Source organism: Macaca nemestrina, chromosome 3 (genome assembly GCF_043159975.1).
Source record: "Macaca nemestrina isolate mMacNem1 chromosome 3, mMacNem.hap1, whole genome shotgun sequence".
In the NCBI taxonomy this organism is placed as follows: domain Eukaryota; kingdom Metazoa; phylum Chordata; class Mammalia; order Primates; family Cercopithecidae; genus Macaca; species Macaca nemestrina.
In genome coordinates, this window is record NC_092127.1 from 18,092,332 (window position 1) to 18,236,510 (window position 144,179).

Here is a 144,179-nt window from a genome sequence, read left to right on the forward strand (position 1 = left end):
ATCCATACACACACACACACACGCACACACACACAGGATATATCCATATAAATATCCTATTAGCTCTGTCCCTCTAAGAGAACCCTGACTGAAACAGATTTTGGTACCAGGAGTGGTTCTAAATGAACAGAATATTAAGGATGGAGTTCTTTCATTGGTTTTGGGGTTTCTGGTGTTGACTGCTTAATATGATTGGACCCAAAAATACTAACAACTCACTTCTATTATTATGGAGAACACTGATAGTCCTTGGCATGAACTGTTTGGAGAGTTATGCAAAATAAATGCATTTGACACTCCTGATTCACTGCTCATGAGAGGCAAAGAATTCAGTGACTCTGTACATAATACCTTTGACCATTTGTGGAGAACAAAGGGACATAATGAAGCTGGTTGGTTGCTTCTAATTTCAGTGAAAAAGTGGTGAAAGCAAATGATGAACTCAAGGATTCTGTCTCAAGGTTTCAGAAGCAGATACTGAGCCTCAAATCTGCTAAGATTGCCCTGTCTTATCTACGGTAGGGAAAGAGCTGGATTTATGGAAAAAGAGACAAGCTTTTATCATGAGAGTGGCTGACCTGAATGAAACATGCATGCACAGCCTCGCCAGGTGTCTACTGTTAAAGTAAGGGCATTCATTGGAAAAGAATGAGACCTTGCAACTTGGAAAGGGGATGTGTGGGAGGACCCTGATGAAGCTGCGGATACTGAGTTTGTAAACTCTGATGAATGTTCTTTGCCAGAAGGAACATCTTCCCCATCCCCAGTAGTGGCAATATCCTCTCCCTGACTCATGCTGCCATCAGCCTTTCCACCTTTGTTTGAGGAAAAATACCCTGCACTGTCTGAGACAACAGTAATGTCCTCTCCAAAGGCAATTGCCAGGCAAGATAATGTTGATTCTCCTCAGAAGTCACACCCAACACCTCTGTTTGCTTCTAGACCTGTAACTAGTCTAAAGTCTTGGTGGGCCCCCAGAGGTGGGGCTGAGAGTGTGACCCATGAGGAGATGCCCTACACTAAAAAAGAACTGTTTGAGTTCTCTAATTTATATAAACAACAGTCTAGAGAACAGGCATGGGAATGGATATTGAAGTCAATGGGAAAGTACAACAGCCAAATCCAGACAGGACTACAAATGCTCCAGACCCTTCAGGAATGAAGGTTTGGGTCACTCCTCAGGAAGAAAACCACCACCTGCTGAGGTGCTTGCTGAAGGCAAAAGGAATACAGAATGGGCAGCAGAAGAAGGTAGTCATCAGTACCAGCTACAACCACATGACCAGCTGCAGAAATGAGAACTGTAATTGTCATGAGTATTTCCTCCTTCTTGTGTTAAAAACATGTTTGTGCATGTGTACACTTGTACTAAGGAAATATCTTCATGTTATTTCCTTTTCCTTTATCATGTGACATAAGATTTATTGATGTCATATCAGCATTTAAGTATTGTTAACTTTATGTAATAGTATTTGGGTTGGGGATTGGTGCATTTCCCCTTGTATGAAGGATAGTTGTATTATGTTAAGCATAATTATGACCTCAATATTGTCTTTATTTGAAGATTACATATGATCTCAGGAGATGTAGGGGTGGGCTTGCATTGTTAATACTGTGAATTTGATTGGATTGAAGGATAGAGTGTTAATCCTGGATGTGTCTATGTGGGTTTTGACCAAAAGAGATGATCATTTGAGTCAGTGGGCTGGGGAAGGCAGATCCACCCTTAATCTGGTGGGCACAATCTAATCAGCTGCCAGCAAATATAAAAGAGGCAGAAAAACATGAAAAAGAGAGATGGGCCTAGCCTCCCAGCCTACATCTTTTTCCCATGCTGTGTCTTCTAAATGGGGCATTTAGCTCATCTACTTTCAAGGTTAATATTGATATGTTCAGATTTGGTCCTATATTTGTGTTGTTAGGTGGTTATTTTGCAGACCTGATTGTGTAATTGCTTTATAGTGTCAATGGTTGCATTACTAAGGGTTCTCCAGATTGATAGAAATAATAAGATATATATGTATATATAAAAGGGAGTTTATTAAAGAGTATTGACTCACACGATCATAAGGTGAATTCCCATAATAGGCTGTCTGTAAGCTGAGGAACAAGGAAGCCAGTCTGCGTCCCAAAACCTCAAAAGTAAGGAAGCCGGCAGTACAGCCTTCAGTCTGTGGCTGAAGGTGGGAGAGCCCATGACAAACCACTGTTGTAAGTCCGAAGGTCTGAAAGCTGAAGAACTTGGAGTCTGATGTTGGAGGGCAGGAAGCATCCAACACAGGAAAAAATTGAAGGCCAGGAAACTCAGCAGGTCTGTTCTTTCCAACTTCTACCTGCTTTATTCTAACCACATTGGAAGCTGATTTGATGGCGTCCACCCAGATTGAGGGTGGGTCTGCCTCTCCCAATCCATTGACTCAAATGTTAATTTCCTTTGGTAACACCCACACAGACATACCCAGGAACAATACTTTGCATCTTTCAAGCCAATCAAGTTGACAGTATTAACCATCACAATGTTCTATGTGCATAAGTGTGTGTGTGTGTGTGTGTGTGTGTGTGTGTGTTTTCCTTTGGTGGCTGATAATGGCCTTTCATTTCCACATTTAGCACTCCATTAAGAACTACTTGTAAGTTAGATCTTGTGGTAAAAAATTCTGTTAGCATTTTCTTGTCTGTAAAGAATCTTATTTTCCCTTCATTTAGTTTAGCTGGATATGAAATTCATGTTTGGAATTTCTTTTCTTTAAGAATGTTAAAAATAAGCCTTCAATCTCTTCTGGCTTGTAGGGTTTCTACTGAAAGGTCTGCTGTTAGCCTATTGGGGTTCCCTTTGTAGGTATTCTGCCCTTTCTCTCTCGTTTCCTTTAATATTTTTTCTTTCACATTCTCCTTGGAGAATCTAATGACTATGCATCTTGGCAATGCTTGTCTTATATATAATTTCTTAGGGCTTCTCTGCATTTCCTAAATTTGAATGCTGACCTCTCTAGTGAGATTGGAGAAATTTTCGTGAACAATATCCTCAAATGTTTTCCAATTGCTTGCTCTTTCCTCCTATGTTTCAAGGATGCCAATGATTCATAGGTTTGGTCTCTTTTCACAATCTCATATTTCTTAGAAGTTTTTTCATGCTTGTAATTATTATTTCTATATTTTTATCTGAATTAGTTTATTTGAATAACCTGTCTTTGAGCTCTGATATCCATTCCTCATCTTGGTCTATTCTGCTGTTAATATTTCTGATTGTATTACAAAACTCTTATAGTGCATTTTTTCAGCTCTGTTAGTATGGTTTGGTTCTTTCTTAAAATGGCTATTTTATCTTTCAGCTCTTGTGTCATTTTATTGGATTCCTGAGATACTTTGGCATGTGTCTTGACTTTCTCCTGAATCTTGATGATTTTTGTTCCTATCCAGAATCTAAATCATATGTTTGTTATTTCAGCCATTTCATCCTGGTTCAGAACCATTTCTGGGGAGCGAATGTGGCCATTTGGAGGCAAGAAAACAGTCTGGTTTTTTGAGTTGCTAGAGTTCTTGAGCTGGTTCTTTCTTATCTAATGGTGTTCCTTTAATATTTGAATGTTTGAAATTGCTGTCTTTTGGATATTTTTTTTTCTTGCTTTTATATTATTTGATGCCCTTGAGGATTTGACTGTGGTATAAGGTGGGTTCGGTCAACTGATTTCATTTAGGGAAGATTTCAGGGGGCAAGTCTCAACTCAACACACCTATGCTGTGTGCTCTAACCCTGTGGGTCTGCTACCAGGCTCACAGTTTTGTTCCCTGTTTCCCTGATATTAAGCACCTGCTGTGCTAGAAGGGCTGAGGCGTTCCTAATCTGCTGGTAGCAATACTCTGATGAAGGCTGCCAGTCAAAGCACTTTGTTGTGGCAGTGGCAATGGGATCCAAGCTCACACATGCATGAGAGCAGCAGAAATGTGCAACAGGATACACACATGTCAGTGGGGATGGGGTGATGGGGTTCATGCATGTTGGTGGGATGGAGTGCTGGTGTCCGCATGTGCTCATGCTGACAGGAGTAGGGTGGTGAGTTGTTTGTGTCTGCACAAGTGGAAGCAGGGCAGTGAGGTCTGGCTATGTACATACACCATCGAAGTGGTGGGGATGGGGGCTGTGGATGCATGTGCACCAGCAAATGGGTGGGCAGAAGTTGTGGTGGGGGAAAGCTGCAGGTTAATGGGTATGCACTGATGAGGGGTGACTGGCTGAAGCTCCTGTTTGGTCAAATGTAGTATGCCAACAAAGGAGCTATGATGGTAGCTGCCAGGAAGTACCCTGGTTGGGCACCTGAGGCTGCACTGCAAGTGGGTGCAGATAGGCAGGAACTCTGGGAGAGGCCAACAGACAGGGCAGTGCTCAGATAAGACTAGCCCCATTATATTGGCAAGACTGTTCTGCCCTGTCAAGGTCTGACAGATCAAAGCCCAAAACCACCTGGGGGAGCATGGCAAGCCTTAGGAGACAGACATTCTGCTGTGCTTCACCGCAGCTATTCCCATGCCAGATCCTCTGGGCTCTGCTCAGACTGGAGTCCTGTCCCTGCCACCTCTCCCTGCACCTCTCCCTGTCAGCTCAAATGTCTGCGGGTAGTTGTGTGGTCTCCTGCAGCTAGGATTTCAGAAGTCTGTGGTCAGAGTAGGCCACTCCTCACCTATTTAACTCACCTCTTTCTCAGGAGCCACTTGGGACCAGGAGTTAGTCCTAGTGCTCAGCAGCCCCGTGCAGAGTTCCCAGCTTTCTCCCACTTCAGCCCAGAGTCTGCATCCTCTGATTATTCTCAATGCCTTCCTTCTGAAGATCGGCTTGGAGTGTGCCAGTCTTCTTTATGATCTGTTCTCTCAGTGGGAGATTCTCTTCCTGGTCGCGTCTACTTGATCATCTTGGCTCCCCCTTAAAACCCTTTTTTTGAATTTTGAAGTTTCCCATAAGGAAACACTCAGCATTAGAGTTTAACTGTGTGTATAGTATGAGTACTTAGCTAAAAATCGCTCACAAATCCACTCCCAAAATGACCAGTTGGGTCTGTCTTTATATTTACATATTTATACATCTATGCATTTATAATCCTATGTATTAACATAACTTCATATATATCCATATATGTATCTACATCTATTATTTATCTATTAGCCTATCTGTATTAATATGCATATGTCTCTAACCTCCAGCTCTAGCTCTATTTTTATATTAGCTTATTTTTCCCAGGGCACAATTACATGGGGAAATATATCAAGTCAAAATAATGATAATAAATCAAATCTCTATTTATCTGGATCTAACTGTATTCACTCTGCTAGAACTACATCTTCCTCTAATTTCTCTCAATTACTTCAGGCATCCTCTGGGAGTATATCATATTTACACAGGGAATGCACCTATTATGATAGTGGCATTTGTGATTTTCTTCTGCTTCCAGAGCTGTAGAGAAATATCACTTACTGCTGCTGACACTTCAAAGCTGCCAACAAAACCATTTCAAAGCCAGATGTCCTTGCCCTCTGTAATTTTTCCACTCTAGATATAGGATATTTATGCCATTGTGAGAGTACTATATCTTTTGTAAAATGTATAGTCATCCTGTAGAAATCCTAAAGAGAGGACAAGTGTCCTGTTTCTAATTTAGGGAATGCAATTTAATGTATAAAGCATTCAATGTAGTGCTCTTTTTGTCATTCCTTAAGGAAGTTTTATAAATCAACTTTATTGGGGTATAATTTGCATTCAATAAAATGCTCCCATCTTAAATGTATAGTTTGATGAGTTTTGGCAGATGCTTAGAGCTGTGCGTGTTATTCAGCTAGGGCTGCCATAACAAAATAGCACAGACTGGGTGGCTTACACTGCAGACATGTGTTTTCTACAGTCAAGATTGGAAGTCTAAGGTCAAGCTGTGAGCTAGGTTGGCTTACCCTGAGGGTTCTTTTCCTGGATTTAAGATGACTACCTTCTTGCTATCCTCACATAGCCCTTTCTCTGTGTACTGCACTCCTAGTGTGTCTCTTTCTTCTTATAAGGACACCAGTCCTATTGTATTCAGGACCCACACCTATGACCTCATTTTATCTTAATTACTGCTTTAATGGCCCTGTCTCCAAATCCTGTCACATTGTGGATTATTGAGTTAATATAAGAATTCTGGGAAACATAATTCAGTCCATAACTCCATGGAAGCACCATCACAAGGTGAAGAAGCATTTTATCAACCTCAGATGTTTTCCCACTCAGATTTGCAGTTATTCACACCAGACTATCATCTATTGCTGACCCCAGATAATCACTGCCATTTTTAAAATGTCATACAAAGAAATCACTGAGTATATACTCTTTTGATCTAGTTTCTCCAAGTCAGCAGTCACCTATGTTGTTGAGATTTATCCATGATTTTGCTTGCATTAGTAGTTTATTGATTTTTGTGACTTAATGTTTGACTTACTGTTAAAAGATCCTTGAGGTGTCACTTTTCTGGGCAGAAACCTCTGTCGCCACTAGTACCTTTGCCCAAGCAAAGCTTGGGTCCACTGGGCTTGTTTCACCCATTCAACCTGGCAGGCTGTGCTCGGCTAACACTACCAGCCTAGATTCCACACCTGCCAAGGGCTTAGATCCCATGCCTGCCAAGGAGGAGTCAGGCATGGAGCAGAAAGGGGTGTGTGAGTGAGTGTGGGGTTCAGACACTGAACACACTCAGACATGCTGGCTGCTGCAGCCAGGCAGGCAGCTCCAGGTGCTGGCACAGGCGCTGGCTCTCTGTGAGGCTGTGGCTAGACCAGGCACACCACAAGCAGTTTCTACAGCTGGCACAGGGGAATCTGGTGGTGCCCAGAAGCTTGGAGATGCCAGGAACCATGGCAGCCCAAACAGGGAGTCTCAACCCTGGTTCAGGGAGTTCCCATGTCTGGGCTCCCCAAAGGGCCACAGCTCTTCTTTCCTTCTCTTTGCCTGCAATGTGGTGAACAGTGGGCATGTTTCAGGCCTGCTTGTGTTATAGCTCTTTTAACCTCACCATTCAGCTTATCCGGAGTTCTTGTCCTACAACCAGGAGAAATGAGGTATGCAGGCAAATGAAGAGTGAACAAGATGAAGTGAAGCTTTATTGAGCAATAGAACAGCTCAGAGGAGACTTATGGGGGAAGCTCCTTTCCACAGCAGGCTGTTCAGCTCCCAGCAGAGAGGGTAGCTCCTCTCTGCAACTGGTCATCTCAGTGAGTATTCAGTTCTGGCTGAGCCTAGGGCTTTTATGGGCTTCAAAGGGGAGGAAGTGTGCACTGACTGATCCCTGGGTGGTCATAGGTGCACCTGGAAAAGGCACTGCAACTTCTCACTCCAGTCTGCGGGACTGGCAGCCTGACCCCCGCCTTGAGGCCCTCCCTGGCCTGAAGGTGGGACCTCACTGGGAGCCACCTTTTTCTGCACAGGATCCTGTCTGCCTCCTGCTACTGTCCATGATACCCAGACTGCTCATGCCAAGGGGCACCTGCAGGCCAGCACTGAGTTGCCCTCAGCCCCTCCCCAACTTCCTCCCAATGCTTGTAGGCATTCAAAGTTTGGAGGAGGCTAATGTGGCAGGGGGCTGGTGTGTCAGTGCTGCCCTGAGTGTGTGCACACCTAGCTGTGCTGTGCGTTCAGGCTTGGCCCCAACCCTGCTCCAAGGTCAGAGTGGGCACCAGCAGTGGGGAGAGGTGAGACAGTGGGAGCAGCAGACACTCCAGAGCCTGCAGGGGCAAGGGGGACTTCCTAGGCCCCAAGGGTGCAGACTGCAGAGATGCCTGGTCCCGTACTTGGGAAGGCGAGGCTCCGCCCATTCCATGGAGCATGCAGGCAGCCCCAGCTGCACCTCCTTGCAGCCTGGAGTGGCGATCCTTGTCCTTACTGGGCCCCTCTCTGCCCACCTTTCTGTGCCTGACCACACTGCTCCCCTGCCTTCAGGTTGCTGGACTCAGCACCATGGCAACGGCCCCTAGGGCAGCAGCCTCAGGGAGGGCACCTGCTGGTCCCTGGCTCCGGCTGGCTCTGTGGAGTGCAGACCCAGCTCTGCCTCTTCCCTGTGCCCTCTCTGCTGTGATGGCACAACAGTATTCTAATATATGAATATGTCACAATTTGCTTATCTATTTACCTATTGATGGATATTTGGGGAGTTTCCTGTTTTGGTAAATATTACTAAAGTTTCTATGAATATTTATGTATACGTTTTGTCTGGATATAAGTTTTTATGTATCTTGTGTAAATACCTTGAATTTGTAGTTCCAATGATTAGTATATATTTAATGTAGAGACAATGTAAGTTGAGTACGTGGTTAATTCATGCTTAAATTTACACATTTAGAAAGCTTCCAAAATGCTTTTAGAAGTAATTGTCACATTTTGTTTATTTTTTTAAAAAGACTCATTTTCTCACAAAATTAACTTGATATATTTATTAAAAATCTATTGACCATATATGTGTTAATTTATGTCCTCTTTTTTATTGATCTGTTGTTTATGCTAGTACCACTATAGCATAATTATTTATTTTTATAATACATCTTTTAATATGATACTGTAGATTCTTTAGATTTTTCTTTATTCAAATTTTTTGACTATTTTAGATGATTTGCTTTACTATGGAAATATTCCATTTAGATTGTCAACTTTTATTTAAAAAGTCTGATAACAATTCTGATTGGAATTGTGTTAAATTTTTATCTTATTTATATGTTAAGAATATATAAATAAAATTTATCAGCCAGGCACAGTGGCTCACACCTGTAATCCTAACACTTTGGGAGGCTCAGGTAGGTGGATCTCCTGAGGTCAGGAGTTCAAAATCAGCCTGGTTAATGTGGTAAAACCCTGTCTCTGCTAAAAATACAAAAATCGACCAGGCGTGGTGGTGCGCACACCTGTAATCCTAGCTACTCAGGAGGTTGAGGCCTGGGAATTACTTGAACCCAAGAGGCAGAGGTGTCAGTGAGCTGAGATCATATCACTGAACTCCAGCTTGGACGACAAAGAGAGGCTTTGTCTCAAGAAAAAAAAAATGTATATCTTAAAAATACTGAGTTTTTGAACCCAGAAATATATATTTTTTCCATTTATTTAGGTCTTTTAAAATTTTCCTCACAAGTAGATAGTTGGGAAAGAGAGGAATATTTTAATAGCCTTATCAGATAATTATATCTGATGATGCACAGCAAAACTAGACAAGTGGCAATTATTTACAGTTTAGAGTTAATGTGTAATATGAAAACATATAAGGTAATATTTTAAACTCAGGTCTATTAAAATTCATTGATCTATTTTGCAGTTTGAATAGATTGTTTTATGTATGCATTTGTCACTTAGGAATGTTGGTTCACAGAGTAATGCGAATGTTGGTTCACAGAGTATTGCAAATGTTGGGAGAAGCTGTAAGGGCTTGAGAGCTTAGAGAAATGGGGAAAGTCATCAATCTCATGCCATTCCTGAGTTCTTAAAATAAGCTGCATAGAGTCGATATCCTTCCTGCAAAGATTACATGAAAAGGTTGGGCTGTTGAGATGCTCCATAGGGAGGCCAAAACACTATAGTGTGTATTCTCACATAATACAAACGTTTGCTTGAGCTGTCAAAAAATTTTCAAACTATTAGCAGTTTTTGTTTCATGGTATTATTGAGAGGCATCTTCCATGAACCTCTTATACTCCTATGCATTTTTTCTGAGTGTGTAAAAATTGCAAAGCTATGACCTCAGCTTCTTTCATACAAGCCACTTTTCAGGTTTGTTTATGCAGACAGAAACCTGAGAGGTGAGATAATGCTTTAGGAGAACGTACCACTTAGTATCACATTAATGTTTAGGAAATGTATTACAGTGGATTTCATAAACCCGTTTTTTTGTTTTGTTTTGTTTTTCCTGTGGTGAACCCTGTCCATACACTGGCTCCCCTAACACACTGCATCATCAGGTGGGAGTTGGGACACAAAAAACACGTGCATCTATGCTGATATTCTTGCTATTTTTTTTTCCTGAGTGAGAGTCTAGTGTGGCGGAGACAGTAGTCTCTTGTCTTTTGTCAATGTCCATAGAAGGTCAGGGGTAATTTACTAGCTGATAAAATTATTTTGGTAGGAGAGATTCTGCTTCTAGCTCCTCTTCACATTGCTGAACTTACTCAAATAGGGTAAAATCCAAATAGTCCTGGCCACAAGAATAGGATGCTGATATAACCATGGCTTTCTGGTAAGTGCAGAGAAGAGGCTGTTCAGTGGAATTTGAAGGAAGACTCAGGGATTCAGTAGCAGACATTTTGACCAAACTATATATTCAATTGGCAATAAACAGTTTTCCATTTCTTGCCTATTATTGAGAAAGAATTGAGGACATGTTTGTAAGACAAGAGTCAGGGAGCAGGCTCAACAACAGCTGCCCGGAGTTGGACTTGTGGGTCAAATAAAGTATTCTAAATTACTTGCTATAAATGTGCTCTATTACAGGACATCTTAACCTGGTATCACAGAATTCAGGGGAAATTTATGGATGAGCTTCATAGGCTATGAAACCATAAAATTACATATAAAATTGCTTGATGATTCTGTTTTTTTGATAGAATACAATCTATAAATTTTATGACATTAACAAAGAGATCCATGATCCCAGAAAGATTCAACAAAGCATTGACTCTTTATATGAAACACAAAATAATTTGCAACAGTTTTATGAAAATACTTGAAATTTGTTTAACTTCCTCAAAGAGCATTGCCCTTACATATAAAAAAAAAAAAACCCACGCAAGAACCCCAAAACTCCTCTTCTTCTACCTACCTCAATTTCATTCTCATATGTCCATAATATAACACAGTTTCTCCCAATAATCTAGTAATTTTAGTGAGTATGGGAAATCAGAATATGAAGTATTTATTTCTGATTTTAGTATAAGTGAGTAGACAGCCCCATAAGTGAGCCCTATAAGTGAGTAGAAAGTAAATAAAGACTTACTTTCAAAATTTTTAAAGCAGACTTTTATTTTTCCAAATTATCATTAACTTACAAATGCTGAGAGCTGGAGTGAAGGTCTTACTGTCCATGATAGCTCCTATGGGAGCTCTGGGGCCCCCTCTAAAGAATTCATATGTCTACTTTCCAAATCATTTGAAAGGGTTCCTCCTCTAAATAATTTATATGTCTGCTTTCCAAATCATTTGAAAATCTCTACATGATAACAGTACCCATGCAAGGATAAAACACTTTTAAACTTGTGAGCAGAAAAAAAGAATATTGGCATAATACAGAATTCTAGAGTCCTCTATTCTTATAGTAGTCATTTATTTCTCTCTCTACGCTCACCCTCATAAATCTCTCATTTTTGCTAAATTTATTAACTAATATTTACCTATTTATCTAATATTCCCTTTTTATCCCAATGTCTCCCAATTTAGGTGCATTGCTAATAATTCAACACTGGACTTCATTTTGATGAATAATGGCTAGTACAGTTGGTTCTATCAAAGGTTAAGATGAAGTGTATTGGATGGTAAGGCATGGGAAGAGAAACTGTGTGTTCAAGTTCAAATGTCTGTGTACATAAACTTGAAAATAATTTGAAATGTCTATGTTAATTTTTAAAGATAAAGATAATCCTTATATTTCCATGTTTCAAATGAAATCTCTCTGTGTCTGTTGCTGTTTATTTGAATATTGTGAGAAAAGTATTCTATGTAAATATTCATCAAGATTGTGAAGTGGCAATTTTGGTCACTTTCCTCACAGTGTGTGACTGGGCTCTGCCAACATTATTGGGATCAAATTCAGTTGTGTTTGTGGATCCAGTGGCTGACCATTTGCTCTCCGGATTTCTAGTGCTAATGCAATTGAACAAAGACTTAGCCCCTGTACAAGGCAGCACCCTGGTCAGTAGCTTTTAAGTGAGAGATGAGAAACTGCTGTGAAATCTTTGTAGAGAGAGAACAATGGGGCGCCTGCTGCCCTGTGTGCTGTCATGGCAACCTCTCACCCAAGGTGTTCTTATTATTTTGAGATGCAGAAATTTCCCATGGGGTTGGAACAGCCTGGAAGGCATGTGAAAGAGTGCCTTTAGTTTTAATCCCAGTGTTTCATAATTTCTGTGTGAAAGTATTTGTTATACTTGTTTTCATTTTTTTCAAGTGTAACGTTTAAAAATCCAGTATAATTTTTAAAAAATGCAGGTTCCCATATTTCACTATTAGAACTCTTCCAACATTCTTTTGATATTACTGTGCTCTGATTTTTCTATACTAGAAAAAAAAGTCTCCTAACATATCAATAAGATATCTAATGTTGTTGTTATTGTAGATTAAAGTTGCTTTTACGTGCCTAATGCATCTATCCATCAAAATAAGCTAGTATTGGTATTAATCTGACAGAATATATTATTTTTGCCAAAATAAAACATCTTAATGTTAAATCAGAATTATGCATATTGAAATGTCTTCTTGGTAGCTTCTTCAGACTTCTCGCTAAAATATCTATACAGATGTGAAGTGATCAAAATTCACAGTTACATGGAAAACCAAGATTTAGGGGAAAAAATCCACTACAACCATAATTGCTAAAAACTTTTGGCCCGTCGCGGTGGCTCACGCCTGTAATCCAAGCACTTTGGGAGGCCGAGATGGGCGGATCACGAGGTCAGGAGATTGAGACCATCCTGGCTAACACGGTTAAACCCTGTCTCGACTAAAAATACAAAAAAAAAAAAAAAAATTTACCTGGGTGTGGTGGCGGGCGCCTGCAGTCCCAGCTACCCTGGAGGCTGAGGCAGGAGAATGGCGTGAACCCGGGAGGCGAACTTTGCAGTGAGCCGAAATCGCACCACTGCACTCCAGCCTGGGCGACAGAGCGAGGTTCCGTTTCAAAATAAATAAGTAAATATATAAAAAGAAAAAAAAAAAAAAACGAAGAAAATCTTTTACTAATTTCAAGTTGATGGATAGGAAGAACAATTTGGGAACCACCATGCTATGCCCATTCCTGGAAAACAATCAGCCCAGCTTCGTGAAAGTGAGTAGAAAAGCCCAGACGAATCTGCAGAGAACTGGGGTAGGGCAGAATGCTACCCTCCACCTGTTTACCCCACCCTTCCCCAGTCAGTGACTTAAACATTACAAAAAAGTTACTCCAGCCATTTTCAGAATTAAACTCTTATTGATTATTAAACAAAATTACTACCTTCTAAGAGCCAGGCTCTTGGGGAATAAATTATGTTCAGGAAAAAAAAGTCTTTTCAATGCATTCTGGTGTATGCAGCTCCCACAAATAAAGTGACATGAGTAGTTTTGAAACAGTAAAAGTTTTCTTTGCAGTGCAATATATGGAGTAGAGATTTTCACATATACTTGTATTGGGTAAAGGAAATGACAATGGGTTAGGATGATCTTATTGTAGTACTATGGAATTGATTGGATGAAAGGTTGTGTTTCACCAAACTTAGCTAGAAGCTGGAGATTTCCACTGGCATGTAAGATGAAGACCTGAGTAGGTAATTATACTAGCCCTACTGGGACAAGAGGGACTGTGTTGGTAGGAACCGGCTTACCTTCAACTGAGAATGAATATAGGAAAAAAAAAAAAAAAAAAAAGTAAAATATAAATTAATCAAAATACTAAGCTTTCAGAGGAAAAGTCCATTTAAAAAGTGTGTGTATGATTACAAATTTGACTATGCTAAAAATCACCATGTTGGTAAGTTTAATTATTCAGCTTAAGGTACCTTTTTTTTTTTTTTTTTTTTGGTTATTTTAGAAATCCCTTCCCTTATTTATCCCTATCTTTGACATTTAAAAAATAAGTTAATCTTAACTAGTTCCCAGCTCCCTTACTTCATAATTGTGTAATCTTGAGAGCATTTATTTATTTTAATGTAGCTAACTATATGCCAGGGTTTAGATATACTAGCTAATTTAATATTTATTTAATATGAATATTAGTAATCATAATATTCATTTAGATATAGTAGCTAATTTAATATTCATAAGCATTTGAAGTATTTTTAAATATTCATAAGCATTTGAAGTATTTTTAGATGTACTAGCTAATTTAATCTTCTCAAACATTTGAAGTATTTTCCTATTTTACCTATGAACAAATGGAAGCACAGACATGATACATGATTTGCCCAGGGTCACATAGCTAGTGAAAAGTGGAGTCTGGCTCTAAATTTCGGGGTAACAATGATGCTATGCTGCTTCTGACATCAGATATACTGATCTGTGTCATAAAGACTATGTGAACATTGAAAAGGTACACGACTTCTGTGGATTATATCTTGTATACAGTAAATTTGCAATGAATGTTAGCTTTAAAAATAAACACATTTTAGAATAAAAACATAATTTTAAAGTCAGCATAATATTACCTGAGTAATAGACTCAAATTTATGTACACATAAGTGTAGCAAAACTAACTGAATGAACTTTACCACAAAATGTGATAGGACTATAGGTGATAGATATGAGTAAGTATGTGTGTATGTGTATATATATATATATTTGGAATTTGTTTTCCTCCTAGATTTGTGACAAGTTGAACAGGGAGAGTTGGATTATTAAAGAAGATGGCCAAAGAACAATGCATTTGGCATTTAGTTTCTGTACAGGCTTTTCTGTGTATAATTAATAGAAGTAATAGCATAAAATTTATTGTTTAGAATATGTGAAATAACAAAGGAATTGATACTGCTGTTCTGCTCTCTGTTTTTTCTATCTATCTATCTATCTATCTATCTATCTATCTATCTATCTATCTATCTATCTATGTATCCATCCATCCATCTATCATCTACCTACCTACCTACTTACCTATCTAATAACACAGCTAAAACATTTTGTGGAACAATGGAAAAACTACAAAAATAGTTTGATAGGTGCATGAATGGAGTAGATAGATGAAAGATAGATGGATGGATGGATGGATGGATGGATGGATGGATAGATAGACCAAAATGAATTGTAAATTATTAAGTTTTTCTTTTTGTCATGTCCTAATGCACACCTAAATAAAATGAAAGACTTTCAAATAGAAAATTGTATTTCTGAAAATATAAAATTACTTTATAAGTGTAAATCTTAAAGTAAGAGACATTTAAGTTAAAAAGAGAAGTCCCAGGAGGGGCCTGAACTCTTTTTATTTTTAAATTATTTTTTGTGATATTCCAGTTGATACTTTGTTCCTACTATAAATCGACCATTTGTAATTATATAATTTTTATGACATACAAAGTGAGGTAATAATCAATAAGATGTGAAATAATTAAAAATCAAACTAGTTAATATATTCATCACCTCAACTATGTAACATTTTTGTGAGGAGAACATTTGAAATTTGCTCTCTTATCAATAATGAAATTTACAGCACTCTTACTATTAACTATATGCACCAAGTTGGGCAATAGAACCTCCAAAAAGGGGGGAAAAAATCCATGTTCTTCTTGTCTAGGATTTTGTACCTCTTGAGCATCATCTCTCCATTCTCCCATCCGCAGCCTCTATAACCATCATTCTATTTTCTGCTTCTATTAGTTAAATTATTTTTGATTGCACACATTCTCAAGAAGAAGACAAACAAATGACCAACGGATACATGAAACAATCCTCAACATTGCTAATCATCAGAGAAATGCAAATTAAGACCGCAATGAGATACCATATTACACCTGGTAGAATGGCTTTTATCAACAGCACAAAAGGTAATAAGTTTTGGTGAGGGTGTGGAGAAAAGGGAATCTTATACACTGTTGGCGTAAATGCAGAAATTAGCGCAGCCATTCTGGAAAATGATATAGAGGTCCCTCAAAAAACTAACAACATAGATATGTAATAACTGTCTTTATTAAAATGTGGGAATATTTATGTGACTATTCATGTAGAAGAAAGATCCCTAAGTTGTTCCCAAAATAAGTCGATCAGATAGAAACTGGGAGCAGTAAGATTCTAATTCATCTGAGGAAATATTTAAGTCTTTTATCACTAGGAACTTAGGCATTCGTTGAATGAATGACCCCTCTTGTCAGGAATCTGGTAGAACTAGCAAGTACTTGTGGTGGCTGAACTTTAAATTCCCTTTAAATGTTGTCATCCTATAGTTCTGTTAGAAAGTGGAGAAGATGAGAAAACATGTTCTGGTTGCTCCTGGAGTCATTATTTGTATTTTTGACTTCACTGTCCCCTGCTACTCCACTTTGTCAGGAATTACAAAGCCTCTTACGTGCAGATAATCCAACATCTTAAATCTGCAATCGATATATTATTCAACCAACCTCTTTATTTAATAGCAAAAAAATGCTTGGAAATTTAATCAGTGAGTGACCAATTCATGAATAGAGTCTACATATTCTACTGCGTGTCTATGATTTTCATTCTGTTCTGCTCCTGGCTGAAAGCCATTTCTGACTCTGTTCGTGACACCTTCATGTGACGCCTAGAAGTGCAAAAGTTATCTTAGCTCCCTTTAAGTAAAAAGCAAAAGGTTAGAATAGTAGGAATAAAAAGAGGATAAAGATTAGCAAATATGTGAGCTATGAGATCAATTGTACGTGGTTCACTGCGTGTCATGAGAAAAAGGAAGACTCAAGACTGATTCAAATTTCTGGTTTGTGTAGGAAGATTTAGAATTGGGGAAGAATAGTTGGAGGAACTTGACAGAATATTTTAAGGGCACATCAGGATGGTCATTCTGCATGTATTTAGTTTAAAATGTTGATGAAAAAATCCAAATCAGCTTATCATGTTGTCATTTAAATAGATGAATCTGAAACTCATGGTGGAAACTAGCTTTGGTGTTTGATAGCTATAAGTACACCAATAATAGGCAAAACTATGGGTCCAGACCTGACCACCCCAGAAAACTAGCATGGAGGGAGAAGAACAGTGGATTGAAAACTGGGGAACTCTCTTGGTAGGGGGCAAGTGGAAGAAATTTTTCTCTCTGCTGATGTTTTCTTTCATATGGAAGGAGTTCATCTTGCCTAGCACTCCCTCCTCTTTCTGTCTTCTTCACTCTTCTCTCATCAGATTGGTGACTTTGGAAAGAGAAGTGAGCATGCATATTTTGGGTATTTGGTCTCTTTTTCTCTTTCTTTTGGGTGCAAGACTACCTGTAAAGAACATATATTTTGCCCTGTTCTATGCATGGGATGGCAGAGTCCTAACTCTACAGGCAGTGTCTACTGACAAAAAACCACACCTTCCAAGACCACATTTATCATTAATACATGTTTGTTTTTCTCATGCCTGCCTGAAACTTAATATTTTTTGTCACAACAATGTCATAATCTAGAAAAGATAGAGAGGTGTTATTTATTGGGCTCCTGCAAACCCCAAAAAAGAAGATGCAGGGCCCATGAAACAGATTGGGGAATTATTGTTGCAGAGCCAAGAGCTATAGGGTCTTATTCTGTTATAGTAGCAGAGACTCTGGGATAAGGGAACAAGAGGATATACAGCAACCTCCTGCTGCTAGTCTCCAACACATTCTCTCCTAGAAGGGTTGTGCCCTAATAAAGAGGTCACTTTTCAAAATTTGCATGTTAGGGCAATTACTAAGTTTTCTTAAAATCAGACAGCAGTTAGTGTTCTGTATGGCATATAGAGAATCCTATTTGGCTTCTACAAACTACTCAAGCAGGAACATTTTAATTTTATGTGCATGTGCTTGGACAAGTGCATCTTAACTGATTGATTTAATGAAAGCTGATACATCCTATCAAGCAGATAGTATTCCAAGTATTAAATATACCATTGTAGATGATTCTTCATTCCAATTTTATAAGATAAGTGGAATGCCAAGTAGATATTTGATGTGCTTACATCTATTACATTTCTAGGAGATCAATAAAGACTCTGGTACCAGCTATACACCCAGGTGAAAAGAGAATGAGTGAGCAATTGACATCTCATATTGAATAGTCATTTACAAGCTCAAGACAGCTACTATTTTCCCTTTCTAAAGGCATTATACTGCCAATATAGAAAAAGGTCAGGATATCATAATACATCTGAAATTAGAATTCATTTTAATCATAATATAATCATCTAAATGCCATTATACTTACTCAAAGGTCAGTAACACTTTTCCCTTTGGGACAAAATATGGAGCTTTAACTTTGTCCCCTGAAAGTAAGGGCAATATGTTATGACAAAGTCAATCCTATTTCAGAGCTTACTTATTCCAAAAACTCTTCAGTTTATGCATAGTAAGATACACAAGACATACACACAAATACAAAACCCTAGAAACTCTGAAAAGGCTAAAGTGTCTTTTTCAAGTTGAGTTAATGAGGGACAATACTGAAGAACACAATACACCAAAGCTACTTCTAGCTGGAAAAATCATATTGATTGTTTTTTGACTATATGATTATTTCAATAGCCCTTGCTCCCAGATCCCAGAACTTCCTAACCCTCTAGATTCTATTATAGACAAAAGAGTTTTGTTTCTCTCAGAAAAGATATAACCATATCTCTGTATCTTTATCTCTCTTTCTCTGTCTCTCATATATGTGTGTGTGCATATATGGACATACATATACACATATATATTATACATATACATGTAAACTATTAAAATTAAAAAGGCTGTTATTTTATGGACTCTCCTTATTTCATGATATCTGTTAAAATTATAGTTGAAGATAGATTTTCTTGTTCTTCAGTACCAATTCTAATAAATTTTGCCTCATGCTGTGGCATGCATGGCTGCTGGGCAATACGGTTGAAAAGATGGTTTCTGTCTTAGAATTCTTATTTATCTTAATTCTGTATTAGACCTTTCTGTTTTATTTCCTTGACCCATATTGTATTAACTCAAATTGGATAATTTTTTAAATTGACATATGCTGACATATGCTTATGCCTACAAAGTTGAAGTTAAGTTTAATTTTTCTTGAGTCTACAAACACTCATTAATTTTTACATACATGTCTATATGCATGCATACACTCTCTCATGTCTTTAGTTATTAATTCCATAGAATGTTGTTTTCTATGATAAATAAATTTATGTCTCCTTCAAATTGGATTTTCTATACTGAGGGAGGAGAAACGATACTTAAATTGGTTACATTATTAAACATTTTATTGGAATAATGCCCATGGAATAGATATTAATATGTGAAAAGCTTAGTGTGTACCACTGGCAGCCAAACTGCTGTGGATATTATGGTATTCGGTCTTGTGGCTTACGGATATGCAGCAAGGAAAATTGTATTTGATAATCATGAGCGAAAGATTTATCTGATTGAAGTATTTTGATAATTTGCCCTACCATAATGATAACCCATGCGTAAGAAAATTGTTCAATGAGATCACTTAGACACAGGAAGGGGAACATCACACACCGGGGTCTATTGTGGGGAGCAGGGAGAGTGGAGGGATAGCAATAGGAAATATACCTAGTGTAAATGATGAGTTAATGGGTGCAGCACACCAACATGGCACATGTATACATATGTAACAAACCTGCACGTTGTGCACATGTACCCTAGAACTTAAAGTATAATAAAAAATTTAAAAAAGAAAATTGTTCAACTCATAATTTTGCCTTTTGATATGTAATTTTTAAATAATGAAGAGATTCCCACCATTTCCATTTTTAAAGACTAGATGCATAACTATCTTTAGGTAACAGAATATTGATATTTATATAGTTACATAAAGAGTAAGATCAGATCATTATAAACACGGAAATACTTCTTTAACACTACCTTTAATATGTGACTTGACTTTCATGTTTGAAGAAGAAAATCAGAGTTTATCATAAATCTTTTTGGTATTTGAATACAAATAGCTACTTATATTTTAGAATAATTCTACAACAAGTTTACTTCAATTTTAATACTTGTCTACTTCATAATAATGCTTTCATAATATATATATTTATACAATATTTGATTATTCTGTCATTTTAAAAATTGACATTCCATAAAGCAGATCATTTAAAGAAACAATTAATATTGGCTATTCATTTTGTATGTCTAATATTCTTAGCATATTATTATAATATCATGGCTTGATGTCCTGCCCCAGATCACAGGAATGGCTATAAAACTAAAACCGTGATGATCATAATATTTTTGCCTCTTCACCTAAGGTGATTAATCCTGTGGGTTGAGCTTTGTTGCAAATTGGCTTGATGAATATTTTTCCTTGAAATTTTTCAAACTCAACCTAGAATTAAAAATTCAATATTGCTCTAATGGTGAAATGTGAAAGATGTGAGACATGGGACTGATAATCATGGCCGAACCATTATGAAACAATGAAGCTATTATCTAGGATTTAAAATGAGAGAAGAGAGATAAGAAGATAATTGTAAAGCTATCAGGATCTGGTTCTAAATTATTGTATCGCTGTATTTAACCTTATCCTTTACAAACTTTATGGATCAATGAACTCTGCTTTTCTCATAAGCCCTGTGGGTTTTGGTTACTTTCAATCAAATGGAACTTGAAACAGAGCTAAAAGCAGGGAAAGCAGAAGGGAAGAATCAGGGCCATGGAGGGAGGGAGAATCTCTGTTCCAGAAAGCAAGGCTCTTTCAAGTTCAAGAGATGTGAAATAGACACTCTTGACTTAAGCAGATGAACTTCTAATGTTTTCATTTCATCCAAAGCTCTGTATCAACTTTTGTGACTCTATAACCTTTCTTCGTGCCACTGAAGGAGAGTGCACAGCATTTGAAGCACCAATCTCACCGCTTGTTTCAATCCTGTCTCTCACCCCTCAACCTCTAAACAGTCCTTTGATAGGCAGGCCAGTGGTGATTACCTCTTGCCATCCCTTGTTCATCACATGGGCAGGATTCTGCTAAAGGATCCTGGGTCACCTTCTCATATTCCCTCACCAAGCTCACAAATGGCTGTTGTCCATCTACTCTAGAAAGTCCTGTCTCGGAAAGCATCCAAACTCCCTGTAAAATTTGACAAGAAGTGTAAGGGTCTGAGATTTGAATTTGCTTACGAGCTATTGTTAGTTTGCTGTCAGAACATACGCGACTCCTTAGTCAGTAAAACAGGACTTTATAATACAAAGTCTAGCTGGCAGCATGAGCTTTGGATTCACATTGGTTCTCCTTGCCAACCTACCCCTGTCCCAAGTTCCAGGAAGGTGACGGTAAGCCAGGTTCAGGATGATGCTGTACACACTGTGAGATTTTATTACAGTTGAAGAGCCCCAAGATAAAGAAACCCTGATCTTTTGTAAGGGGGTGTAAGCAAATCTGCCCAAGTGGATGGAGACATTACATATATACGTATTACATTGGATAACAAATCTGCTTTCTACTTCAGAGAAAGAAACTATCTGTGTCTTCCATACCTGTTGAACATACAAATATCCATGAAAAGATACTCTGGAACAAAGGATGAAAGTGCCTCTACTGCAAGATATAGGAAGAAATACAAGTGACCCCTGGGTATTTGTCTCCCAGTACCCATTTACATTTATTGTTTCTCTCAGAGCACTAGAACTGCTGATGAGTTAATATGGCTCACAGTCATGAGGGTCTGAGCTTTATTCTGGCATGCAACTATATTTTTAAAATAGAAATTAAATCAGGACATGTTTTGATAGAAGATAACTTGTTTTCTTAGAATGATGGGTCCATGATGAAGAGGAATTGTGCCCCAGGACGGATTATATTCACATTCTCAGTTTCCACTGATTTCAATAATTTAGGTGGTGAGATTTGAGACTTTGGAATTTATGAATTTAAACGGGAGTTTAGACTTTGAGTTGATGCAATGGTGGGATGAGAACTTTGAGATCTTGGGATGGAGTGAATATATTTGCATTTGGAAGAGACATGAACCTTTGGACAATATAAGGAAGACTGTGGTAAGGAGAATGACAGACCCTCCTAAAGAGTCCACACCCAGCTCCCTGGGACCTGTGAATATGTTACATGGTATAGTGAAGGGGTTTTTGCAGAAATGAAGGTCACAGATGTTAGAATAGGCAGATTATCATGGATTACCTTGGTGGACCAAATCTAATCATATGAGTCTTTGAAAACAGATAACTTTCTCCAGCTAGAGAAGACATGTTTCATAAGGGGAAGACAGGAACATTTGAAGTGTGTAAAGGACCTGAAATGCTGCTGCTGGTTTGAAGATGGAAGGGGCAGTGTCATGAGAGATACAGGTGGCCTTAAAAAGCTAGAAGAGTCTTCAGCAAGGAAACCAGGACCTCAGCCCTACAGTTGTAAGGAGGTGAATCCTGCCAACAACTAAATGATGTCAGAAGTGGATTCTCCCCTAGAGCCTCCAGAAAAAAACCATGGCCAGCTGATGCCTTGATTTTGACCTTATAAAACCAGAGCAGAGGAAGCAGAGAGTCCATATGGAGTTTGACCTTTAAAACTGTGAGATAATAATGTATGTCCTTTAAAGCCACTGAGAATATGTTTATTTGCTGCAGTGCCAAAAGTAAGTAGATACACTATCAGTTTTGGACTGGATATGCGTATAAAGCTTTACGTTGGCCAGAGCAGTTTGAAGTCACCAGAAAGTAATGGGATCTGTTGCATATTTCACAAAAGGATGGAAAATGAAATATTTCACCTATGAAAATTGAAAGCAGTGTTTAAAGGTAGTAAGATAAATTTCCACGATTATACCTCAAAAAATGAAGAGTATAATATATTGATAATTTGTGATACAAATTTGGAAATATGTAAATCCCAGTTGTGAAAATGGGTAAGTGTAATGAAGCATATTCACAAAATATCTACTCTACAGCAGTTAAAAACAAATGGAATATCTCTCAATGAATCAACAATAATGGTTCTTGAAAACAGAAGTTTATATAAAAGAAGAAAATTTCAGAGGGATAAATGAAATATGATGTCATTTAGTCTTGCACACCAAAGCAAAGACTATTTAGAAGAGAAAATGAAAGCTATTTAAAAATTGTAAGCACAACATGGCATAATTTGACTTGAAATTTAGTTATCACATTGGTGTTAAGAAGGAGGGCAATTAATAGAAGGAAGACAAGAGAGATTAATTACTAACCTACATAGTGACTCAGGCAAGTGATAGTAGTAGCTTGTCTTAGGGTGGTAACAGTGGAGATAAAGAGATGTGCTCATATTGTGGAGAGACTGTGAAGGTAGAACTGACAATATTTGTTCCTACATGGAATATGAGAAGTGAGAAAATGAGTGAATTCAATAAATACTGCAAGTATTTTGGTGTGAGCAATGCAAAGAATAGAATTGTCATTAACTGTAATTGGGAATGATTACAGGAGCAGCATGTAGGGAAATCTATTATCTCCTAACTCATTGCATGTTTGATACAGTCTTCTTTGAATTCTGCCTGATAGAGGAAGCAGCAGTGTACACATGATGTTTAAAGCAATACGACTGAATGAGATCAAAGAGGATTCAAGTTTCAATGGAGAAGGTTCCAAGTCCTGAGCCCAGACCGGGCATTCTAAAACTTGTTAATAACTGAGATGAGGAGACACCGGCAAAGAAAAACAAGAAGTAGCAGCCAGTGTGGCAGTAGTAAAGCCAGGGGATGGGGCACTCTGGAAGTCAAGTCAGGAAAATGATTCCAGATGAATAAAATGATCAAGACTATCAAATATTACTGACAGGTCAAGTAAGACTAAATTTTGACAAACAAATAGTTGTCATTGATGAGATTGTTTTTGTGCATTGCTGGGGACAAAAGCTTGTTTTGACTAGGTTAATGAGACAAGGAAAATATAATTTGGGACAGTGAGTAAAGAAAACAGTTGGACACAGGAAGGGGAACATCACACACCAGGGCCTGTTATGGGGTTGGGGAAGGGGGGAGAGATAGCATTAGGAGATATACCTAATGTAAACGACAAGTTAATGGGTGCAGCACACCAACATGGCACATGTATACATATGTAACAAACCTGCACGTTGTGCACATGTACCCTAGAACATAAAGTATTAAAAAAAAAAAAGAAAATTATCTTAAGTAACTTTGCTCTTAAGAGTTAAGAATGAAGGAGGGACTAACTGGAGGGAAATATTGAATCAAGGGATTTTTAAAAATAAATAAGATGTTACATTGTAGTTTTATTATAATAAGAGCAATCAAGAAGTGAGGAAGAAACTGACCAGACAGATGACAATACAGAGCTGCTGAAGCAAAATAATTGAGGACATAAAAATGGGCAGGATTTAGTTCACAAGGGAAGAGGCAGCCACATCTGTCTATGAAAGGCTGCAGACAGTTCATTCATAATAGCACAGAGAAAGATAGAGTAGGTGGGTGCAGATAAAAGTAAGTGGAGGTATGTGCTTTGAGGGTATTTGAAAATGATCTTCTATTTCTTTTCACAATAAAACAAGAAACTAGGTCAGTAGCTAAAAGTGAGATAAAGATATGGGGTGTTAAGTGTTCGTGTAAAGACAAGGTGTGAAAAATCCATCTAGGAAAGTGGGAAAATGTAAAAACTAAGGAAATGTTGTAGGATTGCCAGGCTACTGAGAGACCAATTAAGGTAAGTAACCAGAAATTTGAAATGAGACCACATGATTTTATTCCTTGTTCCTTCAGTTGCATTAGGCAATTCAAGTGACTTCCAGAGGTGGTAGGTTGGACTTAGCCAGGGTGCGGTGTTTCTAGGCCAATATTAAAAAGGGTGAGAGAAGCAAGGTGGTTGATTGTGTATGCAAAAGAGTGACCAAAATAGACTGAAAGCTGGACTAAAAGGAAGGAAAGAAAATGAGGGCATGCATGGGATGAAACAAAGAAACTTCAAGAGGAATGATTTTACTATAAATCCTAACAGATTGAAGCAATTTGGAGTTGTGTTCAAAACATATAAAGTGGTAGACTGGGAACACACTGCTTGGAATGGTGTCAGATGAGGTTTTTGGTAATGAAATTACTCTAGGATATAACGTTGGGGGCAAATTAGGGAGTTAGTGAGTTATCAGGAGAAAAATTAAGGAAGTTGAGAAACTCAAAGTCGCCTTCAGTAGTAGACAGATTATCAAATTTTCATCAAAAGTTATGATTGGAGCAATGTTAAAGGGAATCAACCTAAGTGTTCATCAATGTGTGAATAAATAAAGAAAACGTGGTGCATATGTCAATGGAATACTATTTAGTCACAATAAAAGAAATCATGCAATTCGCAGCAACATGGACGGAATTGGAGATCATTATGTTAAGTGAAAAAAGCCACGTGCAAAAGGGCTATCACATATTCTCACCGATATGTGGAAGCTAAAAAATTTGAACACATGGAGATAGGGTGAAAAATAGATAACAGAGACTGTAAAGACTGAATTGGTTGGCAGACAAGCAGAGAAGTGGGTTTAAGGTTAAAAACATAAAGTAAGATCAAGGAAATAAATCTGATGTTTGATAGCAGAGTAGGGTGACTATACTTAACAAAAATGTATTGTACTCCAGTGGTGATTATAGTAAACATCCCTGATTTGACAATTAATCATTATGTATATATAACAAAATTGCCTGTGTACCCCCCAAATTTGTACAAATATATTTTTTAATTAGAAAAAGTAAAAATATAAAATAAAATAGACATTAACATTTTATTTTCTTTCTTTTTTTTTTTTTTTTTTTTTTCCAGACTGAATTTTGTTTGCTCTTGTTGCCCAGCTGTAGTGTACTGGTGTGATTTCAGCTCACTGCAACCTCCACCTCCCGAGTTCAAGCTATTCTCCTGCCTTGGCCTCCCCAGTAGCTGGGGTTACAGGTGTCTGCCACCATGCCCAGCTAATTATTGTATTTTCGGTAGAGATGGGGTTTCACCATGTTGGCCAGGCTGGTCTTGAACTTCTGATGTCAGGTGTTCTCCCCTCCTCAGCGCCCCAAAGTGCTAGGATTACAGACGTTAGTCACCGCACCCAGCCAAAATTAACATTTTTAGGGAATGAAAGATTGAGAATCAATGACTACAGTGCAGAGGAACAGCAGATGATAGGGTTTGAGGGCATGAACTTCAGAGCTAGTAGTTTTCGGAAGGAGTGGGAGTGGCCTGTAAAGTGCATTGAGAAACCAGGACAACAGTCCTTACTAATCATGCTGAGTACCTCTACCGAAAAGTTCTAGTGGGAGAACAATGTACTCAAAGGAGAGATAGGGAATTAATTGTTAGAGCAATAAGGTGAACGAGCTGTTCCCGGAAAGAATGGAGAGTGTAGGGGATTTGGCTGAGGAAGAGTCATGAGCTGCTGTGACATGATGGAAGGTTTGAAGGATTGAGGTAAAGCCATGTTACAGAGTAGGTGAAAACAAAGAAGAATGCACTCACAACATCAGAAGAGTAGAAATATCCAGTACAAAAGGGAGATGAAACTGTAGGAGGGAAATAGAAAGCAGGTTTTAAATATAGTTGTGGCATTTTCTTTAATCTGGAAAATAATTAATAATTGGTAAAAGAAAAAATGGAGCTTTTATAAAATGCTAAGTGTAAGCTATATGGGTACCCCAATATTAGCTCTGACAAAATAACCTGAGGACCTGAGGTCTAAGGTACTTTTATTGGTATTATTTCAGTTTTGTTTGTTTGTTTGTTTGTTTTGTAGAGATGGGATCTACAGAGGTTGGAATCTAGAGATGTTGCCCAGGATGGTCTTGAAATCCTGGGCTCAAGCAATCCTCCTGCCTTGGCCTCCCTAAAGTGATGGGATTACAGGGCATGAGCCACAGCCCTTGGACTGGCATTTTGCTTTTAAATGGTACTGATTTATGCCTCAAAGACTCATTTTTCAGTCCACAGGGACAATTATTTCAACTTATATTATCTTAGATATTAGGATGATCTCAAGAAGTAACTTTTAAAATGTACTTCCGCCCTAAATTAGAGAGATGTGACTTCTATTTTTAACAAAAATTTCTGAATAACGGATGTTACATTATGCGGTTTTAGTAGGCATATTCCAAAGTCTCATCTTTTTACTCACAATTCACTCTCTGAATCTTATCACCTTTACTTTTAGTCACTATATTCTATAAAGGTCTAAAACATTTTTCTGCATTATATGAAGTGATTTTCTCTGTCTTTAAAGGTACTAAAGCCTGATAAAGATTGTACTAAAAATAAAGCTAAAGACCAATTTCACTCATGAATATCTATGCGACAATCATAAATAAAATATTAGCAAACAGAATTCAGCAGTACATTTAAAAGTGATACAGCATACCAAATGGAATGTACTTCAGAAATGCAAGAATGCTTCTTCAATGAGGAAATATTTTAATGTAATTTATTATATTAATTCTAATAAAATAAAATTTATTATTAATGCCACAGGTTCTGAAAGGTATAATAAAGTGCACATTCTGAGTTTTAAAAAGGCTCAAGAACATGGACAGCAGATAATTCCATAATATGATTAATTTGTGTTTGTGTTTGTGTGTATGGGTACAACACAACAGTTAAAAATTGTACTTAATGAGGCTTTCCCAGTAAAATCAGTAAAATAAAATGGTCTGAGGTACTGCTAGTATCTGAAACTGCATTGGAGGAAAGAACTATTGGGTCTGAGATCTGATCTTATACTACTTACAAGCTAATACGCTTCTGTTTTATGGATGTTGGGAAAAGATACGGGACTTCTGATTTAAAGACAGAGAACTTTGTCACTATAGCACAGAAACCTGCATGATATGATGAGTACACCCATTCCCCTAGCCCTCTGAGTTCACAGTGGGGTGAAGGGTGACATGGATGGACCAGATGAATGCTGTGTACACACCGGGTATGCAAGAAAAACTGAGCTGCTTTGGGAATAGGCTACTTTTATAGCAATGATACGCAAGCCTACTCTTTGTCCTCGGAAAAGATACTTCCATCTTTCCAAGTTGCTTTCTGCAACACAAAAAAAGTCCCAAGAGAAAGCCGAGGTAATGAGCTGTCAAGACTCTGCATTTGTAGCACAATCGGTAAGATGAGTATGAGCCTAAGAGATATACAGAGGAGTGTCTCCCATTAGCCAATGCAATTAGATAAGAGAAAGCAATAATTTAAATAATATTTTGGAATATAGAAATAAAATGACCTCTATTGACAAAATGATATATGAAAAGCCTAAAGCAAGCAATAAGAAAAAGAAACCTGCTGAAAGGGAACGTATGTAATATTTAATAACAATTTATAAAATTAATACACAGACATTAAGAGTCTGCATATATTGAGACAGTAGCTAGTAAGAAGATACATTGAAAGAGAATAATTCATTTACAAGAGCAATAAAAACATCAAATACTGAGGCCTCAGCAAAGTATTTCTAAAATCTACATGAAGGAAACCTAATCACTGAAAGACACGAAAGTGAACTTGAATAAATGGAAAGGCATACCATGTTCTAACATATAAAGATTTAGTAGCATAAAATGACAAAGCTCTAAGTTAACTTGTAAATCTGACATCATTTTAATAAAAAAATCCAATATGTTTTTTCTAGAGCTACATTATTTAATTCAGAAGTCCATATGAAAAAATATTAATAAGCAAGTAAGACTAATTTATAAAAGAAAAAGAAATGTCAGCGAGGTCCAGTCCCATAATATTAAAATAATGAATCTTTATAACTAAACACAGTGAGGCGCTGACTCAGGAATACATAACTGTATTGTCGCAACAGAACGGAAGATGAGAAAGGAGATCTAGACATATATTAAACTATTATGTATGATAAAAGTGATGTTTGAAATCAGTGCAAAAGTATGAGCTTATAATAAATGATACTGAGGAAAGCTGAACATCTATTTTCAGAAAAAAATAAAATTGTGTTCATATCTGATACGTCACAGTAACTTAAAGATTTATCAGAAATATAAATGTAAAAACCAAAATCATGTAAGTACATAAAGAAAAGCCTAAGTAAATTTTCTTATAACTAGAAAATTGATACTGTTCAAAATTACCTAAAATTCAAAGTCAGAAAGTCAAAATATTGATAAATACTACTAAATACAAGTTTAATAAATGTCTAAAAATAATGTCAAAAGACAAACTAGGAAATGATTATAGGAAATGTATCACAGAAAATGCACCAATATATCTAATAGGAAAATACATGAAGAAAAAGGCCAAAGGCTGACGAGAAAATAAAATAAAATTTGAAAGAGAAAGGTCACAGAAAAAGAGACAAATAACTCTTACACATAAAAACTAAATCCAAATAGGGTCTCACTATTGCTCAGACTTGCCTCAATCTGCTGGGCTCAAGTCATTCTCGCGCCTCAGCCTCCTACGTAGTTGGGACTACAGGCACACACTACCACGCCGGGCTCAAACTGGCTTTTAATGAGAAAATGAAAAGTAAGTGTGTGCAATGATACCATGTGTCACTTACTGGATTTAAACAATATACATTTTAATTTGAAATAATTTTTAATCTAAAAAGTGCAAGTAAATTAAAAATAACTTTTATTTTGAACCATTTCAGAATAAGTGTCTAATCTGTTGCCTCGTCATTCTTTAATACTTTAGTATATATGTCCCATGACAACATTCTCCTATATAACTGTAATGCATTAATCAAATCAGGAAATTGACATTGATAAATTACTGCCATCAAATTATCGAAAGATCCTTTGAATTTCCATCAAATGTGTCAATAATGTTAACTATGTAGTTAAAATAAAAAAGAAAGTCCTGTTCACAATCACATGTGTGATTAGTTGTCATGTCCCTGTAGGCACTTTCATTCTGAAACAGTTTCTCATTCTTTTTCTGATGTCCATCATCCTGATAATTTGTAAGTTACAAGTTAGATATTTTGTAGAATATCTCTCATTTGGCTTAATGATGTTTTCTCACAAGTGCATTGAAGCTATTCATCATTATCAGGAATATCATAGAAGAGGTGCTGTTTTCTTTTTTTATTATTATTATTACACTTTAAGTTCTCAGGTACATGAGCACATGTGCAGGTTTGTTACATATGTATACATGTGCCATGTTGGTGTGCTGCACCCATTAACTCGTCATTTACATTAGATGTATCTCCTAATGCTATCCCTCCTCTCTTCCCCCTCCCCACAATAGGACCTGGTGTGTGATGTTCCCCTTCCTGTGTCCAAGTGATCTTATTGTTCAATTCCCACCTATGAGTGAGAACATGCAGTATTTGGTTTTCTGTTCTTCCGATACTTTGCTGAGAATGATGGTTTCCAGCTGCATCCATGTCCCTACGAAGGACACAAACTCATCCTTTTTAATGGCTACATAGTATTCCATGGTGTTTATAGGTCACATTTTCTTAATCCAGTCTGTCACTGATGGATGTTTGGGTTGATTCTAAGTCTTTGCTATTGTGAATAGTGCTGCAATAAACATACATGTGCATGTGTCTTTGTAGCAGCATGACTTATAATCTTTTTGGGTATATCTCCAGTAATGGGACGGCTGGGTCAAATGGTATTTCTAGTTCTAGATCCTTGAGGAATCGCCACACTGTTTTCCACAATGGTTGAACTAGTTTACAGTCCCACCAACAGTGTAAAAGTGTTCCTATTTCTCCACATCCTCTCCAGCACCTGTTGTTTCCTGATTTTTTTATGATTGCCATTCTAACTGGTGTGAGATGGTATCTCATTGTGGTTTTGATTTGCATTTCTCTGATGGAGAGTGATGATGAGCATTTTTTCATGTGTCTGTTGGCTGTATGAATGTCTTCTTTTGAGAAATGTCTGTTCATATCCTTTGCCCACTTTTGGATGGGGTGGTTTGTTTTTTTCTTGTAAATTTGTTTGAGTTCTTTGTAGGTTCTGGATATTAGCCCTTTGTCAGATAAGTAGATTGCAAAAATTTTCTCCCATTCTGTAGGTAGCCTGTTCACTCTGATGGTAGTTTCTTTTGCTGTGCAGAAGCTCTTTAGTTTAATTAGATCCCATTTGTCAATTTTGGCTTTTGTTGCCATTGCTGTTGGTGTTGTAGACATGAAGTCCTTGCCCATGCCTATGTCCTGAATGGTATTGCCTAGGTTTTCTTCTAGGGTTTTTATGGTTTTAGGTCTAACATTTATGTCTCTAAAAGTCTCTAATCCATCTTGAATTAATTTTCGTATAAGGAGTAAGGAAAGGATCTAATTTCAGCTTTCTACTTATGGCTAGCCAATTTTCCCAGTACCATTTATTAAATAGGAAACCCTTTCCCCATTTCTTGTTTTTGTCAGGTTTGTCAAAGATCAGATGGCTGTAGATGTGTGGTATTATTTCTGAGGACTCTGTTCTGTTCCATTGGTCTATATCTCTGTTTTGGTACCAGTACCATGCTGTTTTGGTTACTGTAGCCTTGTAGTATAGTTTGAAGTCAGGTAGCGTGATGCCTCCAGCTTTGTTCTTTTGGCTTAGTATTGTCTTGGCAATGCGGGCTCTTTTTTGGTTCCATATGAACTTTAAAGCAGTTTTTTCCAATTCTGTGAAGAAACTCATTGGTAGCTTGATGGGGATGTCATTGAATCTATAAATTACCTTGGGCAGTATGGCCATTTTCACAATATTGATACTTCCTATCCATGAGCATGGTATGTTCTTCCATTTGTTTGTGTCCTCTTTTATTTCACTGAGCAGTGGTTTGTAGTTCTCCTTGAAGATGTCCTTTACATCCCTTGTAAGTTGGATTCCTAGGTATTTTATTCTCTTTGCAGCTATTGTGAATGGGAGTTCATTCATAATTTGGCTCTGTTTCTCTGTTACTGGTGTATAAGAATGCTTGTGATTTTTGCATATTTATTTTGTATCCTGAGACTTTGCTGAAGTTGCTTATCAGCTTAAGGAGATTTTGGGCTGAGACAATGGGGTTTTCTAAATATACAATCATGTCATCTGCAAACAGGGACAATTTGACTTCTTCTTTTCCTAACTGAATACCCTTGATTTCTTTCTCTTGCCTGATTGCCCTAGCCAGAACTTCCAACACTGTGTTGAATAGGACTGGTGAGAGAGGGCATCCCTGTCTTGTGCCAGTTTTCAAAGGGAATGCTTCCAGTTTTTGCCCATTCAGTATATTGGCTGTGGGTTTGTCATAAATAGCTCTTATTATTTTGAGACATATCGCATCAATACTGAATTTATTGAGAGTTTTTAGCATGAAGGGCTCTTGAATTTTGTCAAAGGCCTTTTCTGCAACTATTGAGATAATCATGTGATTTTTTTCTTTTGTTCTGTTTATATGCTGGATTACATTTATTGATTTGCATATGTTGAACCAGCCTTGCATCCCAAGGATGAAGCACACTTGATCATGGTGGATAAGTTTTTTGATGTGCTACTGGATTCGGTTTGCCAGTATTTTATTGAGGATTTTTGCATCAATGTTCATCAGGGATATTGGTCTAAAATTCTCTTTTTTTGTTGTATCTCTGTCAGGCTTTGGTGTCAGGATGATGTTGGCCTCATAAAATGAGTTAGGGAGGATTCCCTCTTTTTCTATTGATTGGAATAGTTTCAGAAGGAATGGCACCAACTCCTCCTTGTACCTCTGGTAGAATTCTGCTGTGAATCTGTCTGGTCCTGTACTTTTTTTGGTTGATAGGCTATTAATTATTGCCTCAATTTCAGAGCCTGCTATTGGTCTATTCAGAGATTCAACTTCCTGGTTTAGTCTTTGGAGAGTGTAAGTGTCCAGGAAATTATCCAATTCTTCTAGGTTTTCTAGTTTATTTTCATAGAGGTGTTTATAGTATTCTCTGATGGTAGTTTGTATTTATGTGGGGTCGGTGGTGATATCACCTTTATCATTTTTTATTGCATCTATTTGATTCTTCTCTCTTTTCTTCTTTATTAGTCTTGCTAGTGGTCTATCAATTTTGTTGATCTTTTCAAAAAACCAGCTCCGGGATTCAATTATTTTTTGGAGGGTTTTTTGTGTCTCTCTATCCTTCAGTTCTGCTCTGATCTTAGTTATTTCTTGCCTTCTGCTAGCTTTTGAATGTGTTTGCTCTTGCTTGTCTAGTTCTTTTAATTGTGATGTTAGAGTGTCAATTTTAGATCTTTTGTGCTTTCTCTTGTGGGCATTTAGTACTATAAATTTCCCCCTACACACTGCTTTAAATGTGCCCAGAGATTCTGGTATGTTGTGTCTTGGTTCTCATTGGTGTCAAAGAACATCTTTATTTCTGCCTTCATTTCATTATGTACCCAGTAGTCATTCAGGAGCAGGCTGTTCAGTTTCCATGTAGTTGAGCGGTTTTGATTGAGTTTCTTAGTCCTGAGTGCTAGTTTGATTGCACTGTGGTCTGAAAGACAGTTTGTTATAATTTCTGTTCTTTTATATTTGCTGAGGAGTGCTTTACTTCCAACTATGTGGTCAATTTTGGAATAAGTGCGATATGGTGCTGAGAAGAGTGTATATTCTGTTGATTTGGGGCAGAGAGTTCTGTAGTTGTCTATTAGGTCTGCTTGGTGCAGAGTTAAGTTTAATTCCTGTATATCCTTGTTAACTTTCTGTCTTGTTGATCTGTCTAATGTTGACAGTGGGGTGTTAAAGTCTCCTGTTATTACTGTATGGGAGTCTAAGCCTCTTTGTAAGTCTCTAAGGACTTGCTTTATGAATCTGGGTTCTTCTGTATTGGGTGCATATACATTTAGGATAGTTAGCTCTTCCTGATGAATTCATCCCTTTACCATTATGTAATGGCCTTCTTTGTCTCTTTTGATCTTTGATGGTTTAAAGTCTGTTTTATCAGAGACTAGGATTGCAAGCCCTGCTTTTTTTTGCTTTCTATTTGCTTGGTAGATCTTCCTCCATCCCTTCATTTTGAGCCTATGTATGTCTCTGCATGTAGAGATGGGTCTCCTGAATACAGCAAACTGATGGGTCTTGACTCTTTATCCAGTTTGCCAGTCTGTGTCTTTTAATTGGACCATTTAGTCCATTTACATTTAAGGTTAATATTGTTATGTGTGAACGTGATCCTGTCATTATGAATTAGCTGGTTATTTTGCTTACTAGTTGATGCAGTTTCTTCCTAGCATCGATGGTCTTTACATTTTGGCATGTTTTTGCAATGGCTGGTACCTGTTGTTCCTTTCCATGTTTAGTGCTTCCTTCAGGATCTCTTGTAGGGCAGGCCTGGTGGTGACAAAATCTCTATGCATTTGCTTTTCTGTAAAGAATTTTATTTCTCCTTCACTTATGAAACTTAGTTTGGCTGGACATGAAATTCTGGGTTGAAAATTCTTTTCTATAAGAATGTTGAATATTGACCCCCACTCTCTTCTGGCTTGTAGAGTTTCTGCCAAGAGATCTGCTGTTAGTCTGATGGGCTTCCCTTTGTGGGTAACCCGACCTTTCTCTCTGGCTGCCCTTAACATTTTTTCCTTCATTTCAACTTTGGTGAATCTGACAATTATGTGTCTTGGAGTTGCTCTTCTTGAGGAGTATCTTTGTGGCGTTCTCTGTATTTCCTGAATTTGAATGTTGGTCTGCTTTACTATGTTGGGGAAGTTCTCCTGGATGATATCCTGCAGAGTGTTTTACAAGTTGGTTCCATTTTCCCCGTCACTTTCAGGCACTCCAATCAGACGTAGATTTGGTCTTTTCACACAATCCTGTATTTCTTGGATGCTTTGTTCATTTCTTTTTACTCTTTTCTCTCTACACTTCTCTTCTCGCTTCATTTCGTTCATTTGATCTTCAGTTGCTGATACTCTTTCTTGCAGTTGATCGAGTTGGTTACTGAAGCTTGTGCATTTGTCACATAGTTCTCATGTTATGGTTTTCATCTCTATCAGTTCTTCTAAGGACTTCTCTACATTGGTTATTCTAGTTAGCCATTCATCAAATCTTTTTTCAAGGTTTTTATTTTCTTTGTGCTGGTTACGTAGTTCCTCCTTTAGCTCTGAGAAGTTTGATTGACTGAAGCCTTCTTCTCTCGACTCATCAAAGTCATTCTCCATCTGACTTTGTTCCATTGCTGGTGATGAGCTGCGTTCCTTTGGAGGGGGAGATGTGCTCTGATTTTTTTAATTTTCAGCTTTTCTGTACTGCTTTTCCCCCATCTTTGTGTTTTTTTCTGCCTTTGGTCTTTGATGATGGTGACGTACTGATGGCATTTTGACGTGGGTGTCCTTTCTGTTTGTCAGTTTTCTTTCTAACAGTCAGGACCCACAACTGTAGGTCTGTTGGAGTTTGCTTGAGGTCCACTCCAGACCCTGTTTGCCTGGGTATCAGCATCGGAGGCTGCAGAAGATAGAATATTGCTGAACAGCGAGTGTTGCTGTCTGATTCTCACTCTAGAAGCTTCTTCTCAGGGTTGTACCCCACCGTGTGAGATGTGAGGTGCCGGTCTGCACCTAGTAGGGGATGTCTCCCAGTTAGGCTACTCAGGGGTCAGGGACCCACTTGAGCAGACAGTCTGTCCATTCTCAGATCTCAACCTCCATTCTGGGAGATCCACTGCTCTCTTCAAAGCTGTCAGACAGGGGCATTTGCCTCTGCTGAGGTTTCTGCTGCTTTCTGTTTAGCTATGCCCTTTCCCCAGAGGAGGAGTCTACAGAGGCAGGCCGGCCTCCTTGAGCTGTGTTGGGCTCCACCCAATTTGAGCTTCCCGGGGAGTTTGTTTACCTACTTAAGCCTCAGCAATTGTGGGCGCCCCTCCCCCAGCCTCACTGCCACCTTGTAGTTAGATCTCAGACTGCTGTGCTAGCAATGAGGGAGCCTCCATGGGCGTTGGACCCTCTGGACCAGATGTGGGATATAATCTCCTGGTGTGCCGTTTGCAAAGACCCTTGGTAAAGTGCAGTATTAGGGTGGGAGTTACCCAATTTTCCAGGTGTTGTGTGTCTCAATTTCCTTTGTCTAGGAAAAGGAACTCCCTTCCCCCTTGTGTTTCCCAGGTGAGGCGATGCCTCGCCCTGCTTCAGCTTTTGCTGGTCAGGCTGCACCCGCAGACCAACGCCAACTATCTGACATGACACGTCCCAGTGAGATGAACTCGGTACCTCAGTTGAAAATGCAAAAATCACCCGTCTTCTGTGTCGCTCATGCTGGGAGCTGGAGGCTGGAGCTGTTCCTATTCGGCCATCTTGGGTGTGTCCCTGCTGTTTTCTTTTCATCCCATCTTACTAGGTGGTTCATGATTTGATTTGTCCTATTATTGGTTATATTCACTTTGATCACCTGACTAAGATGGTTTTTGTGAGGATTTTCATTTGTGAATTAACTTTTTGAAATAACGTAAATGTTCTCATTTAAAATTGAAGCTTTCAATTTACTTATTAAGCATAAATGTGGATTCATGGATTTCTATTTTATTCAAAGAATTAAAACATATTATTCTCATTCTTTGCTTTGATACACAAATTGTCCCAGGTTTCTTTAGTTCTTTAAGACATACTCCATTTTTTTGTTGTTTTTTTGACATGTGTCTGTGTTTTGAGCACATTTTTACTTTCTATCTCAAATGTTTCCAAACTTATTTTGTCTTTTCTCTTCTCCAATCTAGAAGCAGCCATTTCCCTAAGAATCAGACATATTTAGAAACCAAGATAAATGTGCTAGCTGTGCTCCTAGTTATTGAGATATCACTAATTCTGGGCTCTGTGACTGAACAGAGCTGAGGAATATATTTATGTGTACACATACAGAGACATACAGTTTGAACATTTATTTATTTGTATATCTATCCTTGTTTACTAAAATCGTGAATATTCTAATTCAACACCAGGAGATTTATTCTGGATTTTCCCTTTTGCTGTTTGCAAATGAGAAACCTTCTCTCATTGTTCTTAATATCTGTACCTATTTGATCAATTGCTCTGATGTAAATAATATGCCATTGGCACACCATCGTGTCTCTTGCATAGCTGTTCTACTTAACACATCATGCTCAGAAACTCCTGGTATGAAGGCCCTACTCAACCAGCTCAGACACTGACAATCTCACTGAGTCTGGCCTGAATATTGATATCTCTCTCAATCTGTTGTCTTCATATGACTTGCACTAGATCACTCTCTACATGGAAGTCCTTCTCCCTCACTCAGCTCTGACTCCATGCCAGGTGGCTCTCCCATGTGAACCCATTTTCCATTTTGCCTGGGCTCTCTTAATTTTGGGCCATCATAGCTCCCCATCACCCAACCAGATGTGGATGTCCACCTAACCCTGACCTAATGGCTTTCGAATCTAAGTGTTCAAGAAAAGAAGAAAACTAAACAAGGTGGAGTCAGGAGCAGGAGAGGGAGGAAAGGAAGAGTAAGAGTCAGAATTTGCAATATCAAAAATAAGTATGAGAGAAAGACTTCATTGTAGTATGTAATTTACTTATACAGAGTTTGATTTTAAAAGTTAAAATTACAAATCCTGACCCATACTCTAGAATTCTGGTAAAGCAATGGCTTCAGAGATATAGTATATGTATCATGCAATGACTACGTAATTCTTCTTGGAGTATTACTACTTAAGTATCATGCTAATTATTCATAGAAAAAAGTTTATATAGTTTCCTTCATCCTCTTCCTTTTCACCTTCTCTTTGAAACTGGTCTTCTTTAAACATTTTCTGATTTTCTCCCTTAAAATTTGTATTTAGGTTTAATTTATTGTTAACAGTGACCTAACATGTCAAACTGGTGCTAAATGTATTTACTCAAGTATCAATCTATTGATTCAACAGTTGCAAGGCCAAGAGTAGACTAGCCTAGAACAAATCTGAAGTCTCCAAGTGTGTCCGTTCAATTGCTATGAGAGAAATTTAAGAAAGTCAAGCTTGAGAAAAATAACAGGTAAATAACTTCACTTTCTTAGAAGTGTTTAAATGGATATTGAAGAACTCTTCAAGGCACATTAGTTTTCTACTTAGAAAGTAGATTTTATTGTTTGTAAATGTAGGTTTTTATATTCTTTCAACAACACTAGATTTCTGGATTATGTGGTTGCATCTTGGATAGTTAAAAATAAATCTTGTCTATCGTTTACTCAGGAGAATAAATCTAATTTCTAAGCAGTAACTAAGCAGTGCTACCAGAAAACCTTCCACCCCAATACTTTAAGAAACAATATAAAGGCAATGGCAGAAAAACAATGAATAGAAAGTTTAAAAAATATATCTAAGACACACACTAAATGCCAGATGTTGATGATTGCTCCATCAAATATGATGAATATTTTTGATGTTTAATTTTACTTATTTTCTTTATCTTAAGAACTAGGAAGTCAGCCTCTTATTTAAAAAAGGAAACATTTAATCAGTACAAATATAAATGTCTATGTACCATCATAACTTGTTCAAGAGCTGAATTAAATGAAATGAAATGTGTACTACTTCCACTCTATGAACTCCTCTTAGCTATCTCACAGACTTGTTACAAAGATTAAATAACTTCCATATAGGGAATATATATATAATATAATCATATATGTATGTAATATATAATTATATACGATGTATGTAATTGTTATATACATAGGTGTTATATATATATATATATATATTGCACTTAGAACAGTGCGGAGGCAGGACAAGCATTGTCTTTTATTACCTTCCCTTTCAGGACAGCTGACTTCTGCCTTTCATTTTATTTTCTTTCCTTTGGCAAATATAAATTTTCTAACTGCCTGTCCCACTATCCTACAGCATAGTTGGTTCATCCTTCTGGATTCCAATAATTATCCTATTCAGAGTGAATTCTCAAAATGTTTAAAGTTTAAATAATATTGAAACACTAAAAAGATGTAGACATTCAAAAGATTTTGGTGGTAAATGAAGCCACTCTGTTTTCTTGTGAAAACACCATGATTCAGGTGATGAATTCTTCTTCCCTTCCAGCTTTTTCTTTCTTCTTCTCTTTCTTCTCCACATCCTCTCACTCCACCTTCAATAAATTCTTGTAATTTTTCATTATGTTTCAAAAAATATTTTTGTCAGCTTGAAGACAAGACAGAGCCTGCTTTATAATTATGCTAGGCTTTAAGAAGTACCCAGAAAACAGGCTGAGATAATCTACAGGCCCATGTTCCCCAAAAGGGAGATGAAAACCAGTTCACAAGAGAGAACAAAGAACTGCCTAAATAACTGGGCTCTCTGGGAGTATGCAAAGGTTAGAAAAAGACATGCAAGTCAAAAACCAAGGCAGAGATACTTTAAATATAACCTAAATTAGTGCTTACATATAAAATTTGTTTGCATCCTTTCATCTAGGAAAGGTAGAAGTTGGCCTGGATAATTGGCCCTCTTCCCACTTCGGAATCCTATAATTATGTGATCATAAACATGCTAGTTTTTTTTTAATTCTTAGCAATGAAGACAGTAAGTCTAGCTCTGAAGCACAAAATTAATGTCATTATTACAAGCAGGATGGCCATAATTAAAGAAAAATTATAATCTTTCTTTCCCTTTGTAAAAAATTATAGATTGGGTGATGAAAGAATAGAAGATTAGCTTTTGAAAAGTCTTAGTACTGATCTATCCTGCTAATTTCAAATTAGAAGCTTTTGAATAATTTTGAATAGGGATATTTGAAAGTAGCCATTTTATAATAAAATGCTCTTGTCTTAATGATAAAGTTAAACATTATTCCATTTTCTATCATACTGAGATAATTAAAATCTTTAGAGCAATGGCATGGAATGTAGATTTGCTTGATTATTTTGAATTCAAAAATTACTAACTGAAATCCCTAAGGGAAAATTGTAATTTTAGTTATTCCTTGCTTCCATTTTGTGTTTATCTTACACATTCAACTTGAGTGGTCTTGATGTTTAACTAAGCAATTGTATGTGAGAAGTAAATACTCAATGTCAAGCCGGAGAAACCATGACAAATCCATTAGTATTTATATTTTGAAAATATTTGTTCACATAATTTTCTGTTTTATCACTTTTCATTTTACAACAAATTAAAATTAATACAAAAACTCATTGGGAATGTGTAACAGTTCTTATCATTCGACTTTGACGTAGTCAATAAAAGTTCTTGCAAATTTATATGGTTATTTTGTCATAGTCTTAGAAATGTCTATGCAAACAATGACACTTGCTTACTCTGTCAATCACTAATTATATCTTGTCTCATTTAAAAATAAACAGGATGTAGACAATCTCATGTAGAAGTTAGATGAACTCATCATGATAGTTGCGTCCAATTTTCTATTTATTTTGTATTCATACTTTACAGTCAGATTAAAGCAGTGAGGTTCTTTGAAGTGAAGAATATTTCTTCTCTATTTACTAGAAAAGATAAGATACATATGCTAAGTATTGAGGAGAATAATAACTACATCATTTTTAAATAATAGTACAGTTTTATTGCAATGAAGAACTACAAAACACACCACATCCTCCTTGTTTCTACCTATCTCCCCAAATGAAAAGGATATGCTGAATTAGAATTTACAACAATACACTTTTTAATATTAGACTTAGCATACAGAACACTATGAAGAAGTAATAGGCCTTTACTTGAGCAGTTGAGATGGACTGAGATGATGTATAATTTTTAGTACTCTATCCCTGTGGAATGTTGAGATTATGTGGTTAAAAATTCAACTTTATGCAGTAGTGAATATCTAGATGTTTATCCTTTTATTTCCTTCTATCACATCAATAAAGATTGTTTTTAACTATTTCAAATCCATGGCAACTCAAAATAGCACTATGCATCCATAACGTTTACCTCTCTGTAACAGAGGACCACACTTGAAATTGTATTTTTAAAGCCATCTTGACAATTCCATGTTGTCTGGCAGAAAAAGACCCTCAATGAAATTAATACTTTCATTGTCATATGACTTCTTATTGCAGAAGTTCATAAGTTTATCTTAATCGTTTTGCTGTGATTGACTAATCTAATCTTTTACAAATTTGAAATGCTTCTGCGAGCACTTCTCTGATCTCTCTTCTTCATTTCTTAAGGCGATTTTTAATTTCATGCCATTTAAGGCAATGGACAGATTAGAATGAAGTGTCAGTGGTTTACATTTGTAAACCTTGTGGAAGCATTATTTGAATGAGTTGAAAAATTCTGGAATTTGGGCCTTCATGGAGATATTGCATATTGGTTGATTATTGGTATTTTTTACTTCTTTGAGACGAAGTTTCATTCTTGTTGTCCAAGCTGGAGTGCAGTGGCGTAATCTGGGCTCACTGCAACCTCTGCCTCCCAGGTTCAAGAGATTCTCCTCCCTCAGCCTCCTGAGTAGCTGGGATTGCAGGTGCCTGCCACCATGCCTGGTTAATTTTTGTATTTTTAGTAGAGACAGGGTTTCACCATGTTGGCCAGGCTGATCTCAAACTCCTGACCTCAGGTAATCCACCTGCCTCAGCCTCTCAAAGTGTTGGGATTACAGGGGTGAGCCACTGCTCCTGACATAATTACTGGTTATTAAAAAAAAAAATTTTCCCCTGAGAATTTTTTTTGAGTCTTATTTTTGCAAGCATGAATTTATCTGATAAGAAAATTTTAAGTTAGCAAAAAAAATTTGTTCTTATAATCCTAGAAATTGATTATTGTTAAGTAACCCTTTAAACAATATTCAGAAGACTCAAATGACTACCACATTTTTCTCAATGCTATTAAGTATTATTTCAGATACTATGGTTTCCAGAGGTCTAATTCTGGAGACACTGAGTATGCTATAATTTTTTGTTCTTCAATTCTATGTGCAGAATGGAGATATCTTATTGACTGTGTTTATGTAGGTGTGTAAGAAAGAAAAATAGTCACACACCCATAAGTTGTCAACTTATCTTGTACAATGTACTCTTCACGTCTGTAGATATTCAAATATATAACCCAATAAAACTGTTAGATATGAAATGACATGTAGATTTAATGAGCTTTTCTATTTTGTGCTCTATTGACCTCATTAATGTTGTTTGTTTTCTTAATGTGAAAAACATCGCTCGTGGATGTGCTTCTTTGGTTTCTTGAGTCACACAATAATATGATCTTACATTCGATTGTATTTCCTTGAACTCACTAAAATGGTAAATTGTTTCATTTAAAAGGAATTATCTTATGTCTTTCTAATCAGCTACATAGAAGTGATGATGGATCATTTTAACATCACATGTACTAAAACTAAAACAATCCATAATTACTCACTACATTTCCTAAAACCCTTTTATTTTCTCAGTGGTACATGAAAGAATTCTTCATAGGACGTTGGTGAACCCCTTTAGTTTTAATAATCATGTTTATGTTAATAATCACATATTAATTTTACATATACATGGAAAATATAACTGGTACAAAATATTAATGACTAAATTGATGTTAATATTTAGGACAAATCTATGAAAAAGTAGTTCATTTAAGATTGATTAAAAGGAGGGCGGAGCAAGATGGCCAAATAGGAACAGCTCCAGTCTCCAACTCCCAGTGCGAGCGACACAGAAGACCGGTGATTTCTGCATTTTCAACTGAGGTACTGGGTTCATCTCACTGGGGAGTGCCGGACGATCCGTGCTGGTCAGCTGCTGCAGCCCGACCAGCGAGAGCTGAAGCAGGGCGAGGCATTGCCTCACCTGGGAAGCGCAAGGGGGAAGGGAATCCCTTTTCCTAGCCAGGGGAACTGAGACACACAACACCTGGAAAATCGGGTAACTCCAACCCCAATACTGCGCTTTAAGCAAACAGGCACACCAGGAGATCATAGCCCACACCTGGCCGGGAGGGTCCCACACCCACGGAGCCTCCCTCATTGCTAGCACAGCAGTCTGTGATCTACCGGCAAGGCAGCAGCGAGGCTGGGGGAGGGGCGCCCGCCATTGCTGAGGCTTAACTAGGTAAACAAAGCTGCTGGGAAGCTCAAACTGGGTGGAGCTCACAGCAGCTCAAGGAAACCTGCCTGCCTCTGTAGACTCCACCTCTGGGGACAGGGCAATAACAAACACAGCCGAAACCTCTGCAGACGCAAACGACTCTGTCTGACAGCTTTGAAGAGAGCAGTGGATCTCCCAACACGGAGGTTGAGATCTGAGAAGGGACAGACTCCCTGCTCAAGTGGGTCCCTGACCCCTGAGTAGCCTAACTGGGAGACATCCCCCACTAGGGGCAGTCTGACACCCCACACCTCACAGGGTGGAGTACACCCCTGAGAGGAAGCTTCCAAAGCAAGAATCAGACAGGTACACTCGCTGTTCAGAAATATTCTATCTTCTGCTGCATCTGCTGCTGATACCCAGGCAAACAGGGTCTGGAGTGGACCTCAAGCAATCTCCAACAGACCTACAGCTGAGGGTCCTGACTGTTAGAAGGAAAACTATCAAACAGGAAGGACACCTACACCAAAACCCCATCAGTACATCACCATCATCAAAGACCAGAGGCAGATAAAACCACAAAGATGGGGAAAAAGCAGGGCAGAAAAGCTGGAAATTCAAAAAATAAGAGCGCATCTCCCCCGGCAAAGGAGCGCAGCTCATCGCCAGCAACGGATCAAAGCTGGATGGAGAATGACTTTGACGAGATGAGAGAAGAAGGCTTCAGTCCATCAAATTTCTCAGAGCTAAAGGAGGAATTACGTACCCAGCGCAAAGAAACTAAAAATCTTGAAAAAAAAGTGGAAGAATTGATGGCTAGAGTAATTAATGCAGAGAAGGTCATAAACGAAATGAAAGAGATGAAAACCATGACACGAGAAATACGGGACAAATGCACAAGCTTCAGTAACCGACTCGATCAACTGGAAGAAAGAGTATCTGCGATTGAGGATCAAATGAATGAAATGAAGCGAGAAGAGAAACCGAAAGAAAAAAGAAGAAAAAGAAATGAACAAAGCCTGCAAGAAGTATGGGATTATGTAAAAAGACCAAATCTACGTCTGATTGGGGTGCCTGAAAGTGAGTGGGAAAATGGAACCAAGTTGGAAAACACTCTTCAGGATATCATCCAGGAGAACTTCCCCAACCTAGTAGGGCAGGCCAACATTCAAATCCAGGAAATACAGAGAACGCCACAAAGATACTCCTCGAGAAGAGCAACTCCAAGACACATAATTGCCAGATTCACCAAAGTTGAAATGAAGGAAAAAATCTTAAGGGCAGCCAGAGAGAAAGGTCGGGTCACCCACAAAGGGAAGCCCATCAGACTAACAGCAGATCTCTCGGCAGAAACTCTCCAAGCCAGAAGAGAGTGGGGGCCAATATTCAACATTCTTAAAGAAAAGAATTTTAAACCCAGAATTTCATATCCAGCCAAACTAAGTTTCATAAGTGAAGGAGAAATAAAATCCTTTACAGATAAGCAAATGCTTAGAGATTTTGTCACCACTAGGCCTGCCTTACAAGAGACCCTGAAGGAAGCACTAAACATGGAAAGGAACAACCGGTACCAGCCATTGCAAAAACATGCCAAAATGTAAAGTCCATCGAGGCTAGGAAGAAACTGCATCAACTAACGAGCAAAATAAGCAGTTAATATCATAATGGCAGGATCAAGTTCACACATAACAATCTTAACCTTAAATGTAAATGGACTAAATGGTCCAATTAAAAGACACAGACTGGCAAACTGGATAAAGAGTCAAGACCCATCAGTCTGCTGTATTCAGGAGACCCATCTCACACGCAGAGACATACATAGGCTCAAAATAAAGGGATGGAGGAAGATTTACCAAGCAAATGGAGAACAAAAAAAAGCGGGGGTTGCAATACTAGTCTCGGATAAAACAGACTTTAAACCATCAAAGATCAAAAGAGACAAAGAAGGCCATTACATAATGGTAAAGGGATCAATTCAACAGGAAGAGCTAACTATCCTAAATATATATGCACCCAATACAGGAGCACCCAGATTCATAAAGCAAGTCCTTAGAGACTTACAAAGAGACTTAGACTCCCATACAATAATAATGGGAGACTTTAACACCCCACTGTCAACATTAGACAGATCAACGAGACAGAAAGTTAACAAGGATATCCAGGAATTGAACTCATCTCTGCAGCAAGCAGACCTAATAGACATCTATAGAACTCTCCACCCCAAATCAACAGAATATACATTCTTCTCAGCACCACATCGTACTTACTCCAAAATCGACCACGTAATTGGAAGTAAAGCACTCCTCAGCAAATGTACAAGAACAGAAATTATAACAAACTGTCTCTCAGACCACAGTGCAATCAAACGAGAACTCAGGACTAAGAAACTCAATCAAAACCGCTCAACTACATGGAAACTGAACTACCTGCTCCTGAATGACTACTGGGTACATAACGAAATGAAGGCAGAAATAAAGATGTTCTTTGAAACCAATGAGAACAAAGATACAACATACCAGAATCTCTGGGACACATTTAAAGCAGTGTGTAGAGGGAAATTTATAGCACTAAATGCCCACAAGAGAAAGCAGGAAAGATCTAAAATTGACACTCTAACATCACAATTAAAAGAACTGGAGAAGCAAGAGCAAACACATTCGAAAGCTAGCAGAAGGCTAGAAATAACTAAGATCAGAGCAGAACTGAAGGAGATAGAGACACAAAAAACTCTCCAAAATATCAATGAATCCAGGAGTTGGTTTTTTGAAAAGAACAACAAAATTGACAGACCACTAGCAAGACTAATAAAGAAGAAAAGAGAGAAGAATCAAATCGACGAAATTAAAAATGATAAAGGGGATATCACCACCGACCCCACAGAAATACAAACTACCACCAGAGAATACTATAAACACCTCTACGCAAATAAACTGGAAAATCTAGAAGAAATGGATAATTTCCTGGACACTTACACTCTTCCAAGACTAAACCAGGAAGAAGTTGAATCCCTGAATAGACCAATAGCAGGCTCTGAAATTGAGGCAATAATTAATAGCCTACCAACCAAAAAAAGTCCCGGACCAGATGGATTCACAGTTGAATTCTACCAGAGGTACAAGGAGGAGTTGGTACCATTCCTTCTGAAACTATTCCAATCAATAGAAAAAGAGGGAATCCTCCCTAACTCATTTTATGAGGCCAACATCATCCTGATACCAAAGCCTGGCAGAGACACAACAAAAAAAGAGAATTTTAGACCAATATCCCTGATGAACATCGATGCAAAAATCCTCAATAAAATACTGGCAAACCGGATTCAGCAGCACATCAAAAAGCTTATCCACCATGATCAAGTGGGCTTCATCCCTGGGATGCAAGGCTGGTTCAACATTTGCAAATCAATAAACATAATCCAGCATATAAAAAGAACCAAAGACAAGAACCACATGATTATCTCAATAGATGCAGAAAAGGCTTTTGACAAAATTCAAAAGCCCTTCATGCTAAAAACGCTCAATAAATTCGGTATTGATGGAACGTACCTCAAAATAATAAGAGCTATTTTTGACAAACCCACAGCCAATATCATACTGAATGGGCAAAACCTGGAAAAATTCCCTTTGAAAACTGGCACAAGACAGGGATGCCCTCTCACCACTCCTATTCAACATAGTGTTGGAAGTTCTGGCTAGGGCAATCAGGCAAGAGAAAGAAATCAAGGGTATTCAGTTAGGAAAAGAAGAAGTCAAATTGTCCCTGTTTGCAGATGACATGATTGTATATTTAGAAAACCCCATTGTCTCAGCCCAAAATCTCCTTAAGCTGATAAGCAACTTCAGCAAAGTCTCAGAATACAAAATTAATGTGCAAAAATCACAAGCATTCTTATACACCAGTAACAGACAAACAGAGAGCCAAATCAGGAATGAACTTCCATTCACAATTGCTTCAAAGAGAATAAAATACCTAGGAATCCAACTTACAAGGGATGTAAAGGACCTCTTCAAGGAGAACTACAAACCACTGCTCAGTGAAATAAAAGAGGACACAAACAAACGGAAGAACATACCATGCTCATGGATAGGAAGAATCAATATCGTGAAAAAGGCCATACTGCCCAAGATAATTTATAGATTCAATGCCATCACCATCAAGCTACCAATGAGTTTCTTCACAGAATTGGAAAAAACTGCTTTAAAGTTCATATGGAACCAAAAAAGAGCCCGCATCTCCAAGACAATCCTAAGTCAAAAGAACAAAGCTGGAGGCATCACACTACCTGACTTCAAACTATACTACAAGGCTACAGTAACCAAAACAGCATGGTACTGGTACCAAAACAGAGATATATACCAATGGAACAGAACAGAGTCCTCAGAAATAATACCACACATCTACAGCCATCTGATCTTTGACAAACCTGACAAAAACAAGAAATGGGGAAAGGATTTCCTATTTAATAAATGGTACTGGGAAAATTGGCTAGCCATAAGTAGAAAGCTGAAACTGGATCCTTTCCTTACTCCTTATAGGAAAATTAATTCAAGATGGATTAGAGACTTAAATGTTAGACCTAATACCATAAAAATCCTAGAGGAAAACCTAGGTAGTACCATTCAGGACATAGGCATGGGCAAAGACTTCATGTCTAAAACACCAAAAGCAACGGCAGCAAAAGCCAAAATTGACAAATGGGATCTCATTAAACTAAAGAGCTTCTGAACAGCAAAAGAAACTACCATCAGAGTGAACAGGCAACCTACAGAATGGGAGAAAATTTTTGCAATCTACTCATCTGACAAAGGGCTAATATCCAGAACCTACAAAGAACTCAAACAAATTTACAAGAAAAAAACAAACCACCCCATCCAAAAGTGGGCAAAGGATATGAACAGACATTTCTCAAAAGAAGACATTCATACAGCCAACAGACACATGAAAAAATGCTCATCATCACTGGCCATCAGAGAAATGCAAATTAAAACCACAATGAGATACCATCTCACACCAGTTAGAATGGCGATCATTAAAAAGTCAGGAAACAACAGGTGCTGGAGAGGATGTGGAGAAATAGGAACACTTTTACACTGTTGGTGGGATTGTAAACTAGTTCAACCATTATGGAAAACAGTATGGCGATTCCTCAAGGATCTAGAACTAGATGTACCATATGACCCAGCCATCCCATTACTGGGTATATACCCAAAGGATTATAAATTATGCTGCTATAAAGACACATGCACACGTATGTTTATTGCAGCACTATTCACAATAGCAAAGACTTGGAATCAACCCAAATGTCCATCAGTGACAGATTGGATTAAGAAAATGTGGCACATATACACCATGGAATACTATGCAGCCATCAAAAAGGATGAGTTTGCATCCTTTGTAGGGACATGGATGCAGCTGGAAACCATCATTCTTAGCAAACTATCACAAGAACAGAAAACCAAACACCGCATGTTCTCACTCATAGGTGGGAACTGAACAATGAGATCACTTGGACTCAGGAAGGGGAACATCACACACAGGGGCCTATCATGGGGAGGGGGGAGGGGGGACGGATTGCATTGGGAGTTATACCTGATGTAAATGATGAGTTGATGGGTGCAGCACACCAACATGGCACAAGTATACATATGTAACAAACCTGCACGTTATGCACATGTACCCTACAACTTAAAGTACAATAATAATAAATAAATTTAAAAAAAAGAGATTGATTAAAAGAAAAACATTAAGTAAACCAGTGGTACCCATTCAGATCGTATATAAAAACATTTTTGAAGATAAAATGCAAATAACAGAAAGTTGAAAAATCACTGAACTAAATAAAAAAAGATTTTGGCAGATAAACCTAATAGTCTAATGAATGCAATATTGGCCTTACCATATTATTGATCAGTTTTCAAGTGTTTTGGTCAAGATTAATCAGAATTAATGGTAAACTGTTTGAACTATAAACTATAATTTAGAAAACAATATCCATTTGGACAGGGTTTTATACATAAACACACACACATATACATTCTCTCCATGTATGTAGGCTAAGCATTAGTGTCAGTGTGAACATTCTTGTTGAAGATAATAATTGTTCTACTTTTATCATTTTAATGAGTTCTCTTTTCCTTCGCAAAATTGAAGACCTGCTTTTAGTGACAACTTCATATTATACAAAAATAACACATTTTTATTTCTTCTGTCTTACCAATATACTTATCAAAAATCACAGAGAAAATGAGCTTGCCAAGATTAAATAGGAGCATTTTCTAACATACATGTTATTAAACCCTGTTTCCTCTGTATTTTTATAGTACAGTGGATTAGAAGGGAACTACAGTGCACTAAAACAGATTTCGTCATTTGTGGTGAAGGCTTCACAAAGACATGTAACCTACCACACTTGGGAATATTTTCATTGGTAGATATAAAGTAATCAAGTCATCACTCCAAATGAAAGGTATACAAAACACAGGACAGATAAGAAGTTTAGATTTGTAAATAATATACATTTTTAAAAATTATTATTATACTTTAAGTTCTAGGGTACATGTGCATAACGTGCAGGTTTGTTATATATGTATACTTGTGCCATGTTGGTGTGCTGCACCCATCAACTCGTCAGCACCCATCAACTCATCATTTACATCAGGTATAACTCCAAGTGCAATCCCTCCCCACTCCCACCTCCCCATAATAGGCCCCGGTGTGTGATGTTCCTGTTCCCAATTCCAAGTGATCTCATTGTTCAGTTCCCACCTATGAGTCAGAACATGCGGTGTTTGGTTTTCTGTTCTTGCGATAGTTTGCTGAGAATGATGGTTTCCAGCTGCATCCATGTCCCTACAAAGGACACAAACTTATCCTTTTTTATGGCTGCATAGTATTCCATGGTGTATATGTACCACATTTTCTTAATCCAGTCTGTCACTGATGGACATTTGGGTTGATTCCAAGTCTTTGCTTTGTGAATAGGGCTGCAATAAACATACGTGTGCATGTGTCTTTATAGCAGCATGTTTTATAATCCTTTGGGTATATACCCAGTAATGGGATGGCTGGTCATATGGTACTTCTAGTTCTAGATCCTTGAGGAATTGCCATACTGTTTTCCATAATGGTTGAACTAGTTTACAATCCCACCAACAGTGTAAAAGTGTTCCTATTTCTCCACATCCTCTCCAGCACCTGTTGTTTCCTGACTTTGTAATGATTGCCATTCTAACTGGTGTGAGATGGTATCTCATTGTGGTTTTGATTTGCATTTCTCTGATGGCCAGTGATGATGAGCATTTTTTCATGTGTCTGTTGGCTGTATGAATGTCTTCTTTTGAGAAATGTCTGTTCACATCCTTTGCCCACTTTTTGATGGGGTTGTTTGTTTTTTTCTTGTAAATTTGTTTGAGTTCTTTGTAGGTTCTAGATATTAGCCCTTTGTCAGATGAGTAGATTGCAAAAATTTTCATAATACAAGAATATACATTCTTGAAGTTACACAAGGGAATTCCCCAAAGAACACAGGATAAGTCTAAGCAAGCGGGGACTCTATCTCAACTGAGAAAAGACTGCTTAGCATTACATCTGGTTGTCCCAATTAGGTAGGCACTTTTTCATGCAATTAATATGTGAGTAAGTAAATTACATTGGAAACAGAGAGACTGTACTTAGGGAGACAAATTGCAGTAGAATTTGGGAGGGTTTTGAGACGATGGCAGTGAATAAACTCTGTGTCTAAAGACCTATAAACAAAGTGTTCATAAATTTGCCACCTCTTCTGTTCTGTTTGTGATTATCAATTCACGGGAGAAACACTGAATAAAGAAAAAAACAAAACTCAATTTCTGAATTTCTGGATCAATTTATTATTTGTTCAACCATTTATGATTCATCCCAAAATGCAGTACTATAAATGCTCCTCTTGTCCCTTGAAGCTGCAAAATAAAGTCCAGTTTTCCCAGTTGCAGCAGAAGTTGCATCGGGGCATGTTTGTGTGTGTGTGTGTGTGCGCGCGCGTGCGCGCATATGCATGCGTGTGTGTGTAGTTCAATATATAGTAGATACTTTTTCGAAACACATTATTTTTGTAATAATTATACATTTTCCTCTGCTTCCTTTGTTGTTTATCTATGTTATAAAAGAGTATTCAGTGGCAACACACTACAAGTCAGCCATATTCTACAAGGCTTTGAGTGATTTCATACTAGGAAACTATAATGTTAAGTGTAATAATTTAATCTTTGTACAAACTTGAACATTTTTGAAAGCAATAGAGACCACTAATAATTAGACTTGTACAATAGGCATGAACTGAAGCTATCAGAGGTCAAGGATAGCACTCACATTTTCCATTATGTTTAATCATATCACATCTGTATAAAACGTTTACTGCACTTAATGAAATCGCCTACTTTCGTGCAAAATAGTTCCTTAATAATCAATTGTGCTATCAAAAAATGCAAAAGAACTAGATTTTAATAACACGCATGTTAGACAAGTTCTTCACACTTCCTGTTCTTTCAGCCTGGAATGACTTTCTTTGATATATGCATAGCTTTATTCCAAATTTTTGCCGTGTGTGTGCATGTGTATGTCTGTGTGTGTGCGTGTATGACTTTAGAAAAAATATGCATTTTCAAAAGTAGTAGAAATGACTTCACCTATTTTCTTTTTACTCTCTGTCATCTATTAGAACACATGCTCTATAAGAACACACACTTTTAAACTGGTTTTTCTTTCTTTGCTGCTGTGGCACATAATAGGCACACAGTATGTATTTGTTGAATAAGGTTGCTTAAAATCTCCTTAATAACCTGAGTCCTGCTTACTTGCTGAATCTCAACTCTCATCATCCTTCCTTGGATGATATGTGAGAGTTAAATTAATTAACTTAATATTTTTGCAATGACAATGATGTGTGCTCACCTGAAATCTGGGAGTCATCATTGACTCCATTAATCTCTCATCTCCAGGCCTTCATTCATGATATTTCCCTTCCCTAGGACATTTATTATCACACCATCAAACATTTAAGTCCTAGGTATTCTGCAACTAGCATCTTAAAAGCAAAGCTCTTTTCAGACCGTTTGAACTGAAACCACGTACTCTTCATGTGTCTTCTCATCCTCGCCTGTGTTTTCCACTCACAATATATAGTAGTCGCTAATTTAATAATGTCTGCTTTGCTAAACTGTGCAAAGACAACAACACCTTTTCTTTCTCACCACTGCATCCTTAGCTTCTAGTGCAGCACATGCTATCAGGTGGATTCTTAATAAATGGTTGCAGAGGCAGGCAGATCACGAGGTCAGGAGTTCGAGACCAGCCTGGTCAACATGGTGAAACCCTGTCTCTACTAAAAATACAAAAATTAGCCAGGCATGGTGACGGGCACCTGTAATCCCAGCTACTCGGGAGGCTGCAACAGGAGAATCACTTGAACCCGGGAGGCAGAGGTTTCAGTGAGCCAAGATCGTGCCACTACACTCCAGCCTGATGACAGAGTAAGACTGTGTCTCAAATAAATAAATAAATAAATAAATAAATAGTTGCAGAATGTTTGAAGGTAAGTTTTTATGCTGTAAGCCAAAATACAGACATTAGGGTAAAAGATTAGGGATCAAATATTCGATTTGTGAAAGGAAAAAAAAAGGTTTTGAGTATGCTGCTCTTTCTATGACTTTCATGTTGTCAAGAGAACAGCATCAGCTTCTCCAATATCCTGAGTACAATTTGACTTCTTTATTGGTTATTAGTAACGTTTTCCTATTATTTGTAAATTCTCTTTCCTTTGAAAGTATACAATCTTTCATTTTCCTTACTCCTTGCTAAATACATGTCTTTGAGCTTTTAAAAGATCAATTTAGTCATTCTCAAAATAAGAAAATAAATACATACAGACTGTGAAAATCAAATGAATAGACAATGTAAAGCACAGAATGCAGACCTTGGTACACGGTAAATGCACAATAAATGTTAGATGTATTAGAAATAAGAGTGATATTTATTTAAGATTAGATTAGAAACAGTAAACAACTCTCCACACTGTTCAGTATAGTCCTCAAGGCTGCCTCTAAGAAACCATAGAATTGGCATTCAAAGAGAAATCTCTTTTGTCAGTCCTAGATTTAAAATCCTAGCGTTCACATGCCATTCATTTACACTTTCTAGGATAGAACACTAGAAAAATGAGCTGGACTATTTCATCTCTTACTCTGACCTTCCTGAAGAAAGGGTTCTTCAGCCCAGCACCAATCAGATGTTTACCTTTGTTCCAAACAGCTATGTTTACAGAAGGGATGATGCTTTACTGTCATGACATTTAGCAGCTAGCTATAAAATCTACAAGACCATAATAAGTTAGAAGAAGCAAAGCTAATGTCTGCGTTGCAATGCTTAATAATTTCAAGTCAGTAGTTTCCCAATATTGATACAAATATACATGTGATTTATAAAACACGAAACAGCCTACTGATATAGACAAACTAATGATTACAAGGATTTGAACAATACACTATACAACATAAGAATTCTAAATGGCCAGAACTCAGGAGTTACACCTGATTCCTATTAATAATTTTTCTCGAACTCCTGACCTCGTGATCCGCCCGTCGAGACCATCCTGGCTAACACGGTGAAACCCCGTCTTCTACTAAAAAATACAAAAAACTAGCCGGGCGAGGTGGTGGGCGCCTGTAGTCCCGGCTACTCGGGAGGCTGAGGCAGGAGAATGGCGTAAAAACCCGGGAGGCGGAGCTTGCAGTGAGCTGAGATCCGGCCACTGCACTCCACCCTGGGGGACATAGCGAGACTCCATCTCAAAAAAAAAAAATAAAATAAAAAAAAAAAATAATAATAATAATAATAATTTTTCTCTAGTGTTATTTTAATTTTAAACCCTTCATACTATTTACTTTCTTCTTTTCTTAACTTGCATTTTCAAGTGTAATCCCTGAGCAAAGAACACAATATATGAAGGATTTAACATGATAAACTAACCAGAGAACAGGGATAAGTCAGACATCTACTGTAGGCTTTCCTGAATGCCCAATAAGTTCTTTAGTAACCAAATTAGCTCATTAAAATGACATTGTGCAATGATTTGTGAAAGTTCTCAAAGCGATTTTATCAAAATTTGAGGCTCTCCACTGCCACTATCAGCCTCATACTTGGCAATTGCTTTCCAGAAGTGTTTGTCCTGAAGTTGGCTCTGCTGTCCTGCTGAAATGTGTCACTACTGTTGCTAAGGTGGCAAATCACATGCTTCAGATGTGTTAGAATAAAAAAGACAGTTAAGAACTTTGAAACTAGGAATACTAGGGAATACCACAGTTTATTCTTGCTGCTGTGATATACCCTTTAAGCCTACCAAAAAAACAAAACAAAACAAAACAAAAGAATTAGTAAGCATAGCTGTTCATGCATACAAAGATATATGCACAAAACAGTGCTAGTTCTTGGTTGAATAAAACAAAAACAAAACAGGAAATCAGTCATTTTAAGGAAAGAGGCCAGGGATATAATTTTTTTTTTTTTTTTAAGACAAAGTCTTGCCCAGTTGCCCAGGTTGGAGTACAGGGGGCAATCTCAACTCACTGCAACCTCTGCCTCCCAGGTTCAAGCAATCCTCCCACCTCAGCCTCCTGAGAAGCTGGGACTACAGAAGAGTGCCGCCACGCCCAGCTAATTTTTGTACTTTTTGTAGAGATGGGGTTTTGTCATGCTGCCCAGGCTGGTCTCAAACTCCTGGGATCAAGTGATCCTCCTGCCTCAGTCTCCCAAAGTGCTGAGATTACAGGCATGAGCCACCACACCCCAGCCAGAAAACTCTGTTTGAGACAAGTGAAAGGTGAAACTCTCACTCCCTTCCCCCATTAGAGAAACAAATTATTTTCAGTGAATACATCCAGGCTGGGAGTCTGTACTCTGTAACTTCTGTCATTCCTCCTTTGAGCGTTTTTGAGTGATTTATTGAAAAGAAATATTTACCTTGATTTTGCCATCTGCATTATAGCTCTGTTGTTAGAAAAATATTTAGTTATCTTGTTTTCCTTCAATAATGGAGTATTTTCTACTTTCACATTCATCGTGTTTTACAATATGTTTCCTATTTCCCCTATATTTCCTATATCCTTTTCCATGAATACAGAGAAAACTATTCAAATGTTGACTAGGTTCTATGGTAAAGAAGTTTCTAATATTCAATGACATTCCATTATTAATCATTCTACTTTGGTATTCTACTAGGAAGAGTTTTCAGTATAAATAATACAACACACAGCCTTAAATTTTTCTTTGTTCCTGAATAGCATTAAACACCAGGATCCTTCAACATTAATAGAGAATCTTTTAATGATTTCTAACATGATCCCTAGGACAAAGCAAAGGGGGTAAAAATGTGTAGTAGATACTTTTCTGACATGTTTCAATCCTTAGGGCTACATATCAGACACACACACACACACACACACACACACCCGGCACACACACACACAGAGACAGAAATGAGTATCTCAGTGTAATATTGAGAGATGAAGATGAACAAAAAGAAAGGATTTTGAAGAAATCTACTATACAAAGGGAATATCATTACTTTGTCAAGAATCACAAAATACTGATAAAAAATAATAAAAGTCAGAGTCTGTCTTGATATTGTTTTAAAATTTTACTTCAAAATGGTTGGCAAATATTTCAAAAAGTTTTGACAGACTGTTTAAAATATGACTTGAAAACTGAATTCAGCTCGACCTGGATTTATACTCAGTAATACATTTAGAAAATTGGTAAAAGAATATAAAAAATTTATATTTGTAAATGGAAATTCTTAATATATGATGAGGACCTTGTAGGAAATCACGAATAACCCCTCTTACCTCCCTTTCATTTTAAAAATGTGTATCCTAAATATTAATATATCAAGGATTTTAAATTTGTAAGCTTTAAACAAGTAAATATCTCAAGTAGCAGCAGCTTAAATTTTTTTCACTCCCTCATGCACTGATAGAAATCATGACTTCTCAGAAGGGAAACTAAATTTTCTGCCTCAGCTCTGCTCAATTTGGGAGTAGAGAATATATTTGCTTATAATTGCTTATTACCATTGACCTTACCTTTCTAGATTGTTGGTTTAGGGAAAGTGAGAGAGCAAATCCACAGAGGCACAAATGAAGTGAATTTGTAAAGAGATAAGCTTTGTTCTCATTTTCTATTTTGTAACTTCTAATTCTAGCACATAAAGAAACCGTGTAGATAAGTTTTACAGAGGGAAATCCTTGGTTTACTATAAGATTATTCATTGGGTAAAAATAAGTGCTTCGCTTTGCAGAAGCGAAAATAGAGAAATGGTTTTTGAATTTATAAGGTTTTAGAGTTTATTCTGATTACATGTACTGCCGACAGTTGATAAAATTGATGTGGGTTTCATGGATAGAATTTACATTAACATTTACATTAGTGCTATGAAAATATAAAGATTAAAGTAGTTCTGTGGTTTTGCTGAAGTTCATTACCATTAGTTATTAATGAAAGAAGCACACTTAGTTCTTCCTAATGTTAATAACTTTGCATCATTTTAATAACTTTAGACATTCAAAGAGGAGATAATATAATTTTAAAATGAAACAGTAAAAATCCTTAAATAAGGGGTGTTGGCGGCTTATGTAAGGAAAATGGTTTCCATTATGTGGACTGATCCTCTAACCTTACGTCTCTCTCTGTGGAGGAATCTGCCCACAGGTCAACCTTTCTAACTTTCTGACCTACTCCACGTGACCACATCTTCCTCTCTTCTCCTTACAGAGGAAAAAAAAAAGGGTTATCTGATTGGTGGGTGATATTCATTTGCCCCTATGTTTATTGAGCAGGAATAAAAACAAAAAAACCCAACAAACAAAAACATCTGTAAATTGTTAGTCACTGGGGCATCATTTCTTTCTCCATTTCTTCCCCAGACAGTATAAGAAATATACACTTAATACAGGTCTATTGAGAAGCATCAAATCTTCTCCTGGGTGGACCGCTCCAACCTCCACAAAGGGAGGCTGAGTACAGTGGGTGAGCACAGTCAGCCACAGATTTAAAGCTACAGTCTCCAGTTGGTGTTCATAAAAATATTCAGTATTTTTCTTTCCTGGGCTTGATTTTTGTTTCTTCTGTGTCTTAGTTATCAATTAATCGTAATTTTTCAAAAGAAAGAAGTGAATGTTATTGATTAGCCCTTAATATACAAATGTATAAAAGAGAGTCCTTAAAATTTATACTGTTGTTTTTGTTTGCAAACACAAAGAATTTAGCTATCCTAAGTATGTTTGCATCTTCAGCAATTTTATTAATCAGAAAATTCCTGATGGATTTTTTGCAACGTTGAACCACTCATTATACAAAATATAACCAAATTTGCCATCTAACTACAATCCTTGCAGTTTAAAAACACAAAAATATGAAACATTTGTTTTGTGCAAAACATTGAGTAAATATACACCAAGGATTGAACACAGCCATCTGTATAGTTAAGGAAGGAAATAAAACTTCTACTAATTTTTATCTTAAAGGTAAAATGAATCATGATTTATGAATATATGAATCAACACTGGTATTCTCAGTTATTCCATTTCTCAGGCATTCTTAACTTTCTCATGTGAAGAAAAGTGAGAGATCCAAAAACTTAGGGTATTAGGAAGATAGCTTCACTCCATTATTCATTTTTAGCCTATGGTTATGTATTATTTTTAAAGCACATTTGGATAGGTGTTTTTAGGTTCTCATATGTATTATAAATTAAACAAATATATTCAAAATAGACAAGTGCAAGGAAAATGACAATAGTGCTAATAAAAAATGGAACTAACACTTTTATTTCTCGAATTTTCATCTCATTTTATCATACTCAGCTAAATAAAACCTTTAATTAATACAGAATTTGTTATATAGAAGTGGGATGCTGTGGAAAATATAATAAGAAAACTGTGACATTGGCTGAAGGAAAGAACTTCACCATGGGCCGTAAGGATATAAATACTGGGGTCTGGAAAGCTGGTGACCTTTGTGATGCTGCAACAAAACATTTGGTCTAAGTGTTAAATTTTGTATCTTGGGAAAGAGCTGACTAATAACAACATGGTTAGCATAAATGGAAAGAAAATAAACATTGGGGGTATTGGTATGTTTTGCTTTCAATATGGCTCTGAATATTAGAGGATGAACATAGGTCCAATGTAGACAATGTGTGAGTAGAGGTGAAAAAAATATTTCATTGAGTAATTCATCTCTGTTGTCTTCAAGTTTATTTGACAGAGGGTCATCTCTGCTGTCTTCAAGTTTATTTAACTGAGGGTCAACTTGAAGGATTGGAAAAAATACTCCTGTACTCCAGATGAAATGTTATCTAATAATTATAATATCTGCAAGATGATAGCCTTAGAAGGATAAGAGTCTCTTGTCATGGGCCTTTTCAAAATCTCCCCTTAAGAATTATCTGCTATTCAGAGGCCAGTAATTGTCGGCTTGCTGGTGAAAAAGATTGTCTTCATAACTGAAGCCTTTTAGGTTTTTATTATTTATATTTATTAATTGTTTATTTATTTAAGACAGAGTCTAACTCTGTTGCCCAGGCTGGATTGCAGTAGCACGATCTTGGCTCCCTGCAAACTCTGCCACCTGGGTTCAAGCAATTCTTCTGCCTCAGCCTTCTGAGTAGCTGAGATTACAGGTGTGTGCTATCACACCCGGCTAATTTTTGTATTTTTAGTAGAGGCAGGATTTTACCATGTTTGTCAGGTTAGTCTTGAACTTCCGGCCTCCAGTGATCCACCTGCTTCAGTGTCCCAAAGTGCTGGTATTACAGGGATGAGCCACCAAGACCAGTGTAAGTTTTATATTTTAAATTTCTTTAAAGCATTAACAATTAAGCTAAAACCCTTAGGATTTTTCAGAGCAAAGAAATCATTAGTTAAAATAGGAGAACTCACAGGCTTCAAGATATTTCTAAACAAGATATTTGGTTGTGGAAGATCATACCAGGAACTGACTGAAAGAAAATACACTGCAAACTCAGGTTTTAAGAAAATTGTACTGCCCAAAAAATATCTTGCTGAATTGTCAACAACCTGTAACCATTTTGATGGAAGACCGTCTCCAGCTTTGCAAAATCACACCAACAGAAAATTGGCTGTGAAAGCCGTGTAGCCACTAGGAAATATATTTCCTCAAGATTCACTATAGACTTCCATAGATTAAATGGACAAAGAAGCCCATGTCAGGCAGAAATAGTAACTGTAGGATATAATAGATAAGGCAATGTCTGCAAAAATCAGCACTAGAAATGTACTATTTTAATATGCAAAGGGTCCTCCCTATTGTATCTACTGGGATTAAATAATTGTTTTAGATGAGTGACAATTATATATTTCTATTCTCTTTCTGCCTGATTTAGAGCTTTTAATGCTAATTCTTATTGTAAGTAAAAACAAAATTTGAAGGCCCCCACAGCCATCTGAATGAACTTCCTCCTCCTTTGCCAGCACAGTCTAAAATTGAACCTGAAAGACTGGTTCAGGCCATGACAGAAAGTTGGGGGTTAGATATGCTTCACTGCATCCTTCCAGCATTAACATTAATACAAACCTTAAGTCTAATAAGAAACATTTACAGTCTATTCTCTCTAAGGCCTGCTAACTTGAAGGCTCCATCTGCATGATAAAACCTAGGTCTCCACAATCCCTATCATAACCCAGGCATTCCTTTCTATTGATAATAACTCTTGCAACCAATGACCAATCAGAATATGCTTAAATTTACCTATAACCTGGAATTTACCTATATCCCTACCTAACCTTAAATTTACCTATATCCCACTTCAAGCTGTCCTGCCCTTCCAGATTGAACCAATGTAAATCTTACATGTGCTGATTGATGTATTATGTCCCCCTAAAATGTTTAAAAGCAAGCTGTACCCTGGCTACCTTGGACACATGTTGTCAGAACCTCCTGAGGCTGTCAGGGGTGTGTCCTTAACCTTGGTAAAATCAGTGTTCTAAATTGAGACCTGTTTCAGATATTTGGGGTTCATACTATCATTCTATTTTTTCCCCCTTTCGCTTAATGTTGTTATGTTTAGGGGAAGAAAATTGTGTTTTAGATTATCTCTATTATTTACAAAAGCCACATCCAGTCCAACGGAGAGAAAAATTTATCACCTAGAAAATCTGGATTTTAAAGTTATAAATTAGCGACATGGTCTTTGGATTGTCTTCCTAGGGAGAGTAATGATTGTTCTTCACATTGGAAGATGTGTGCAAATTTTGAGTATCCATGGAAGCCCAGAGCCCCTTGACATGTTATGAATTAGTAGAAATACTAATACCTTAGAAAACTGCACACAGATGTCCAATCCCCTTTACCTGGGCTTAAACAATGGATATAGTTCATAATATCGCTTGAACAAAGAGTAAATGTAATTTCAAAGCAACTGTGGTTCTCCAGTACTTCCATAGTCCCTCATGAAATGTCCTGTGTGACTGACCTTATGTCCCAGTAATAGGTGGGCTCCTGTCAGATCAGAAGTTTTCACATCTCTGAAATTAGCTTTTTATCCTTTTACAATGTAATGTTCATTATCATTAATATCTTTTCCTTAATTATAGCATTGCAGAAGACCAACTATGTACTACAGCAACCACCTTTTACTGATTTCCGGGCTTCAGGTCTTACAATTCCTACCCAGTGTAGATAAGCAATTAATTATAATCTGCATTTCAAAGCCTAGGGTTTTTCCAGAACACAGGCTCTGGAAACATACAGGCTTTGAGATAAACTAGCTTCAGTAGTTTAAAATAATTCTAAATAGGTGATTTTACATAGGGTTTTACAATAGCAGGGTTGGCATGGCAAACAAAATGAGTCAAAGGTATATACTGTAACAGGCATTTCTAATTGCTTGCCCAAATATCTATGCTTCTTCCTTTAGAGCACCACTTCTTTTCTATTTCTGCATGTAGGAGAGTTATCCTACAGTTTTTTATATTTAAGGTTACAGTTGTTGGTACTTTCTGGAAGAATTTGGTGTTATTTTTACAGAAGGTAGCCAGTCAGACATGAACAAGGTAGGAGAGCCCCTCTCCTCCACATCCCCCCAGGAATGTCAGGCGACCATTAGGTGATGGTCAGGCTGTTGTTAAACTATCTCTTTGAAATGGAAGAGTTCCCTGACTCCCCTCATAGGACATGAGACAGCGGTATGGCTCATCTGTTTGATCACCACTGCTACCCAAACCCCTTAAGAGAGGGGGAGCACGCAGACAGACAGGTGCAGGGGCCGGGGTGCTGGGCTATGGCCCCACGGCAGCATCCAGGGGTGGGAGCCTGTGACTCCCAGAGCCCAAGTGGGTGTGTGTTACAGTGTCCTCTTTTAGCCTTGCCGTCTGTCAATGGCTTAAGTGTTAACCAGCTCAGTGGACCCTCTGCCGTTTTGCAAGGGCAGAGGGTCAGTGTGATAGCTCTCTATATGTTGAGCTCTTCTCCAGCATCCTGGAAGAATTGGGTCACATATAGACTTGAAAGATGAGTGCAGGGGTTTTATTGGTGGTGGAGGTGGCTCTCAGCGGGATGGATGGGGAGCCAGAAGGTGGATGGGGTGTGAAGATGATCTTCCCTGGAGTTTGACCATCCAGTGGCTGATCTCCTCTCCCATCATCCCTAGCCAAACTCCTCTCAGCATTCAGTTGCTCCTTCTCTTCTCTCCTTCTCTGCTGCTCAGTTCTGCCATTTGACTGCTCGTCTCCTGCTTCTGGAGCCTGGGGTTCAGGGTTTATATGGGTACAGGATAGGGAGCACCATGGACCCAAAGGCAACTTTTTGGGCACAAAAGCAGAAATGCCTGTTCTCACTTAGGGCTGAGGGTATCCAGGCTTGAGGTTGGGACCTTTGATGGGGAACCACACTCTTCTACCCAATATTTCCTGTCTGCTGTCCATACCCATCTCTAAAATAATAACTGGTCCTAGCCAGTGCCAGAGAAAGGCAGTCTCCCAGTCATCAGAAACACCTGAAACTGGTGATCATCAGCTTCCAGATAAGATCTCAGCAGTTGGGCGAGTGGGTTCAAGTTTGTGCATTAAGAGTCAAAATGGCAGATTTTAACCGGTCTATAACTTCTTAGAGACATTCGACTGGTAAGGGAAGAATGCCTCAAGTGAGCATACATGCAACTCCAGTAAACACACTGCGCATGCTCCCATCCTAAGGGCTAGCAGGCCACTGTGCATGTGGACAGCCCAACCCAAGGGAATAATCAGGGGAGAAGGGATCCCAAACCCCACAAGTATGCCAACATACTCGAAGTCAAAGCTTCAAACCGCACACTTGATCTCTCAAGTCACTCACTTGGCCCTCTTCCAATTGTACTTTACTTCCTTTTGTTCCTGTTCTAGCACTTTTTAATCAACTTTCACTCCTGCTGTAAAACCTACCTTGGTTTCTCCTTCTACATTATGGCCCTCAATCAAAGTCTTTCCTCTGAGGAGACAAGAATTAAGACTGCTGTAGACCCATTCAGATACAGATTTACTGCCACTAACATTATGAGCTAAATTGTGCACCACCATTTACCTTCCAAAATATTATGTGTTAATAAAATCACCTTTGCAAAAATTGTATCAGTGAGAAAATCATGACAGTGAAAGAGATCTGAACGAACCCATATCCATCTTGCCTTTTCTTTAATTATTCCTGGGCTATTGGGCCAAGCTAACTTTGGAAGTCATTTAGGCTATAGTTTAAATGGTAATAGGATTTGCCAAAAACTTAACCATTTTTGTAAAGCTAATGAAAGGCCATCAAGCTGGTGGGAGGAGAGAAGCCTTAGTCCTCCTAAGGCGCAGACATAAATGACTGTCAGCTGTTATTCTGGAGGTTATAAGATATGCAATTTCCCCAATTATTCCTACAAATAATGTCACTATTGTAGAATTTAAGGCTGGCCTTTTGAGATATCTCTTCAGGTTTTTTGCACGTCTGACACCCAGGGCTCCACCTGGACCTGATGGCTCTACTACTTGGATCTGCCAACCCTGCTCCTGTGGCCAGGAAAATTTCAGCCTACAGGAGGACATCTTCAACCCCCTATTATTTTATCTCCTCCCCAATTAATAAGCAGCAAGCACCTGATACCTGGCCACCCCCACCTCTTCCCCCAAAACGCCTTTGAAAAACTTCTAACCTACAAGCTTTGGAGGAGATTGCTTGAGTGCTAACTCCATCTCCCAGGTTGCATGGCTGGACTTGTGACTATTAGATTCTCTCTACTACAGTGTCATGGTCATTCTTTGTAAGGAAGCAGGAAAAAACCCTCAGGCAGTTAGTGTTGTAGCCCCAGAGTTCCTCAGAATGTGACTATTTTTGGAGGTGGGGTATTGAAAGGGGTAATTAAGGTTAGATGAGGTAATAAGGATAGGACTTAATCCAGTCTGGCTGGTTTCCTTACAAGAAGAGGCGATTAGAACACAGACCTACATGGAGAGAAGAATATGTAAAGAAAAAGATAGAACAGCCATCTATCAGCCAAAGAGAGAGGTCTCCAGAAGAGTAACCAACCCTACCTGCACATTGATTTTGAATTTCTAATCTCTAGAACTGTGATATATATATATGTATGTATGTATGTTTTGTTTAAGCCACCTAGTGTATAGCACTTGTTATGGCAGCCCGAGGAAATGAAGACATTTGACTTTGTTGATTGAATCACCCCTTTCTGTTTGTTCTTCATGATGGTTCATTCTTCATGGAACATGGGCAGGAGGCCAGAGAGGAAACAACCCTCTTGTTCCCCCAGGATGGCAGAGTGGAAATATGCATGGATATTGGGTTTTGGTTAACATGGTGGAGCTACAAGGTAGGACTATGTTGCTATTGATGGACGTTGTGGCCAGACTACCCAGGTATGAATCCTCACTGTATTACTTAGGTCCAAGTCAATTTACTTAACTTCTTCCTGTGTCTTTTTTTTGCCATGTATAAAATGCGAACGATAATGTCTAACTCACAGGGTAAACATGAGGATGAAAGGAAATAACATGGGGGAGTGTATTTAGCACAGTACTTTGTATCTAATAAGTGCTATAAAAAGTATTAGCTATCATTACTTATTTTGTTATCATTACCATTCTCTATGTAACTGACTCCTTACTCATGTTGTCTTATGTAATCACTGAATAATAAACATTAAAAACAATAAAAATTTAATCACATATAACCATAAGAGAGAGAAATGCTGAAATCAGTAAGAACACTCATTGAAATATGATATAATCCAATATATTATTTATACACTTAACACATATGATGTATTTTTATATCTAATGTGGTAGCATTATGTTACATATTATATGCTATACCATTCAAATATTTTCAAATGAATCTATGCATATTGTTTCTAAAGTATTTTGTTATTTTTCTGTTAGGCATGCAGCATTTGTTTACTCACTATTAAGTTGTACAACCACTAATATAGACACTGTAATATTATGATAATGTAACCTTTGACAATGAAAATTCGAGTAATTTCTGCTACTTATTCAGTAATTTGATGGGTCTTTTCTCTCCCTGACAGAGATTTGAAGGTCTCTATGAAGTTTTTTCCAGCACTCTGTCTAACCTCGGTCTAAATTGGGTATTTTAAATCTAAATAGACTATTTCAAGCTAAAAGCCTTACTTTAAGCAATTATTATAATACTATATAGTAGCAAAATAATGTAAATTTACATCATACTTCTCAATGTATAAAGTATATTTATACTTTGGAAAAAATCTGTATTTGAAAGGTGAGACATGCCTACATGTTTCTCTATTTTAAATTTTTAAATTGGTATATAAATGATGCCTTCCTTGCAGACAATTTATAACATGTATTTCTACAGCAGAAAAAAATATTTTCTTGTAATATAAATATACAGAGAAACCATTACCTGCTGAACCTTTGCAAAGGCAAACATATTAAATGAATTCAAGACTGAGTCAAGAAAACCAAATGCTTTCTTACATTAAAGACAATAAAATGTATTTACAAAACAAAACATGTGAATTGAATTTTACTTCCAGTTAATTATGCCAACTAAAATTTGTCCTTCAAATTATTAGCTGCTTTGCTAGAGTATTTTTCTTTAATATTCTATGTTGAATGGCAGTGCTTATGATTTCAATGGCTATAAGAAGCATCTGCTATTGGACATATAATTCAACATTTTTTGAAAGGTAAACGAAGTTGTTATGGCAACTAAAGCTCCAAAATAATATCACTAAGAAGACTTCTTAATACTCACTTCAACATGGCTCTCAGCTGGAACATGCAATATAAAAATGTTCAATTCGGAAAAAATCAATGTTGTTTAAGAAGAATCTGATGTGATGTTGAAACATTTAACACGTTCATTTTTAAGCTTAACTTTCATTTCATATTATGTATAGAAAGACATCAAGTGCAGCGTAAATTTTTGTGATCTTAGATTTAGTCATTGTATCTTCTATTACAAAATTTTTTTGATGAAGCAAAATCTAAAATGGGTAAAGTTTGTATTTTGCAGTTGTTCGCTTTCCTTTCTTCTTCATATTCTACACCTACCTTCTGTGTGTTTCCCCTCCCTCAGAAACTGAGTGGTCTTATGCTGCCTGAATCAGTCAGGGTCAGTCTGGGTCTCGACAATCAAAAGATAATGTATTACCAGAGATAAATGAAGACATTTCCCAAGTGGACTATTAAGAGCAGTGTGGACAGAGTTAAAAGAATAGTAAAGGATGTTGAAGCAAGAATCACCAGGGACTAGCAATAGTGAGAAGTTGTTGTCACCCCCAGGTCTGAATTGGAAAGGGAAGGAAATGGTATTCCAGGGCTTAATGAGATATGGTGTCATAAAGGAAAGTCCGCTGAGCAGTAGCTATGACCATAATTAAAGGAGCACCAACTCTACCAAATCATGGCCAGTCACAGAGGTAAAAAGGAGAAAAATACTCTGACTTCTGAATTCTCCTATTCTATTATTTGCTGCTGAGGCTATTCATTGCCAAAACAACAGAAGACAAGAGTCCAGTGATTGAGGCTCTAGGGACTAGTTTCCTGGTGCAGCAGAAGGTTGCTGAGGTTCTGCGAATGAAAATGAAGGGGCAAACAGAACAAACCTAGGAAAGTCTATTCTTTTTTTCTCTGAACACCAATAATTGTCTTTTATGAGATAGTGAAAAAAAAGAAGAATAACAAGAACAACAACAAACTATTGACAGCACTGGTGAATCACAAAATCACATTCAAAATGTTTTTGAAAGATGATGCCAATTTAGTCATAATCCTCCAAGAATTGAAGTCAAAACATTGGTTATCTCAAGGGTTTTGATTATGAAGTATCTGGGACAAAAATATAGAACAAGGAAATAATTAATGTTTAAAAAACAATGAAATCTTCCAGTTTCAGTTATTGTTCCTACCCCTATGACAAGAAAAACTCAGCAAACTAAAAATCAGTAACCTTCCTTAAATACATCAAAGAATTGAGGTCACAAGGCAAATGCACACCTCAGAATGTGGACAGACAGGTGACTACAGAGAATCACAGCTGAGATCAGCTAACCTGACACACAGCCAGTAGGGCCAGTAGTTAATAGAAACATTTAAATGGCAATGTTAATGAGATGCTGCAGGCTGAGTACAAAAATAGCTTAGAGGCAAGGCGCAGTGGCTCACGCCTGTAATCCCAGCACTTTGGGAGGTCGAGGTGGGTGGATCACCTGAGGTCAGGAGTTTGAGACCAGCCTGGCCAACGTGGTGAAGCCTTGTCTCCACTAAAAAAATAACAAATACAAAAATTAGCCAGGCGTAGTGGCAGATGCCTGTAATCCCAGCTACTTGGGAGGTTGAGGTGGGAGAATCGCTTGGACGTGGAAGGCTGAGGTTGCTGTGAACCGAGATCATGCCACTGCACTCCAGCCTGGGCAACAGAGCGAGACTCCACTTCAAAAAAAAAAAAATGGCTTAGAGCTAAAAACTCCTAGGAGCTCAGCCTACAGTAGTCCCTGGCACCTTTGCACTTTCCTTGGTTTTATTTTCAGGACATACCCCATCTTCACAGTAAATATAAGAGAAAAAAAATTCCTCTTGTTTTGGCCAGAGTATGGGGAAAATAATAATTTTGAAATAGGCCCAAATAAATCTCCATAACAAAACCCTGTCATACAAAGGAAATCACTGCACCTTCAGACCTTTCTCTGACTCGGGGAAAGACAACTAGCCAACTGAAGGCCACTCCAGTCTAAGCGTCTCACATAAGGAGAAAAAGGCTAGGGAGTGCATCCAAGGTCACAGGCCAACTAAAAAATTTAGATTTAAACATAAGGTTATAAAATGTCTCTACTCCACAAAACCTTGCCACCATAACAGTAGTGCTCCAGTATGACAGTGCGTTACAACTAACAGAGCAGCAAGAAAACAGCGCTATTTAAGATGGAGTTTCTAGGGAAAACCAAGACAAGAAGAGAAACAGAGAAAATAAATCAAAAAAATTATAAACAGTAGTCTCTGGCACCTAGAGTTTCAGTAAATACCAGCCCAGCTCCTAGCCAAACTAACAAAAATCTCACACTAAAAAGTTTATTTCCTAAGTTCCTACAATCTGAGACATGCCATCCAGCTTTCAACAAAAAATTACAACTCTACAAACATCCCTACCTGTCACAGACATTTTCAGTACCTTGAGTCCAAGGATATTAAAGTAACCCTTTTGATCACCTGATTGTTGAAAGCCTCTCCTTTGCTTTTTGGTGGACATTTACACAAAATATGAATATGTTAATAATTTTTGCCCGTTATAATAAGACCATTTACGTATTTTTTTTCTCTCCTGTCATCGTTTTTCAATCTTTTTTTTTTTGGCTTAGGTCAAGATTCTATATATCATCTGACCCCCCTAAATACCTACTCTTATCTTAATAGTGATTTATGCCCCCAGGAACTTGTGGAGTCGATTGACAGTATGAAATAACCCTTGAAATATTTGAAAACATTATTCTCCCCAGGACTCTGAGTGAGCTGTGAGAATTATTCATAGTGCATTCTTATTATTACTGGCTAAGAATCCACACTAGTTTAACTCAAGTTGAGTTTTGGCCAAACAGACCTAGACATTATGAGACGCATTGGCCAAACAACCCCTTAGAAGGCTGTCCAGCTATCTCATTCATAGAGACCTTGTCATCAATTATCCATGGATTGCAGCATGCCAGGGCCATCTGGTTACCACAGTCTTGCCATAGCATATCATGTTAATTATGTTAGATTTATTCCTGTTGGGATCTTATTATCCCCACTAAAATAATAAAATCCAATTCCATTGAGACTTCTTTCACCATTGTCACAGGTGTCTCAGAGGACAGTTGCCGAATTGTGTATTCAAGGATGCGTGTGCTCCCTCACTAACACGTTAACATTTTCATAAACCTATAGCATACAAATGAATAAAAATACCAATCAAAACACACAGCTTGTTGAATTATCAATAGTGTAGTGAGTACTTGAATTGAGAAACAAACTCATCTTGGGCTCACTCCCCTCCCTGCCTTTTAATAGCTTGATAAATGGAATGTCCTCTGAGTATCTCCAGTCAGTACAGTAAATGGTGTCTGAGCAGCCTAACGTAACAGAGTTACCCGCTAGGCTTAAACTCCCTGAGCCTTTTGTATACTTTAAGTATGCTAGAAAAGTAAGAGGGTTTCTACTTCATTAATTGTAGAACACAGTTGAATTCAGGCTTTAATTGATCAACCTAGCAGACTTATAATACCCTTCTCAGGTGCCCAGGCCAAATTACTAAATTTCATATTCTGAGAGAACGTACACGTATCAATAACTTCAGCTTAATCAAATCTTCACTGTTCAACGTTTGTCCTGATCTAATACTCTTAAAAATCCATCCATACCTGTTCCTCATAAACTTTGTGCTATAAATTGGCAGGATATGGCAACTCCTTTTGAATAAAAGCTATCTCCTCCCAGAACAAGCCTGTACTTCTCCATATGGATCTGCTTTTATCATGGTCTTGAGAAAGAACGATGGTAATGGTACATCCCAAGGAGTACCCTTATCCCATTGGGTGGCACCAGGCCATCTTGAAGGTATTGGTAAATCTCATGCAAGTTAAAGAGTATTGACGAGCAAAACTGCAATTCTGTCATGGAAGCTTTTGGATAATGTGAAAGTTTAAAATTTTCAGTCTCTTTTATTTCTATTCATATGTACCTTGCTCATTTCCAAGAGAACATATCTTAGCATAAGAGAGCAGTTGAGATGGTACATTCAATTAATGTTCTAACTGTGCAATTCTTCAAACAGGCATCTTCTTCTAGATCTCAGATGAAAAAAAATTTCTTTAAAACAACAATTGAGGATTTGTTAGTTTTCCATCTGCTCATGGTTGGCAATTCAAGTGTTTTGATTAATCTTTGCGCATTTTTGAAAGTTATATTCAGGGAACTGGAATTATCCCACCTACCCTACAATGATTGTAATTGCCAAGTTCCACAAGTCACTTGCCAACCTCAACCTGCAGTCCAACAACCCATGCTACCACTGAGCAATTGCTATGCTACCAAATGCCATAGATTACCAGTGCCTCATTTCTCTCTGATAAGGAGATTGTATTAGTCTGTTCTTGTGCTGTTATAAATACCTGAGACTGGCTAATTTACAGAGAAAAGGGGTTTAATTGGCTTATAGTTTCACAGACTGTACAAGAAGCATGATGGCTTCCGATCAGCTTCTGGGGAGGCCTCAGGAAACTTATTATCATGGTGGAAGGCAAAGGGTGAGTGGGCACTGCACATGGCGGGAGCAGGAGAAAGAAAAAGCGGGGAGGTGCCACACACACTTTTTTTTTTTTCCCAGACAGGGTCTCACTCTGTTGCCCAGGCTGGAGCAGTAGTGCCATCTTGCCATCTTGGCTCACTGCAACCTCCACCTCCTGGGTTCAAGTGATCTCCCTTCCTCAGCGTTCTGAGTAGCTAGGTGTACAGGCATGCATCACCATACTCAGCTAACTGTTGTGTTTTTTGTAGAGATAGGGTTTCACCATGTTTCCCAGTCTGGTCTAGAACTCCTGGGCTCCAGCAATCCACCTACTTCGGTCTTCCAAAGTGCTGGGATTACAAGCATGAGCCTAGCAAGATACTACACACTTTTAAACAAGCAGATTTCCTGAGAACTCACATGAAACTAGATTTCATGAGAACATTACCAAGGCAGGGATGGTGCTAAAGCATTAATAAGAACTCTGCTCCCATGACCCAGTCACCTTCCACCAGGCCCCACCTCCAACACTGGAGACTGCAACTGAACGTGAGATTTAGGTGGGGACACAGATCCCAACCATATCAGAGGTTATAGGTACACTTGAGATATGTGACTAACTGAATACCAGAATGTTGGTTTGAGGGTATGTTTCTTGAGATCTCCGCTGGTACCAGTTACTGCATCTTTCAGAATTTCTGCATGAAATAGGCCATTTGAGAAAATAAATGAAAAAAGTTTAACAAAGGAGCTATTTCCAAAGATAAAGGAATAATTAAATGAAATAACAAATGATGGTGAGGTATCCAGGGTTTACACCAGTGGAGTGATTACAAACCATTACAAGATTATTAAGAATCTCTTTGGGAGGCCAAGACGGGCAGATCACGAGGTCAGGAGATCGAGACCATCCTGGCTAACACAGTGAAACCCCATCTCTACTAAAAAAAACAAAAAACAACAACAACAACAAAAAAAACTAGCCGGACAAAGTGGCAGGTGCCTGTAGTCCCAGCTACTCAGGAGGCTGAGGCAGGAGAATGGCATAAACCTAGGAGGAGGAGCTTGCAGTGAGTAGAGATCCGGCCACTGCACTCCAGCCTGGGTGACAGAGTGAGACTCCGTCTCAAAAAAAAAAAAAAAAAAAAAAAAAAAAAAAAAAAAAAAAAAAGATTATTAAGAATCTGTCAAGAGCCACAGTTGAGGGTGTGAGGATACCGAACCAGAGCTGGAGCCACAGTTAAGAAATAGAATGTTCTCTGTTTTCTAGTTAGTGATTTCCATTGGCTAAACTTCATCAAAAGTGAAATGCAAGGAAGCCTGAATGATGATGCATACAGGTATCAGCCTCCCAGGGGACAGGACAGCAGATAATAGAAGTAAGGAGACTATCTTTGCTTTCTCTGAAGCCCCCCAGACCCCACCAGTGGCACTGCTTAAGACGCATATATACAAATGTATTATCACAACTATAATCCTTTGACCCTCAGCTTATCTCCCACAATTGCTGTGTTCAGCTCTATACAGGAAAATGATCACATGTACTGAATTTCCAGCTAAGAGTAAAAACTAGCGATCTCAAAGGGATTATATCCCAAAGAAGAGCAAAGTGCAGAAATGGAGTGATGACTCTGAAATTGACCAAGTTGCAGAAAAGTTTTCTTCTTTCTTTGCAATATTAGAATGCCGTTTATAGATCAGGGGATTAATAAAGTGTACTGTAAGTTTGTGTTTGGGTGGCAGTGTAGGGGTTGAGGGGTCAGGAGCAATATTATCTGGAATCATCAGTATTCTCTAGAGTATATGTATTTCCTTTGGCGTTATTGTAAAACTAGTTATCCCCAAAATAATGGTTACAGTTACAATGGAAAATCACTGAAGTGTGTAAAAAGCAGTGTGTCTGAAGCAATGCAAAGTTGTACAGTGCCAGCTAGTTCATGTCTACAGTCAAGAAAAGCACCTGCTGCAGATTCTGCGACAGTACTATGATCATTTGAGTTATTCTGACCTGTTCATATTTTGTAATTCTTGAATGTTGTATCTCGAAAATTGTGTTGCTTTACCCTATTGCGGAAGAACAAACCAAAATATATGCTGTACAATCTTCAGATGGAGCCTATTTGTGTATTTTTGAAAGGTGTCATGATTCTGACAATTCAACAGCTCTCCACATCCTGAGAATAGATTTGGTACAAATGCCTGTGACCTGTTAACTCCTCCAGATCATTTGTGAGCAAGGCTATGCAAGGACAAGCTGCATGAGCACCTATTCATGCTTACAGGGATGCTGATTTTTACTAGTTTTTGTAAACTGCAATTCAAACTGAGAACCCACATTAATTTTTCTTGTAAATATTTGCAATCTGTTCCTTATATAATGGCTTCATCCACATTTGGATGTATATTTAGGCTTCTACCAACTTACACATGTTCACTTACCATACTGCAGTGAAATAAGTTTATTTAAAGTCAAAATTTGATGTAACAAAACAGGCATTAACTATCAAGTTAACTTATTTTAAAGGATAATGCCATGTATTACTAAAATTTGTGTGTGTGTGTGTGTGTGTGTGTGTGTGTCTTTGAATAAACACATAGTTGTTTGCTGGTTTTATTTAGTATAATGTATATTTTTGCCTTTCTCAGAAATTTTAACCTTGAAAATAAGGTGGGAATTGCCTTTCCTTTTATATTATAAAATAATTTTTGTAAAGTTGGTATTCTGTACTGCTTAAATATTTGCTAGAATTTATCAGTAAAATCATTTGGTCTTGACGTTTTTTATTGTTAGATTTATAACTACAAATTCAATTATTTAATAAATAGGTATATTTTTTGTTACCATTTCTTTTCCAATCAGCTTTGCAGTTTGTATTATTTAAAGACTTTCTAAATTTCATCTAAGGAATTTCATTTATGCGCACATAATTGTTTATGATAATTCCTTATTACCCTTTAAGAGTTTTTTAACAAATATAGTTATGTCACTCTCATTCTTGAAGTTGATAAGTTAGGTCTTTCTTTTCTCTCAGTCCCCATCTCCCCACCCAAGCCTGAAGTTTATCAGGTTTGGGTTTTATTTTCTTTTTAAATATTTTGATTGTAATTTCATTAGTTTTAAAAAGATTTATTGAAATATAAGCCACACACTATACTTTCTACCCTTTTAAAGTATAAAATTCAGGTCTGTAATCCCAGCACTTTGAGAGGCCAAAGCGGGCAGATCACGAGGTCAGGAGATCAAGATCATCCTGGCTAACATGATGAAACCCCATCTCTACTGAAAATACAAAAAATTAGCTGAATGTGTTGGCGGGCGCCTGTAGTCCCAGCTACTGGGGAGGCTGAGTCAGGAGAATGGCGTGAACCCAGGAGGTGGAGCTTGCAGTGAGCCGAGATCGCGCCACTGCACTCCAGCCTGGGCGACAGAGCGAGACTAAGTCTCAAAAAAAAAAAAAAAAAAGGTGTAAAATTCAGTAGCGTTTAGTGTATTCAGAGATATGTGCAAACATCACCACAGTTGACTTTGGAACATTTCATTATTGGTGAGATAGGAATGTCCCTCTTTCATAGTTCTGCTCTGACTCCACTTTTTCTTGTACTTTTATTTATTTATTATTATTATTTTTTTTTGAGACGGAGTCTGGCTCTGTCGCCCAGGCTGGAGTGCAGTGGCAAGAACTCGGCTCACTGCAAGCTCCTCCTCCCGGGTTCACGCCATTCTCCTGCCTCAGCTTCCCGAGCAGCTGGGACTACAGGCGCCCGCCACCACGTCCAACTAATTTTTTGTATTTTTAGTAGAGACGGGGTTTCACCATGTTAGCCAGGATGGTCTCGATCTCCTGACCTCGTGATCCGCCCATCTCGGCCTCCCAAAGTGCTGGGATTACAGACTTGAGCCACCACACCCGGCCTTCTGGTACTATTGTTATATATATTGCATCTATGAATGGTACAAACTCAACAATGCATTGTTGTAATTATTAGTTTATATAATTGTGTGACTTTTAAAGAATTTGAAGGCAAAGAATGAGTATATATTTATAGATTTTGTTATAATGACCTCTTTATTTTATGATTTTTAGTCATCTTCATCTGTTCCTGGAAATTCAAGTTATCATCTAGAGAATTTTGTTAACCCAATACGGCTTTGTTCCTACCCAGTTTCTTGGTGCTGCTAATGGAAAATGTATTACATTTCTATATGCTATACATTCATCAGCACATTATATTCATTTTTCTCTAGCATTGTTTTTTAAATCAGTTGAGAAAGAAGAAAAAATACTACACATATATACATATACCTGTATATTATATATATATAAAATATGCATATATATATGAATACTAGGTCTTTTTCAAATCAACCCGACATTCTCAAACTTTTAATTATTATGTTCAAACTAAGCTGACAGTTTTAAATATGTTTGTATTCAAAAGTAGCTAGCCTTTCTTATTGTTTCATTGACTCTTTGTTTAATCATTTTCTTTCTTCTCTGCGTTTAAATGGGCATTATTTCCTGTTTCATTTTTTCTATTGCCTATGTGCTACTCATTTCTCCTGTGCTTTAAAATATGCATTTAAAAATGATCTGAGTCCCTTTTGAATAATATTATATGGCTTCATGTGTAAGGCAACATGTTTCCAATTTCTTTATCTCTTCTCTGTGGAATCATGGCCATACATTCCACTTTGATATCTTCTATAAACATACCGTGCAAGGTTACCATTATTATATTACTTTAAACACTCAGTCATCTTTAAAAAATTAACAATAACAAAAATTAATTTATTTACCTCCGTTTATTCCATTTTCAATGCTCTGTATTTCTTTGTCTATTTCTAAGTTTCTGACCTATATCAGAATCTCCATGCAAAATACTTTCTGAATATTTCTTATAGAATAGATTGGGCTGGCTGCAGTGAATTTTTTGTTTTTGATTGATAAATTGTATTTCATGTTTACTTCATATTTTAGGCTTTTTTCTTTTGTAATTTTTTTTAAATTGAAGTATAATTGACAAATACAAATTATATGTATTTTTAGTATACAACATGATGTTTTGATAAATGTATGTATTGTGAAATACTTACCAAATTCAACCTAATCAACATATCTATCACCTTACATTGTTATCTCTTATTTTTGTGGTGAGAACATTTAAAATCGACTGTCTTAGCAATTTCCAGGCATGCGATATAATCTTATTAATTATAGTAACCAGAGGCTTTCAATTTCTCTAGTGATAGCTTATGTTGATCTCTGACTTTGACTTTGATTTCTGATCTTTTCTTTTTGTCTCCAGAGAGCCTATTCTTGCCGGTTTCCCAGCTGTGTGATTCTGTTATTTTTACTCAACCCTGGTATGGTAGGGGGAATGTGGGAACTGGGTGTTTTTTAATGTTCTGGTTAACCTCAGTCTCGAGAAGGAACGGTGAACACTGGCTGAGTGGCCTGCCTTCCACATCCATCCAGACAGAGTGCTGGGCCTGGACTGCTTTCCGTTCCCACTCACATTGGTAGTCTCTAGCTTCCCTCCCCTTGCCTTCCACACCTATTTCCCTTCCTCAGCTTCAGTGGGTTTCCACTAGTGCTCTTGTGCTACAGGTTTTTTGTTTCTTGTTTGTTTTTACCAACTCCCTTTAAATTAGGTTTTGTTTTCACTGTATAGGAGATCAGGGAGATGACCCTGGGTGTTTAGAGAGGGATGGTAGGGCTCTCCCTTTCGCAGCTGCACAAGGGAAGCTTTCTTAGGATACTCCCCCATCTTCCTGTGAGTGCCTGGGAGGGCTCCTGGAAGAAAAGCCTACAAGAGACTGTGAACACTCCTATTTCTGCAACCTCTGGAAGTTCCTAGTCTCATGCAAACCCACATTCAGCCTTTAGCAATTCATAAACATTCTCCTCTAGATAGTACTGAGTTTGGCAATGCCTATCCCAGGTAAGCAATGGATCTAGTCCTATTTCTCCCCATAGCCATGTCTCTTTCTCTAGAACTGTGGAAAGTTGTTTTCCCTTTGACCTTAGTTCTATAATGCTTTCAAGGAAAATTTAATTTTCAGTTTATCTAGTTTTTCTCTAGATTTAAGCATGAAGGTCATGCGCTGTCCAATTCTCCACATCATCAGGCCAACACTGGAATTAAGAAAATGTTTAAGAGGAAAAACAAGTACCCAAGAAACTACCAAGTGTGGTATCACTTGTGATTTTGAGACGGAGCGAGTGAGACAGAGAGTGAGACAGAATACAGCTAACTTTATATTGAAATTATATGTACTATATAGGCTAGATAAACCCTGAAAAGATACAAAAGAAAACTGTTTTTGAAAACCATGCCTGGAAGATACACCAGAAAATGGCAAAAACGTTAAGAACTGTTGAATAAGGAGAGACGTAGAATTGAGATGTCTCTTTAATAACTTCGTATAGTTTTTTAAACTATGTGAATGTCTTGCCTAAACAAATAAATGAACTAGCTTTTAAAATAATATGATAAAGACTTAATAGCAGTAATGTATTTTGCTAAAGATTATGCTTTTGTATAAGTACTGGCTGATAAATTAAGGCACACTATTTACTTGGGTTAACGATCAACATTGAAAATAATAAATGTGGCTGGGCGCAGTGACTCATGCCTGTAATACCAGCATTTTGGTAGGTCAAGGCAGGTGGATCACCTGGGGTCGGGAGTTCGAGACCAGCCTGGCCAGCAAGGTCAAACCCTGTCTCTACTAAAAAAACAAAAAAAACAAAAACAAAACAAAAACATTAGCCAGGCATGGTGGCACATGCCTGTAGTCCCAGCTACTTGGGAGGCTGAGGCAGGAGAATTGCTTGAACCTGGGAAGCAGAGTTTATAGTGAGCCCAGATGGTGCCAACTGTACTCCAGCCTGGGTGACAGAGCAAGGCTCTGTCTCAAAAAAAAAGAAAAGAAAAGAATATATGTAAGACCACGTTTTTGTAGCAGACTGAAACATTTCTCATATTAGAAGAATTTTTGACTTTATCATCAGGTTCCCTTTTTGGCTTGCATTATTAGTATTGCTTATAATTCATGTAAATTAAATTCATAGAAATTTAATGAATTTCCTTAAAAAATTAAGGAAATTTTATAACATTTAATTTGATGAGGGATAGTTTTGATAAAACTACATTATTTCACAATTAACAATACATTTATAAGTTACTCTATGGTAAAATGTGTTAAAAGTTAAGTATATACAAGTACTACTTTCATTCTTTCATACTATTCTTAAAATATTCTATGTATAATGATAACCCACGAATATCCTGTCATCCTTAGTAATCCATATATTTAATATAAATGAGGCTAAATTTCTTATAATCTACTAATAAGTATTAAAAAGAGAAATGTTAAAGTTTGACATTTTGAATCTAAATTTTTAAGACTTTTAAGAAAATTTGTCTATGTATCCTCATCATTTATCTCCCACTTACAAGTGATAACATGCAGTATTTGGTTTTCTGTTCCTGGGTTTATTTTCTAAGGATAGTGGCCTCCAGCTGCATCTACATTCTTGCAAAGGATATGATCTCATTCTTTTTTTATTGCTGTGTAGTATTCCATGGTATATATGTGCAACATTTTCTTTGTTCAGTCTACCATTGATAGGCATTCAGGTGGATTCCATGTCTTTGCTACTGTGAATAGTGCTGCAATGAATATATGTGTGCATGTGTGTTTATAGTAGAATAATTTATATTCCTTTGGGTATATACCCAGTAATGAGATTGCTGGGTCGAATGGTTTTTCTGTCTTTAGGTCTTTGAGAAATCACGACACTGTCTTCCACATGGCTGAACTAATTTACACTCCCACCAACAGTGTATAAGTATTCCTTTCTCTCTGCAACCTCGCCAGCACCTACTATTTTTTGACTTTTTAATAATAACCATTCTGACTTGTGTGAGATGGCATCTTACTGTGGTTTTGAATATACTTTAAGTTGCAGTTAGTTTACATACTAAGTTAAGTTGTAGTTCACTACATATAGAGGCCACTTTAGGTCAAATTCAATTGAATTTAACAACCACTACATAACGTAAGGTGACTACTTTAAATCTAGTAGTTACATAATGTAAGCTATCTACTTTAAATCAAGTAGAGAATATAGATCAGCATACAAAAAAAGACTAATATGAGGAAATCCTGATTTAACTGAAAATGAAGGAAGGCAAGTCAGCACAATATAGGTGCCGTTACTTATTCAAACGATGTTGATTTTATCTTCCTGGTTCAGAGGCTTCAAAAAGCACACTTTAAAAAATTAAAAATTGGAGAGCAATAATAAAATAAAAAATAATAAAACTTCCTTCCTTCACAAAAATTTGTGTTTTATTTAACTTTTTACCATTTTATGCATTCTATTTTTGAGAGTCTTTCCTCTCACTGAAGTTTAGTACAAGTACCTGGAGCCTAAATAATGTTAAACAACTTGAAACCTCTTTATTTCATTTCAAACAGTAATGCAGGTGACTTGAGTTGTTTAGAGATTTTCTAATCTCTTCTAAAGAAAATAGATTGGATTTTTTGCTGACTGAGCCTCCTGAGACATTCATTACACATAGGGTGTTCTCTGATGAATTTTTTGAATTGTCTTACTTTTATTTCATCTTGAAAAATCACTTTCAAGAGGCTGTTTGGGGGCCCTGTGATCTTGATTCTGTCTGTCGTAAATCAATTTTTCAGTAATGCTGTTGAGAAACCTTCGCACACATCATGTTCCCCAAAGTATAGAATACCTTCTCAGAAAAATAGAATTAATTGAGAAATATCCTCCACGTTGTCACAGTTGCATTGCTTAATAAGATGAGCCCCTTTCTCTGGAGAATCGGCAGCTTTCTGACGTTACCTGAGTTAAATCTATTGCTGGAAATGAAGCATAGCAATTTTATCAGGAAAATTACATTTCAAATAAAGAAATCTATTGCATTACATGTTGTTTTTGCTCTGTGCTACTTCATTTATAGATAATTCTAACACAGCATATACCACATTTGTGCTTAAGCAGTGTTAGTTGATCTTTATAAAAAAATCAAGCTACATGGAACATAGAGGATCCTGGCAATATGAGTCTTCTATGAATAAAAATTTTGCTTGTCCACATTACAAATTGAGTGATCAATTTTTCTTTTGCATCAAATTTTCCAATAGAGATTATGAGCTGTGCATTCAACAATTAACTATGCACAAATATAAAACCTGCTTTCTTTTAGTAACTGGAGCACTATTCTTTGACATAAAAGCACAAGCTCATTCTTTCTTGTCAGAAGTAAGAAAAATTAAAATAATAAGAAAACATAGGTATAGTGTTTTATTTATTCATTTATTTTCTGGCCTGACTCAAATTATTATATTCACAGTCACGATTTGGTTCAAAGTAGCTTCAACAAGATGTCCCTTCTCTCTTCAACTGTCTTTTTGCTCCTTTTCATCCAGGTCCTAAATTTAATTTCACTGGCCTATCAGAATTTTTTTATACGGCAAAAGAGGTAAGGATGGGGATTGTGTTATGTGAATAAGTGTTCTGTGTGGGAAATCCATGAGGAGAGAAGAAAAGACACACACACAATACCTTTAAGAGTAAACAATCTTTATCCCATGTAAATGGCAATGCAGGTATAATAAGCAAATTATATAATAATATATAATAAGTAGATTGATATAATAAGCAAATTGCCATGGGAAGGGGAGAAGGGAAAAGATATTTACACTCACCAGACTACGGAGGATTCACCATCAGACCGGAAAGCAACAGCCTGGGCTCCAGAGTCGGCCACTTGTCCATTTACAGATGAAGAGAGGTGTCGTGAAGCTTTGGCGCAGTCTGGGACCCTGTCTCTTTTTGTAACGAGTTGTTTGGCATGAGGTCCAGTTACGAAGGCGCTTCATGACTCGGCTCAAGGAACACAAAAAGTCAACTTGTTTTTTGTGATTGTCTATTGCTTTTCAATATCTAACACATAGGAATAGGTTGAAATAGAGATTTCTCCGAAACAGCACTGGAGGAACGCCTCAAGGGGTTCACACAACCTGTTCTGGGACTTGGTAACCATTGTTTGTGTCCATGTTCAACTGAATTCAAATCTAATATTTAACTTTTCCTCCACATTAAGATAGTGCAGATGATCACGGATCACTTCCTCTGTGTGATACAACTGTTGTGTGATTGCTGATGTTAGTGATAAGTAAATCTTAGCTCTTGTTTCTTCAATGACAACTAGAATTCTGGGGCTGAGTTGAGCTCCCCATCAACCTCCTGGTGAGATACCGCCTCACATCTGTTATTGTTAATAGAATAGTTACTATCAAAATGGCAAAAGGTGAGTGTTGGCAAATGTAAAGAAACCAGAAGGTGTGTGCACTGTTGGTAGAAACGTAAATTGGTGCAGCCATGATGCACAATAGTATAGAATTCTTCAAAAATTAAAAACAACTATCATACGGTCTAGCAGTCTCACTTCTGGGTAACCCTCCGAGGGAAATAAAATCAGTGTGTCAAAGAGAGATCTGCACTCTATGTTTATCGAAGCACTATTCACAACTGCCGAGTTATGTAACCAACCTTAGTGTGTTGATGGATGATGAATGGATAAAGAAAATATGGTACGTGCATACATATATGTGTGTATATATATACAGTCACATGCCACATAATGATGTTTCTGTTAACAATGAACTGCTTATATGATGGTGGTCCCATCAGATCATAATGAAGCTGAAAAATTCCTATGGCCTAGGAACCTCATAGTTGTCTTAACATCAGAACAAAGCACATTGCTCCTGTGTCTGTGGAGAAGCTGATATAAACAACCTACTACAGGCCTACCAGTCATAAAAAGCATATAACATACATTACATAACACTTAATAATGGTAACAAATGACTGTGTTACTGGTTTGTGTATTGAATATACTATAACTTTTTTGTTGTTGTTTTAGAGTATACTCCTTCTACTTAAAAAAAAAAAAAAAATGATTAATGGTAAAACAATCTCAGGCAAGTCCCTTGGAGGTATTCCAAAAGAAGGCATTGTTAGCATAGGAGATGACAGCTCCATGCCTGTTATTGTCCCTGAAGACCTTCCAGTGAGACAAGCGCTGGAGGTGGAAGGCTGATGATCCTGACCTATATTGGCCTAGGCTCCTGTGTATATTTGTGCCTTAGTTTTCACTAAAAAAAAAGCTTAAAAAGAGACATTTAAAATTTAAAAATATGAAAAGCGTATAAAATAGGGATACAAAGAAAGAAAAATATTATTACACAGCTGTAAAATATTTTTGTTTTAAGCTAAGTATTAAAGACCCAAAAAGTCAAAAACTATTAAAACGTTTATAACGTAAAAAGTCAAAGTAAGCTAAGTTTAAATTATCACTAAAGAAAATGTTTAAAAGCAAATGTAGTGTAGCCTAAATGTACAATGCTTATGATGTCTATAATGGTGTACGGTAATGTCCTAGACCCTTCACATTCACTCACCACTCACTCATGGACTCACTCAGAGTCAACTTCCAGTCCTCCAAGCTCCATTCAAGGTAAGTTATCTACACAAGTGTACTATTTTTATCTTTTATACTTTATTTTTACTGTACTTTTTCTACTTTTATATGTTGGGATACGTTAATACTTACCATTGTGTTATAATTGCCTATAGTATTTGATACAATGACATGCTGTACAGGTTAGCAGCCTAGGAGCTATAGAATATACCACATAGCCTAGGGGTTTAGTAGGCTAGAGATTTGGGTTAGTACACTTTATGATTTCTGTACAATGACGAAATTTCCTAACTATACTTTTCTCTGAACATATCCCTGTCATTAAGTTATGTATAATTGTTATATATATATATACACACACACACACACGTATATTTACACACGCACAATGGAATACTATTCAGCCTTAAAACTGAAAAGAAGAAAATACTGTCATTTGTAACAATATGGATGAACCCGGAGGACATTATGCTAAATGAAATAAAATAGGCACAAAAAAGAAATACTGCACTATCTCACTTGTATGTAGGATTTGAAAAATTTGAACCCCTAGAAACAGAGTTTAAAATGGTAGTTGCCAGGGGCTGGCAGAGGATGGGATGAGGAGGTGTTGGTCAAAGAATATAAATGTTGGACACAGTAAATAAGTTCTGGAGATGTGTTGTACAGCGTGGTGACTATAGTTAATGAGAATATATTGTAGTCTTGAAAACTGCTGAGAGAGTAGATCTTAAATGTTCTGACCCCAAAAAATAATAATTATATGAGGTGAGGGATATGTTAATTACCTTAATTTAATTATTTCACAATTTGTACTTACATATATCCAAACATCATGTTGTACACTGTAAATGTATATTATTTTAATTTCTCAGTTATACCTTAATAGAACTGAGGGAAAGGAAATGAAAAATGTACATATTAAAATAAAAATTAAATTAATGGTTAAATACCATATTAAATATAGCTTAAAAGAGAATTGTCGATCTGGAAGAGAGACAGAAATAATTACTCAGTATGTAACTTAAGTACTTAGATCTGCGGCCTTCTAGACCTTGAGTGGAGAACCCAGTCATGCAGTGCCTGGACTTCTGACCCACAGAAACTGGGAGCTAATAAATTTATACCGTTTTAAGCTGGTAAATTTGTGGTAATGTGTTATGCATCAATAGAAAATAAATACATTGTACCCATTTACATTATACAGTGACTTAAATATCAAAAAAAAAAAAAATGACCTTGAAAGCTGGCAGAGAGAAGACATGTGTAGGTAACATTGATGTTAGACTCCTTATCAACAATAAAGGATTCCTGAAGAGAGTAAAATGACATCTGAAATTGCTGAAAAAATAATAATTTGAAACCTAGAATTTTATATAGAACATGACTTTCTTACAAGAATGAAAGCCAAAAAGAAGTAAACATCTTCAGTTAAACTCAGATCAGAGAGCATTTTTATTCATCAACTTTCAGTTATGTAATTTTAAAAGACGCATTCTTGAAAGAAGGTTAATAGTCCCAGCAGTATGATCTTAAATTAAAAAAAACAAACAAATAAATTGATAAACATAAAGTTAAATCTAAACAAAGATGTGTTAAGATAATTACAACAAAATAATATTGAATTTACAGGATAAAAAGAACAGAACTAAACTGTACAACTAGCCACGTGTTCCCGGGAAAGGGTTAGGAAAGGTAAAGCTTTTGAGGGAGAGGCAGAGAGAGAGAGAAAGAGAGACAATGAAAATAGGCAATCTTTACTGAATGTCTAATATGTACCAGACACTATGCATACCTTTTACACATTTTATTAAATACTCAACACAGTCCTATTAATAGTACTATTATTATATTATTCTCATTTTAAAGAAGACAGCAAAAAAGTGAAACAATTTTTCAAGTTTACCCAGTAAATGAATGGCTGAGGTGGAATTCAGAATTGCGCAGTTTGATCACAAACACTAAGCTTTTGATCCTTAAGCATTGTGACATCTCAGGAAGGTATTTTAAAATGTAACTCAAAACCTTACATAAGAACTTTTTTTGTCATTGGGAGAGAATAAAACTCATTCTCAGTGGAAGTATGGAAAGAAAGAAATGGCAATACCTTTTTAAAAAGTATTAAGTGTAACTAAACCAGCCGTTTAATTTTTTAATCACTTGGACTTTTAAATACTTACTTGTACTAGATAAAACCAAATATTTAGTGGAAGTCACTATGACGTCATTGTACAGAGCACAGTCATTGTCAATGTGGAAATGTATTTCAGCTTTATCATACCATATTTAAGTGATGTTGGTTCTTTCTGAGTACATAAATATTTTTAATGGGGTGAAGTATGTCTTATCTCACAGAAGGGTTTTCTTATATGTGACTAGACATTTTTCTCTCATTCTTTTTAGGATTCTCTCTGTTTTTAATTTTGACTTTTTTTTTTTTTTTTTTTTTTTTGGCAGAGTCTTGCTCAGTTGCCCAGGCTGGAGTGCAGGGGCGTGATCTCGGCTCACTGCAAACTCTGCCTCCTGGGTTCATGCCATTCTCCTGCCTCAGCCTCCCAAGTAGATGGGACAACAGGTGCCCACCACCATGCCCAGCTAATTTTTTTGTGTGTTTTTAGTAGAGACGGGGTTTCACCCTGTTAACCAGGATGGTCTCGAGCTCCTAACCTCATAATCCTCCTGCCTTGGCCTCCCAAAGTGCTGAGATTACAGACTTGAGCCACCACGCCCGGCCCATTTTGACATTTTGACTAATTATGTGTCAGGGGAAACAATGGTGTTTCTATTTGGGGGTCTCTGAGCTTCCTGCACCTGGATGTCTAAATCTCTTGCTAGATTTAAAAAGTTTTCAGCTATCATTTTGTTAAATACCTTTTCTATGCCATTGGTCTTCTCTTCATCTTCTGGAACACCCAAATTTGGAATACTTTCTAACTTTATGGTGTCCCATATAATACATAGGCTTTCTTCATTCTTTTTATTTATTTTCTTTATTTTTATTTTTATTTTTATTTTTTGTCAGACTGGACTATTTCCAAAGACCTGTCTTCAAGTTCTGAAATTCTTTCTTCTGCATGATTTAGTTTATTGTTGAAGCTCTTGATTGTACTTTTTATTTGATTCATTAAATTCTTCCTTTCCAGGATACCTGTTTGATTCTTCTTCATGATATCTTTCTATTCCTTTGATAAATTTCTTATTCATATCCTGAGCTGCTTTTCTGATTTCTTTGTATTATCTGTGTTCTCTTATATCTCACTGAGCTTCCTTAATATCATTAATTTAAATTCATTTTTCACAATTTCATAATTTTGTTTTTCATTGGAATCTGTTGCTGGAGAATTATTGTTTCTTTGGAGGTGTCATCTGTCCTTGCTTTTTTATATTTCTTTCATCCTTACGTTGATATCTGTGCATGTGGTATAACTATTGCTTCTTCCAGTTTTGGGGGTTGTCACAGGGGAAGATTTTTTCCTGTGGATGTATCTATGCTGTTGGTTGGGTAGGGCACCTTGGCTTTGGTTCTGGGTGTGTGAAGTCGTGTAGTCTCCATTTGATACTTCTCAGCTGTAAACAGTGACAGTAGTGTTTGTGATTTCCTCAGTGGCTTAAGCTATAGTTATTAGTGGAGGCCATGGTGAGGCTTTGCTCCAGTTAGTTTGCTTTTGTGCTGGTAGCAGCAGTGGTGACCTGGGCAGGAGGGTGAGTCTTCAGACCCCTAAGCAATATGCATGGCATGTGCAATGTCAGTAGCTGGACAACCCTCAGGTTCCCAGGAAGTATGCACTGGTGTTAGTGGTGGCTGCAACCAGCTGGACAGGCTTCTACGTGGAGATTGTGCAGGTAGGTGCTGGCAGCAGTGGTGGGAGCAGGTTGGATGGGCCTGTCCTCAGGCTCGTTAGAGGGATGCACAGTTGCCAGTCATGGTGGGCAGGTCAGAGATATTCCCAGACCTGACAGCATGCTTGAGCACTGCCAGAAGGTTTTCTGGGCCTGTTGGTAGATTCCCTGGTGCACAGACATGCACTGTGGTGTCCAAAAACATTGATCAATTCCCAGGTCCCCAAGGTGGCAGTCTTCGGCACTAGTGGAACAGTGCCAGATGGGCAGTCCTGTCCTTAGGCATCTCCTACCCGCCTATCTGGTGTTCATGGGCATAGGCTATGGTGAACAAGAATGGGACAATTTCCAGGGTCCTGGGCAACATGCTTGGGCACACAGGGAGGGCTTAGTGCTAGATCACATGGGCCTGTCAGTCTTCAGGCCTGCAGGTCATGCACAAGGACTCAGGCTATGGTGGGCAGGGTGGGACAATCATCAGTCCCTAAGCGGTGAGCTCTGCTGGTCTGACGGCTGTGGCCCTGTGCAAGAGTTCACAGCGGGAATGTGGACCACCAGGGGTCGTTCACTTACCATTTTCCCTCACTGGGAAGCCTCTCTGGGCTCCCAGCTGCTCCTGGCCAGGCCCTCTGCCTTACCTCTTTCTCCTTCAGTGCCTTAGGTGTTTCCTAGCTTCTCTGCTGAGCTCCAGCATTCTCTCTTAGATGCTCTAGTCAAAGTGTGATTATCTACACTGGCTATTTTGTTTCTTCTTTGTGGAGGAGGGGAATGTCCTGCGCTTCTGGTCAGCTGTCTTTAAGTCTCCCTGTAAACATTAATTTTGATCACTAGTAAATACAAAATGTGTTAAATGTCTCCATTCCAGAAGCATACTTCAGGTTCGCATATGAGGTATGGAACGTCCACCTTTTCCCGGTTACTTCTTAGATGCGGCATCTTGTGCATACGGACTGCAGGGAAAAATGTTTTCTCCCTAGAGAAAAAGATTCTTCTAATTTTGGATTCAGTGTGAAGTCAAGGCTTACTTTTGACATGTGCAAACTTTATTATTAATATTATTAAATATTTTGGTTTTCACTGACAGCGGGACAGTGAGGATGCAGAAAATCAGAGAAACTTAGATGCAAAAAGTAACAGAAGTCACTACCTGTAGAGACTTCGACATCAATAATAAAACAGACTAAAAGTTGATCTGCTCTTATTATTACTATGTGTCAGGACTTACAGCAATGCCAGTGATAATGTACTTGTCCCTACCGAGGCAAGCTGTTCTCACCGACCTCGCCCTGAGTTGCTCTGTGAATGGATGAGAGGCATGATCAATATAATGCATTCAGATTTGGCCATCTTGTCATTCTTTCAGATTAATGTCAACAAAATGAAAGCAGATTAAAATGTACAATAAAATACAAGAAGAAAAAGAAAGAAGTAAAATTATGACGTAATTATTTAAATTGTAAATAAATACAAGTATGCTTTCTTTAGAAAAAAACTTCTATGGCCCAAAATGAAAATTACAGTTACTGCCCTGTGGAATCAAAGCATCTAACTGAGGATGACGGCTTCTTGTATTGAGGCTGCTGTAAAATAGCTAAATATTCAGACGACTCAAAAATTGTACTATTTCTTTGTGTTCTACTGGCATGTGTTTATAATGCAAAGTATTACTTTATTTAAAAAATGTAAACATATGTGTTGCTCTTTTATTGTTCATTCTGCAAATGGTTATTTTTATTTTCTAGCTGCTTGGAATTTTTCAAGAATCTCTATTATTTTAGGTACTTTACGAATATTTTGGAAACCGGAATAAACTGCTGAAAGCCTGGGGCATCTGGGTGCTGTCTGAAGAGGGATTCCAAGATGAAGAATTTGCATGGGTATTTTAAATTAATTACCTTCTAAAGTGTAATTAAAAGGCATCACTTATCATTTGAAGAGCAGTTGGCAAAAAATATATACATGCATCCTTTATACAGCTACACTCAACCAGAACAGGGATTCCCAGAGACTGAAGTTAGAAATTATCAGCACTTTTGAATTGGTCATTTCAAAATACTTAAAAGACTCTTCAGTGTTTACCTTCTTTATTTTTCTTCTTCTTCTTTTTTCCTTTTTTTGAGATAGAGTTTTGCTGTATCACCCAGGCTAGAGTGCAGTGGCACCATCTCAGCTCACTGTCACCTACGCCTCCTGGGTTCAAGCAATTCTCCTGCCTGAGCCTCCCAAGAAGCTGGGATTCCAGGCATGTGCCACGATGCCCAGCTAATTTGTGTATTTTTAGTAGAGGAAGAGTTCTGCTATGTTGACCAAGTTGGTCTCGAACTCAAGTGATCTGGCAACCTTGGCCTCCCAGAGTGCTGGTGTTACAGGCATGAGCCCAGCCTATGATGCTTGACTTCTTAAGAGAAACAGAAATCATATAACTCATCATAGTATGTTGTTGGTTTTGAATGGCATATATCTTACTAAATTCTGTGCACAAACATTATTTTTATTGTTATATTTAAAAAACATAACTGCACCTAGACAAGGATTTTATATGTACATTCAATTTGAATCAGAAAAAAAAAAAAACTTTTTTAAATTTTAGGTCACTGTAGTAACTTCAGTGATATTAAGTTATTTTAGTAGAGGAATAGATTTATAAATTATTTGTTATTTTATTTATCTCATCACTCCTCTATTATATAATTCTATTAATTAGAATTTTTCTTTCTCTTTTAAAATTGTTTTCAATCAATATGTTTTTATATTTATTCATTTTGCATTTCCTTTTGCTTTCTTGTGCTTTATTTTCATATACAGCTTTTAAATCTCTTTTCCTGAGATGTTGGTGGACCAGGAGAAAGAGGATAAATAGAGCTTAAACAAGTTTAATCACTTATTTTTTTAAACAGGTTTAAAAACTTTTTAAAGAAAATTTTATTACACATTGACAATTTATAGTTTTATATATTTATGAATTGCAAAGTAATATGATTTGTGACTCCAACATGAAATAATTAAATCAAGCTAATTAATATATTCATCCCCTCAAATACTTATCATTTTCTGTGATGAGAACATTTGAAATTTACTCTCTTAGCAATTTTGAAATGTACTGTATTATTAACAATATTCACCATGCTGTGCAATAGATAAATTTAATCACTTCGTAAAGAAAAAAAAAAAGGATATCCTCTAAAGCACTTCTACAGTATAAAATTACTAAAACAAAAAATACAAATAAAGAAAACACAACAATAAACAATATTTTTCTTTTGTGATATACATCAGTTTTTTTATTTTAATACCTTTCTTATGCAGTAGGTAAACATCAGAAATGAATATTTCATTGAATGCAATGTATTTTCTTTCTTTGTTTTAGTTTCCTGGTGATAATCCATGATCTCTTCTTAGAGACCTACTTGTAATTAAAACTCTTATTGCTTGCTATATGCATTTTTTGCCTTCCAGAATAATGTTCTTTACCTGCTTGTGTTTCTATAACTTTGAGAACAGTTTTATGATTGTACTCATTTTAATAATGTTTTCTCATTCAAGTAGTACAACAAGTCAAAACTTGTTTTGATTCCTCATAAAAGACAGAAAACAAATAAAAGTATATTACAGATTTAATTATTCAACTTTTGAATTAAAGCTTCTATTTTTATTTTCTTTTTATATGAAGACTTGAAAATATTACTAAGTAATTATAGTCTTTACACACTGCATACATGTGTAAATTGTGTATTGCTGATTTATTATTTTAAAATACATTGCAAAATGTGTTGAAGATAAAACTTGTTTTTAATCAATGAATTCCATTATAGACAATGGCCAATAGATTTTCACAGTTGGGTGAGGTGCACAGCCTTCTAATGATATCCCAGGAGGAAATGTTCCCAGTTGGATGTATTTAGCTAACCCAAATCTTCCCTCTCTTGCTTGCATTTCTCAGGCAGAAAGTACTGATAGTGCAACACGCAGAAACAAGGAAGAAATGTCCAGAACAATCCGGGCTGTGTCCTCATTTTGTTAGAATGAGATGTTCTATGGCGCTTGCCCTTAGTGAGCCCGGTGGCACCTTATAGTGACTGGAGTGCTTTCAGTGTCCCTCAGCTGCGGTGCAACATGGGAAGCATGCAATGAGACTCTCCATTCCCTTGGCGGCTTTCTCGGGAAACCAGCTCGCCATGGGTTCTACGCTTCCAGTTATCTGTGCGACCTACCCTTGAGTAATAAATCTTCTTTGCCTGACGTGTGTGGACATTCTGTCGCATCAAACTCATGCACTTGGTAGACAACCTCTGCGTATAGTAAGGCAGTAAAACCAGTCTGTGAGGTGCAGTGCTATCTCAAAGGATCATAACTCCCTGGCTGTTTAAATTATTCTCAGTTCATCTCATATGTGGATGAAGTTAGAGACAGCTGACTATTTCAGAATTGCAGCTACCAGACATCTGTTAAACCTAAATCTTTATTTCAAAGTCTTAATAAATATAAATCTGTTTCTCTAGTTGGGATTGTAATAGATGGCTAGAGAATAGATATTTGTTAGAGGCTTACAGTGTACCAAATCTTAAGCTGGATGTTTCCTTGCATTGTTTAATTTATCTTAAAAACTTTCTGGAAAAAAATGCATACATCTCATATTTACAAAAGATGGAGATGAGGTAGGCATTAAGAAATCTCATTCCTACTTTGCTATTTGAAGTAGTAGTATATAAGAAAGTCAAATGCATTTAATCACAATTTTTGTCGCATTTGATAGGATAATGCAAATATTTTTATAATTGACACAATTTTTAAAAGATTCATGCTGGAACAACGATTATAGTGCATAGGAAATAGTCTGGTAAGTCTTTTAAAGGTCATAAAGTCTCTGACATAGGGAAATGTCCTACCTATAGTTTAGATGAACTGGGTAAATAAAATGAATTGATCACCACTAGTTGTTTTTCTCTTTTAAAATGCCAATAAAATAACAGGAAACCACTGAAAGTTACAAACTTCTGATGAACAAAACTATCAGGCAAAGGACCACATAAGCAATTTCAATTTAATTTTGGATGGTGATAATTAGATTTAAAAGTAGTGAGTACTGTGCCAGGCAGTCAAAAAAGTAGCCTAGAATGTTTCTAAAGTGTGATGCAGCTCAGAAAGAAGCTGATTTTACCTGCAGAAATCTAGAATCTAAACAGTCATGGATGCAAAATATGACTGAGGAGAAATAAAACAAGGAGCTAAATTCAAAGGGATTAACTGAAACTTTTCATGGGAGAGTTTACTTTCCTGTCTCTGAGATTCACACACCACATGGTATCCCAGCATTAGCCCCCAGGCTGGTACCTTAAAGGTTCATGTAGGAGAATGTGCAGGTCCCAGGGGAAGGTGATGAGCACTGGCATTTGGCGGCCTTCTGTTAACCTTGGCTTCTAGTCCTATTCCACTAATGCAAAGATGAACAAGAAATGAGCACAGCAGCATACCCACAGCTGCCAGCATTTCATTTCCTCATTCTTAGATATGAATGGAGAACAAAATATCCTCTCAACATCTTATTTAAGCCGTCACAATGAAAAATTGCCCCAGAACACAGGTAATACAAGTGACCAAAAAGAATGTAGAACAAAAGCAAAATACATAAAGACATTCTAATGTGTATGCCCAGAGAAATTTAAGAGATATGGCATCCATTTTTGAAATAAAAGAAAATTCACGTAATAAAGCAAAGATATGGAAAATTATAAATAAATATCTAAATTAAATTAAAAGATTTTCAAGGAGTTTAGAAAACACAATCACAGACTGTTCCCAAAACACCAAATAAAATCAGAGATATAAGAAAATGTGAAAGATAAGAGACAAACAGTATTGATAAATGACGCCAAATATCCAAATAAAATGAGTTCAAGAAAGATAAAATATGATACGTAAAAATAAAATTCTAGCGGTAGCTCACGCCTGTGGTCCCAGCACTTTGGGGGGCCGAGACGGGTGGATCACGAGGTCAGGAGATCAAGACCATCCTGGCTAGCACGGTGAAACCCCGTCTCTACTAAAAATACAAAAAAAAAAAAAAAAAAAAAAATTGGCCCGGCGTGGTGGCGGTTGCCTGTAGTCCCAGCTGCACGGGAGGCTGAGTCAGGAGAATGGCGTGAACCCTGGAGGCGGAGCTTGCAGTGAGCCGAGATGGCGCCATTGCACTCCAGCCTGGACGATAGAGCAAGACTTCGTCTCAAAAAATAAATAAATAAATAAATAAATAAAAAATAAAATAAAATTCTAAGTCCCCAATCAACTGAACAGACCATCTTTTGTCCAAGGGGAGCCCATAGATACCCCACCCCCGCCAAGAAAGAAAACTGAGTTCCAGCCCTGACAGGACAAAGGGCCGAATAGTACAGGACAAAGGGCGTCGTTGTACCCTTCTCTCACTAACTGCCATTATTAGTTCTGTTTTTTCACCTAAGGGCTAAACAGAAGCCAACCCCTTGAAAAATATTCCACTACGAGTATCAACCAGCCTTTCTTGGTTGGGCACTGACACTGCCTTTCCCTTTCTGTGGTTGGGAACAACTGATCAGTATTTCTTCCCAGTAAGAGGCCAGGGATCAGGAAGTGGTTCTGGCAGTCAGTTCACAGAGCACAGAGACTGCACCCAAAGGGCTTTCCTGTGCTCTGCTTCAGCTTTACAAGTGAACAGACTAATAGTAATTCATTTAAATGTTAAGTCTCTGTCCCCACGGTGAACATGGGTTTCCTATTGCATACATGTTAGCCTACTATGCACGTGCACGCCACCCCCTATTCATAGCACCTCCTATAATCTGTTGAATATGTAAACTTAGTAGCTACCTCAGTCAACATAAATTCCTGTTCACTTCACCTCTCCCTTGAAGCGCTTGCTTTTCAGTTTCAGTTGGAGGCTCCGCTTCCTGCTTTGATGCTAAGATACCCACTTTTAGAAATAAAATGCTTCTTTCTAAATTTATAGATTTGTGACTTTTTAATTCGGCTGTTGATAAAAACAGTCAAACTCTGTAAAATATTTAAAGAGGTTTATTCTGAGCCAAATGTGAGTGACCAAGGCCCAAGGCAAAGTCTCAGGAGGTCCTGAGGTGGTTAGCTTACAGTTATTTTTTATTTATTTATTTTTTTTGAGACAGAGTCTGGCTTTGTCACCCAGGCTGGAGTGCAGTGGTGCGATCTCGGCTTACTGCAAGCTCTGCCTCCTGGGTTCACGCCATTCTCCTGCCTCAGCCTCCCGAGTAGCTGGGACCACAGGCGCCTGCCACCACGCCCGGCTAATATTTTGTATTTTTAATAGAGATGGAGTTTCACCATGTTAGATGGTCTCAATCTACTTACCTCGTGAGGGTTACAGTTTGGTTTTATATGTTTTAGGAAGACATACGCTATTAATCAATACATGTGAGTGTACATTGGTTCAGCCTGGAAAGGCAGGACAATGTGAAGTGGAGGCTTCCAGGTTGGAGGGGGATTCAAAGATTTTCTGATTGGTTGAAAGAATTAAGTTATTATCTAAAGAGCTGCAATCAATAGAAAGTAGTGTCTGGGTTAAGATAAGGGGTGTGGAGACCAACATTTTTGTTATATAGATGAAGTCTCACAGGTGGCCACTCTTAGTTTCAAGTACTAAAGTTTCAAATACTAAATGTTATATGAATCATGTTATGTATTACAATGTGAATTATGATATGAATCATCATGAGCACTAAGACCAATTGACGAGTAGTGTTTGATGATGGTAGACTAGGTGATTTTGCTCTTGTAATCACCTGATAGGCATTTTGTGCCCACTGTACAGGCAAAGTCAGTTAACTGAGACCGTGGCATTGTGGTAGAGAAAGAGTTTAATTGACAGGAAGCTGGCCGTGTGGGAGCTATCATTCAAATCCACCTCCCCAAAGGTTCAGAGCTTAGGGGAGCAAAGTTTTCTATTTAGAGCAAATGTTTCCTATTCAGATATTTAAAGGGTGCCAGACTCTCCAGAAGTGAGCTAGTAATAAGTGAAGGAGATTCTCAACAGAATGCAAATTTCCCCCACAAGAGACAGCTGTGCAGGGTCATTCCAAAATATGTCAAAGATACATATTTTGGTGTAAATACTTTGATTTCCTTCAGGGTCTGATATCTGTCATGTGATGTTCTACTGGAATCAGGTTGAAATTTGGTATCTTATTACTACAAAGAGTCTGTTTTGTCGGTCTGAAGATCTCTATTTCAATGCTAGTGCTGGTCAGTTGTGCCTGAACGCCTAAGAGAAGAGGGTATAATGAGACATGTCTGGCCTCCATTTCTGTCATAGCCTGAACTAGATTTTAAGGTTCCTTTGGGTCCTCTTGCCCAAGATGGGGATCCATTCAGTTGGTTGAGGCACTTAGAATTTTATTCTTGGTTTACATAATAAAAGTCTGGAAATTATCTACTCTTCCTACCACCAAAAGGAAGAGATTTTTTGAGTTTCAGTATAGGAATCCCCTCACTGGAAGAGTCTAGTTAGTATCCTGTTAATGAATGAAAAGTAAACCCATCTGTTAGATCCCGGGGTCCAGGTCTAGTCCAGCCTCTGCTGAAGTTTGAGGGGAGTGGGTGGATGGGCAGAAAGAACACTCAGAGGGCTGTAGGCAGGTGAACGTGGTTTTTATTGAGCAGCAGCTTTCATTAACAGCTTTCTCATTAGCTCTTTTCACATTGTCCACCTTTATCTCGGCTGTTTGCTCTGGCTCTGTGACTCCTGCCACCCCCACACCTACAGCTGCATGGCCAGCTCTCCCTTGCTTTCAGGGTCAGCAGCTTAACTCTTTCTCTCTCTTGTCACCTGCGCAAGCCATGCTGTGGCTCCCTATGTCCGTTTGCAAGATGGACAGCTCTGGTTCTCTCTCTCTCTGGGCACCAGCAAGCCCAACATGTCAAGTCATGTTGAGCCCAGCTGAACCCCAAGAGCTCCTCTACAGTGTTAACAGGGCAATTACACCTTTTACAAACAACAGTGGCTCAGAGCCAATTATAAACTCACACAGGTTATATAACAAGTGGAGTTGTGCACCTGCGTGCCAAACTCAGTAAGTCATGAAGGCCTGGATATTTGCCTCTGCCTATTGCTTGACTAAAGCACATTCATGTACCTTACACCACCAAAGTATGCAACTGCAAAATTTGAAAACCTTAACTATAAAGGAAAGTAACTAAAACTTTTGGAGAAGAAAATCAAGGTAATTTAGGAAGTTTAAAGGTGGAATAAAGACAAGGAAGGATTTATAAACTGTATAACTCTGATGGCTAACATTTTGGATATTATTTGAACTTTTTCAAAAAATAGAAGAAAAGTCATACAAGTTTACTTAACATGTATACACAGAAGCCATCAGGATGAAGACGCAACTTCTCAATGAGGTACAGGAGCTTATATATCATCTTGAGGTTACAGAAAGAATGGGCACTTGGATCATTGTAAAACAAGTTATGGAAGAAGGACAAAGAAGAATTCTGTTGAGGGACAATAAATGAGTACTAGGGAGAAAGATAGTATCCATAACCTAAATTGATTGTAAAATAATGTTCTTTGGATTTTAAATAATTGGAGACAATCACTATCTTTAATAAGGGTCTGTTCATCTGTGATTCCTGTAAACGATAATGAGATAACAGGGAGGGGAACAGGAATATTTATTCTCCTTTGTGGGCCAGTCCTGTCTTTATGTACATAGTGGAAAAATCTCTTGCAGTTCTTTTTGATCGCTAAGGATTTAAAAAAAAAAACAAAAATTTGGGATCTGAAAATAATTTGACCTACTGAATAATTTGCCTAAGGCTATGCAGCTACTTGAGAGGCAGAACTGGGCTTCAGGGCCTGACAGCTAACTCCAGAGTCCGGGTCCTTAGCCTCCAAACTGTAGTACCTCTTATAGAAATGATCAGCATTTATTGAGTGCTCACTGTCTTCCAGGCATTGTGCTAAAGGCTTTACATATATCAACTCATATGCCTTCACCGTAACTCGAGGTAGGCATGATAATCATAGTTGAGGAAACTAAGACCCAGAGAACCTTAGTGAATTTCCAAAGGTCACACATATAATAAATGACTGAGTCAGGATTTGCATACAAACCAGCTGGCTCCAGTGCCTGGGCCCCATGTTTTTTGCCTCTTATGTGTTTATAAGTGTGGCAGGATTTGGACTGAGACAAACTTTCATTGTAGTTCAGAGAGTTTGGGAGAGGGAATCTTGTGTGTGTGCTTTATTTTATTTTATTTTATTTTATTTTATTTTATTTTATTTTTATTTTATTTTCCGTCAAACCGCAAAGCAGATGTTAAAGGCATTACATTTGGTAGGACACATGGAAGGAGACAATATTATTTTCTGGCCTGCTCAAGATGACTGATACTGTTATTTAGGTGAAATTGAAGATTGACTTAATGATTTCCTCAAAAATAAGCAAGGGATTGAAAGAGAAAAAGGAAGACAATGGTGTAAAAGGATAGAGGTAGCATGTGTGAAAGACAGGAAGAGAGACTATAAAAGGTATTTCAGCCATACCAACTCTAGAGATTTTAAAAACAGCATCCCCAAGCTGTGTGAGCAGTGAAGGGACATGCTTCTCCCACAATACAGCTTGCTCTTTTCTTTCAGCCACATTAACAGAGACTTATAGTTGGTGTCTTACTAGGTTCCTTGAAGTTTCAAATACTAAGTGTTATATGAATCATTTTATAATTACTAGGTGAATTATGGTATGAATCACCGTGAGCACTAAAACCAATTGACGAGTAGCATTTGATGATGGTAGAGTAGGCGATTCTGCTCTTGTAGTCACCTGATAGGTTGTTTGCTGCACAGGCAAAATCAATTAACTGAGACCATGGCATTGCAGTAGAGAAAGAGTTTGATTGACAGGAAGCTGGCCATGTGGGAGAAGGAGTTATTACTGAAATCTGCCTCCACACAGGTTCAGAGCTTACGGTTTTTATGAACAATTTGGTGGGTAGAGGGCTAGGAATGGGTGCTGTTGATTGGTTGAGGATGAAATCATAGGGTTGTGGAAAGTGGTCCTCTGCACTGAGTCCACTTCTGGGTAGGACCACAGGACCAGTTGGGTCATGGGTTCAGGTGCGGTCAGTCTGAAAAATATCTCAAAAAAAAAAATCTACAATAGTGATATTATCAGTTAGGAACATTTGAGAAAATCACAAATCTTGTGACCTCTAGCTAGATGACTCCTGAGAAGCAGAGGATTATAGAAACTGTTGCTACATTTTAGCAGAATTCAGGCCTCTCTTATAATCCTATTCTCATGGTCTTTCATTAGGCTTACAAAGGCGATTTTTTGTTCCTGAGCAAAGAGGGAGTTCATTTTAGGGAGGGACTATTATCACCCTTGCTTTCAAGTTAAACTGTGAACTAAATTCCTCCCAAAGCTAGCACGGCCAAACCCAAGAATGATCTCGAACAGCTCCATCAGAAATAAGATAGAGTCAAGCATGTCAGATTTCTCTTACTGTCATAATTTTGCAAAGGTGGTTTTGCGCGCGCGCGCGCACACACACACACACACACACACACACAGACACATTCCCTCTCTCTCTCTTTCACTTTCTTGTTCTCTTGCTAACTCTCTCTTACTCTCTGTCATTGAGTAAAACTGAAAAGCTAGACTGAATATATATTTAAACTTACCAGGAAGTATCAAAGAGCTAGCAAGACAGTGATGAATTATAGAACAAGATCCAGGATGCATGCTTTGTGGTCATAAACAATGAGGTAAAATAGTAATATGTAGGTGAATAAATTTCATGTGGTTAGAAAATACAGATGTATTTTCCACTTGAGGTCAACAATGTTCACTTTTGACCCTTTTGAGGTTTTCATTTTCCTGATTTCATTTAGCAAGATCTCTGAGCTATTGATTTCCAGACACTCTCTCTATAACTCTAAAAGCGGTTTCTTAAACTTGAAAGAAAAGAAGCTCAATTTACCAGAAAATTATTTAGGCATATCAAAGAGGTTTTAGTTTGTCTTCTTTTCATATATCCTCTCTAATAATGGTTCCTCATTGGATTTGTAAAATTGATAATCTTAAATCATAGAACAGTTTATTCCTAGAATAGAAAAGAAATGAAAAAGAAAAGAAAATATATTGCCCACTCTTTCTTATTTTTTGTTCCTAGCTTCATTTGTCCTCCATCTCATTTTCAGAGAATCACCTCCACTGTTGTTTTGGGAAATACGTCCCCACAGCCACCTCCTTCCTTATGAATTGGTTGAAGTGCCAGCATTCTTCAGTTGAGCCAATCAGAATCCTTCTCAGTCTGATTGGGACGGTTCCTTAGTTTGGATCCTACTAAAATTCCAACTCAAATGGTTATCTCTTTTTAAGTAATGAAATGTAAACATTTCTTGACTATCATATTCTCATTTGGGTATTAGAAATAAATAAATATGATTGGCTACTTGAAAGTACAGTGAGTTAAATGTTCAGAGAGACAGAAAGTAGGAAGTTGTAAAGGGAATTCTGATAGTGATCCATTTCTTGATTTCAATTTTTCCAGAGTCCTAACTTGAAACTTTTTATCCTCTTGGACTTTGACTCAGCAAGATGCTTTGGTGCATTGTTAATCTTTGCTTCCTTCTTAAGCTAAGTTTACTTGGCCTATTTAAGGATAGTCACAAAAGAGAGTTAATGGATACCAAAGTTTAAAAGAGATAGCACTATCTCACTGTAACTTGGAAGTGAACCGTAATTGGAAATTAATATTCTATAGGTAATGAAAATTCTTCAGGAATATGCAGAGCTTTTCTCCCTAAGCCTCAGAAGTACAATATGACATACTAAGTTTAATTCACTTAATAGAAAAAATTACATGACCTCTATAATTATTGATATTGTTAATAGTTTTTCCTTTAGGATGTTTTGCAGGTATCTTTATTTCAACTTATGTTCTCTTTCTTTAGTCGAGGTTTGTTTTATTATATTTAAAGAAATGAGCAAAATATATACGTTCCATAAAATAATTAAAAATAGCTACCCTTGAGATTTCAGACCCTGAATATTGGCTTCAAATGTTTCAGACTACAAAATTGATTCACCAAATCTGAGATGAAATGTCAAAGGTACATGACCAATTATTTATGACATTTCATTTGTAGTTAAGGCTATAAATTGTTCATGATGAAGTCTTGAGGGAGATGCTTAAATGTCAAATACTAGAGTGCTGGGTTCTATATTAATTGCTACTTTTATGATTTATACTTTTTCAAACTTGTTATCTTTCTACCATTTAACATTAAGTACATTTGACTCTGTACACTTTTAATTCAAATTTGGATATAGAAAAGAGAAAAGAATAGTGCTTGTGGTGGTAATTGACTGAAAAAAAAAAGGTTAAGATGAATGCATTCATTGATAACATTGACCATAATTTAATTCATTCACTCTCACTGTCAAAGAGTATGAGAACTAATCAATTAAGTTTTAAATATATAATGAAAAAAAACTGCAGACTTCTCTTCATGTTCACATTTGAATTGGAATCTGATTTTTCACTTGTGCCTTTAGTTTTAAGCATTCATCATGAAAGTCTGACATTTCAATTGATACATAAAATTTAGCACAATTAATTCCTATTCAAATGTTAAATATCCTGAACAATTAACATCTGATGTGTTTCTCACACAAATTGGCATGCCTAGCTAATTTTCCGATACTTAAATTCATTCTTTTTAAAGAGTTACATTAAAAATGTTTTGCTGGGAGTGGTGACTCATGCCTGCAATCCCAGCACTTTGGGAGGTCGAGGTGGGTGGATCATCTGAGGTCAGGAGTTTGGGGCCAGTACGGTGGAACCCCACCTCTATTAAAAACACAAAAATTAGCTGGAGAGTTGTGGCAGGTGCCTGTAATCCCAGCTACTTAGGGGAGGCTGAAGCAGGAGAATCGCTTGAAACTGAGAGGTGGAGGTTGTAGTGTGCTGAGATGGTGCTGCTGCACTCCAGCCTGGGTAACAGAATGAGACTCCGTCTCAAAAATAAAAAATAATAATGAAAAATAATGTTTTAATTTAAATAATGGAGAGGCTTATAATGATCCAGAATTTTAAAACTTAACTTTTTGTTTTTGCACATTGCAAAATTTATTGTAAATATTTATTTAATTCAAAATAAATCAGAGTTTCATATTGGAGAGTATTAAAATGTTTTGTAAGTTTTTATGGGAGAATAAAGGTGAGATACTTCAATATAACTTTAAAATAGAATTCTAGGATCAAGAGTGTGTGATTCAATAGAATAAAAAGATATTAATCTGCTATAAAATTATTTTACAGGATAAATAAAAAGTTAAAAAGATAATTTACATGATCTCAGAACATATCAAAGAATATGGAGAATATAACATATATTAAAGGGATATTTCAATGCAGTGGTTAAGATTGTTTTTTAAATTAATAATATTTGCTTAATAGGCTTTCCACTTAGAAAAATAAAGCTTGCTTTATCAACTATGTGGAATGATTTCCAAAGAGATCAATGTGCTAAATATAGAAACAAAATATGAGCAGCAACCTCAAAATTTATGAGTCATTTTAAAGCAAGACAGGAAACCTGTGATAAAGTCTATCCTGTGGATAGACTGCATGAATGTTAGAAATTTTAGCATATTAATATCCATTATAAGCAAGTCAAAAGACAAATGATAGGCTGCAGGGCAGTCTTTGCTTCATGTAACTGAAGCAACAGAGGTTTCAAGTCACCATTGCAAAGAAATTCTTCAAGTTAATAAAGCAACAATGAGAAATATTGTAGAAAATCTTGGAAAATTGTTACCACCGTGGCACAGAATCTTTAAGCTCTAATTTAAAGAATGAACATCTAAAATGTTCAATACATTTAAATGCAGATATGAAATGTACACAAACACATTTTTAGAGTAATTTATCATTTTCTTAGAGGTCTCAGATTTTGCTATCTTCAGTTTTTCCTTATCTTTCTTATCATTCTGCTCTTTCGACATTGGAACTCCTTTGTTTAAGCAACAGAGCAGAATGTTATCAGCTGACTTATGTCAACACTTGCCGAATTTCCCATTCTTATAAATAGCAAATTATCATTTTTCTTACATTAAATTACTATTATTATTTATTATTATACTTGAGATCTTGCTCTTTCACACAGGCTGGAGCACAGTGGTACGACTATGGCTCACTGCAGCCTTAAACTCCTGGGCTCAAGCAATCCTTCTGCCTCAGCTTCCTGAGCAGCTGGTACTATAGACACTCCACCACGCCCAGCTAATTCACTTTTACTTTTTTTTTTTTCAGAGATGGGGTCTCGTTGTGTTGCCCAGTCTGCTCTCAAACTCCTGATCTCAAGCAATCCTCCCATCTCTGGCTCTCAAGTAGCTGGGATTACAGGCACTAGCCACTGTGCCCAGCTGTCTTGCATTAAATTATATAACGAACAGTAATTGAGATTATTTAGACACCTGCACTAGTCTCCATTATAATAATTCACACAATAGTAAACTATTATTTTTAATTGACTATCAAATTATTGGAACTAAAGTGTCTGCTAGGGCTTTGAATCTATGCAAGCCTTTATTATTGTGCTACTTGATATTCTGATGTATGTGGCCCTATCAGGAACACTGTTCTGCCAACAGAAACTTAGTTCAATCAAAAGATAGAGAGTTCTGGACTTTGCCTTATTTCTATTTTCCCAATTTCTTCCCCCGATCTGCTTAGCTCTCTGAGTTACTGGTGGAGTCATTAAGACTTGTTTCAGCTTGATTCACACAAACACACACACACATATAGGCAACAAACATACATTATTTCCCTCAGAGTGAAATCACGCTTTTCTGCTAATTTGTACTTAAGGCTAAAATTAGATGTATGGGCATGCTATTTAATACAGTTGCAAATATTTAAGTAGTGGTACGTATATTTTCCCAACTATTATCTTTCGGGGAAATTTACTATTGGATATAGAAATTTAGAAATAAAGTATGGAAATATTCTCTAAATTAAAATTTGATTTATCTTACAGAATTTTATGGATGTTGGAAACTATATGTATATATATTCATGACACCTTTAGGGAATGTATGGAAGACATGTTGATAATATTTATAACTTTCTCAATTTTCTTTAGAAATGGCATAATCAATTCTACTTTAGGGAGATCAATTTTTGTAGTAATTTTTCAAAATATCATCAATCATATTAACAATATCAAATATATAACTAGAGTTTGGCCTAATATGCTCTTATCATTTTAATTGTTCATTTACCTTATACCTATAGCTATAATCTTTCTTTCAGTTTCACATTAAAAAGAGTTTTATTCTTTGGTGGCTATTGTGAACGGGATTGAATGTTTAATTTTGCTCTCAGATTGGACGTTATTGGTGGATAAAAATGCTACTGATTTTTGCACATTGATTTTGTATCCTGAAATTTTGCTGAAGTTGTTTATCAGATCTAGGAGCCCTTGGGCAAAGATTATGGGGTTTTCTAGCATAGTGTGATATTGCCTGTGAAGAGAGATATTTTAACTTCCTCGCTTCTTATTTGAATACCTTTTCTTTCTTTCTTTATTCTGATTGCTCTGGCTAGGGCTTCCAGTACTATGTTGAATAGGAGTGGTGAGAGTGGGCCCCATTGTCTTCTTATGGTTCTCAAGGGGAATGCTTCTAGCTTTTGCCCATTCAGTATGATGATGGCTATGAGTTTGTTGTAGATGACTCTTACTATTTTGAAGGATGTACCTTTAGTGCTTTAAAATGCCTCTGAATACAGTTAACTAGGAGGTGAAAGACCTCTACAATGAGAATCACAAAGCACTGCTGAAAAAAAATCAAAGAAAACACAAACAACTCGAAAAACATTCCATATTCATGGATAGGAAGAATCAATATTGTTAAGCTGGCCATACTCCTCAAAGCAATTTACAGATTCAATGCTGTTTCTATCAAATTTCCTATGACATTTTTTCACATAATTGGAAAAAAGTCATTATAAAACTCATTTGGAACCAAAAAAGAGCCTGAATAGCCAAAACAATTCTAAACCAAAAGAACAAAGCTGGAGGCATCACACAACCCAACTTCAACCTATATTACTAGACTATAGTAACTAAAACAGCACAGTACTGGTACAAAAACAGACAGAGACCAATGGAACAGATTAGATAACTCAGAAATAAAGCTGCAAACCTACAACCATCTGATATTTGACAGCATCACCAAAAACAAACAATGTGGAAAGAACTCCCTATTCAATAAATGCTGCTGGGATAGGTGGTTAGTCATATGCAGAAGATTGAAAACTGAGTCCTTACTTTACACAAAAAACAGAAAGCAACTCAAGGTGGATTAAAGATTTAAAAGTAAAACCTCAAATGAAAAAGATTCTAGAAGAATATCTAGGCTATACCATTCTGGACATCTCAGCCTGGCAAAGAGTTCATGATGAAGACTCCTAAAGCAGCTGCAATCAAAACAAAGATGGACCAGTGGGACCTAAGTAAAGTAACCAGCTTTTGCACAGCAAAAGAAAGTATTAACAGAGTAAACAGATAACCTACAGAATGGGAGAAAATATTTGTAAACTATGCATTTGACAAAGGTCTAATATTCAGAAGCTATAAGGAACTCAACAAGTGAAAAACAAACAACCCCATTTAAAAATGGGCAAAGGACAGGAACAGACAATTCTCAAAAGAAGACATCACGTGGCCAACAAGTGTATGAAAAAAAGTTCAATATCACTAATCATTAGGGAAATGCAAATCAGAACCTCAATGAGACACCATTCAAACCAGTCAGAATGGCTAATATTAAAAAGTCAAAAAATAACAGATGCTGGTGAAGTTGAGGAGAAAAGGAAAGACTTATACGCTGCTGGTGGGAATGTAAATTAGTTCAGTAACACTGTGGAAAGCAGTCTGAAGATTTTTCAATGGACTTAAAGTAGAATTACCATTTGACCTAACAACCCTATTACTGGGTATATACCCAAAAGAAAATAAATTGTTCTACCATAAAGACATACACACGCATATAGAAAAGATGTGGAATCAACGTAGATACCTATCAACGGTAGACTGGATAAAGAAAATATGGCACATACACACCATGGTATACTACACAGCTATTAAAAAAAAGAGATCATGGTCTTTGCAGCAACATGGATGGAGGTGGAAGCCATTATTCTAAACAAATTAATGCAGAAACAGGAAACCAAATATATGTTCTTGTAAGCAAGAGCTAAACATTGAGTACACATGGACACAAAGAAAAGAAAAGTAGACCCTGGAGACTGTTCAAAGGTGGACTGTAGGAGGAGGATCAGGGTTGAAAAAGTACCTATTGGGTATTATGCTGATTACTGGGTGACAAAATTATCTGTACACACCTACCCAGCAACACACAATTTACCCAATTTACCCATGTAATAAACCTGTACATGTAGCCCTTGAACCTAAAATAAAATTGGAAAGAAAAATAATGATAAAATGGCTTATAATACATTGAATAAAATAGAGATGCATGATTCTTTATTGATATAATTAAATGGTAAATATTTAATAAGGAAGGAGATATTTTCATAGTCTCAAAGTACCAAAAAAAAGGGTAACTTTACAGTGGGAAAAGTGTGGCAGTCACCATTTTATTCAAATGATCAGGGTGACCATCATCTGTAATGGGACAAATTAAAATTATGTGCTACTTGATAAGATGTGGTAAGAAGAGCACATCATCATATCTATGATACATATCTATCTATGATACATATATATGATACATATCTATCTATGATACATACACACACACACACACACACATATATATATATATTTAGACAGTCTCACTCTGTCACCCAGGCTGGAGTGCAGTGACGCAACCTTGACTCATTGCAACCTCCACCTTCCGGGTTCAAGCCATTCTCCTGCCTCAGCCTCCCAAGTAGCTGGGACTTGGGATGCACCACCACACTCAGCTAATTTTTGTGTTTTTGGTAGAGACGGGGTTTTGCCATGTTGGCAAGGCTGGTCTCAAACTCCTGACTTTAAGTGATCTGCCTGCCTCAGCCTCCCAAAGTGCTGGGATGACAGGCGTGAGCCACCACATGAACATAGAGACTTCTATGATATTTCTGCTAAAGATAAATAACCTGAATAAATCATAAGGAAACAACAGACAAAACTAAACTAAATGGCGTTCTAATTGTACCTGCCTGAAACCCTGAAGATTGTCAAGGTCATGATAGTCAAGGAAAGGTTGAGGAACTGTTTCAGATAAAAGGAGATGGGAATAACATGTGACTCTGAACTTGATTCTTTTGCTAAAATGGACATCACTAGACAAATGGTGAAATTTGAATAGGACCTGAGGATTAGCATGATTAGATGATGGTAATGTTTCTATGTTAATTGCCTGGTCTTCATGCTTTTGCTGTAGATAGCATAATATTCTTGTTTGTTGAGTGAGATGGAGCATCATGTCTACAACTCACTCTCAAATAGTTTAGAAAAAATTCTTTATATTACACTTGAAAGTTTTTGTAAGATTGTTTCTAAAAATAATAAAAAGGTTTTGTAACGTTTATCACGTAACCTATTTCCCATGAACAACATGAAAACGTATTTATATTTTATTTTTTCATAACATTTTGCTCATTAAAGCTGAGATATTGATATTAAAAACTAATGTCACTCAAGTAACTCTGACACATCTATGAAATATTAAATAGGATTCCAATGCTCTTGCTATCAGAGACCAAAAAGAAAAAAAAAATGGAGGTTAGATAAGACCCAGGTTAAATTATTTCATTTTAGGAGGACCTTATATTTCTTGATTCAAAAAATAGGTATGCATATTTGGGTAGTAAAACTGTGTCAACTGTCTCTTTCTTCTTTCAGATAAACACACACACACACACATACACACATACTTTGCTTTTGCTATAAGACTGTTTTTCCTTTTTTTTTTTTTTTTTTGACAAAGTCTTGTTCTGTCCCCTAGGTGCAGAGTGCAGTGGTGTGGTCAAGGCTCAGTGCAGCCTCTGTCTCCTGGGTTCAAGCAATTCTCCTGCCTCAGCCTCCTTAGTATCTGGGATTGCAGGCACATGCCACCACATCAGGCTAATTTTTGTATTTTTAGTAGAGATGGGGTTTAGACATGCTGGCCATGCTGGTGACAAACTCCTGACCTTGGGTGATATGCCAAACTCAGCCTCCCAAAGTGGTGGAATTACAGGGGTGAGCCACTGTGCCCGGCCCCATAAAACTGTTTTCAACTATTGCTGTAAACATTCATGCATGACTTTTCTCTATTTCCATATTTTATGACATGCTTCTGGAAAGCCATATGATATCTTTTCAGTTATATTTGTTTCTGTAACTTTCTTATCCATGAAATTAAAATACTTATTAATTATCTTCAGTGCGAAGGAGAAGGAAGGGATGGGTTCCAAATAGATATAATTGAGATTCTGGTCCCAAATCAAAGTTGTATAGAGATGGATGTGAAACCAGAGAAAGAAAAGAATTATGTTTGTATAGAATATTTACTATAGATAGTTTGATGTAGAAACAAGGGCTTATTTCTCTTACTCAAAACACACACACAGGCACATACACTTTTTTTTTTTTTTTTGAGATGGAGTCTTGCTCTGTCGCCCAGGCTGGAGTGCAGTGGTGTGATCTCGGCTCACTGCAAGCTCCGCCTCCTGGGTTCACAGCATTCTCCTACCTCAGCCTCCCGAGTAGCTGGGACTAAAGGTGCCCACCACCATGCACGGCTAATTTTTTTTTTTCTGTTTTTTTTTTTTTTTTTTGTATTTTTAGTAGAGAATGGTTTTCACTGTGTTAGCCATGGTGGTCTCGATCTCCTGACCTCGTGATCCACTGGCCTCGGCCTCTCAAAGTGCTGGGATTACAGGCGTGAGCCACCACGCCCAGCCCATTATTTTTCTTAGACTAAAATCTAAGAAATTTAATTAAAATCTAATCTAATTTCTTTCTATTTTGTCCTAAAATCATATTTATAGATATGCTATTTAATACATTTGCAAATCTTTAAGTAGTGATATTTTTCTCTTCAAATACCTTCGGGGAATTTGGGTTTGAAAGCATTAGGAGATATTTGGCAAGATTCAGGATAGAAGGAGGCTAAAGAACAAAATTATGGAAAAAAAACAGTTTTCATGGGATAAAGCATTTCTGGATGTGGCAGTGCTGTATATATCTTAGAGATAAGTGGAAAAAAATATTCCAGTAAAATACCGTGGCAATAGATGAAGGAGCTAGAACATTCATGTATAACCTTCCCATTTTTGGCTACAGGTTTTTATAGAAGATAATTCAAGGCACAAGAAAAAAATTAAAGACTACAAATTGGGTTCAATGTCCACTGCTTAGGTGAAGGATGCACCAAAATCTCACAAATCGCCACTAAAGAACTTACTCATGTGACCAAATACCACCTGTTCCCCAAAAACCTATGGAAATGAGAAAATTTTTTAAATGGGCAAATTTATTTGTCATTCTAGCATCTGATATTAGTTCCCTGAGGAAGAAATATTTCTGACCATAATGTGAGCTCAATGTGAAAAAATAACTCATTAGGATCTAATTAGCTAATGACATCTTAGTGTGGTTGTACTGTTTTAGAGCTCAATTCTGGAAGGTTTTTAGTGAAAGGCAAAGTGTCAGTCTGTTTCATCTGTGAGAAGATCTGGAACAAGTCAATTTTAGATACATTTCTAAGATTACTTGAGCCTGATCTACCATCGATCAATTTTTCTCACTTCCCTTTCTTTAAGAGGTAAAATTGGGTAACTAACTTTCTGGCCCAGAAGGAGATAAATGAACTTTTTTTTTTAAAACTACTTCCCAGCACATCGTTTTTAATGTAGAGAGCTCAAACTAACAAGAAATGAAATTTTAAAAGCTTTCATATACATCAACTGCAATGGTGGTCACCAGGGTCTTCTCTACCATTAGTCTGAATGCATTAATCTGTTTTATTTCTTGCCTGGTGCTGTTGAAATTTCACTCTGATTTCTCTGGACACTCTGGTACCCATATGCCTTATTAGTAGGGCATGTGCTTGCAAAGGGATGCAACTATACTATTGAGTTCACAGTTAAAATGATTCTTATCCATTTACATTTTTGGAAGTTTTGAGATGATAACACTTTCTAAAATACAATAGTTTGATTATTTGCAAGCACATTAAACAGATGTCAAGAGGAAGGATCATTATATATTCCTGTTTTTAAATGTCTAGTTCAGAAAAGAATTTATCCTCTTCGAAAGGAAGAAGTTTCATCTAAAAGTAGATCAGAAGTAATTCATATGCAGTCATATAAAGTTCACAAAAATATTTATCTGAGTACTTTTCCAAATGAAAATACTATTTTAAAAATTAATAGAGTGGATTCAAATTAATTTTAAATTTTTAAAATGTATTGGATCTTTATTATAAACACTAAACATGTATACAAATCTGAACTAACAAAATTACGGCTCACTTTACAGTTTTATATTTGAAATATTTGGGGCTACTGAAATTAAGTTTTAGTCTGACCAACGTTTGAACATACTGTTAATCATATTTGTTCATAATTTAATAAGGCATAAGAATAATCTGGCAGTAGGAAGTAAGAAAATAGATTGTAGATTTGAGTCAATAAATTTGAATTATCATTATCTTGAGCAATTTAAACACCAATGTGAAATTAAAAATACCTTGGTAAGGTATCGTTGAATTTCCTCATATACTTTTGCCAGTTTACTTCTGGACTCCAAATCTGTGCTGTGTGATGTTCATTTTTGAGCTCATGCTGTTACCAGGGGATCCTTGCTCCCAGAGCTCCCAAGATGGTGGTGGCTGCTTCCAAGATGGTGGCGGGCCACTTCCAAGATGGCGGCAAGCCTCGTGTTCTCTGACTTGGGGTTCTTGGCCTCAGGGATTCCAAGGAATGGAATCTTGGGCCATGCAGTGAGTGTTATAGTTCTATTAGAAGCCGTGGGTCATGGAAGAGAACTGTAGAACCCAGTGACTAGTGTTCAGCTCAATTAGGAGGAACCTGGGCACTTAGCCATGCAGCTTTTAGCCTGATTGGGAGCGGTAATGGACACCTGGCTGGATCAGGAGCACAGTGGCCACCCTGCCGGATCCAGAGGGATGGAAGTCAGTGGCAAGTCTGCGACAGCGACAAACACCATGGTGGACAGTGAGCAAAAGCTCAGTTCCAGCTGTAACAAGCATGGACCAGAAGAGTGTGCAGTTGCAAGATTTAATAGAGTGAAAACAGAGCTCTCATACAAAGGGAGGGGACCCAAAGAGGGTAGCCTTGCCAGCTCCAATGCCTGGGTTTATATTCCGATCATTGTCCCTCCCCCTGTGCTCTCAGGCGATAGATGATTGGCTATTTCTTTACCTCCTGTTTTTGCCTAATAGCATTTTAGTGAGCTCTCTTTACTACCTGATTGGCCAAGTGTGAGCTAAGTTGCAAGCCCCGTATTTAAAGGTGGATGGGGTCACCTTCCCAGCTAGGCTTTGGGATTCTTAGTCAGCTTAGGAAATCCAGCTAGTCCTGTCCCTCAATACTAATTGCCTTAGCAGGCTTTGACAGATAACTGCAAGTGGTGCTATGATGGAGAGCAATGATGCTTTGGTGTGGAAATCTGAACCAAATCATCAAGAACCAATAACTGTAAAATAGGAGAAATGAGAGAGCTGCATTATTATATATGATCGTCATGTTGTGGTTAAAGTTATTCTAAATAGGACACTGTTTCTGGGGTGGGAAGAGGAAATGATAACCCCAGTTAGCTTATTACCTGTACCTTCATATTTATTGACTATTTGTTTTAAAGTGAAATACAGATTCAGAAAGCCACCTAAAGAAATATATAGTTTAGTTAATTACCAAAGGAGAAAACAAACAAACAAACAAAAAACAGCTTTTTAAGGACCCTTCTCCCTGACTCCCTGACAGCCAGGTCAAGAAATACAACCTTAACTCCCAAAGCCATCCATGAGACCATCCTCATCCTGAATCTCCCCTTCCCACAAAAGTTACCACCATCCCTACTTTACAGTAATCTCTTCTTGGTATCTATTTATTAATTTATGTTTTACTCCTTTTCTCATATTTTCATTGTAATTATTTGACTATTTTAGCAGACTATCCTGTGCCAAGTAACACTGCTATATTTTTAAGGAGAGCTACTCAAATGTATGAAAACATTTAACTTATTTAAACATTTGCTAATCTAAATAGTTTACATTATTAAGAGCAACAAAGGCATTTTCTAGAAATTATTCACCTCAGAAGGTAACAAACCAGTGACCTTCAAACCCAAGGAGTATTTTTGTTGTTGGAAACTCTTTCATGACTCGGCTGACACAATAGAGGAATGTTTCTACATTTCACATCAAATACTCATTAACACTGCTGGTTATAAAAGTCGATATTTGTCTTTTCAAAAAATATCACCAAATAGGAAATGTGTGTTTTAGGCTGGGTGCAGAGGTTCACATCTGTAATCCCAGCACTTTGGGAGACCAAGGCGGGCAGACCACTTGAGGTCAGGAGTTTGAGACCAGCCTGGTCAACATGGTGAAACTCTATGTCTACAGAAAATACAACGACAACAGCAAAAATTGGCCAGGTGCGGTGGCAGGCACCTGTGGTTCCAGCTACTTAGGAGGCTGAGGCAGGAAAATGGCTAGAACTTGGGAGGTGGAGGTGCCTTGAGCCAAGATTGAGTGACTGCACTCCAGCCTGGGCAACATGGCGAGACTCTGTCTCAAAAAAAAAAAAGTTTATTTTAAATTATTTAAGAAAAAATGTTTACACAAATGCACATATGTAATTTGCTATTTTGTTTTTAACCTATGCTGTTTTACTGTTATTTTCATTAAAATACTGTTATTATTAAAATTACTGTATTATTTCATTTAAAAAATTGACAACATTAAAAAAGTAGAGTAATAAACTACCTATTGCTGATCATATCTCACCTAAAATTCATAATTTATTATATTTTATCATAGTATAATATAATATTAGTTTTAAATTTAATAATAAAAATATTATGAATTAAATTTAAAATAGCAATCATTTTCTTTACCACTCCCATGACCTGTATGTGTATGTGTGTGTGTATGGTATAGACTTATAAAAAGGAAGCATATATATTATATGTGTGTATATATGTGTGTATATATATGTATGTGTATATATATATGTGCTCATTCAGGCTCTTGGATGGTTCATGTTCACAAAATTAATTTTACCTATACTATATAAATTTAGAACCGGCAGAATAAAATGTATCATGTAAATCTTCAGTGAATGTTTATTTATTTTGGGGATTAAGAAACAGATTTCTAAAGTCAGCTGAGTTTTTTTTTGAAATTTCACATCAGCTTTTAGAGGCTGTATAATGTTTGGGAAATGTTACTACAGCCTTTTTTCTGTATATATAGAGTGGGGAGTAGACATCCTGCTTCACACAGGATTCAGTTAGGTTACCACCTCCTGAAAACGCCACAATAATGATGGTTTGGTTGAGATACATTTACTTATCATAAAAGGAACCAGAAGTAGATTCCATACCATGGGATCCTTTGAGCTTACTGCTTTCCTTTTCTAGATGTGTCACCTTATGGTCCAAGATGACTGCTTAAACCCTGGGGATTAAATCTGCAATCCGAGTAGCAGAAAATTACAGGGACAAACCGTGTATTCTCCTTTAGAAATAATTTTCACAGACTGCTCTTCACAGCTTTACTGGCTAGAACTTAATCATATTTCCACATTTAACTGCAAAGGAACCTGGTAATGTAATTTATATGCAGGGAAATGGTACAAGCTTAAAAAATGGAGAATTATATTACAAAGGACTAGTAGAAGTCTCTAGTGGAGAGTATTTCTTTGTCTACATGCATGTGTCTTCTCCCACATACAGAACTCTTTCTTGGAGGGAACCAATCAAAGTTTTTCAAATAACTTCATCCAGCTGAAAATTGAGTATATCTAGGCGGCTTATAGTTGGTTCTGTCCATCAGGTCTAGAGAAGTCTGCCATGAAGTATCAATATACAATGCACACATAAGGTCAAGAAATCAGCGAAAGAAAATATTTTCCATTCAGAGAGGCATAAATGAAAAATACACAGCCTTCATAGCTCCAGAGTTCTGATGGAACTAAGCCAAGAAAGGAAGAGCGGGGGATACCTTTGCTGGTGATAAAGATCTTGTGTTTATCCATGTGTAAGGCCTTGATTCTGCTCTCTTGGTGAACATTTCTTGCCTGCATTGACTGAAAAATTTGTTTCTTGAGATTTCTTTATCGTCTGAAATTTTTCATGACTATACGGCAGGAGAGTATTGGAAGATAAGCTCTTTTTGGGGATTGCACACTCTTCACAGGCCACTTCCTTCTTGTGCATTTGTGGGGTCTCATAAATTGTTTAAAGACATTGACCAGCCAGTCTGAAGGTTTTCTTTCAAAGATAATTCCCTGAAAAGCTAGTAGGCTTTCCATCTACTTTCTCCTGTTGAGTTTCATGTCTGTGCAAATGCATACAAAGACCTACTGTGACAATTGCTTTTAAGCTCAAGAACTCTTGTTTTTCACTTACTAAACTCTTTTCTCAGTTCATCTTCCTCTATCAGTTTTAGTGGCCATTGCTTTATAGCCATCATAATGGGTTTTGGATGACAGCATACTGGAATCCCTCAATCCAATTTCAGACATTAATGCTACTACATAGAGACTCCTGGAGTTGAACTTGGAGGTGAGCAGTGGGAATGTGGTGATATTTTGACCACCCGCTGTGTAAACTAGTTTAAATGAATGGTGGTTACTCATTTTCCTGATTGGATTTAAGCAACAGACACTTAGAAGACTGTTTCACATACAGCCATAGACTGTCTGCTGAGGTTTTGGTAAAACTATAACTGGATTAATTCTAATAGAGATGATAAATTTATGTTTCTTATCATCTTTTCTGTGCATGTTTTGGGTAACATCTAAATAAGCAAATTGAGAAAAACTTATTTTTCACCAATTACAAATAAAAGAGTGAAAGAAGTATTCTCTCCCTAACATTCAAAAACACAAAGGTCTCATCTAATTTTTGATGACAGTTTAGAAGCTAAGAAAGGAAGTTAACTAGTTATCTATAACACAAAATATAATTTATCATAAGAAATATTAACACAAAATATAACACAAACTTCCTGTTACCTCCAAATAAGCCTAGAACAAGTAAATTCAATACATATTTTCTTCTAACATGAGATTTAGACATAGAAATTGTGGAAACAAAATTTAGCAGATTAACTGAAGTCTATTTCCTCCAGAATTATAATGGGAAGAAAATGGCATCAAGGTTTATAGGCCTTATGTAGACCTTATGCTTCTTTCAGTCAGGGACCTGACAATTCTGTCATGTCATTACATGTCTTTATGTGTAATAACATAACGGAGAAGGCATTTTATTAACCATAACTTTTTAAGGCCTCTTTCTACAGGTACACACATCAGTACAAAATAAAGTAATGCCTTAGATCTATTCTACTTAAAATGATTCAAAAGTTTTTCAAAGCTCTATACTAATCTCCTGCATAGTTCTAGATACATGGTATTTATACACACTCCTTCAAAACTTTACAACAGTTTTACTTTTTTGCCTCTATAAAAATTTTTTGAGTTTTTTTAAGTTTTATTTTTTTAGACACAAGGTCTTCCTCAGTTGCCCAGACTGTAGTTGTCTAAGGTTAGGGGTTAGTGTTTGTTAGGATTAAGGGGTTAGTGTTTGTTAGGGTTATGGATCATAGCTCACCGCAGCATTGCATCCCTGGGCTCAAACAATCTTACTGCCTCAGGCTCTGGAATTGCTGGGACTACAGGTGTACGCCACCAGGACCTGCTGCTTTTTTTTTTTTTTTTTTTTTTTTTTTTTTTTTTTTTTTTGGTAGAGATGGGGTCTCATTATGTTGCCCAGGCTGATTTTGAACCCTTGGCCTTAAGGTATTCTCCTGCCTCAGGCTCTCAAAGTATTGGGATTATACACATGAGCCACTGCTTCCAGCCCCTTCTTTTAATTTTATTTTAGATTCAGCTGGTACATGTGCAGGTATATTACAAGGATATATTTTGTGATGCTCAAGTTTAGGTTTCTATTCATCCCATCATCAAATAGTGAACATAGTACATAGTAGAAATTTTCTCCGCCCTTTCTCCCTTCACTCCCTACCCACTCCGCTATTCCCTAGTGTCTACTTTTCCCATCTTTATGTCCTTGTGTATCCAATGTTTCGTTCCCACTTGTAAGTGAGAATATGCAATATTTAGTTTTCTGTTTCTGCATTATTCACTGCAGGTAACGACCTCCAGCTGCATCCCTGTTGCTACACAATTTTGTTCTTTTATATGGCTGTGTAGTATTCCATGGTGTATACACTGTTGATGGGCACTTAGGTTGATTCCATGTCTTTGCTATTGTGAAGACTGCTGTGATAAACATGTGAATACAAGTGTCTTTTCAGAAGAACTATTTATTTTCCTTTAGGTATATACTCAGTAATGGGATTGTTGTATCAAATGGTAGTTCTATTTTTACTTCTTTGAGAAATCTCCCAACTGCTTTCCACAGGGGCTGAACTAATTTATGTTCCTACAGCAATATGCAAGTGTTCTCTTTTCTCTGTATCTCCACCAACGTCTGTTATTTTTTGACTTTTTAATAGTAGCCTGTGTGACAGGTGAGAGATAGTATCTCATTTTGGTTCTGATTTGCAGTTCTCCAGTGATTAGTGATGCTGAATATTTTTTCAAATGTTTGTTGGCCACCTTACAGCAATTTTATTTGAAAAGAACTTTAGGTATTTATCTCTTGGCTACCAGTTAAATAAAAGTAAAACCAACTTTGATTTAGTTTGGATAGGTAAAGACCAAGGGTGAGAAATTATATCTGATTTTAAATTAGTGGAAGGAATTATGCACACACACACACACACACACACACACGCCTCATTTATAATTAGCATTCATCTTCTGTGTGTCCTGGAATAGAGTACAAAGAAATGGAGGCATATTTGTGTTCAATACAATAAAGGAATCAAATAAACAAACAGACAAAAGTGATTTTTCCTCTAAAAGTAAAATAGAATAAACAAAATCAATTATATTACCCCTGTAATGTAATACCGTGTTATATTACAATATAATTTCCATATATATTTGGAGCACTTTTTCTTATAGCAATGTGGTCTTTTTACATGTATGCATGTAAGGTTACATTATCTATTCAATTTTTTATAATAACTCTCATAACCTAACACTTAGCATGTTACTAATTGTAATAACTATCATTTTAATATCTGCTATTATAGCTTGGGCATGTGGCTTAACCTACTTAACCATTCTCCCACAATTATTTTATAACATCATTATATTTTAGTGTGTATGTGAAGGTACTCTGATGAAGAGATCTGTTATACGTTAACTAGAGCAAAACAGGAAACTGTCATGTGGCAGTTCAAAGGTATACAGGTATACTAGCCTTTTCTCGCACTGCACTAAAGAAATACCCCAAACTGGAGAATTTATAAAGAAAACAGATTTAATTGGCTCACAGTTCCACAGGCTCTACAGGAAGCATGGATGGGGAGGCCTCAGGAAACTTACAATCATGGCAGAAGGTAAAGGAGCACCAGGGACCTCTTACATGGCCAGAGTAGGAGCCTTCTCATTTCTATGCCTCAGACACTTTCCCATGCTCTTTCTTGAAACATGTGTGACACCAAAACCTATTTCCTCTACTTCTTGGGCATGCAGCTAAATTGCATTTACCAGCCTGTCTTACAGTTAGGTATGCCTGAATTCTACTGAGCTCTGGCTGGAAGTCTGGGTTTTGTCCAGCAGCCCAGAGAGGGGAAAGTGATACACACTTTTAAACAACCAAATCTTGCAATAACTCACTCTCTATCACAGAACAGCAATGGGGAAATCCGCCCCCATGAGCCAATCACCTCTCACTAGGCCCCACCTCCAACAGTGAGGACATAACTTGACATGAGATTTTGGCAGAGACACAGACCCAAACCATATCAGCAGGAGTTACGGGGCTGGGGAGGAGCTCTGCTGCACATGCTCCACATTGAAGTTGGCCCAAGCGTATGTACATTCTTATCAGAATTTTGAAAATCAAATGTCTGAAAGTATGCATATATACTAAAGAAAATACAAAGCCACAGTTATAAAACCAAGTCATGTTAACATAATCTTACAGAAATTAGTTCAGAGCACAGATTATTTATTAGCTTGTGATCTCCGTCAGGTTACTAAATGTCTAGTGATTGCTTTCCTACTCTTTAAAGTAGAGATAATAAGAGTAACTTCACCTCATGCTTTTTGTGAGGGTGAAATAAATGAATATTTGTAAAGCTTTGTGAACTTTGGCACATATGCTAATTTTTTAATAGTAAAAAAATTCAGGCTTCACAGGAATGTATTTCTGAATCCTATCCTTAAGACTTATTAGCAGTGAGATTTGGAGAACAATCATTTAAACTGTCTATAGCTGACCTTTATCATAATACTAGTAAACCTTTATTCAGTCACAAGTACTTATTAAGGAAATATCATTATATTTCAGGCATTGTTTTAGGCATTAAAGACAAAGCTGTGACCAAAACAGACAAACATTCTGCCCTCTCAGTAAATCTGAGGGCATTTAAGAAGGTGTTAAGTGCTATGAAAAAAAATAATAAAGTGATAACGGGGCAGGGGGTATAAGAAATTGGGATTTTCACAATCTTAAATATGGGCTCAGAGAAAGCCTCAATGAAAGGGTATGATTTTAATTGAGAGAGAGAACTGTAGCTAGGCTTCAGGATTACAGGCAAAGATAAGGATAGTTTGAAAGGCCTTGACTTGCCCAGCTTGTTTAAGGAAGTACAATCAGGACAGAATGTGGTGAAGGAGAGACATGAGAAAGGAAGTCTGGAGGGAATAGGAAGCCAGATTGTGAAGGTGTGGTAGATGCTGAAAAAGTCCTTGGCTTTAATCTGTGGTTTGGGAGAGTGTCCTTAGAAAGTTCTGAGCAGAGGATCCACATGCTCTGACATGTTTTTTAAAGATTCACTCTGGTTACTTGAGGTGGACTGATAAGCAAACAAATACATGAGCAGAAAGAAAATTCAAGAGACATTAACTCAACTGAGAGAAACGGTGATTTTATCCTGCTTGGTAGGTGATGTTTCCTTAGTCCAGTCTGCTGCAGAATGCAGGCTGCCATGTGCTCAGAACTCAACCTTGCTTCCACCAACAGAGCCATGGGTAATTGACCCAGAGGCTAAGCATCTGTTTCAGGTTGGAACATTTTGAGACATTTACTGATTTTTTAAAAAATCGGTACCATAAAATATGTTAATCCTTCTCTGGTAATGATAGCTGCAGAATCTTGGCATTTGAAATTTATAAATTGTCAGTTGCCATGAGGTTCAACATAAAGCAGGTGATAAGGACACCTGCATTATCTTTTCTAATGTAAATGTTCCTTTCTAGCTGTACATTAAGCTTATTCTGTCTGGCAAAGGACCTCCAGGCTTCCCTATGCTTGTATACAAAATTACAAATCCTGAAAATTAGGGAAAAACAATGTTGTTCCAATCCTCTCTTCTTCCCTCATGACCCATATTCTGGGACAATGCAGCTTTCCTCATCAGGAGACTTCTGCACTTGAAGAGGCAGTGGCTGTTAAACGAGGCTTGTTGTTCATTCATAGCCTGAATCATAAATTTGACTCAGGATATAGTGACCAGGTGATTTAGATCCATGTTTTGTACAGTTGCTTATTGTGTTTTGTTACATAGTTGTAATATAAATTTAATGTACCAGAATGGATGCTTTTACCTTAGTAAATGTTTTATAGTATTTCCATGTGTAATGGGGTCTCTACCCTACTGTTATACCAGATGTCCCTAAAAAAGAGCTTTATAATACCCAAGAAGAAAGCTCTGCTACAAAGGTAGATAAAACTCCTCTGACCATATTCATTCAAAAAAAAATCTAGATCACCATTTGACAGAGCCATTAGAGTAGAGAATAATAAATGACAAGTGGTTGAAATATCATGTTTTCAGATTCTGTCAACTTGAAATTAATACAGTACTTTGCTCATAAACTGCTTAGGAATGTTTTATACTCAATATGTGCAATGTGTATATTCATTATTTAGCAAATAATGATGGAAATCTGGGGATTCTTGATGGGCCATTGAGATTCTAATGGGATCTGGTATAAACACATTTTAGCAGGTAAATAATCTTTACAATGCCCTGGCTGCAAGTACAATCTGGATGCTAAGTACAGTACTTAATACGATGGTAATAGACATTTGCCTCTTAAAAAAAGATTTTTCTGGGTATATGAACATGTCATAAGCAAAGAGAGATAATTTGACCTCCGTTTTTCCAATTTAGATGACTTTTATTTCTTTTTTTATTTTATTTTTTATTATTATTTTCGTTATACTTTTTAAGTTCTAGGGTACATGTGCACAACGTGCAGGTTTGTTACATATGTATACATGTGCCATGTTGGTGTGCTGTACCCATTAACTCATCATTTACATTAGGTATATCTCCTAATGCTATCCCTCCCCTTTCTCCCCTCCCCACAATAGGCCCTGGTGTGTGATGTTCCCCTTCCTGTGTCCAGGTGATCTCATTGTTCGATTCCCACCTATGAGTGAGAACATGCAGCATTTGGTTGTCTGTTCTTGCAATAGTGTGCTGAGAATGATGGTTTCCAGCTGCATCCATGTCCCTACAAAGGACACAGACTCATTCTTTTTTATGGCTGCATGGTATTCCATGGTGTATATGTGCCACATTTTCTTAATCCAGTCTGTCATTGATGGACATTTGGGCTGATTCCAAGTCTTTGCTTTGTGAATAGGGCTGCAATAAACATATGTGTGCATATGACTTTATAGCAGCATTATTTATAATCCTTTGGGTATATACCCAGTAATGGGATCGCTGGGTCAAATAGTATTTCTAGTTCTAGATCCTTGAGAAATCGCCACACTGTTTTCCCCAATGGTTGAACTAGTTTACAGTCCCACTAACAGTGTAAAAGTGTTCCTATTTCTCCACATCCTCTCCAGCACCTGTTGTTTCCTGATTTTTTAATGATTGCCATTCTAACTGGTCTGAGATGGTATCTCATTGTGGTTTTGATTTGCATTTCTCTGATGGTGAGTGATGATGAGCATTTTTTCACGCATCTGTTGGCTGTATGAATGTCTTCTTTTGAGAAGTGTCTGTTCATATCCTTTGCCCACTTTTTGATGGGTTTTTTTTTTTTTCTTGTAAATATGTTTGAGTTCTTTTTAGGTTCTGGATATTAGCCCTTTGTCAGATGAGTAGATTGCAAAAATTTTCTCCCATTCTGTAGGTTGTCTGTTCACTCTGATGGTATTTCTTTTGCTATGCAGAAGCTTGTTAGTTTAATTAAATCCCATTTGTCAATTTTGGCTTTTGTTGTCGTTGCTTTTGGTGTTTTAGACATGAAGTCCTTGCCCATGCCTATGTCCTGAATGGTATTACCTAGGTTTTCTTCTAGGGTTTTTATGGTTTTAGGTCTAACATTTAAGTCTCTAATCCATCTTGAATTAATTTTCGTATAAGGAGTAAGGAAAGGATTCAGTTTCAGCTTTCTACTTATGGCTAGCCAATTATCCCAGCACCATTTATTAAATAGAGAATCCTTTCCTCATTTCTTGTTTTTGCCAGATTTGTCAAAGATCAAATGGCTGTAGATGTGTGGTATTATTTCTGAGGGCTCTGTTCTGTTCCATTGGTCTATATCTCTCTTTTGGTACTAGTACCATGCTGTTTTGATTACTGTAGTCTTGTGTTATAGTTTGAGGTCCGGTAGCGTGATGCCTCCAGCTTTGTTCTTTTGGCTAAGTCAGTCTAAGTCTTGGCAATGCAGGGCCTTTTTTGGTTCCATATGAACTTTAGAGCAGTTTTTTCCAATTCTGTGAAGAAAGTCATTAGTAGCTTGATGGGGATGGCATTGAATCTATAAATTACCTGGGACAGTATGGTCATTTTCACAATATTGATTCTTCCTATCCATGAGCATGGAATGTTCTTCCATTTGTTTGTGTTCTCTTTTATTTCGTTGAGCAGTGGTTTGTAGTTCTCCTTGAAGAGGTCCTTTACATCCCTTGTAAGTTGGATTCCTAGGTATTTTATTCTCTTTGAAGCTATTATGAATGGGAGTTCATTCATGATTTAGCTCTCTGTTTGTCTGTTACTGGAGTATAAGAATGCTTGTGATTTTTGCATGTTGATTTTGTATCCTGAGACTTTGCTGAAGTTGCTTATCAGCTTAAGGAGATTTTGGTCTGAGATGATGGGGTTTTCTAAATATACAATCATGTCATCTGCAAACAGGGACAATTTGACTTCTTCTTTTCCTTACTGAATAGCCAGAACTTCCAACATTATGTTGAATAGGAGTGGCGAGAGAGGGCATCCCTGTTTTGTGCCAGTTTTCACAGGGAACGCTTCCAGTTTCTGCACATTCAGTATGATATTGACTCTGGGTTTGTCATAAATAGCTCTTATTATTTTGAGATATGTTCCATCAATACCGACTTTATTGAGAGTTTTTAGCATGAACGGCTGTTGAATTTTGTCAAAGGCGTTTTCTGCATCTATTGAGATAATCATGTGGTTTTTGTCTTTGGTTCTGCTTATATGCTGGATTACGTTTATTGATTTGCTTTTGTTGAACCAGCCTTGCATCCCAGAGATGAATCCCTGGTGGATAAGCTTTTTGATGTGCTGGATCATGGTGGATAAGCTTTTTGATGTGCTGCTGGATTCGGCTTGCCAGTATTTTATTGAGGATTTTTGCATGGATATTCATCAGGGATATTGGTCTAAAATTCTCTTTTTTTGTTGTGTCTCTGCCAGGCTTTGGTGTCAGGATGATGCTGGCCTCAGAAAATGAGTTAGGGAGGATTCCCTCTTTTTCTATTGATTGTAATAGTTTCAGAAGGAATGGTACTAGCTCCTCCTTGTACCTCTGATAGAATTCGGCTGTGAGTCTGTCTTTTGTTTGGTTAGTAGGCTATTAATTATTGCCTCAATTTCAGAGTCTGCTGTTGGTCTATTCAAGGATTCAACTTCTTCCTGGTTTAGTCTTGGGAGAGTGTAAGTGTCTAGGAAATTATCCATTTCTTCTAGGTTTTCTAGTTCATTTGTGTAGAGGTGTTTATAGTATTCTCTGATGGTAGTTTGTATTTCTGTAGGGTCGGTGGTGATATCCCTGTTATCATTTTTTATTGTGTCTATTTGATTCTTCTCTCTTTTCTTCTTTATTAATCTTGCTAGTGGTCTATCAATTTTCTTGATCTTTTCAAAAAACCAGCTCCTGGATTCATTGATTTTTCAAAGAGTTTTTTGTGTCTCTATCTCCTTCAGTTCTGCTCTGAAATTAGTTATTTCTTGCCTTCTGCTAGCTTTTGAATGTGTTTGCTCTTGCTAATCTAGTTCTTTTAATTGTGACGTTAGGGTGTCAATTTTAGATCTTTCCTGCTTTCTCCGGTGTGCAATTAATGCTATAAATTTCCCTCTACACACCGCTTTAAATGTTTCCCAGAAATTCTGGTATGTTGTATCTTTGTTCTCATTGGTTTCAAAGAACATCTTTATTTCTGCCTTCATTTTGTTATGTACCCAGTAGTCATTCAGGAGCAGGTTGTTCAGTTTCCATGTAGTTGAGCGGTTTTGATTGAGTTTCTTAGTCCTGAGTACTAGTTTAATTGCACTGTGGTCTGAGAGACAGTTTGTTATAATTTCTGTTCTTTTGCATTTGCTGAGGCGTGCTTTACTTCCGACTATGTGGTCAATTATGGAATAAGTGCGATGTGGTGCTGAGAAGAGTGTATAGTCTGTTGATTTGGGGTGGAGAGTTCTATAGATGTCTATTAGGTCTGCTTGGTGCAGAGTTGACTTCAATTCCTGGGTATCCTTGTTAACTTTCTGTCTCGTTGATCTGTCTAATGTTGACAGTTGGGTTTTAAAGTCTCCCATTATTATTGTATGGGAGTCTAAGTCTCTTTGTAAGTCTCTAAGGACTTGCTTTTTGAATCTGGGTTCTCCTGTAATGGGTGCCTATATATTTAGGATAGTTAGCTCTTCCAGAAGAATTGATCCCTTTACCATTATGTAATGGCTTTCTTTGTCTCTTTTGATCTTTGATGGTTTAATGTCTGTTTTATCAGAGACTAGGATTGCAACCCCTGCTGTTTTTTTGCTTTCCTTTTGCTTGGTAGATCTTCCTCCATCCCTTTATTTTGAACCTATGTGTGTCTCTGCATGTGAGATAGGTCTCCTGAATACAGCAAACTGATGGGTCTTGACTCTTTATCCAATTTGCCAGACTGTGTCTTCTAATTGGACCATTTAGTCCATTTACATTTAATGTTAATATTGTTATATGTGAACTTGGTCCTGTCATTATGATATTAGCTGGTTATTTTGCTCTTTAGTTGATGCAGTTTCTTCCTAGCATCCATGATCTTTACATTTTGGCATGTTTTTGCAATGGCTGGTACCTGTTGTTCCTTTCCATGTTTAGTGCTTCCTTCAGGATCTCTTGTAGGGCAGGCCTGGTGGTGACAAAATCTCTCAGCATTTGCTTGTCTATAAAGGATTTTATTTCTCCTTCACTTATGAAACTTAGTTTGGCTGGATATGAAATTCTGGCTTGAAAATTCTTTTTCTCTAAGAATGTTGAATATTGTCCCCCACTCTCTTCTGGCTTGTAGAGTTGCTGCCAAGAGATCTGCTGTTAGTCTGATGGGCTTCCCTTTGAGGATAACCCGACCTTTCTCACTGGCTGCCCTTAAGATTTTTTCCTTCATTTCAACTTTGGTGAATCTGACAATTATGTGTCTTGGAGTTGCTCTTCGGGAGGAGTGTCTCTGTGACATTCTCTGTATTTCCTGAATTTGAATGTTGGCCTGCCTTATTAGGTTGGGGATGTTCTCCTGGATGATATCCTGCAGTGTTTTCCAAGTTGGTTCCATTTTCCCCATCACTTTCAGGCACACCAATCAGATATAGATTTGGTCTTTTCACATAATCCCATATTTCTTGGAGGCTTTGTTCATTTCTATTTACTCTTTTTTCTCTACACTTCTCACTTCATTTCATTCATTTGATCTTCAATCACTGATACTCATTCTTCCAGTTGATTGAGTCGGTTGCTGAAGCTTGTGCATTTGTCACGTAGTTCTCATGTCATGGTTTTCATCTCTATCAGTTTGTTCATGGTCTTCTCTGCATTGATTATTCTAGATATCCATTCTTCCATTCTTTTTACAAGGTTTTTAGTTTCTTTGCCCTCGGTACGTAGTTCCTCCTTTAGCTCTGAGAAATTTGATGGACTGAAGCCTTCTTCTCTCAACTTGTCAAAGTCATTCTCTGTCCAGCTTTGTTCCGTTGCTGGCAATGAGCTGCGTTCCTTTGGATGGGGAGATGCGCTCAGATTTTTTGAATTTCCAGCTTTTCTGCACTGCTTTTCCCCTATCTTTGTGGTTTTATCTACCTTTGGTCTTTGATGACAGTGACATACTGATGGGGTTTTGGTGTGGGTGTCCTTTCTGTTTGTTAGTTTTCCTTCTAACAGTCAGGACCCTCAGCTGCAGGTCTGTTGGAGTTTGCTTGAGGTCTACTCCAGGCCTTGTTTCCCTGGGTATCAGCAGCAGAGGCTGCAGAAGATAGAATATTGCTGAACAGCGAGTGTTGCTGTCTGATTCTTCCTCTGGAAGCTTCATCTCAGAGGTGTACCCAGCTGTGTGATGTGTGGAGGGGGGATGTGGGGAGGATGTCTCCCAGTTAGGCTACTCAGGGGTCAGGGACCCACCTGAGCAGGCAGTCTGTCCGTTCTCAGATCTCAACCTCCATGCTGGTAGAACCACTGCTCTCTTCAAAGCTGTCAGACAGGAACATTTACATCTGCAGAGGTTTCTGCTGCTTTTGTTTAGCTATGCCCTGTCCCCAGAGTTGGAGTCTACAGAGGCAGGCAGGCCTCCTTGAGCTGCAGTGGGCTCCACCCAATTCGAGCTTCCCAGGGGCTTTGTTTACCTACTTAAGCCTCAGCAATGATGGGCACCCCTCCCACAGCCTCACTGCCACCTTGAAGTTAGATCTCAGACTGCTGTGCTAGCAGCGAAGGAGGTTCTGCGGGCGTGGGACCCTCCAGGCCAGGTATGGGATATAATCTCCTGGTGTGCCGTTTGCTGAGACCCTTGGTAAAGCACAGTATTTGGGTGTTAATTACCCGATTTTCCAGGTGTTGTGTGTCTCAGTTTCCCATGGCTAGGAAAAGGAATTCCCTTCTCCCTTGCAATTCCCAGGTGAGGTGATGCCTCACCCTGCTTCAGTTCTAGCTGGTTGGGCTGCATCCGCTGACCAGCACCGACTGTCTGACATGCCCCAGTGAGACGAACCTGGTACTTTAGTTGAAAATGCGGAAATCACCTGTCTTCTGTGTCGCTCTGGCTGGTAGCTGGATTTTGGAGCTGTTTCTATTTGGCCATTTTGGGTGATGCCCAATTTCAACTTTTATATCTTTCTATTGCCAGATTGTTTTGGCTAGGACTTCCAGTATTACGTTGAATAGGAATGGTGAGCATGGGCATCCTTGCCTTGTTCCAGTTCTCAGGGGAAATGCTTTCAACTTTCCCCATTCAGTATAATGTTGACTATGGGTTTCTTATATATGACTTCTATTATTTTCAGGTATGCTCCACCTATGCCTTGTTTGTTGAGGGTTTTTATCATGAAAGTTTGTTGGATTTTATGAAATGCTTTTTCTGCATCTTTCTTTTGTTCTTAGATATTTTTATTCAGTGAATTATCTTTATTGATTTATGTATGTTAAACCATCCATGCACCCCTAAAATATAGCCTGCTTGATTATGGTGAATTATCTTTTTGATGTGCTTTTGGATTTGCTTTAATAGTATTTTGTTGAGAATTTTTGTATCTATATTCATTAGGGGTATTGGCCTAGAATTTTCTTTTTTATTGTGTCCTTGCCTGATTTTGGCATCAGGGTGATACAGCATTCATAGAATGAATTAGGAAGAGATCCCTCTTTCTTGATTTTTTGGAATTGTTTCAGTAAGACTGGCACCAGCTCTTATTTGCATGTTTGGTAAAATTCAGCTCCTGGACCTGATTAGTGACTTCAGTAAGGTCTCCAAGATACAAAAATCAAAATACATAAATCAGTAGCATACATATATCTCAATACCATTTAAGCTGAGAACCAAATTAAGAGCTCAATCTTATTTACAATAGCCACATAGACACACACACAAATCTAGAAATATATATTAACCAAGGAAATGAAAGATCTCTATAACGACAACAACCAAATACTAATAAAAGTAATTTTAGACAACACAAATCAATGACAAACTATCTCATGCTTATGAAATGGAAGAATCAATGACCATACTGCCTGTAGCAATCCACAGATTCAACACAATTCCTATCAAAGTACCAATGTCGTTTTTCACAAAATTAGGAAAAACAACCCTAAAGTTCATATGGAACAATAACAAAATGCCTGAATAGCCAGAGCATTCCTATGAAAAAGAAAATCCACAGGCATCACATTACCTGACTGCAAATTACATTATGAGGCTATAAGTAACTAAAACAGCATGATACTGGTACAAAAATAGACACACAGATCAAGTGAGCAGAAGAGAGAACACAGAGATAAAGCCCAAGTCACAAACCTACAACTGACTAATTTTCAGTAAAGAAAAATAAACAATGGGGGAAGGACAGTCTATTAAATAAATAGTGCTGGGAAAACAGGTTACCCATATGCAGAAGAATGAAAAAGGACCACTATCTCTCACCATATACAAAAATTAACCCAAGATGGATGAAAGACCTAAACATGAGACCTAACCCTACAAATGTCCTAGCAGAAAATCTAGGAAAAAGTCTTCTGGATATTAACCTAGCACAGAATTTATGATGAAGACCTCCAAAGTTTGCAACAAAACCAAAAATATACAAATGGGACTTAAAGTAAAAAGCTTCTGCAGGGCACAATAAATAATCAACCTACAGAGTGGGAGAAAATATTTACAAACAGGAAGAGATTCCTCTTTCCTGATTTTTTGAAATTATTTCAGTAAGACTGGAACCAGCTCTTATTTGTATGTCTGGTAAAAATTCAGCTCCTGGACCTGATTAGTGACTTCAGTAAAGTCTCCAAGATACAAAATCAATATACATAAAACAATATACATAAATCCTGACAAGAGGGATTAATACCCAGAATTTAAAATGAATTCAAACAACTCAGCAAACAAACAAAAAACCATTATAAACTGGGCAAAGGACATGAACAGACATTTCTCAAAAGAAGAAATACAAATGACCAACAAACACTTGAAAAAATACTTAACATCAGGAATCATCAGAGAAATGCAAATTAAAACCACACTGAGATACCATCTTACACCAGTCAGAATGGTTTTTATTAAAAAGTCAAAAAACAAGATGTTGACATGGATGTGGAGAAGAGAGAACAATCATACACTGTCAGTGGGAATATAACTTAGATCAAACTCTATGGAAAACAGCATGGACATATCTCTGAGAGCTAAAAATAGAACTACCATTTGACCCAGTAATTTCATTACTGGGTATCTATCCAAAAGTAAAAAAAAAAGTATTATATTAAAAAGACACCTGCATTCATATGTGTATTACACTATTCACAATAGCAAACTCATGGAACCAACCTAAGTGTCCACAAAAAGTTGATTAGATAAAGAAAATATTTTATATACACATGATGGAATACTATGCAGCCACAAAAAAGAATAAAATCATATCTTTTTCAGAAACATGGGTGGAGCAGGGGCCATTACTATAAGTAAACTAATGCAGAAGCAGAAAATCAAATATCACATATTGTCACTTATAAGTGGAACTAAACAAAGGGTACATATGGACATAAAGACAAGGAAAATAGACTCTCAGGACTCTAAAGGGTGTAGGGTAGGGGAGTTTAAAAGTCATCTCTGTATACAATGTCCAATATCTGGGTGATGAGTACACTAGAAACCCAGCCTCCACTTTGTACATGTAATACTCTCATATAAAAAACAAGCACATGTATTCCCTGAATCTAAACTAAAAATAGAATTTAAACAATAGGATCTTCATTTCTCCTGAATGAACTTTGGAGGATCCGCAATTAGTGACCAAACACACCAAAAAAGTATATATCCCATAAGGATAGAAATACATTAAAAATAGGCCTTATGATTGGTGACACATGAATTAGGCAGTAATTACAAATAACTATTGTTTTTAGTACTAAAAGAGCAGAGTCTATTTTTAAGTTTCAGTATGCCACATTTTAATTTCATTACTGTGTATTAATTTACTTTCTCAGTTCCAATTTTATTAGTTCAAAAGATACTGTGTTTATTATATTGTTTTCGCCTTGCTCAGGTGTTTTAAACTGTCATTGAAGATTCTACAATAGGTATTATGTTTTTATAAATTTCCCTCCTATCTGCTGCTTTTCTTTTTTGACTAAATATATCTAAAAAGTAAAGGGCCATAGAAAATACAGCCATAAGCTGTATAACACCATTCTGGCCAATGATGGATGGCATATAGGATGGTGGTACCATAAGACCAAAACAGAGCTGAAAAATTCCCATTGCCTAGTATTTACTAGGCTGTGTTTTTTATCGTTAATTTAGAGTTTTTTATCGTTAATTTAGAGTGTACTCCTTCTACTTATTAAAATATAAATGAAGCGTGAAACAGCCTGAGGCAGGTCCTCCAGGAGGTATTCCAGAAGAAGGCATTGCTATCATAGGAGATGACAGTTCCATGCCTGTTATTGCCCCTGAAGAACTTCCAGGGGGAGAAGATGTGGAATTTGAAGACAGTCATATTGAGGATCCTGACCCTCTGCCTTGACTAATGTGTGTGTTTGTGTCTTAGTTTTTAACAACAACAACAACAAAAAAAAGGTTAAAAAGTTAAAATAATAACAAACTAAAAACAGATAAAGGTCTATAGAATAAGAATACAATGAAAGAAAATATTTTTACAGCTCTACAATGTGTTTCTGTTTTAAGCTAAGTGTTATTATAAAAGAGTCAAGCCGGACATGGTGTCTCACGTCTGTAATCCCAGCACTTTGGGAGGCCGAGGAGGGCAGATCATGAGGTCAGGAGTTCCAGACCAGCCCGACCAATATGGTGAAATTCCGTCTCTACTAAAAATACAAAAATTAGCCGGGCGTGGTGGTGCACTCCTGTAGTTGTAGCTACTCGGGAGGCTGAGGCAGAAGAATCGTTTGAACCTGGGAGACAGAGGTTGCAGTGAGCCAAGACCATGCCACTGCACTTTAGCCTGGGTGCCAGGGTGAGACTCTGTCTCAGAAAAAAAAAAAAAAAATCAAAAGTTAAATAATCGTATTCTTCAGAATTCTTCATTTGCTTCCACCAAGTCTGATGATGATAATGATGACAATGGTGATGAGGATGAACACAGTCATTTAAACCTCTTCTTTTTAATGTGATCTCATTTGTCAACTACATCCTGGCTTCACTTCTGTAGAGCTGTGTTCTGTGCTCCTCCTCCCAGATCTCCAGACTTCCTTCACAGGCCCATTTTCTAGCTTTTATGGAAATTCTAAAAGAAATTATTCTGGGACTACTATAGCAGTTTTTCCTAAAGAGATGGATGGGTCTGCTAGGCTCCAGGATAGCCATTGCCAAAAGCTGACTGGCAAAGGGTCATGAAATCCCAGCTCCCTGCCGCAAGGCACAACAAAATCTATGATGGAATTTATGCTCCAGAGTTCCCTATACAACAGGCAAAGAGCATGATTTCACCTAAAGTCACATTTGTGTTGGTCTCTTTCTTTCTTCCTCTGCTTCTTTACCAATTTCTCCTAAGTGCAATTATTTAATAAGTCATTTGCCCAGAATCTTTGTCTCAAGGTCTGTTTTTAGGAAAGTCTTGTGCCAAAATGATGAATTACCTACCACTTTTAGATTACCATTTTTATTTTAAAGCAGTTATCGCTACTTCACACACATACACACACACACACACACGTTATTTTTTCTTTCTTACGGCATGAGTAGTATGGCCTTTAAACTCAGCAGCTGAGATTTAAGTTCTCTACTATAACCCCAGCTCTGGCAATGTCCTTCTCCATGGGATGTGAAATCCATGAGGCTAAGGAGACGTCCCCATTAGAGCTAGCCCCACTTATGTATCATGTTCCAGATGCATGGGACCTTGGAATTTCCTAAATAGATGGACAATTACCCAGTTCCAGTTCTAGAGCATACACAGGCTTCTTCCCCCATCTCTTTCCCCAAGGGTAGGCTAGTGAAATGTTTTCAATTCTCTTTCTTGGTTAGAGGAGGGCCAAAGGTGTATCTGTTTGTAGCGGAAGCAGCATATAGGGAGAGGCTGGACATAGGCACGGCGGGGTCCTCTTGGTAAGATGCAGTGGGAGGTTGAAGAGAACGGCTGGGAGAGAATGCAGGGTTCCACTTCAGCCCTTGCCTAGGAACCTGTAGATGTAATGAGTAACTGAGAAGAAGGATAAAGGCATTACAAAATTGTGGTCTATGAAGAGAAAAGTACAATTTCTAAAAGCTTATAAAAGACCACTCTCACTGTCTTTCCTGTAGTGTAATAATTCAGTTGAATATTAAAGTTTTACTTTCAATATTTAGCATAATTGATTAGTAATGCAAGTTGAGATTATCCGCCCCCATCACCTCACTTTTACCATCTTTACGATAGAGTAAGTAAATGTGTGTTTGTGTATGTGTGTTTCCAAGATCTACTGGGCTATCACTTGCAGATACTAGGATTAGATTCATACCTAACTCCACTGTGTAGTAAAGGCCAGGTTCCTCCATTCATGGTAAATGGCCAGTTGCGTCCTAGGTAAGTACACAAGTATCACTTCAACTGTCTCTGGGTTCCTTTTTTTTTGTTCGCCCCAGAAAACATGGCTTGCCCACCAGCATCAGAAGCTTAAGTAAGTCAGGGTACAATTGCTTACTCTTCTGCTGCAATTGAGACTTAAATTTTGTGAGATTTTAGTAAGGTAGCTCTTTAGAAACACTGCATTGTGTCGGGGGTAGGGGTGGGGCACCCCTGTTTTAAGGAACCAGTTTAAAACTGCCCTCTGTTGTTAAATATGATGATATCAAATATATTCCACCTCAATATGCCAACTGGAAATGGATCAAGAGACAAACGAACAAATCAAAAACCCAACACACAAACAAAAAATCAACACACAAACAAAGAGTAAAAACTCTCAATGTGGTGTCAATTTCATTGCCTGTGTTAAGTAGGGGAAAGTAAAGATTCAAATGAGATCTGCTAGACTATACTACAGTCGTTGTGTTACAGTACAGAATGGGTGTAATTATGAGAGAATTGAAAGACAAATTGGAAAAAAGAAAAAAGACCACAGAGGCAAAAGAGTAACATTTGATTTTTTAATTGTTTTTGCACCATGTATAGACTTTTAAGGTATAATAACTAATAGACTGTATGGTATGGTACAGCCCCTTAAAAATGTTGATCAGAAACTGTGTGTGATACCGTATTTGAATAGAGTCCAAGTATATCATTGTAAACATCTTTGTAGCATGTGAAAAAAGTTCTATTCAGTTAAATATTTTAAGAATAGCAATCTAGAATTCTCTAACAGATCAACTTATTAATAGATAATATGTTGTCTCATGCTTCTGTCAGCTTCCTGGTGAAAATTGCTGAATATATAAAGTGGTACCACCACTTTTGTAGAAATATGCGTTTGAATAAGAAAAGAAAATAGTACACTGATTCAAGTGCATAAAACTCTTTCCAGAAAAGAGATTTGAGATATTTCCTAATAATATGAAATATGTCCCATTCTTAAAACGTTAGAATTTTCATTTTTACAGTTTTTATATAATTAATTCTCAAACATTTTAGTAGTTAATAAAGTTATAAAGAAGTTATAGTGATATTTTGGAATATTTTATATCAGTATATAAAACACTTGAAATAGTGTTAAAGCTTAATAGCATTCAAATAATAAAAAATAAATCACCTCTAATTATAACGAGTTTTTATCACTGTAATTAAAATTTACAAAGTATTACCACTGTGTAATTATGATAATGGCAATAAAAGACAATTTTCTTCAACAAGGTCATTCTTTGAAATTTAGCTACAATAATATAGTCGTTATTTGAAGGAATTAGTTTCCAAAATTTCTATCAACTATGTAAGTGCTTTTACTGTCTTTTTTCTGTGTAGTTTTTTAAAGAAACATGCATTCACTTAGAAGAAGCAAAAACATATTATCCAGTTTTAAAATTTATAATATTTATTTTCAGAGTGTATATACATATATATGTGCATTTTAACTTTGAATAGGGATTTTTTCTGGATTTTCTTCCATGTAAAATAACCAAAGCCTATCTTGGAAGGCTGTGCTTTCCTTGTAATACTGTTTTATCAAAATTGCACAAATTATATCATGACTTTAAGCATTTGAAGTAAACCAATTTATCCATACACCAAATAACCCACAGTCAATGTTAAGGTTCTCTGTGTGGTAGATGTGCCAACTTCCCCTTTGGTGCCCCTTCTTTTTATTCTCTTTCTCTCTGCCTCAGAATTTATTCCTACATTTGTCCTGCTTCTGAATTATTTCTAGTGACATTTCCTGGTTTGATGTTTGGCCCTAGAACATTCAGCTTCTCTAGCTTTGTCTTTTGGGTATTCAGGCACTTCAGTTGTAGGGATCCGTAATCTCTTTCCAATCATTTCCACCCTAGGTGTCAATCAAGCCAATCTAAGTTCAGGCTCTGAGAGCCCACCCAGATAGCAGTCTACTCAATGGGTACTTCTACTGGTATTGCACAATCCACCTCAGAGGCTTAAGCTCAAAAGCTCAATTATTCTTTCTCAAGCCTTGATCATCTCAAAGGTGCTCACTGTTGATTTAGTGGTTTTCAAAAACTTACCAGTACACGTACTCTGACATCATTCCTAGTTCTTTGAAGAATGATGGTAGTATTTTGACAGGAATCATATTCAATCTGTAGATTGCTTGTGGCAATATGGTCATTTTCTCAATATTGTTTCTACCCGTCTGTGGGCATAGGATGTGTTTCCACTCATTTGTGTCATTTATGATTTTTTTTCAGCGGTATTTTGTAGTTTTTCTTTTAGAGATCTTTCACCTCCTTGGTTCAGTATATTCCTAAGTATTTTGTTTCAGTTGTCATACAAGACACTGAGTTCTTGATCTTATTCTCAACTTGGTCATTGTTGGTGTGTAGCAGTGCTACTGATTTGTGTACACTGATTTTGTATCCTGAGACTTTACTGAATTTGTTTATCTGATATAGGAGCTTTTGGGACGAGTCTTTAGAGCTTTCTGGGTACAAGATCATATCATCAGTGAATAGTGACAGTTTGACTTCCTCTTTTTCCAATTTGGATGCTCTTTGTTTTTTCTCTTGTCTGATTGCTCTGGCCAGGACTTCCAGAAGTATATTGAATAGAAGTGATGAAAATGGCATCCTTGTCTTGTTCCAGTTCTCAGGGAGCTAAAGAATGGTTACATTTTACTTAAAATGATAAAGCTTTCAACTTTTCCCCATTATGAATGATGTTGGCTGTGGGTTTATCATATATGGCATTTATTACTTTGAGGTAAGTTACCACTATTCCTATTTTGTTAAGGAATTTTATCATAAAGGAGTATAGATTTTTATCCAGTGATTTTTCTGCACCTGTTGAGATGATCATATGATTTTTGTTTTTAATTCTGTTTATGGAATGTATCACATTTTTTGACTTGCCTATGTTAAGCCATTTCTGCATCCCTGGTATGACACCAACTTGATCATAATGCATTATCTTTTTGATATGCTGTTGGATTCAGTTAGCCAGTATTTTGTTGAGGATTTTTGCATCTATGTTCATCAGGGATACTGCTCTGTAGTTTTTGTTATTGTTGTTATGCCTTTTCCTTGTTTTGGTATTAGGGTGATACTGGCTTCATATAGGGAGGAATTTAGGGAAGATTCCCTCTTTGTCTATTTCTTTTAATAATTTCAGTAAAACTGATACCAATTTTTTGAATGTCTGATAGAATTCAGTTGTGAATCCATCTGGTAATGGACTTTTTTGTTGGCAATTATTTAATTGCTGTTTCAATCTTGCTAGTTTTTATTGGTCTGTTCAGAATTGCTATTTTTTTTTCAGATTTAATCTAGGAGGGTTGTATATTTCCAGGAATTTTTCCATTTGCTCTACATTTTCTTGTTTGTGCATGTGAAGATGTTCATAGTAGCCTTGAACTATCTTTTGTATTTCTATGATATTGGTCATAATGTCTCCAGATTTATTTCTAATTGAGCTTATTTGTATCTACATTCTTCCTTTCTTGGTTAATCTCACTAATGATCCATCAATTTTGTTTATCTTTTCAAAGAACTAGCTCTTTCTTTTATTTATCTTTTTGTTGTTGTTGTTCTTGTTGTTTCAATTTCATTTAGTTCTGTTCTGATTTTTGTTACTTCTTTTCTTCTGGGTTTGGATGTAGTTTGTTCTTATTTCTCTAATTCCTTGAGGTATGACAATAGGTTGTCTTTTTGTGCTGTTTCAGACTTTCTGATGTAGGCATTTAACATTATGAACTTTCCTCTTAACACTGCTTTTGCTGTCTCCATGAGGTTTTGATAACTTATGTCATTATTGTCATTCAGTTCAAATAATATTTTTAAATTTCCATCTTGACTTTATTGTTAACCTAAAGGTCATTCAAAGGTAGATTATTTAATTTCCATGTATTTGTATAGTTTTGAAGGTTTGTTTGGAGCTGATTTTCATATATATTCTACTGTAGTCTGAAAGGATACTTGATATGATTTCTAGTTTCTTAAATGTATTGAGACTTTTTAAAATAGCCTATCATATCGTCTATCTTGGAAAATGTTCCATGTGCTGATGAGAAGAATTTATATTCTGCAGTTTTGGGGAAGAATGTTCTGTGAATATCTGTTAAGTGCATTTGTTCTAAGATACAGTTTAAGTCCATTGCTTCTTTGTTGACATTCTGACTTGACCTGTCTACTGCTGTTAGTATACGCTGAAGTCCCCTATTATGATTGTGTTGTCATCTATCTCATTTCTTAGGTCTAGTATTAATTGTTCTATATATTTGGGAGCTCCAATGTCAGGTGCTTACATTTTAGGATTGTGAAATTTTCCTGTTGGACTAATCCTTTTACCATTATATAATGTCCTTCTTTGTCTCTTTTACTGTTGTTGCTTTCAAGTCTGTTTTATCTGATATAAGAGTAACTATTCCTACTCACTTTCAGTCCTTTTGCATGGAATATCCTTTTTCACCTCTTTATCTTAAGTTTATATAAGTCCTTAGGTGTAAGGTGTACCTCTTGAAGATAGCAGAGATTGGGAGAGCTGGGAGAAACCCCAGGTATGTCTGCAGTGGTGTACCAAGGGGGAACAAGGATTCCTGCTCCAAGGCTCTTCACGATCCCAGAGGTTGCCTACCTATTGGGATAGAGGTGCACCGCAATTGTGCTTCTGCTGTAAGAAACATCTCACCAGTGGAAAGATCTGGGACTCAAAGCCCGTCATTCAGATTATTTTGTCTCATAGAGTGTTCCCTGAATGTGGTGCTCTCCTCCTTCTCCTAGGAATGGAACTTCTTGAGAGACATACTGCAGTGATTGTTATTGCTCTTCTGGGTCTAGCCATCCAATGGGTCTACCAAACTCCAGGCTGTTGCTGAGGAATGTTTGCAAGGGATCCAGTGATGTGACCTGTTTTCAAATCTCCCATCAGTGGCTACCAGCATCTGCTCTGATGGAAGTGGTAGGGGAGTCATGTCGATTCTGAGCAGTCTTGGTTGTAGATAGGCTTAGTGTGCTGGCTTTCTTGAATGCTGGTTATACTAGTAGTGAATTTGTCACGTGAACAGACTCAGGACTCAGGACATCTGGCTAGCCAGGGTGTTGCAGGCAGTGGTATTAGCTAAGATACCACAGCTGTGTTTTCCTTCCTGGGAGCAGTGTTATTCCATGGAGAGGTGCTGTAATGGCCTGAGTTGGTTGGTTTCCAGCCAAGAGATGGTGTTTGCAGGAGCACCAGCCGCAGTAGTAGCAGTGGGATTTGAGTTTGCCCTAAGGTGCTGGTTTCTCAGATGATGGGTGGGGCTATAAAGCTCCTAAAAACTTTTGTCCTTTGTGTTAAGCTACCAGGGTGGGTGGAGAAATACCAAGTGGGGACAGAGTTTTGTGGATCTCAGCTCAGACACTCCTTGGGCAGGGTCTGATGTGGGAGGCCACTGTGGGAGATGAGGGCTGGTTCTCACACCACTGGAGTGATGTTGCAGAGGCAGTATAACTGTCTCTGCTGTGCACAAGAGTTCACAAAGGGATTGAGGGGTAGCTGGCAGCCGTAAGCCTCACCCGGCTCACATGCAGTTGGCAAGGCTGACCTTGTTCCTGCAGTGCTCAGTTAAAAGTGCCAGGTAGATCCAGGCAGCCAGCAGACAGAAATCATACCTTCCCCAGGGTTCCACACAAAAAGAAAGCATGGCTTTCAAGCCATATACCTTCCCATCTGCTCATAAGACCAGGTGCCCAGCTCCTGTGTGCATATCTGTAGTACATCCTGCTCACCAGAGGGTTCTATTAAAGGGAGTTTGTCCCCACACAAAATCTATTACAAAATTCAGCTGGAGGCTTCTTTCACTCTGCAACTTCTCCTTGAATTCACTGGCTGCCTTCTGCAAGGACTCCTGTGCGACAGAATCAGGAATGGCTTCCCTGGTCTTGCACTGGAGACTGGGAATGCCTACAAGGCACTTCATGCTGCTGCTTCTACTAGTATATTTCCCGCCACTCCCTAAATCAGTTCCAGCTTTGGGTAGGATCGAGGCCTTCTCCCGTTGTCTGGATTTTCATATTCCCCAGTGGGGAATGTGTGCTCAGAAGCAGGCTTTACCCCTTCACACTATGGAGACTTACAGTTTTTTGCCTATCTTAAGGAGTAGACTGTAACATGCTGCTTCTTTCAAAGGGTTTGTGGGTTCTTTCAGGTTTTCTGGTAAGTTCCTGTGATGGTTCTTGGGAAAAATATATTCACAGTGTGACTCTCTACCCACTATTCTATCCTTCCAAGTGGGAGAAGCATAACACTGCCTCCTATTTGCTATCTTGAAGAGACTAGTCCCTCAAAAGCCTGAATGTTGAGTAAACCATATTTTACCTCTGTTTAACCTAATAACAACTGTCTATACATTTTATATTACTATATTAATTTTCTTGCAATTTTGAAATAATACTCGAAGATTATGATCAAAGCATGAAATTTTAGTTCCAGACAAAATGTGATGCATTCCATTTTATTCCTTCTGCTAATCCCAACAAAATTTTTAGGATAAGAAACATAAGTTACTCACCAGAGATCTCTGAAAAATGAAGAAAATAAGGAAGATTGACTGGGGACCTTGGATAACCTGGTAGTGAATTCTCTAATTTTTTTCTTGCCTCATATATATTTTGACCTGAGTGTTAGAAAAGTCCACAACTTATAAATGTTAGTAGATAAAAGAAATGATCCCACAAGAAGACAGCTTTCTCTAGCCAAAGGAGAACAAAATTGGTAGGCCAGCTGGGTAGAAAACCTTTAGCTACATCTGCTCCAGGCAACATCATGAAAATAGCCATGTCCCGTCTCCACCCTAGCATGTGCTACAGCAGCAGAGGTCATTGGCAAAACCTAACTTTCATCCCAACCCCCGCTAAAGAGAGGGGGACAATTATCTCTGGGGTGGCTCTGAGCTAAGTCTTGTCTTCCCTTCCTTCCATCAGTAATCTGGTCTTTTCAGACTGGATCAGTATGGGGAGCTAAATAATGGTTACATTTTACTTAAAATGATAAAACATTGATGCTAGTAAATTGACATAAACATGCATGCATATGCAATCCCTAGAATAACCATTTTAAAAATATAAAAAATGATGCTCAGTACTAAACTACTGTTTAACATGAATAAAACATATTCAGTAACTGATAGAAAGACAAGAAAGGAGAAATAAGAAGAAAAAAGAGGGAAGACAAAGGAAGCAAATAATAGAATGCCAGAAAAATTATATCAATAATTATATTGGTTGTAAAAAGTCTAAGCCCATCAATAAAAAGACAAAGGTTGGCAGAACAGAATAAAAATGATGACAACTTCATGATAGCCAAAATAACTCTACTTCAGATTTAAAGGTTAAAGGTTATGACAAATTATATGCTATACAAACGCTAAGAAAAAAAGTGGGAATGGCAATATTGACATCAGATAAAGTACACTTCAGAGCAAAAGAAACATCAGGGATGAAAAAAGAGGTTATGTATTGATAAGAAAGCCAATTCACCAAGAAGATATAGCAATCTTAAGTATGCACCAAACCATGCCACTCTAAAATAAATGAAGCAGGCCAGGCGCGGTGGCTCACACCTATAATCCTAGAACTTTGGGAGGCTGAGGGGGCTGGATTACCTAAGACCAGGAGTTTAAGAACAGCCTGACCAACATGGTGAAACTGCATCTCTACTAAAAACACAATATCAGCCAGGCATGGTAGCAGGTGCCTGTAATCCCAGCTACTTGGGAGGCTGAGGCAGGAGAATCACTTGATTCTGGGAGGTGGAGGCTGCAGAGAGCCAAGGTCACACCACTGCATTCCAGCCTAGGCAACAGAGTGAGACTCCATATCAAAATAAATAAATAAATAAATAAACAAACAAACAAATAATAAATGAATCACAACTGATAGACCTGAAAGAAGAAATAGACAAATGTATAATTTTGGTTAGGAATTTCCACACCATTTATTCAGTAATTGGTAAAGCCACTAGGCAAAAATTGAACACAAATATAAAAAAAAAAAAAAAACCGAAAAACATCATCAACCAATGGATTCTAAATATTTATAAAACACTCTTTTGAACAACAGGACAATAAACATTCTTTTCAGAACTGCAGGAGACATTTATCAAGATAGATCATATTAAGAATCATAAAATAAAGTTCAACTATTTTAAATAATTAAAACCATACCAATATGTTCTGTAATCACAAAGAGTTGAAACTGAAAGGAAATAACAAAAAGGTAATAAAAAAATCTTCAACATCCTGGATATTAAACAATAAATTTTTAAATATTTTGGGGTCAAACAGGGAGTCTCTAGGGTAGTAAAATATGTGTTTATTGAACTGAATGATAATGAAAATACAACATATCAAGATCTATGGGACTAAGTGAAAGTGAGCACTAGAGGAAAAATTTATTGCACTAAATACTTATGTTAGAAAGGAACAAGGTCTCAGCTCAATACTCTAAGCTTCCACCACAATAAACTAGAAAACTAACAAAATGCATCAAAGTAAATGTTACGAAAAAAGATAATAAAAATAAGGACAGTCATTAATGAAATGAAGACAGAAAAATCAATGAAAAAAAATCAAACTAAAAGCTGATTCTCTGAAAAATCTATAAAAATTTATACTTACAAATAAAAAAGAGAGAGTACACAAATGACTAATATCAAGAATGAAAATAGAGATATCACTATAGACAATACAAGCATTAAAAGTATAACAAGGGAATACTACAAATCACATTTTCAGATAAAAATCTGACCATATAATTGAAATTAAACAGTTCTTCGAAAAAGATAAACTACTACAATTCATCCATGATAAAACAGATAAGTGGAATAGTCTTAGATTTATTAACAATATTAGGTTAGTAATTAAAAGCTCCTCTAAACAAAGTCTCTAGGGTCAAATAGTTTTACTGGTGAACACTACCAAATATTACAGAATAATTAGCATCACTTCTACCAAATTTCTTCCAGAAGATAGAAAAAAGGAGTAGTATGCTTTCCAACTCATTTTATAAAGCCATTGTTACTCTTATAACAAAACTAGACAAAGGCAGTACAAAAACAAACAAAAAAAAATGAGAGAAGAAAGAAAAAAGAAAACCATTGACTATATCCTTCACAATGATAGCTTCAAAAAATTTCAACAAAATATTATAAAATTGACATTGCATTATACACAAAATACATTGGGACTCAGTGTGGTTTTTTCAGAGAACGCGAAACTTGTTCAAGATTCAAAAGTAGATTAATATAATTCACCTCAGTGATAGTCTAAAAAAGAAAAAAATGATCCTTACAATTAATATAGAAGAAATATTTGGAAAAATTCTATGTTGCTCCTGGTAAAAACTCTCAACAAACTGACAATAGAAGATAGTATCTTCAACTTTATCCTCAACATCTACAAAAAAGCGCAGATAACATCATTCTTTATGGTGTAAGATTGTATGCTTTACTCCTAAAACTGGAAACAAGGAAAGAATGTCTGCTTTGACTTCTTCTATTCAGCATAGCAATGGTAACCCTGGCCAGTTCAGTAAGGCAAAAAGAGGAAATGAAAGACATACAGATTGGAAAAGAGAAAATGACCCTTCCCAATGTGTAGATGATTTGATTGGCCAAGTAGAAAATCCAGTGGAATTTATATAAGAAAATATACCTTCTAGAGCTAATTAATGAATTTAACAACATTACAGATACAAGATCAATATATGAAATTCAATTAAAATTCTATATGATAGCAATAAAAAACAGAAAGTAAAAATGAAGTACACAATGTCATTAATAATTGGTCCAAAAATTTTAAATACTAAAATACTAATCTGCAAGCACGTACAGGATCAGCATACTAAAAACTGTGGTAATGTTATAATTGTAAAAAGACCTAAATAAATGGAGGCATATCAAATTCATGGATTGGAAGATCCACGTAATAAAAGTATTAATCTCCCCAAATTTATCTATAAGTTTAACAACATTCCTATCAAAAGTCCTAGCTGGATTATATGCATATATATAAAAGTTGGTTTTAAAATGTATATAGAAATGGAAAGAACTAGGTCAGGCATGGTGGCTCACGCCTATAATCTCAGCATTTTGGGAGGCTGAGGTGGGCAGATCACTTGAGGTCGAGTTCTAAACCAGTGTGGCCAACATGGTAAAATGCCATCTCTACTAAAAACACAGAAAAAACTAGCCTGGCCTGGTGGCAGGTGCCTGTAGTCCCAGCTACTTGGTAGGCTGAGGCAGGAGACTCACTTGAACCTGGAAGGCGGAGGTTGGAGTGAGCTGAGATCATGCTACTGCACTCCAGCCTGGGCAACAAAAAAGGGAAGGGGGAGAGGGGAGGAGGGAGGGGGGAGTGGAGGGGGGAGGGGAGGGGGAGGGAAGAGAAATGGAAAGAGCTAAAATGGTCAAAACAATTTTGAAAAAGAAGAGTAAAGCTGAAAAAGTCACACTAATCTTATTTTAGGACTTACTGTAAAGGTACAATATTAAAAGCTGTGTGACTGATTTTGGTGGAGGATAGATACAGAGATCGACAGAACAAAACAGAAATTCTTATATTCTATTCTGAAAGAGATTCACACTAGTAGGGCCAACTGACTTTTGACAGAATTACAAAACCATAAAATTAATTCAGTGGAGGAGGTAGGTCCTTTTCAACAAATCACGTTGGAACATTTGAACATTAGGAGGAAAATTTAAAAAACTCTTCCAAAGCTAAATAATCAAAAACCTTTAAACTAAACCTCAAACCTTGTACAAAAGTTAAATTGTAAAGACTGTAGATCTAAACATAAAATGTATAAAAATTTAAGAAATATAAGAGAGAATCTTTGTGAATTAACTTTTCTTTTTTTTTTTTGAGATGAGATTGAGTACATATATGATGGAATCAAATCTCTCCTTTTCCATCTTTTTTTAAATAGAGACTTACTTCCTCTCTGAAGTTTTCCCGACATTGAAATATACAACAAACTCGGTACTGTCAGAAGTACTGGTTCTTAAATACAGAGCCCATGTGGGTATTGTTTCCACGGAGGTTCCATATTTTTTATGGTAGCATCTCTGTTTTAATGTCTGCTCACTGTATCCATGAACGGCACTGGTGTTCTGCGTGTGTGTGTGTGTGTGTGTGTGTGTGTGTGTTGTATGTTGTGTAGTGATATTGGGCAGATAAAATAAAAATAAAAACCAGAAGACTGGGTGAATAACCAAGAGAAGAAATTTGCACGTTTTCCCTTCACTTGGGCAAACATTCGTTTTCCGGGGAAAGAATGACATTACTGTATTTTTCTATCATTTAAAAATTTTTGTTTTAAGTCATAATCTTCCTGATGGCAAAGAAACAGTTTCTTCTAGACTGGGATATTTCTGTAGTGCAACACTTTACAAAGATTAAGCATTTACATTACTTGGGCCTTTAGTCCATTTGACCTAAGCAACTCACCATTCTGAGAAGCGCAGTAATTGTGGAACTTTAGCTTATGGACTAAAAGATGTTCTTTACATTCTCAATCATGGGAATTCAATTTAAATTCAAACAAGTTATCTTTGACAATATCACCTAATAATATTGCAAAGATATGCTTGTTTAGAGGACTATTACATTAATTAGTCCTGTGGTTGGTATTTTCTTGCTGTTTCTGAATTCTTTAACAGAGAAAACAAGCAATCAAAGAGAGAGAGAATGAGACTTTTATTACTGCTGCTGAGCTTTTATCTGAATGTAGCTGCATAAGCACAATAGCAAGGAGGAACTACTGTGAATGATTCTTAGATAGTTATTATACAGAATGACCCCCACGTCAGGTCAGTGCAAATAAGGGAAAGCTTGGCTAGTCTTAACCTAGAAAACTATAAAGTATGTCAAATGGATGCCTCTCAAGTGTGCGATAAAAATGCATCTTCACTGTTGCTAGCAATATTGTCCCTGACCTCAGAGCATTATTGAAGAGCGACCCACTGAATGTTTTAATTTCCACATAAACTGCTGATCATGATGGTTCAGACATGCCAGATGGCTGCAGGAATGATAAATGATGTTGATGTCTCAGGAGAAATGAGCTACTAAAATTATATTATATTCAGCTGCAATTTTAAAACATGCAATATAATTAAAAGTGTTATCCATAGCAAATGCTACACCTCTTTATTTAACAGTGTTCGATGAGGAGACTAATCTGTGCATTTGTTTTGTAGAGGATGCTCTTTTCTATTCCTTAGATATCACTCCAGTGGAAAAGTTCATCAGATAGTGAGAATCTCACATGTAAAATCTCAAGCACGCCTGCCACAGAGTCTTGAGTCAGGAACAGAGGAGAAAATAGCCATCAAATAGGGGTGTATTATCAGTATCATTCAAATATAATAGAAAATCAAACTATAATAAAACATTTAACATACCAAGAAACATTCTATGGGAAATGCTGAAACAGCTTCTTCCTGAATTAGTGTCGTGAGACCATAACATTCACATAATTTAAGGATCTGGTTGATCTGATAAACATTCTATCTGACAAGCAGATTTTTATTTTTAAATGAATGAAATAACGTACTTTGTATGTTTACTGTTGTTTAGTTGGAGGTGTATATTTGAAAGCATTCAGTGGCTAGTATCGCTATTTTATTTTAGTCCCTCACTCAGCAGATGAATATAGAACTGACTTTTTCTTTCTCTAATTCCCCTCTTAGACTACTCTCCTATCCCCATCATAAATATGTGAATATGTTAAGCAAATGTGCATGGTACAGATTAATGTTTTTAGGATTATAAGAATGATGCCCAGTAAATCAATAGCTGGCACTTTGAAAAACAATTTCTTTTTAGGTTTTTTAAAATTGTGGTCAAATGTTGTGGTTACTTAGGATTGGCTACTTAATTTTCCAGGTCTAGCGCATTAATAGTCCAGACCTTACGATGTAAACATTTTAGGGCAGTTAGCAATCATAATAATTAGCATTTAATCTGTATTAAATATCAAAGCTCAAAAACAGACCTAACATTGTGGTTAGATTCCACTAAGGTAATTAACACAATATCCTGAGTATAAGAGTCCTAAAAAGGAACACAACACTAAGCAAACCACTAATGAATCACTTTAAGAATGACAAAGACTTTGATTTGTTTAATCATGAGCTTGTCCTGCTCTTTGTTCATCAGACTGTGACCAAGCCTTAATGCACATCCTAAGCAGGCTAAGTTCTACTTCAAGTGAAGATTCCACCTGGCTGCTGATCTTCACCTTCACCGCACTACCGCTTCATTGATATGAATCATGTGAATGAACAGTGCAATATAACTGAAATGTAGTCAAGAGTTATCTCAAATGCAAATTACTGACTCCAAATAAATGTCGCTTAATCGTTGGAAGTACAACTTAAAACTATTGAGAAAACAGCTATAGACTCCCCTAAACTGGAGATCAGTTAACCTAAAGATTTAGTAGCCCTCAGCAAAAGTACAGAAGAGCATGTAGGCCCTTTTTTTTTTTTTTTTTTTTGAGACGGAGTCTTGCTCTGCCCCCAGGCTGGAGTGCGGTGGCGCTACCCCGGCTCACTGCAACCTCAGCCTCCCGGGTTCATGTCATTGTCCTGCCTCAGCCTCCTGAATAGCAGGCGCCTGCCAGCATGCCCGGCTAATTTTTTGTATTTTTAGTAGAGACGGGGTTTCACCATGTTAGCCAGGATGGTCTTGATCTCCTGACTTGTGATCCACCCGCCTCGGCCTCCCAAAGTGCTGGGATTACAGGCGTGAGCCACCATGCCCGGCCCATTTAGGCTTTTAATGTATATAATACCATGCTCCTATGAGTGTCTTGATGTTGCACATTTAAGTAAGCAGACAATTAAAAAATCAAAACATGCATTGAAGAAGGTATAAAACTAAATTCAATAATAAAATATTGCTCCTGGCAGACTGACACTCATTAAGTTTGTAGGAACCTCTCCCTTAGGAAAAAAAAAGTTGTTTCTAAGCTAATGAGTAATATGAATATATGCCACATCTTCTTTATCCATTCTTCTGTTGATAGGCACGTAGGTCAATTCCAGAACTTGGCTATTGTGAATGGTGCTACAATGAACAAGCAAGAGCAGACATCGCTGACATACTGATTTTAAGTAAAATCATAATAATGCAGAAGTGAATTGCTGGATCATAAGGTAATTCTAGTTTTATGGGGTTTTTTTGCGGAAATTCTATACAGTTTTCCATAATGGCTGTACTAATTTACATTCCCATCAACAATGTTCAAGGAAAAACGTTATCTACTCTGATAGCAAACTTTCAATTCAGAGCTAAACTTTTAGAGAACTATCAGATAGAACACATTTTTTGGCCATTTGCTTCAACTGTCTTCTAGTTTGAATGAGAAGTTCTATTGGATGTTTTGGAAACATTAAGATAATTTGGTACGATTACTCTTTTTTTTTTTTTTTCTGTTTCTGTAAAATATTAATCCCATTCATGAAAAAAGAGTACTTCCATGCTTAGAACTTCAGGGACTAATACAATATGTGTAATAGATTTACAATACTGTTAAAGGAAAACCATGGCAAACAACTGCACAGGAGGTATGATTCTCCATAGAGAACACATATGCCATTTGAGAAAAGGTTAGCCATTTATTCCCAGAATCAAGTATTTAGAGCCTTATAACTATGCAAAAACACTAAGTGGCTGAAAAATGCACAATTAGTCCATTTTCATGCTGCTGATAAAGACATGCCCAAAATAAGGAATAAAAATAAGTTTAATGGATTCACGTTTCCACATGGCTACAGAGAATCGTGGTGAACGTGAAAGGCACTTCTTCCACAGCAGTGGCAAGAGTAAATGAGAAAGGAGCAAAAGCAGAAACCCCCTATAAAACCATCAGATCTCCTGACACTTATTCACTACTATGAGAACAGTATGGGGGGAACCACTCCAACGATTCAATTATCTCCTACCAGGCCCCTCTCACAACAGGTGGGAATTATGGGAGTATAATTCAAGATGAGATTTGGGTGGGGAGAGCCACACCCAAAGTGCAGAGCCAAATTAGTTCAGATTTGAGTAGGATTTCTTTTTTATTTTTTCATTTGCATCTCTTGGGTACTGAAACAATTTTGTTGTAATCTCTTCAAAGCAGAATAAAGTGAATCACTCATTTTCATC

At 37.2% G+C, this 144,179-nt stretch overlaps 1 long non-coding RNA gene across 1 annotated transcript; it reads right to left on the reverse strand.

Annotated features, from left to right (window-relative positions):
• Positions 1 to 39,751: 39,751 nt before the first annotated feature.
• LOC105466680 (uncharacterized) lies at positions 39,752 to 107,814 on the reverse strand. Its single transcript, XR_011620482.1, has 3 exons — positions 107,635 to 107,814; positions 79,255 to 79,435; positions 39,752 to 40,160 (listed from the first exon to the last, which is right to left on the reverse strand). It is a non-coding gene; the product is annotated as an uncharacterized lncRNA (long non-coding RNA).
• Positions 107,815 to 144,179: the final 36,365 nt, after the last annotated feature.